Below are 144179 nucleotides of genomic sequence, written 5' to 3' on the forward strand. Positions count from 1 at the left end.
TCTTAGCCCAACATTGTCAAGTTAATTTATTTAAAGTAATGAAATCAAGTAAAAACAATTCTCCCTCTTGTGTCATACACACCCACTGTCTGCATCCAGAAGAGAGAGAATGTGGTATTGGTATTCCAGCCTGTTGTAGTCCAATTCACTTGAAGCATGCACCACATCTGACAGACCCAAGCAGATTTTGATTTTGAGCTTCAAACACATATACTTTTCAAATGCATTTCTCTGCTAATTCTCGTTATTTACATTTTTAACAATACCAGTAAATAACAGTGTTTTTAAGTACTCCAACGTACAGTATGTATACAGCAAAAGCAACTAGCATCTTGTTTTGTGCACCATTGATCTGTGTGGTACACAACAGTGATTGTTAAGGCGTTTTATTGTATTGACCTCTGCTATTATTAATTGAACAATAACTGATTGGCAAATTCCACATTTAGACACAGCTAAATTAATAGACTTCTAAAACAATTAAATACTTTTTTGGTATTGTGGTAGTTTTAAGGAGGAATCGCAAAATAAATATTTCACTCACTTTCTGTAAAAAGTTAACTGCTTTTGTATGCAGACTGGAAAAGAGAAAACAGATAGGAGATTTTGCAAAAAGAAAGTATTTTAAACACTGAAAAATTTAACTTTAATAGAGTTTTGATGTTATGCCTAACAGTATTGTTGTGAATGACAGTTTTTGACTTTTGAGGGATTTGTAGTAGATCAATTCACCATATTTATTATCTCCCTTGTCGATTATTGTTTTTTTCTTGTTCAAAGGTTCTCAGGGTATTAATTTTGTTTTGAATGCAGCAGTTCCCTATACATGTTTTGTAGTTGATGCACTTTGATGTACTTTATTTTTTTCAATAAAGCTCTTCTACAATCTGTAGTTCATATACTGCGGTATAATAATACAATTAATTTGCTTGCATTTGTATAGTGCTAAAGGGTCCTAATCTTCTTTACACAATAGAAGGCACCCACTTCACGTATCACGCAAGAGCAGCACCCACCTAGGTGACAGACAACAGCCCCACTGCTCAGCACGTTAGATTGAAAAGCAAGAACCGATTGAAATGAAAGGGTTATTGAGGGAGGCCAGCTTGTGTAATTGCAGAGTTGGACTCATCTTATAAGCCATGAGATGGGATCTCTTGTAGTTAGTAAGGAACTTGGTTTAAATTCTCTTCATATGAGTGGTGCCTCCTACAGCACAGCATATTGGGTCATTGATGTAGACATTCTGCTCTACAGAAAATGTACTGGTCCATCAACACCACTATCAGCAACTGTTAGTGTTATGTGTATAGTGTCATACTGTATGTATTAAGGTTTTCCTTTCAGGTCTCCTGCCCCAGTATAAATTGAAATATTTAATAATTTAAATATAAAAGTCAATTGGTGATATTAGTACTTTAAAGAAAGTATTGCATTATACTAATTAACGTCTCTAAGTAAATTATAGTGCAAAATTATAATTATATTATTATAATGCAAAAAAGCTGGTATATACCTAGAATGACAGGAACAAATAGATATGTATTTAAATTGACAATTTCTTTTGAGATACTACCCTTCAAAGTTCTTAATAGCAGAAAAAACTACTGTACATTTCATGGTTTCATAATTGTAGTTCTTTTTCCTTCAGAAGTGCAACCTCTTTCAGGATTGGGGTGGAGTGGTGGCTCTGTGGCTAAGGATCTATGCCTGTGGCTAGAAGGTTGCAGGTTCAAATCCTGCAGCTAGCAGGAGAATCCTACTCTGTTGGGCTCCTGAGCAAGGCCCTTAACCCCAGGGATGCTGTACAATGGCAGACCCTGTGTTCTGACACCAGGCTCTCTCCCTATCTGTGTGTCTCATGGAGAGCAAGCTGGGGTATGTGAAAAGATCATTCCTAATGCAAGAAATTGTAAAGGGTTAATAAAGTGATGTTGTTATTATTATTAAGGCATTTAGCATGTGTTCTCTTTCATGGCACAAAATATGGAAATATGGATACAAAGTTCAGATTCAGATTATCAGAAGTAAGAAAGCTTATTATTAATAGGTGATATGCTCATGCCCATGAGTACAATATTAAATTACTTTTAATCTGATTTTAGGCTGTATGTATTAAAGCAAATTATGCTGGGCTGTTTTTGCTTGTGATTCATTTTGTTGTTGTTTTTTGTGATCCCCCTCAGAAATAACAATAGCACGTGTCTGTGTTATACATCTAATGTAGTTTCTAGTTTTATGGAGATACATTTTAGTAGATGTGCAAAGAAAATGCAGCCTAAAATTAAGAGCATCATTTAGCATTCCTGGTGATGAGAGCTCTGCATCGTTTTTGCATTCGGGCCATACAAGTGCAAGTTTTGGAATCTATGACTCTTCCTGTTTCGTTAACAGACTGACCTGGGTATTAACACTCCCTTCTGCTAGAGGTTGCCTTGGAAACAAAGCTTCCTGCGTGTAATCCCAGATTATCCAGCTCTTTATCCTACATGTGACCCCTTAATTGCTTGCTAAATTAGATTTTTTTTATGAAATCACAAGAGGAGGTTAATATGTTCGTGCAGAGGTGGTCAAGCTAAAATGACAGAGCAATGAATGGGGTTCAGGTTACATGATCCCTAAAGGCGTCTCATTCAGAGGGAAGCCCCAGTCCCCCAGTGGGTGGTGGAGTTTTGCAACAATACCTCTGTCACTCACTTTCGTCGTCCTGCATTTGACACTTGCCAATGTGTAATGAAGTCTAACTGTACTGAGGCATCTTAAAAGGATTGTAAGCCATAGTATTATCTCTTATTAAGTGTGCATTTTTATTAAATACAGGTAACTTTTCTACCAAGAACACGAAGGCATGGGTTTATATTCAGAAAATACTTACAGTTCTACCACATTGCATTTTCACTTACCCTTTTACAAGGGGGAAAATATAGTTTGTCCAGTGCCAAGCAAGAATCTGATTCTGCTATACAACAAGTAGAGCTACACTGAAAAGTTAAAAGAAGTAAAACCCATAAGTCTGGCTTTCAAGCAATAAGGTTTCACTGAAGTCTTTCAGGGTGTTACAATGAGAGGCTCTGTAGGTGATGTGAGGCTATATAACTGAAGGCTGATTTTTGCTGGTATTTTGTTCTATATTCTATAAATTTCTTTAATGCGTTTAAACCTAAGACTCTAGACAGAGAATATAATCTTGATTAGAACAAATTAGAACTTTGATTTCACAAATTTTCTGACTTTATTTTAAATCTTGTCCTAGGAAATAAAACATTGTCAGTACAATTGGTATTGATTTATTTCATGTTTGTTTACTGTTAGTTTTTTTATGTATGAAGGATGATGTTATCATCCAATTTATTATGCAGACATTATTCAAGAAGCATGAAGTTTGGTTTCAGATATCTTAATACATGTACATATAGAACCTTTGGTTTGACTGTACAAGAATATTCTACCGGTTTGTATTTTCCTGCACATTAAATACAAATAACAGTTTTAATGCTTTCATGGTTACTGAAAATTTATTATACTCCAGATGGCATTTCTGTTTGAATTTATACTGTACCAATACACAATAAAAACGCAAAAGTCTAAGTTGTAGACATACATTATCTATATATTGTCATAGATAAAAATGTTATCTCTAATTTGAGCAGTTAACATAATGTAGATTTTTTGATTGTTTGACTACCAGTATAATTATTCCTTGAGATACCAAAGTTCTGAATTCATGGCATGTGGCTCATAAAAACACCAGTGGATAAGAGTTTGACTTTTGAGTTAAGTTAAAATAACCAAAATGAGATGATTAAAATCTCTGTTGTAAATTAACATTCTTGCATTGGGTAGTTAATTAATGAAAAGGGCCCAAATGACATAGACAGTCAATTTGATGCTAATTTTAGAATCTAACTTCAACTTATTCCAGCATACCTTAATTTCATGTCATAGTTTTGTATTATGTGTATTGTTTTGCGTTATTTGCTAGAAATAACTGTCCTGGGCACTATTTGTATTTTGTGAAGTACTGTGCATTTACTTTAGTTTGTTCTTTTCATTTAAAATTTATTTAACTCGGCAATAACACATAAGCCCGATATTGTTCAATTCTGAAGTCACTGTAAAAAAGGAATCCTGTTTCTGTATTCTGTCTTGCTAATAGCTGTGGCATACATTAGATCAAGCATACAAGTTTTCTATTATTTCTCAAAGGTGGGGGTTGTGACTGAGTTTGTAAAGGTAGCTAATTAAGAGTTTGTAAAGTCTTTCCGAACAAAAGCTTGTCTCCTGACTGCCAAAGCCCAAATATCTTTCTCATAATAAGTGCACACAGGATAATCTCATCTTCTTAATGATGTGAATCTGTCATTTATTAACATCATTAACTTTGGCAAAAGAGGGCGTTCTAATTGAGGTCTTAGTCTTTTGTGGCTAGTTCATTAGGAAGTTAATTCACACAGTCTGAAGGAAACCAGTTATTTTCATGACAAAAGAAAAGCAAACAGTGACTATGTATAGAAACAATAAGACCTGCAGGAAGCTAATAGATTATTCAGAATATGAATACTTGTACAAATTGCCTGGTGTAAACATTTGGTCAGTCTCTTGTAGTTAGACTTAATCAAAATTGTTCTGAAGCTCACAAGATACTACGAATAAATCTGCTGTTGTTTTTTTTAAGTCAGATATGCCCAAGCACTGTAGAATTACAGTTTTTGGTCATAATTCTTAATGTAAATATTATCAGCAGTTAAAGTTTGTACACATGTCAACTGGATTCACAAGGGTTTTGTCCAAATAGATAAAGAAAATAATGTATTTTATTGCCATACAGCTTGACGCTATGCAGAATATATCTATACTGAATGCTGCCTTGCGATGTTACCTCTGCCACTCAAACCTATTGAAAGATTCTAATTGAGACATTCTTCAGTTAAAAAGTAAATGGGGACATGCAGTAATTGACAAATATATTTGGGATAAAAATTTTAAATAAATGGTGTAATGAAATACTGTTTTTTCTTTTGCAATCATTCAAGTAGTTCACAAAGTGTATATTGCACTTGATATTTTTTATATTTCAGAATAATTGGTGATGGTCATGTTCCTGTTGTATCAGAAGAAAATGGTGTATGTTTGATTAAACTAACTGTAAGATTTTCTGGTTTTATTTATGTAATTTAATGATTTGTGGACAGCACACACAGGTTTAACAAATGTAGTAAATATTCTTACAAAAACACACTACACTGTATATTTAAATACAGCTGGTGGCAGTTGGCATTTGAAGCATACATTTACACACTATGATTGTGTACACATGAAGAATGATTTTGAATATTTTTTTCCATGTCTAATTCAATTCTGCTGCTATTTTCAGAATAGTTACTTCTCAAATCACTGTCTTGTCTCATATAAATGCATTTGTAGAAAATTAAACAAAAATCACATATTCCATCCATTCTATCAAGAACTATCTTTTTTATTTGAGAAAGTAAAAAGACAACAAACAGTGTCACCACACATCTTAATCCTGTGGAGTGGGCTCATTATAGAGTTTATTCATACACACACTCAAGGACACACAAGTAATCTACACAACAAAAGAAAGACAAATATTGGATTCTTGGAGAACAGGAGGAAGATTAAGAGGCATAAAGATTGCACACAATATCAGATTACCTGGAGTAAACATCTGCTTGTGTCCCCATTACTCTAAATGTGTGTGCAAAATAATGTTATCTATCCTTATTTGAATATAAATAATTGAATACTTTCTCTTTGTTTAATTAAAATAATGTGTGGTGTGTTTCCCAGGGCAGATACACCTACATGTAACTTATTAAGCGTGTTATTAAATTAACTAGTAATGCTGAATAAAAGATTTTCTATTATTGACATCAATAGTTGTTTATTATATTTATTCTACTTTTTTAACTTTTTCATAAGAAGTATGCTTGATTTTCAGAAGGACACTTCGTGCAATGTTTTTTTTTACGATGATGATTCCATTTTTGGACATTTGATAAGAATGAGCATGTCTTGAAACCTATAATAATTCCCATTAAAAATTCATTGGAACACTTGAGATTGGATTCATTAAGAGCTCCCAGGATATCTAAAGGGCTAGGTGCATCTGTCCGCTGCTTTTTCAAATATCCAATTCATTCTTTTGAGTCTTCCACCAGACAAAGAGGTTCCTGCTACAAATGTGGAAAGCCCTTGACCTTTTTTAAGGATACAAACTGTGATGACACCTAATCACTGATGCAGCTTTAGTAATGCTTTTAAATTTACTGGATGTACTCATCCAAATAAGAAATATAGTCACCATATAGTAAATTCAATTGCCCATAAAATGTTTTTACAAAAATGTTTATTGCAGAATAAAGTGATATGTTTTTCAATTATTAGCTGTTTATTAAAACAATTCAAATAATGTGCCAGTAAGTTAAGAATCATCTGAACAACAGTTAGTCACATACTACCTCGTTCATACGGTATAAAGAATACATACAGTAATAATGAATTCCCAAGCTCACCTTTAATGACAAGTATAATGCAAAAAATAGAATGATCAATGAACAGAAACATTTTTCACACGTGCTTGAACATCGTGAGAGTTATCCACCTCTGATTAGCCACCTCTTATGTGCAATTAGTACTCATGTGCTACCCAGGTGATTTACAAAATGTAGAAATACTTTCAGAAGTGTATTTTCCCCCACAGATGTTGGTTTATATTACACAACAGATTGCAAGAATTTGCTTAACACAACAAGATAAATATTATCCATAAACCCAACTCAAAACATGTACCAATATTGTCTACTGTTGTTCCAAGGGAAATTTCAAACACTACCTTATTGGTTGTTAAACACAGTACTCTATAGGTCTGTCAGGAGCTGAATCTCTTTGTGCGCCTAAACTGTGGGGTATTCATTTTAGGAACAGTTGTTTCCCATTATTTACAGACATGCTAGACGAAGAGTCCAAACAATATAGAATAGACTCTTTTATTTCACCCAGTGCTCAAAATGTCTTGGATTGCAGTGTCCTATTCGTGAGATACCTACATGTAAAAAAAGATACAAAATGTATGCAACAAAGGATATCTTCAACTTTTTTTTTCTTCCAGTGAAAACAGGCCTATTTAAGAGCTTTTATTTGTGCAAAACCTCTCATTAACTCCACTCATGCTGTCTTCCTCAGCTTGCCATTGCTTAAGTAGCGTGTTTTTTTTAAAGCTACCAATTAGTACCTCATCAGCTCCAATTAGAGGAGACAAAACCTGTGTAAAGATAACTCAATGAGAGGGGGCGGCACAACATAGTGTAATCACTTAAGAACCACTAAGCATTCACTGCTGCGAACTGCATCAGGCCCATTCACCTTGGTCTCCTTTCTGGACTCTTTTTAGGCCTAGTTTTGTTGTGCTGGGAAGATAGGCCTCCCAGGAGTCTCAGAAGCCTCCTATTCAGAAGCTACCTGTTTACAGCTCATAAAGCACTAGGGTCTAGACAATCCCATATTGTTCGCTCAATGCTTCCTTAAACTTAGGCCCCAACAAGGGCATGCTTTCAGTGGTTACGCAGAATAAGTTAAAGGGATGGCTTTAGCCTCATTAAGAATGTATTTGCACTGTCCTATAATTACATGGGAGGGCAACAATGTATTTTTTTTTTCACTGAAGGTTTTTGGGGCAGTTAATTTGGTGCTTGTACTAAATGCCTTAAAAGCATTAATTAGTGCGCAGTGAAACCCTAATTTCCTCCATAGCTTTCCTCGCTATTTACTCCTCCTGTTTTATCCAAGGTTGGATGAGCTACTCTAATAAAATTACCTCATTAATGTCTTTATTCCAGCACAGTAACTCATTCATTCTCTGCCATTTAGCATTAATTTGATGCTGCCAGAGGAAGGAGGGTGCATTCATGTCTCCAATTCAGATTTTTCTCTTTTTTTAATGGGTAGTTCTAAATAATGAAGAAGACAAGCGGTGAGATATAATTAGGAACAAGGAGCACTTCAGCAAATATTTGAAATCTTTTAAGGCTGGCCCCTGTATACTGTCGATTAATTACTTCCAAATGGGATTCTACTGAAAATGATTGCCAACTTTTTTTTCTTCTAGCTGGGAAAAAAGACATTTTCCCTTCTTTCTCCTTGAGCTACTTTTAATCTAATGCAAATTATGCCACCTTACTGAACTTCCAATGTTTATAAAATCATTAAAAAGATTACAAATAGTTACATTGTGAGATACTGTAAATGACTCACATGTAAATACTATAGCTGTGTTCATTGAGTCACATCTTTTAGAAACAATTTAGTTTCTTTGTTCTTATTGTGTATTTACTCTATATTCTGCAGACAGAAGTGAAATGTTAAGACAAACTAAGAAGTAAAATTCTCAAAAGATGGCGGCAGGCATATTTTCTGTTTTTTAAAGCTTAATGAAAGCTTAATATTGATTTTATAGACTTTAATCTCATACCCATAATGTTTATATGTACAATATTTTTGTGTTTGGAGAGGTGTGAATGAAATTGTGCAGCTGAATGACTGTTTCTAAAGATGCCAGTAGAGAAAACAAATGTAAATTTTGAGATAATTTAAATTTCACACAATTTCAAAAGTACTTATATAGCCAGTGTTGCTGTATATGATATTTATAGTCTGTTTTGATATTAGGGCATTTGTGGAACAAAACATACTGTGTCATTTTCTGTTTTTTTTAGTTTCAATTGAAAATCAAACATCAACTAAAAATTAACAAAATGTACTGTTTACTTTTATCAGTTGTATTTATGTGAATATAATTTTTATAAATTATTTTGTGGGCAGTTAATAGATTAATCTACTGTATATTGGATTTAGAATCTATAAACTCATAGGACTGTTGTACTGTATCTTTTTATTTAATTTTCCTAAATGTTATGTAGATTTATTCTCTACTCTTCTCTTTTAGTTCCAACATTTTAAAGCATTTATTCAAATATACAGTACATTTTTTTTGACTAAACTTGAGGAGCCAGTTTATTATAACTCATGGTTTCTAAGAGAAGAGGAATCTTTATTCTGTTAAGCTTTATGTTGTTGGCCAGCTTGCCCTTATGAAAAGTGGAGTAGAAAATTTTGCACACTATTTTTGTAGGCTTTCCAACCAGCTTTGCTTTACTTTTCCCCCCCGTATGCCACTACATATTTACTTTTGCCTGAACCACCTAGACAAAAATCCCAGTATGATGAAATTGAAAATACAGTTACTTTAGTGATTTGCTTAACATAAACTCTAAAATGCACTTACATGCATCCCTGTTCTTTACCCAGAGGGTAAATCAAATCGCATTATATAAACCATATACTATGTGCTAAAACCATAATAACATAAAATAAAAATAACAATGGTAAAGGTAACAAATTCTAAAGACGCTCTCAAGTCTTACATTGTGTCGCTATACAGCAGAGAAGTTGCACAGACTTGGGCTGAAAATACTGCGTAGCGTATGAAAACAGTCCAAGAAAACCACAACAAGTACACCCTATTAAAGCAGCATGTAATCAACACTTTTACGCAGATGTTATTAAAAACACTAAATGTTTAACAGACAGCTTTAGCAACAATTCAACAAGACAGTATTATGTGGCTGGATATATTTCTTTGAAAAATGCCAATATTTTCACATTTCAGGTAGCCATCTTCTCTCTTAGTTTACTCACAGTTTACTCAGTTTAACAATTAAAGTAAAAGGGATTTTTTCAGGTTCTTTTCTTTTTTCAGCCTTCAACATTTACTGTACAGTTTTTCAATGCAAGATTGTTAGGAACAGTGTGTGTGTGTAGACTAATTTAAGTTATCTTTGTTCGATTAAAAATTGTTATGTTTTTTAAAAATTATTTAAATGAAGTGCAGAATGCTTATAAACACTGAAACAACAGTAAATATTGAGATTCTTTGGAACTTTAACAATACCGATTTAAAGAAAAACTTGGTATCACATTTATTGTTAACTTATTTAGCAAAAACTTTTCTCTTATTTAGAATACATTTATTATTATTTTATACAACGGCACTTTTTAACCACTTTTTTGTAGGTATGAGTCCAATGTTCTATCTTTCCCTCCACATGTAATATAGATTTCACCTTTAAACATTATTTCATTAATAAATATAATGTTATTAAATCTAAAGATATAATTTGTCCTGCTAAATGATATTATCTCACAATGAAGATTTATTTTTTAATCCTTTGGCCTTGTCCTTTTTTTAATCAATTTAAAATTTAAGTTTAAAATGCTACCATCTAGTGGTTGTTTGGAGATAAAAAGCAACTGGTTTCCATTAAGGACCTTAAGACAATACAGAAATTGTGTCTTGAAGGCTATAAAACGTAAAACACAAAATATATTGAAAATAAACTTTAAACACAATAGTGCACACTTATCATATTTTGGGAAGCATGGTGTTCCCAAATCATGTACTTTGTAATAAAAACAAAGTGTTTTGTGTGTTTTAATTTCTGTGAAAGGTTTAGATATTAGAAATATTTTTTGCTGTGTGTTTAGGTTCAGTTCTAGTATTTGAATCAAATATGTCAAAATCTAATATTCATCTTACTGAAATAATAAAAGAGTTGCAAACAACAGTAGACATATTGAACTGATTTCTCTTTTAGTAGAAGACTGATCCAAGATTCTCATCTAGTTATTTCTTGAAGAAGCCATGGTAAACTAAGATTTGGTACAGTATCTATATGGTTTATGTTATGTTTAAAACTAAACTCTTCAACAACACAAGTTCATTGCATTATAATAGAGTCAAATTAGAATTAATTTACTATTTTAATAAATATTCTCTTCGTACACTGTCAGAATAATAAAAACCTTCACATCCTTCCAAGTACCTCTACAGTTAAATTTAAGTTATACCATACAACTACACAAAAGTTTGACAATGTTTAGCTTTTTTCTTCTGAAAGTCTGTGAATCATCAGTTTATAAAATTCTTTCTCATTTCGCATTCACTGTAAAGTCCCATCACGCCAACCTCTAAAATGCTCATATAAAATTTGCTGTTCATAACACTGTTCTGTTTTAACTTTTTTAAGGCCATTGTTAACACGCTATTTTCAAAACTTATTAAGATTTTAACATTTACAGACACAGTGTATTTTTTGTTTGTTATACTGTAGCAATTAGATTTACAGGAATATTGAAAAATGGTTCAACTAGGAAAGACAAACCTAAAGTCTATTTTTAAACCTTAATTTAAAAATCTGTGTACTGAGAAAAAAGACATATCTTTATGAAAAGTCATTGATATTATGCCTTGCATTTATTATCAACTTAAACCATTGTAAATCAACTCATGATTAATTAAATTAAATAACTACTGTACCAGTAAATAAATTTAAACTGTCAGACCAGCTTGCGATTTTAAATCCACTTCCTATTCTTAAAAAAAACAGGCTAAAAAAGAAAAAATATGCAGGGAAAGACAGGGTTATTCATTGTTTTGCTCTCCAAATGAAAAAGGTACACTTTGTTACGACTTGGCAGACAGTCCAGCAGTAGCAGAACGATTCCATGTGCCCTCCTGCCTCTGAACAATCATATGACTTTAACCACATCAAAAACACTGCCAAGGCTGAGAAAAGGAAAGAAGGGAAAAACAGAAAGAGTATTTAATTAGGTTGGGCAGAAGGTCAAATCCATTAAGAACCCAGTTGTCATCATCAATTGGGATCTAACCTTTACACACCCGGCCTGGGTCCATTTTAATGATTGAATCCAAGGTGGATCTCAGCTCCACTAGCCCTCAGACCTGTAAAACAACTGTTCTCTGGGATTAAAATAAAAAGGAATCGAATGGAATCTTTTCAGGATTTTTATGTAATGTATTGGGATTTTTCTTTTAAAAAAATGATACATTCATATATCAGTTCATATTTTTTTCTACATTTTAATCTGGCAACTGTCTAAACTTACATTTAGCTGCAGCATTTCACCTAACGATGATTAAGATACAGTAAGATATCAATAAAACATATTTGTACACGTTTGTAACTGTCTCTTAGGAAACTGCAGATTTTTATGCCCCCCCAAAAGAACAATCTGCAGTTGATGTAAACCTTTTCGTCCTGGATTGTGTTTCAGTAAGATTTCAAAGTCTCAACCAAAATCCTGAGTGATAGTATGCATTAAATAGCCACAGTTGTGATATTATTATAAGTGGCTTATCAATAGATACTGTATATGAGAATTATACAGAGAGGCACTTTTTTAGTCTGGGCAGATTTTTTTACGGCTAGTGTTTAACAAAAGGATCTTCTCTGTTTTAGCACTCCTCTAGTGGTAGTTTCTGTTATTAATTGTTATTTTATTTTGTACTAGCTTCTACATACAGTACTGTACAGAAGCATACACCATACATCCTCTTATGTTCGGTGTCAGAATGTTAAAGTTTACCTGGACTAATTTATCCCTTCTCCACAACTTTAAGATGTTGATTTGAAATAGACATACCATAGAAACACTGCTGGACTCTGGACCCTGAGGACCAGATTTGCAAATACATGATGAAATTAAATACATTACATCTCCTCTCCTTTAAAACAAGACTAAAAATATTTGGGTTTTTGTAGGTGGTTTTGATGAAGAGCAAAGTCAGATCATTTAAGTTGCTTCTTTTCTTCTCTTAAAGCTGACTCCAATCAGGGGCAGTGGTGTTCTAACTGGAATAGATGGCACCTCTAAAAACATGTACAGTACACCACAGCACCTCGAATCTAATTAGTCATTTCTGAACTCCAATATCCAGTCTTGCATTGTTTGTGTCATGACACAGCGAGCCAATGAAGAAAGCCATGTTTTGCTAACAGGTTGTCAAAAGCCAAAAGCCAAGGCAAAAGCTAGATTTCAGTGAAGGCTCAGAGAGAGATGATAGTTGACAGAGATAGCCAACGCAGGTTGGAGAGTGAAGGCAGGCAGAGATTGGAGAAATATAGGCCAGCTTAGCTATCAGGGCATGGTGGCTGCCGCCACACAGGGCTGTAAGACGGGAGCTTTGGTCCTGTGCCACTGATCCAGTGCTTGACTGGATATACTGGATGTTGACTGGCAGAGCGGGTTCGAGACAGCCTGAGTAATAGGCCGAGTTCAGGCTGAGTGTCCTTATGGAACCAGGCTAGTTGTGCTGCAAGCAATACCCTGGTCAGAAGGTATCTCGATGACAGAGCACTAGATCAGTGACAGATCAAGGTATAAATATCCTTGGCAAGTGGAATAAGCACATGTTAATTGGAGGCAGGCAGTTAGAACAATTGGCCCGAGCAAGTTTGCCCAGGGCATAACAGTTTCTAAAAATGCTCGATCAAGTCCAAGTCCAATACTTTAATACAATAAAAACTAGTTGCATTAAATTTGGTTCAGTAAGCATAAAAATACAAATATATGACATAAAGCCAATAACAAAGTGCACCACCCAACACATTCATAAACTATCCTAAACACATTTTAATCACTCATCTCAAAAAGTAGTTTTCATTTCTGCAACTGACTCTTGTGCCATTTGTATATTCAAGCTGTTCTTTCAATCCAAACATTGCAAACACATATTTTGTGCTATGGTCTATGGTCTAAGGTCTAAGCTGCAGTAGTACTCTTCATAGCAAAGATGTGGATGCTAGCAGAAACATGTCTGAGAAAGGGTGTGAGAATGTCGTATAAATTTATAGACACGCTATTGATGACTATGCATTGCGACTGATAACAACTTCATTTAGCAGAAAAGAAGACATTTTCTGACAATGTCTTCAGTGTTTTCATTCCTGCAGGGCCATCACATATAACCATGCTCTGGCTTTAAAGATGGTGACCATGTGACTGACATGAAGGTGATCTATTTTTTTGTGGTTTATGACATGTAATAACTCATCCTTCTTGCAGTGCCAACTCAAACTGGTACTGGGTGCACTGACATGAGAGAGCTTGCAGGATTTTGCCTGAGGTCTTAGAAAAGTAATTATTGTAACCTTCACTTCACCATGCTGTATATTCTTACTAATCTGTATTTTTCCTACTGGAAGTGTGAGAACTACCTAATGTGCACACTACCCAATGTGCACACTCAACCTGTCACACCCTCTACAGCTAGAGGGCGCTCCTACTCTGTCCTTTTCTCAGTTTCTTTGTGCTTTGCTTGTCCTTCTGGTGTGTCTCTGTCGGGGGCTATATATTTCCAGGTCACCCTTTCCTCCTCGCTCAGCATTGAGGGATCTTGAGACCTGCCTAGCACCAGGTCGTCTCCTCCGAGGCCTGAGGGCATAGGTTTCTATCCGACATCGTCTGACCTCCTGAGCCTGGACTAACCCCCATTTTGCTGCTACGCATAGGGTCTTTTTTGCTCTCCTGGCCATTCCACGGCTTGCCCTTCCGACATCTGTGACGCAACCCTGAGATGAAACTTTTTAAGGCTATCTAACTAATTGGAACATCTTTTGTCCCATTGAATGGGAAATTAAAAATCATGAGAGGCACCTGCCTTTATTCAGTACATCAAAACTATGCCTTTTCCTACTCCTGAACTATTTCGTGAAAATGCCAGTATACTGTATGTTTCTAATTGGGATTGGTATGAAATGTATTTTAATTTTTAACTAATTTCTGTGCATTAAAGCTACTGTATCTTGCATTGTGTTTTCACTTGCTCATCAGCTAAGGTGCTTTCAGGTATTGTAGTTGAAGAGGGGACTTCCTGGGCAATGATTTTCTGAAAAGCCTCTCTCTTGTACAGGATGTCTGAGACAATGGAGACACAAGCTCCTTGAAGCTCCCCTTCCTTTACAGCTCTCTTCCCTATAAAGTTATAAATTCTAGCCCTCTGAGGTCATGAAAAATAGTTGTATTTCTGTATGATTACTGTTAATATCTCCAACTCATTTGGAATCAGGTTAAGTTTGCATTTCACTGTAATGGGTCGTATTATGTGCCTTTTTAGGTAGGAGATAAATATAGATATTTATATACTGATATAAAATATAGAATGTTCTTGAAAAGGTTTGCTTTCTGTTTGCTGAGCTGTTCTGAGACTTATTGTTTTGCATTATGTTGTTTGGTAATATTTAAAAAATGCTAATGAAAGACATATCTCAGAGGAATGAATAAGGATACAGTATATTAAAACCTCTGTTATTAACTTCTTTAAGCCGCAGATGTATGAGTAAATTGAGTAAATTGTTTTTCCTAGAGAAATTAAATATTTAAATCTAAATGAGACAGTTTTATTAGTTACTGTAAAATACCTATATAATACTTTCCTTTTTATTACAATTAATGTTTTTATTAATCTCTTTATAAAGACATACACATAATGTACAGACAAATATGTATGTTTTCCTGTGCAATATATTTGATTTACAAGAAGATGGTACCAAATTTAATTGGGAAAGTGAATAAAACATAGAGAAACATTCTCATATAATTCCTTTATGTTGCATTAGCTTTTTAATGACTTCAGATTTGAAAGCATGGCTTAGAAATTATAAGGTCAATAAGCACCCTTTCTGTTGCCACAATTAAGAACTAATTCTCATTTATTAGTGTTTTTAAGGGCTGAAGCTCTTCCCCTGCTTCATTTAGCCCTAATAATAGACTAACAGGATTTCTTGATGAAGGAAGCTGAGCACAGCAAGCGTTGTCTACCATAATCACAAAGCTTAAGCCAAGAACTCCATACACATTCACAATAGAAACCCCTTAAAATCTGCAAAAATATGCTATAATTGTAGGGTAATCGGGAATAGGAACTAGGTGATACCTCCTACATTGACATTTTCTTCAAAAAACAAGTGATACGGAAAAAAATCAGTATCAATATACAAAAATAACTGTCTAATGAGTGAATGAGTGAATGAAGTGCCACAATTGACAGACACACAGCTACCCATAGTGAGATATTTTACTACAGACATTTTACAGAGAAAATATAAACTACAAGAATTACATGAACAATAGGATCAAGTGATCAACAATCAAGTCTAAAAAAATCTCTTTAAACAAATGTGCAAAAGCCTTTAAAGTTCTAGTATTTTATTTTTTAATAAATAGCCCCATGGGTGAAAAATAATTAATAGCTGTTAAAAGATTGCAGAACTATTTTTTTAATCAGTGATGACATTTACATATTGTTTTCATTCACGATCTTACTGTAATTGCTATGTTCTGCAGTGTAGCACTGGACTATTTCAGAATGGATTCTGCTACTGTATTTAAAGATGGACTGGAGTTTTGAGCTAATATGAAAGAACATGAAAATAAATTAGGAGGTGATGGAAAGATGGAAACACTTTACAAGGCAGATTCTCTGTATTAGAAGGTTTGCATTAATATTGTTTCAGAACATAGCCAGCCATACTTACATACTAATGCTTATATAGTACTCTAATCAACATTCCACTGGATTGAAGCCAATATCTCTGCTTGATGGGTGGCAGCACACAGTATTAGAGACAGCCATTGCCACACACATTTTTTGGTGTTGAACTAACATGGAACTATACTGTTTACTACACATGACACACCAACTGCACATGACAAGCTTCCTGTAATGAGTCCTCTGTTTTGTTAGATCTTTGCTAGGGAATAACTTTATTTAGTCTAATTTATTCCAAAGAATTTTTCTCAATTTTTTAAAATCTTGCTACAGTAGTTAGAAATATCTTTGCAAAAAATAATGTACGAATTTTATAGTCTCAATTCAGAAAAAACTTTTTATTATTCTACAAATGTGGAATACCTAAATTCAGATCCCATTTTGTGATCATTTGTATTCGCCAGAACATATAGTAAACAATATATTTCAGAGCTTGCAGACACAAAAGTACATTGCTAAAGAAAATATACAGCATATACAGCTATGCAAAAGTCTTAGACACAATCTATGATGCATATACTGAATGTACTGAGTATAAGCATGAACAGTTTGTTTGGAACCTCCACTAGTGCTTCTTATTATTATAAAAAGTTTGTCTGTAATTAATATAGTTTATTTTGAGTGAGCAGAAACCAATAGTCTAGTAGCAATACGTAAATTACATTGATCACACACTACTACTTTTTTTACAGATATACAGATCAATCAGGATTAAATGTTTGCTGGCAAAAAGTGACATAAATTGCAACACAGGATATCAGGATTGTGTTCCTACATAAAGAAGGAAAAATCCTAAATGAAAAGAATAAAACAAAATGTATAAGATGTTTGAAAAGCAGGATATATATATATATTATAGCTCCCCCTTTAACACAAATTTAGAATTACTGTAGCTAGTTAATAGTCTTATTTTGAAATTACACTCTCAGGAAGCAGGTGTAATGAACCTTCTCCAATGGTCTATAACAATAGTCTTCTCCAAGACCATATACTGTATATCACACTTCCCACATTCCAAGATAGAACAGAATCAGTTCAGCTTGCAATACCAGTAGGATAAAAATGGAGAGTGTTTTCCGAACACTTACAATATATTACAAATACTGCAAAAGAGCAACCAAAAGCTGCAGGTTGAAGGTTTCCCTACTTACTTGATTTATTATCCTAACAATTTACAGCTTATCTCAAATTTTCTAAGAAAAAATAAATTTTATTAATCCTTAAGGTCTGCTTTAGACATAGACATATCTGCTTGTCATCTGCTTATATTCATGGAAAAATAACCCTCACATATAGTGACAACATTTGAACAAACCTGTATAGGCTGTGTTGTGCTGTGCTGTGCGGTGGCTCTGTGGCTATGGGGCTATGGATCTGCGCCTGTGGCTGGAAGGTTGCGGGTTTGTATCCCGCGGCCGGCAGAGGAATCCTACTCCATTGGACCCCTGAGCAAGGCCCTTAACCCCAACTGCTCCAGGGGCGCCGTATGAATGGCTGACTCTGTGCTCTGACCCCAAGCTTCTCTCCCTGTCTGTGTGTCTCAGGGAGAGCAAGTTGGGGTATCTGAAAAGACAAATTCCTAATGCGAGAAATTGAATATGGCCAATAAAGTGTTTATCTTAGTGGATTACTTACTTATCTTAGTGGAAAATGTGGAAATAGGAAAACATGAAAGGGAGATTCCAGAAACTGTGTATACACCTGAGGCATTTTTATGTGGATGGGGCAGTGGTCCTATGACCTCATCTAACACATTGCTGGTGGTCCTTGTGACTCAGTTCAGTGCCACTTCCGAGACTGCAGGCCTAAGTCAACATGCTGTAGTTGAAGGTGTGATCTCCAGTCCACAGTATCTTTTGAGCAAAAATACTCTGGATTTTGTTACTACAATATTAAAGATTGCCAAGCTTTTTAATTTTTTTTTTACATGCATTCTACTTGTTTATTTGCATACAATACATTTCATACAGTATGTATTTGCTCTTTCTTACAACTCTCTCAACTCTTTCAACCTAACTGAAAGAAGGTTATGCTTTCATATTCCTTGGCACACTGATGCTGCACCCTTGATTAAGGTACTTCACTCAGATGTATCCAGTAACATTTCTCCATCTGTATAAACAGATACAAATATTGTTATGGATAAAAATAGGGAAATAATTATTAATTATTAATCAAGATGACGATGTTTGCTCATTTATGTCTTTCTATTTAGTGAATCCCACGCACAGTTAACTAACAGCAGCGCAAATTCATGTTGTTATGTCTGGTTTAAAAATATCAATGTGCTCACTGGGAAACATGCTTTTTCCTCAAACATTTAACTTATTAATAAAAAGTAATCTTAATTTACTTCAGAACTACATCTGTCAGTTGAAAAGAGGGTCAAATCCAGTCCATATAAATACTTAACTAACCAACAGTAATGGTTATTCTTTTTTTAAAATGAGGTCATAACTGATTGTTTATACAGTATGTGCATTTATTTAGTATAATGTTTGATTCCATTTTGAAGAAAGAGCATTTATGTTACGACTATTACAATAAATGGAGGAGTAATTTCAATGGCCAATTTAAGGTGCTCAGGTTTTCAGTTTCATTCTGAGCTCACAGGGTATTACAGTGAGCCTTTTCTGCCACCTTGTGTTTGTTTTGCATTACAGGGTCTTTTTTAGATACAGCTGAAGCTTTGTGGCCATCTAGTGGTGTCTCGTAATGCAAATGTTTTATAGCCAGCGTAGTAGACATGCAAAGATACTGTACATCAGCACTATTGTCATAAACAGATAGAGAAAGAGAGGAACTACAGAGTAACATATTAAGCTCTTTTGCACAGTATGATACAAAAACGACACATCACAAATACTGTATTTTTATTGTTCAATGTTTATGCAGTATAATACAACAAGAAAGAAAACAAAATATTTTAACAGTATTGCTGTAAGAACATGGAAGTGCTGAGAATCACTAAACACTGATGATACACTGTACTTGACTTCACTTCACAGATAACACATATAACAAAATAACATGATCAAGTCTGAACTGCTGTAGTCCACCTGTTATTATGAACCTGAAATCTGAAATAAGCACCATATATAATAAAGAGAAATATGACTTGAAAATGTTTTGAAGTACAGTACATCAGACAAAACATTGAAAACATGTATGCCTATATACTGGTTCCTGAGCCAGACATTGACATATCTAAGTTTTTCATTATGTTTTCAGCAGTATTTGAATATATTTTTCTAGACATTGAAAACTCTTCGTTGTAAAGCTAAAATATGCTTTCACAAAGTTTAATATTTCATTTCCATGTGGTATTTAAAAACAAGATGAATGATCCAGTACAAGCAGTCACTGCCCCTCACAATCCACTGCTGCCAGATCAAAGCAGAGGTTGCCATGGTAGCCCCTTGAAACAGCTTGCCAGGAAAATTATGTTCTACAGGAAGTGTTTTTGTTGTACAAGAAAGTGGAATCCTTTCTTCAGAACTGGTGTAGAAAATTCCAGCCATCCTATGATCATGTTGGGAGGCATTGTGCTTCATGGATGAACTATAAATTAGGGATCTGAGAGCAGTGTTTGGAAAGAAGTGGGATACAAACTAAGGCATCATGGTCAAAAGGTGTCCAGTCCTTTTTATAAATACTGTATCTCCCATTCTTTTAAATTCTCACATAAGAGTCCCCTTATCCCACTTCATCTACAGATTCTCCAGAATGTGCTGTTGCAGAATGAAGGTGGAGTTACTGCCGAGATGATTGCCCTTCCATGCCCTGGCTTTGGTTCATAAGGCACCACCATGTGCCTTTCTAATACGAAAAATGTCACAGTAACTACAATAACTACAGTATCTACAATTTTGATTCTTGATGATGCCACAATTTCTAACTAAAATCTATTATCTTTTGGATTGTGAATTAAATATTTTTATTTTACCATTCATAGTTCTTTATTTCAAATAATATTTTCCTTGCAGACATACATAGTTTTAGCATACAGACCGGAAATTATCAGGAATAACAGAAATTCATGTTCTAATACAGATACCTGTGAATTTACCAAGCATCTGCAAAAAATAAAACAGAGAATCCCACTTCAAAGGAGTTTGGAATTCTGTTAATGTATTATTAATGTTAGCAGTAGTTTTTACTAAGACCTCTTCTATGGGATGATTCTGCCATAGTCATTGGGATAATCTTGTGTCGTAGTTGAACAATTTGGGAAGGGAATGAAAGAGAGTCTCAGTTAAAGCATTTAACATTGAAAACTTTCCATTTCTCTGCAAACTCAGAATCAACATTGGCTGCTCACATATGCTAGACAGATTATGCAATTGTACCTCTGGCTATTATGGAAGTCAAATCCTCAGTTTTATGTTCCTTGTCTTGATTTATATTCCGTGGATGATAAAATTAAATTATGTTTGTTCTATTTGCAAGGCCATAGTGAACATTAAAAAGTCTGTGTTTTGTATGACTAATAAAACAGATAAAAATATTAAAATTCCATACCTAAACCATACCTTCATTTCTTTAATATAAACTGCAAAAGATACAATGTACTTGGTGTGGGCAAATGAGTACACTGTGAATTAACAGATGTGGAGTTGTCTCCAAAACCCATCACTTTTCTTCTTTGTTGCCTCACCAGGATAACAAAATATACGTTTACATCTGTATTTCAGGAAAATACACACTGCAATCTTGCAGGGAAACTACAGGTACAGCATATAGGCTTGTTTTGTAAGTAAACACTTTCTTAGGTAACTCTTTTACAGACATAAAACTAAATTTATCAGGCCTCAAAAACAAATGTAAGCAGCACTAAAACATCAAAACATTTTCAGCCAAGCCCAAAAAACATGTAGAGGTCACGGGTAGTGGATTCCACCTTCTGTCATTAATTCTTCCAAGGACCTTTATAGCTTTCTAGTTGACCTTTGCGGGCCAGTCTCCACCATTCTAATAGTGTCTCCTTCTGGTATGTTTATCGTACATTAATAATGCAGGAATATTTGGAGGCTTATTTGGAGCCCAGTACTTTTTACACTTTTTTTAAAATTATCCCTCTGAATATTCATAGTTTTTATCTGGAAAATGTCAGAAAATGGGTCAACTTTATCTAGAGGTCAACTACCTAATTTTCTGAATGTATTTTCATGGATTCAAGATCGTCTTTCTTTCAAGAAACATGTCCTCTCATCTAACATCAGTAGAACAAAGAATCAAGCCCACAATACCTCATTCATTTCTCCTTGCTGGTAAACTCACCTGATTCCTATGTGACTTTCTGTTAAATCTATAAAAAACACCTACTGTATATACAGTATACATAACTTTAAATATCCTACAGTATATTATATAGTATTTTATTATAATGGTATATTATATAGTATATCTTAGGTGTATGTTTATTGATAATCACAGTGGATTAGTGTTTTGACAAGGTCATTTTAATTTTTTTTCACCATAATTTGGTATTGTTAAAGTTACTACCTACTGTATAATAAACTATAAACAACTAGGTTCAAAATCATACAGAAGTTTCCTTTTTTCTTTGGAAACAACATATTAACATATAAAAAAACATTATGGATAAGTTACAATAACTTTGTCTTGTTACATGTATATTATCTAATATATCTTAAGTTTACTTGCATACAATAGCATTACATATGTTGAATACTTTGTCTTTAATCCTTGCAAATTGTTTGCCTTATCACACACACCTGGTTTTCCTTTCGTGCATATCAACAACTGAGACCGAAGACTCATTTCTGTGGAAGGAATTTCGCAGAAAAAGTTCTCTGTGTACAAGATTTTCTCAAAACAGCAGATAGTTTGTACCATGTGTATTCTCTCTGACAGAGAATGTTTTTTTTTCCTTTTGCCACTTTCATTTCTAAAACAATATGAGATATCTATGAATGTATGGGTTTGTGGAATGGTCAAAACTAGCCTACATCTGGCAACTTTTATAATTATCTAGTGATAAATGTGCTTAGTAGTGAACTCACTTGAATTACTATTACTATTACTTGGATGAATGTAATTGGAGTGTCTGCAAGTTTTATAAATGACAAAACAGAGGCATTTTCTTGACTCATTCTAGGAGCCCTAACAAAAATTAAAACTATGTATTGCCTTCAATCATCTAGTTGAGTTAACATCCAGTTCTCTAAATTCAGCTTTGATCCAAAACCACTCATAAATCACCATAATAATACGTCATTTAGCGGTTGAAAAGAATGACATGCTGTGGTCACAATCTGTGTAAGTGGTCTTGGAAATTGGTCAGCGTCCTCTTTTTCTTTACTCAGATGCAATGGTATTTTCTCCCATTGCTTCACAGATGATCAACTTTGATGGCAACATCTGTGACTATGAAATAAGAGAAAAAGAGCTAATGAAAACAGATGTTAGCACCACATTGTCTTACAATTTACCTGATATGTAATAAGAATTCAGTTTGACTTCACATCCATCAGTTGTGCTTCAATCTTTCTCTCTGTGAATTTTCTCAGATAATTCCCACTGGTCTTTAGCTTTGATTGAATATCATGCATCTACACTAAAACCATGAAATACAGATATAGTCATGGAGATTTCTGTGTTTATGTTTCTTTTTAAAAAAAAGTCAGATTATACTTAATGAAAGCCTATTTTTTTGCCTCACGACAAATTTACTTTAATATGAAGTGTCTTATCGAGTCATCTGTACATGCTTGCAGTGCTAACTGGAGTTACAAATGTGGACTTTATTAATTGAATTGTCTGGGGTCATATTTAAAATAATAAAATGTACACATCATATAACATACATTTGAAAATTTTGTAAAAAAACTTTTCTCTTGAAGATATAGATATTAACAAGGGCACTTATTTTACAAGTAATGCTTAAAAATTAAACACAAAACACAGTTCTTCCAAAAACAATTTAATCATGTGCCCAAAAATAGCTTCAGAAAAATAACATCTGGAATATATTTATATACATATATTACAAAAATAAAGATTTCAAGAAAGAAACCAAATTATTGTTGTAAGCTATTCTATAAAATGTAAGATTATTTTTATATTTACACCAGAATATTTTTTCCCTGCACTTCTACAGATGGATATTTAAAGTCTTTTATTTTTAATTTACTACTAGTGTAAAGCTCTAGTGGGCTTTCTTTTCCGGACATTTTTCGATGTCCCTCTTTGCCGAAAATCCTCTCCTGAACCCAGATCCACTGTTTCCTGGGTTTCTTTCCAGCTGTCAGAAGGCATTGGGAACTCTTCTCCAGAAGAATGGGTTCTGTGACCAAACACTTTGCTTTGGAGTTCTGCAATGTCATTTCTGATGTCTGCCATCATCAACAGCAAGAAATCAAAGGATCCTGGTGGGCCCTTTAATGTGAAAAAAAAACCATTGTATGCAATGTTGATTGTGGTGATTTTTTATTCCCAAGGCCAAATGTTCCAGTGTTTCAGTGCAGCATCATTTTTCCCCTGCCATTTGGAAAGTTTCTCTTCTGAACATGATATTGTTTGTAATATTTGACAGCATGAAGCAAAACTACTTAAATTAACCTGGTGTTCAACATATTTGACCCAGAACACTCACCGTGCACAATTCTCCCCTTTCACAGTGTTTACATGCAATCTTGAAATGTTTAGCATGAAAATACAAAACACTCTGGATAACTAATACAAAAAATGTGGAACGTCCGTTTTGGTCAATATCATTTCCAAGTGTGGATAATTCACATTTATCACAGCAGGTGTGCTTCAAAGGTTACTGACATTACATGCAAATCATTACACATCCACAGTAATTCTTTGCATTTCTGGACATTACAGACTATAGAAAAAATGGCTGTACTGTAATTGAAAATCATTTCCACATAAACATTCAGGGTACTGAGAAGATTCACACAAGGTATCGCATAAGCAACTCTTAAAATATACAAAAACAAAGAAACAATATATTGTATCTGTACATCAAGTAGTTGGAAACATGGCCTGTACTAATATGATTCGAACTCTGAACTATTTTCACAGTTTGTGTAAAAATCAGGAAGTGCAGGCAATTCAATATTAGTGCCATATTGTATCAATCTTTTTCTATGTCTATGTAAACATTTAATATTAGCATATTTATTTCCCATCTCACATTATGTAAAATGTCAACAGAAATGTTAAAAGAAGTGAACACAAATTAGAAAGAGGCAGTTACGTGAAGAGAGGTGAAAATGATGGGGACAAGACAGGTAACAGTTTTTTAAGAATTACTTACAGGGGGTCCTGCTGGTCCCTGAGCACCTCTCTCTCCCTATAAACAAAATCCAAAAGTATCTGACTATAGTTATTTCTAGGAAAGCATATAATAAATGATACATGATGCCAGACCTGCGACTGGTACAAAATAAAATACATTTCTGCTGTTTACATTCCTGAAATAGTCTTAAACTGCACCATATGTAAATAATAATCTAAGTATATTTAACTGTTTTGTAGGTTTGCTTTTATAAGAATGTTTCAGAATTATTCACAATAGATATTTCAGCTTTTCCATAAACCCGCTATTTCATATAAATACTGCAATTGAGGGTTCACAAATGTTTTGGTTAAGATAATTGGGCATATGTAAAAATATTTATAATAGCTTCATCATTTTTATTTCATTGACTGTAGGATAATCAACCTGCACAAGACATGTAAATAATTAAGAACAAGAAAGGTTACAGATATGTCATTAGGAACGTTTGTCTTTCCCTGGTGACACTGGATCCTGTTTTTTTTCAGATTCTGCTTTGTGAACTATTATGTAATTTTATTTCTTTAAGATGTACAGTAGATTTATTATCTTAATCTGTGGTTGTGCATCCAGAGTTTAATTTGACATTAGTTTGAATTTTAATATTTTAGGGGGTTGGTTAAATAAAATTGAATTGAATTTATTGTGAATTATGACATTATATTTTCATTAAAGACACTTCAAAATGGTTTTAAATAGCTGTCACATATCCAAAAATTGATAGAGCAGACATACGTTTCCATGCTAGTTCAGAACCAGTCAAGCCAGAAAGCTGAAACATACCTTTGCGCCATCTCTTCCAGGAGCTCCTGGTGGACCCTGAAAAAGTCCAGTAAGATCAAAAACATAAAGCAATTATATTATACCAAAACATTCAAAGTTCAGGAGGATTTATCGCAGATTTTTTTGGGGTGAGGTTCGATTACCGTAAGGTGACATCAGTTTGGCACCGTACAACTCTGGAGAGTCTTATCCAGAGACAATGCAGAAAGAAAGTTTTGATTTATATTTAATCTTAAATGAGAACAGAAGGCCTCGCACTTTAGATGCTGAAATGCATAATTTAACATGTAAGTTGAAAGTTGTTGATACAGCAACCCTCTCTTTAGAAAACTAAAGGGAAATGTCATTTTAATGGCGGTCTGAAGGGGAAAAGAAACAAAAAAAAATACAATGATAAGGAAAAATCTCTCGATTTCAAAACCACTGTCAGAAAAGAGTTTATGAGCAAGAAAAATTTTCTTACAGGAACACTATGTTTATATTCTGGATTTCATATTTTCTTTGGTGAAACCATTAATCAAATACGTATATCATCGTTTTTATTTCTCCTCAGCTTGAACTGGAGGGTCTCTTTCATGTGTCATATACATTAGATGTTTAAAGACTTGCAGCCATGCCATCTTAGCATTTAGCTCACTAAAGTTCTGGTAGAGCACAGGGCTTTGATGTTTCATTTGAAACTCTAGTTTGCTTTATTCACCTAATTTGCTGCTGAAGTGAAAAAAAAATAATTAACCCTGTCCTCTAAATAAAAACAATTGTCAGGATTTCCTGCTATCCATATTCAAGGCATATAAACACTGTGTTACGGATTATGATTCACAGAGTACTATTGCATCATTCAGCTATCATATGTTCATTTAAAGGTATTGGGCAACACATATAAGAAATTGCCTCAAGTTATTTGCTGGTATTATTTGTTGGTCCCTCTCAGTCAATAGTAACTAACTTTAATCACAGCTTTCCTTGCCATTTGATTTTCAAATTATCATATGCATTTCCTGGAAAACATATTAGTAATGCATGCAGAAATTCACTATAATTTATATTTCACAAAGGTTGTATTGGCTCCTTTGAATACTGTACATTGTTGATAGCACTTCAAAATAACAGGCTATTTAGCAAGAATTTAATGTGGAACTGAGATTGTTAGTCATTACTGAGTAATAAATATAATTTGCTAATAGAATGGCTTGCAAAATAATATTTCCATACTGACTGAGATATTCAGGTTTTACTGTTGATATTCAGTCAAAATCAGTATTCCATATTGTTACCAGTCATTTAATAATATAATAATGGATTTGGCTGCATGTACTTTATGAGTAGGGTGTACTGTGATGTTTGACAGGGGTAAAAAGCAAATTACATTGTTACATTTTCATCACATCTTAAGAGCATTCCCAGGTATGTGATTTCCAGACATACATGAATGTTTTCTTCTTCATGTTTGTTTACCTTGTTTGCATTCGTTTGTTTACCATTCCTTAACACAAAATATTGCAACTTTTCATTGCTTCTGATCTAATTAGTCTATAAAAGGGTTTACTTATTTAACCCTAGAAGGCAGCCCTCATATGTCTGGAAGAACCAAAGTGAAAAAACTCAATTTTCAGGCTTGTATCCTAGATTTAATGTAAATTAAGTGAAATTTACACAGTGTAAATAGATATCTAAGCAAGGAGGTCTAGTTGTATAAAGAGCCTTGCCAGGAACAGTGATTGGCACAATTTTCCCATTTAAATATTTGGAAGATGAGTTTTAATCATCTGATAGTTCATACTGGTGGTTGAAAAACTCTAACTGGAGGTTGTCATTGTTTTGAATAAGAAACTCTTTGATTTACACTTTTTACACAGCAAAGTGCAAACTAAGGAAGTCTGTAGCTTTTCTACATGTCTGATAGCTCCATCTATAAGAAAGCATTCATTTATAAAGGCCTCATTTATCTGGAGACCATCCAATACAGGATATTTCCCTTTTAGGACTCCTCTGGACTCTGAACAAGTAGGAAAAGACTAAAGTGTTAATAGTTGATCAAACTGCAAGGAATGCAAGAGATTGAAAAAGGCATCCTATCCTTCAAGTACACCAAGCACTGAAAATACTTCTGCAACTCAAACTCAGAGTGTGTTTTAGTCACCAACTTTTTGTTTCTGCTTTGCACTGTTGAACTTTCTGAGACACTTTTTGGCTGTAAAAGGCAGAAACAATACAGAGCGCTCTTTGCATTTTTTTTCAATTTCCATTAAAACATTTTAAGAGCACATTTATAGCATGCGTCATTGAAACAGGACTTGTCTGTTCGTTTAGGTTAGATGAAACAGCTCCACATCCTCTGCCAGAGTTCCTCTGGGGCTTTTTGGCTATTGCTCAGTGGTAAATTGAGATATAAATATTAGCCCTATCTGGGTAACGGGTGATGAATCCTTTCCACTGTTTTGTTTTCCTCAAAGCATTGAACTTGTGTTATGCTAGGAGAGCATAGCCATAAAAAGGTAATTTTACTAAGATGATTACTAACACTGAACAAAGTAGTTCACAGCCTGTATGACTGTCTGTGTTCATATAGATAATCTTACACTGTTGTGATTTGTAGCAAATTATAAACTAGAACTTTACTATTATTTTATTCACTTCAATCAATTCACTTGAACTTCATTCAATTGCCAATTATTATATCTGTTTATTACATAGAATGTTTATTACATAGAAAATGCTCTTTTGTGATTTTATTCCCTCTCTATCTCTATCTCTATGTATATGCTCTCTGTATAGTCTCTGTCACTGCGTACAGTATATAATTTTGTCAATGCCTGTGATACTGACCACAGGGCCTCGCCTTCCATGTTTGATGAGAGACAAATCAGGAGAAGGTCCAATTGGTCCCATCATCCCTCTGGGTCCAGGCAGGCCTGGAGGCCCTGGGGGTCCAGCCTGTCCAGGAGATCCCTTTGGTCCAGGAGGTCCTGCGTCAGATCACAACATTTTCATTTTTGTAATACAACTATTGTTTGTCCACGATCTTAATCACGTTGATCCCAAGTCTAGTTGTTCCTGTGTAAATGTCACTTCACATTTTTTATTCCCTAACACAACAGCATCAAAACTAAGTTTTAAAAAGAAAAAAACATTAATGCTCTTTTTTATTGCCATAGGTTCTCTTGATAAGCTTAATAGCTTTAATGTTACCTTTAACTCTTTCAATTAACTCTTTCCCTCTGTATTTATCTTTAGTAAAAGGGATCATCTGTATTAATAATACATTTGGACTAAACTAAATGGCAGGTCACACCATTCTACAAATCATCCAGTAGATGGTACCCTTAGCAGAGTTGTTCAGTTTGGAATGTACAAATGTTCCCTGTGGAAACTAAAAAATGTGAAATTCAATGTTATTGTAATGATATCAGTTATACTTTTGGGGTGATGATACTTATTTTTCCTGATTTGCAGTTTTGGTTGCATAGACTAAAAGTGATAGGATTTGAACCAGCAGTACTTGATCAGTGAACATACTGTATTGTGTCCTCCAGATGTCTTAACTTCTCTCAAGAGACTACAGGGAAAGGTGGAATTAGTGTGTGCGTTTTGGACTGTGTTGCTCAATGCAACACATTGCACAATCTCATGTGTAAGCTTGTTAGTGTATAACTTGTCTGTTGCCCTCTCTGTCCCCTTAGATCTCCCAGAACCATGATAACCCAGAGCTCCTATTTTGCAAGTCTGCACTTTGATGTATTTATCTGAACCATCGCTTGCCTGTTACTGACTGACCAGTAAAAAGCACAAAAGAAATCTGGTACTGTGTTCCTTCATCATCAACAGGATGCAACCCATGCCATGATATATTTCTATAACATACAGTAATATACTTTAGAAGATGCACCAAAAATGTTAAGAAAAAAGGTTCATATACTTTAGAAAGTTTCAAACCTGACAAAGCTTACCAGCTGGGCCTGGCTGGCCAGGGGGTCCGGGTAAGTATGAGTGTGGCAGTTTTTCACGGGTCATCTGTTTGTTAACTTCTGCACTATTGGGCAACAAGGCAATCTAGAACAGTAACAGAAAAAATGGTTTGCTTCAATGCTGCTGAAAGTCATTTACATCCAGTTTATTTTGAAGCCATCAGCTGTCTGTTGTGACAAAAAGGTCACAAATGAGAAAATGTGAAAAATGCCCCCTTCTGAGCAAAGAAATAATGTATATACCTGTAATTAGAATATAATCTTATATTTTAAGTACTCTTAAACCTCGATTGCTAATAAATGGATGGGCTTCAAAGCCTCAGATACTAGCCTAGAGGTACAGCTGTAGCACTGTGTAGTTTGAAAGTATTGAATGTTAAGTTATCTGCATTGTTTGCTTTAGCCGAGGGCTGATAAAATTGTCTCACCCCACCAACTAAGATATTTGTTGTTAAAATAGTAGCCCTCTACTAGGGCAAACACTCCCTCGCTCAGTCTGATTGCATTTGGCAATTGCATCATTTGAGCAAACATCTGGACTACTGATACATTTCCAGTCTATCATCAGCTCAACTTCCATATTCTGTTCCCCGTGGGATGAAATGCTGAGTGAGAAGTACTACCAGGAGTAGATTGCCAACATTTCCATAGTTTCCCTCCGGGGCCACACCAGTTTCTCATTTACTCATTCTTATGGCTCTCTGCTTTTTGAAAAGATAAGGGCCGTTCTTATGGAGCTCTGCTCTCCTAAGTGATACAGGCTATTTCACTTCAAAATTGTTGTCAAAGAGTGAGATAGAGGAAAAAGAGAAATTGCAACATTGTTTATCTCTTTAAATAGAGCACAAACATGAAAACATGACATTGCAGGTATTGGGTTTTCTGAATAAGTTTTAATGACTTCTTGTAGTTCTGTTTTTAACTGGTTATGAAGTTTAAATAATGTGTTTTAAGGTGTTTAACAATATAGTCTTTTGTAGGTATAATTCCCAAAAGTCTAGCACAGTCCCTGTTGCCATATATTAACATATTAGCCCCTTGGCATACAAATGTTACATTTTATATTATACATGCACAGATGTCATGTGGAGTTTGAAACTGTCAATGATAATCATACGGATTGACAGCTGACAGTATATTTAAGTAACTCCCCTCAGGAAGTGGTATCACACCTGGAACTGTACAGTTTTGGAGTTCTGCACTATGGCATTAAGGTCTCTCTGCAGTTCAATTGAATTGTGAGAGTCTAAATCAATAAAGATTAATAATCCATTGATAGCGACATAAATCATTGGTTCTGATTTAGGACCAACTAAAACAATTTACTAGTGTTAATTATTTATAAACAATCCTTCTTCAATAAACAGACAATTTTGCAGGGCAGAAAGGCTCCAGAACCACTCATGGAAAAGCAATGAAATGGAGTGTTCAGCACCCTCTCACATTCGGAAAAGACCCTAAAAAAAGATGTGTATCAAACCATAGACATCAGCATCACATTCAGAGCATCTGAGCTACACAATCCCTACAGTAAAGGTATTTACATTTTAATAAATGATGAGGGAGGTTTCCTGGGCTAGGTATGAGAATTTATGAATAGATAAGGGTACTTAAAAATACCTATCTTGTAATACCTACAGTACTGCACAGAGAATTAAAGAAAAACTAAGAAGTGTACAGTATACTGGCCTTATAGTTCCAACAGTATTTCATTAAATACTTTTTATGAAATACTATGAAGCTTCAATATAACTTTACAGTGATTTATTTTCCCACTATAAACTGGAAAAAGAAAAAAAAAACATCAGCAGATGTAAAATGATGCTTAGTCTCCAACAAAAAAAAAGATTTCCCATGTTTTTCATTAGCAACATTCTGCTGTTGCAGAGATATTCTGCATTTGCACAGGATGTTTGCTTTTTTGTGTATTGTTTTTAATTCCTTTGGTGGCAGCCTCCAATGACATTCACATCTCTTTCTAGCACAAATGAAGGTAGATGTCAAACCAAACATTCCAAGAAAACACATAGGGGTATTTTACTAAACCGCACACAGATCTTTAGCTTTTTAGATGCACCTCTGAAAATTAAAAAGGGTGATCCCTTATTCTGGTGTTGAATGTTCATGTTTATTTTCTTGACCATCAAAGTGAAAGCATTATTAGCTGTAAAGAGTGCACAAGATTCATATTACAGCTGTAGGAGGAATCAAATATCTGTTATATGGTGTAGGGAGTTTAAGGTAGCAAAAATCATTGCTCCCCAGTGTGTCACTGGTTGAATAAAGGCTGATGTACTCTAAATTACATTAACCTGGTTAACTGAGATCTCAAGAACTTTTACTTGGTTTGATTTTGGAATCAATGAAATCTAAAGCATTTTCTAAAACATTTACTAGTATACAATCCTTATTTTAATAGGTTTAATTAAATACCTTTTAAAGATGAGGCTGGATCACAAGAAAGTTGTTAAAATCTATGAAACTTTATTCCTATCATGCTGGGCATTACAATAGTGTGAACATTCATTAGAATGTCACATATTTCTGTTGTTTTTGTTGTGCATATGAAATTCAAAATGGCAAACATTCTGAAAACTGGTCAAAATGACAAATATAATATTGTCTAAGTTCATGGCTGGCTGTAATATGCTAAAAACGATTGATTTCTAATATCCAGAGGAAAGTAACAGAAAGCTACAAATAATAAAAAGCATGTGAAGTTTTAGAGTTCTGCCTAATTAAAACTTCAAGAAAAAGTTAAATCAAAGCACACCATGGACTTTGAGAAATTACATTCATATGATTCCAAAAACAGTACGCTTGCCAAGCTATTATTTGAGGCCAAAAGAGTCTCAAATTAATGCTGAATATTAACATGGTAGGAACAGTCTTACATAACTATTTTCATCATTGAATTTTATTTCTGAGCTTATGGCAGATAAATATATAATTTATTCAATGTGTCAACACCTTTGCACTTGCAAAGCTCAATACATGACAGATGTTGAGGCATTCCGATAATTGTGTAAACTGAATGTGTTCTGAAATGCTTAGATGTTGCACTGGAAAAAGCACCATACAATTGTGATGAGTAGAATGTTTTGAAAATGCACTGCTCCTGAAAAAAAAATTGTAATCTACTGTAAATACCTTTTGTTTGAGCTGTAATACCGTCATCTTTATCTGATGAAAGTCCTCACACGTAGCTGAACATGTTCCAGCTTTCATCACATTATCTGACTTTTGAAAGTGACCAGCTAGAAAAGAACAAAGAAGCCAGTTAATATCAATCTCATCTGTTTCAAAGCTATTTTAAAGCAGACAAATACATGTAATGAGGCAATACTAATTAAACTGAAATAATTCTACCTCTTTCAGAAACACCTTCTCAATTTAGGATTGCTGTTAAGACCCTATAGTCACAATGAATGATGTGTATGAATATTACAGGAGCTCTCACCCAAATACAATGCTGCAGGAGTTAGATAAAAGGGTGTTTCTTCTAAAATGTCACTCATTCCAAGATTCATATTACAGCTGTGAGAAGGATCAAATATCTGTTATATGGTGTAGGGATTTTAAGGTAGCAAAAATCTTTGCTCCCCAGTGTGCCGCTGAGCCAAATGTCCACAGCTGCTAACTTTGACCTATATATACAAAAGGCGGAATGAGAAGTCATATGACAGTTTTACTCTCATGTAGCATTGGGATTGGACAATAGCTAAGCATGTTCACATCTAATGTACCTATCAATGGCATGTAAATACAGTATTATCTAAGATCTTTATTTTAGATTGTTATTTTCTCACATTAATCTTGATTGTGACTGAAATGAGAACAAAATTCTAATCTTTATTCTAAACGTTTTGAGCTGTACTGCATGTCACAAAGTAAACAGGTTTTAAAAGCTGTTCTTTGATCAGGCTCTTTTCTAAATGGCAAACAAAAGATTAAATAAAGTTAACTGGATCACAGATCCAAACTATCAGTCTAAACGTCAGTTAGATAGTCTTCCTTTATTTTCAATACTGATTTACATATTCCAGACTCACTATCAGTACGTTTTTCTGGTATTTTGAATTAATGCAATTCTGGGCACTGTCCAGGCATTCTGATGGTATTCTCATTTCATTCTTTGTCATCATTTTTCTCCTTTACCTAAATACTGACATGTTGAAGGATGAGACACCTTGCTTTTTATCATTACCATACTATAGCATTTGCAAATTTAAGAAGCATATACTGGATTGCTGTCAGGTTGTATTTTTCTTCATTTAACAATTTAACAATTCTGCTTTCAAAGTTTTGGCCTGCATATGAAATGATAAAACATGTTATGTTGTCATTGTCATTATGTTTTCAATGATCAAACCCCAGCTCTACTGCTCCTTGGAGGTCTCCAGTCTCCACATTATCTTTCCCCAAGTGTCCATCTTCATTTATCCACATTCAGATTGCCTCTGCCAAAGTAATAATTTCAACTTGCCATCTTACAGGTGGTCTGCTTCTTGAATGCTTTTCTTGGTCCAACAATTGTTCTGTCTGCTCACTCTCACAATGCAACATGCTCTTTTGTTTGTGTTATAACACATTTGTTTCATTTCTTGTCTCTGCTTGTTTTTCCAAACATACATCTTTCTGTGCTTCTTTGGGTCATCTGTATTTTCTCTGTCATTTTTTTTATTAATAAGGAATTATTCCATATGATAATAGAGGCCACACACATGTTTTGAAGACTTTCCTTTCAAGGTAGAAAGGCAATTTCCCCTGTAGATTCATGCTTAATCTTCGGAAAGTACTCCAGCTTATCCTTTCACTTCTTTTTATTTGGTAAATACAACACCTCTTGCCCTGAGCCTGACAAATGTATCCTACTGTTTAGTATTGGTTTTGTCACGATATACTAAAGCAAAATTTATTATGGCTTTTTTTGTGGAAGTAATTTTATGAACAACATGATGGAATAGTGTACATCTCATGCAATGACGTTTATGCTAGAATGAAGGTTTTGTTGTTGAGAATAAAAGTTTTTAGGAAGCATTATATCAGTAGTAAACCTTTTAGTAAATGACTTTGAGCTTTGAGTAATTTTACTATTAACAGTACCTTCAATGAAGTGAATATTGCAGGTAGTCAACCATACCATACTTTAAGATATATTGTATATTTATCAAATGAAGAAAATCGATCAATCGATTTTCTAAACCGCTTTATCTAATACAGAGTTATGGAGGAGCCGGAGCCGAACCCAGCAAGCAACAGACACAAAGCAGGATGCACCCTGGACAGGAAGCCAGTCCATGTTTACACAGCCACAAACACGCACACTCACACCAGGGCCAATTTTCCAGAAGGCAATTAATCTAGCAGTTTGTCTCTGGACTCTGGAAGGAGCACCTGAAGGAAACCCATGCATGGAACATAGTGAGGACATACTGTACAAACTTCACATAGATAGCACCCCAGGAACTGAACCCAGGGCCCCAGTACAGCAAGGCAGCAATTCTAACCACTGCATCACTGTGCCTCCCTAAACAAAATAATTAGTCTAATTGCTTAATTGATTATTCAGGCTGTAACAAATACCAGAAAGCACTAGGCCCTCACATTGAGATGCCTCTTCTATGTTGATAAAGGGGTCCTACTACTCACTTCATTGTGACTGGAAATAAGGTGGAGGAGAAAAAGCAATCAAGAGATTGTGGAAACAATTTTCATTCCCTTTCCTTTTGTAGGGTTGTTTGTATGAAGATAAAATATATAATGCTTTGCTTTTAAAAAAGATCAAGAGCTCTTTAAGATGTTTTTTCTGCTTGCCTTTAATGTTATCAAGTATGCATTTTGTTCAGCATATATTGTCACTGATTTTGCAAGGCTTACATTAGACAACATCTGCAGTCAGCTTTTTCATGGACCACTGGATATTCAATTTAGATTTCCTTCTAAATGAAAGAAGGCAAAGCTGTGTCCAGATTTTAGATCTTGGGTGTTGCAATTGGAAGGGTTCAGCTCAAGGCATCGCTGCGGTCTGGTAAACATATTTCAGATTACAGGAGTGATTGAAGGTTTTGCTGCACACCAAAGCAGCTGTATCATAGTTACAGTAAATGACAGCAGGGCAAAGTGTGACTTGTCTGAATTAGCTGGACTCTCAGTTTTATCCTGCCACATGCAGTGATGATTATACAGTCTGCCATGTTTCTTTTGAATAAAGTAAATATTAAGAAAATTTGAAATGAGAAAAAATAAAGCCAAGAATGGAATGTTTGACAGATTTGTCAAACATTCAGAAAAGGAGAATGGTCTAAGGTTCATGGATATTATTCAAAACGGATCAAAACAACAAAATACCTGCCAGATTTTTAGCTTAATATAAAAATCATATTTTGTACCATTATACAGGAAGGCACTGGAATTTCAGAAAAGCCATAGCTTTGGATAAAAGGCAGCAGAATAAAAAAAAATGATCACAGAAGATCTACCTCTTTCCCCTTTTGTGCAGGTTTTTCCATCATCTTCCAAAAAGTAGCCTTTCTCACATTCACATCTGTAGCTCCCTGGAGTGTTGATACAGATCTGGGAGCAAACTGTTTCATTTTTGTTGGCGCATTCATCAATGTCTGCAAAGAAACACATCGGTAAAAAACAAGGAATGTTGTGATCTCATACACTGTCATCTTTTAAGAAGAGAATAAACTTCTACAAATGAAGATATGGGTTTGAAGATTATACCATCTATTGTGAAATAGAATTGAAAATTGTGAAAAACTGAAAATAAATGACACAGCAGTTGACAGTTTTACAGTACTGTACATCATGCACGGTATTCTATTTGGAAATAACTAGGTAAAGATACGACCCCTTCATGTCTAGCTGATCCCACTTTCATTATAACTTTGCTCAATATTGCTGCTTAAAGCTACCATTTTTATAATACAAAATTTGTCCTTTTGAATAGCTGTCAGTACATACATTACATAACACATAACATAATTAATTTAGCTTGTAGCTGTAGATTGTAGCTGATTTTTTAAAATTTGCATAATTAATTATAAAAGAAGATGTGAATATTAAATGACAATGGCATTGCATACAACATGTATCACCCTAACAACTTAATCTTACTTGTGAAATGCTATGCAATTTGATCCAATATATAAATGGCTTTGTTATGAAATATGTTATGAAATAACTGAAATATTAGGCTACGTATTGTTACCCTTTTCTGCATGTACTGTATGCATTACATATCCTAACACAGCATGAGACATTGGATTGTGAAATTAAAAGAAATATTACACTTAGACCTACCAAAGCAGTCCAATTAGCTCCCTAATATGAAGAAACTTAAAATAAACTAAAAAGGCAAAACAATGTAAACAATTATAAAACCATTACATAAACATTGATAATTTCAACATTCTTGGGTTTGGAAAGGTGTTTTATAAATACAGTACACATTAATAGGACATGAAACTAACACAGAAATACTATACACACATTTGTTTAAATATAGTACTGTATATTAAGAAGTAGAAAGTCAGATAAAATAGAAATAAGGTAAGAAAAACAAAACAACTAAAAATAAACATTTTTCAAGAAAGGGAGAATGCAGTTTAAAAAGAATCTTGTCTATGTAATTAGGGACTGAAGTCTTAGTTTTTTTTTGTCATTTATCCACACAGCAGACAAAATAACTGAACGATCCCTTTCCAGTCTTGAAATGAACATTTGTTATTTTGCAGTATACCGATTGAGTTGAAGGCTATATTAGATATACTGGATTAACTAATGAATTCTAGGTCCTTGCTGTTTTTGGCACACTTGTTACTGTGTTAGCTAAGGAGACCACACACCATACTTGTTTCTAGCACATCTGTACAGACGACTCACAAACAATGACTGATCCCAAAGAAAAATCTGCACTGCATCAGTTCTCACCAAGGCAATAAGGCTTCTCTCTGTTTCTGTGCCTCTCTCTGTCGTAACGGTACCCAGCGTAGCAGGTACAAAGCACTCGACCAAAATGATCGGTGCACTGCTGCTCACAGGGTGCTCCTGCACACACATCATAGTCTGGAACAATGTCAAGGACATAACAGGAATGAAAGCAAACACATTTATAAATGAATTCAATTACAAAGCAATATACAATTATGAAACAATCAAAAATAAGCAAAAAAGAATAAATATATTCATCCAGTACAATTTAACAGAATCAATTATGACTAAATTTAGCCTTATTTATAAATATTAACTGTCAGACCTGTGGCTCAGCAGAAATATGTGTGAGTATCATAGCTCTGATTTTTTTTGTAAATCTTTTCCTGTCTTGTGTTTAAATTATCCATTTGGATCTCTCTATGTTGCCTCTGGAGTCTTTTTTTTTAAATCAAGGACTATAAAAGGTGGAAAAGCTACATCAACTTTTGCTACTATAATTCCCAGGCAGAGGAATCAGATGATGATGTTGAGTAATTTCAATTTCTGCTGTAGAACAATGAAAGAAAAAAAAATCAGTTCTTAAGGTAACAGTTACTGTATATCACGCTACAAGCCATGACTCACTCATCACATGATTCAAAACTAAACTCCCTGTATGAGCACAATACACCGCTGGTAGAATTGTAAAAACAGTGTGTTTCTAGCCAGAAGAAAGTATTCCACATTTGGTTTACAGGAAAGGGAAAGCACAAAAGAAACAACACATGGTTTTTCCAAACTGCACTTTGCAAAATTGTTACATTACCTTCTGGAATGCATTGTCCCAGCACAAATTTAAAACCTTCACAGCATTTTTTCCTGCAAGGAAAAACAAATATGTGCTTTACGTGGCAGGAAATGATTGCTATTTTTGTTAGTGCTCCCCAACTAGCATACAACTCATCGAAAAGCACCCTCTATTAGAAAGCTTAGTGATTCATAAGCCTTTGATACTGACTTGCTAGACTTTCTGTACAGGAGTTTCCACAACTGTTTTTTGAATTATTATCTTACACAGTATAATATAATTCCCATGTACTGCACATCGTGCAGCCCAGACAAAAGATCATGCTAGGTTTCTGTATGTTTGTTGCCTTGCCTGTTTTATACTTTAGTATAAAAAAAATCTACTGCTGTTTTCTCTGCCCTAAGTTTCTCTGGGAAGACAATCATGGATTGTTGATCTTGTGTCCATTCCTGGCATTTTTTTACCATTACCCCATCATAACCTGCAAGATCAGATCATGGTTCTGCACAATGATGCATTTTAGTACACCATGTCTACAATTCCATAAACTATAAATGTCATTTTATAGTTGTATATGACAACCTTCACATTTTAAATGAGTGGATATTGAAAGGAAGATCCATTATTTAAACATGCTGTGATATGCAGTATTATGGTAAAATATTCTATACACTGTAAGAATGGTACAGTCATGAGCCAACTGCAAAGCATACTCTGCAAATTTACCATGATTAACTATTCTAATGGATATGGTCCACCTCTGACTACAAAATGGCCTCAGTAAACCACAAATTAAAATGTATTACTGTATACTGGTGTTGAAAACCCCCCAAACAGACAGACAAACAATTTGTGAGTATATTAAAAAGAGTGATTCAGCACTCTATTAACAACATACAGTACATATGATACTGTAATGTTGCATTTCTTAGAAAAATGTCAATTTAATCTTATCTGAAAACTGCTTCTATATGACAGCACCAAGCTTTACACATAACACACTGGAGAACTGAAGTTTCTTCCAGTAGTCTATGCTGGAAGGATTAGATTAAAGCAGTAATCAACTTTATTTAATTTAATGACAAGCTGAACTGCTGGTGACTCTACATAATAAGAAATGTACTGTACATCAGACACATTTACTGCTCTATAGAGTGCCCTCAAAACTGCATGTGGTAGTATAACAGCCATCATCATTCATTTTTTGTGATTTTCTTTCTGCTGACATATCCACAGTTTTCTTAAAATTAAGACCACAAAAATCTGTAGAAATACTGTGAGTTATTCGTGTGAATGCTTTTCCCTGTTTACTGAAAAGGAACATCCCGTAGCTTGTAATTTAATGAAAAATTATTTGGCAGGGAGAAAGGATAGAGGGGGTTGAGTGCAGTGTGGAGGATGCAGAAAGAAACCATTTTATGCAGCACTGAAGTTAGACCATCAGGACCAATGTTACAAAACATTCCAGTTCGTCACTGTGGGAGAGGGGAATGGTAGACAACACTGCAGCTGGAGGCAGAGGAATGGGGTTAACATGGTGAAGTACACTTAAAATAAAGACATTGTTTTAAACATAACCTCCTCACCTTTTTATTCAAAATTGGAATTCTTCCTGAACTATTTTCTTAATGGCAAAATCAATGTTTGTCTGGTCATTAATCTTAAAAGAACATCAGTTTACCAAGAATTTATAGGTAAATACCAGATTCAGTTTCCTACAGTATGTGCATGGTTTGACTTTTAATTACATGTTTTATTTGTTATTCTATTACATCAGCTGTAAGTTTTTTTTCTTTGAAACTGTATTCAAACATTAATTTTATTGCTTAGCCTTCGCATCCTAGCAATTTTTAATTTGAAGGAGGTTGTGGCTCTAGAAACGTGGAGGATGTGCAAACATCTTCAATTACAACTTATCTTTCCGCTTTCAATGCAATGTGTTGTGTACTTCCTGTATTTCCAAGTTGAGCAAGAATTCAAAACACTCCAGAAATGCACCCCCCACGCCTCTTATTCAACATATATTTGCAGCTATGAAACATTGTGTTAAAGCCCTTAAGAGTTTGACAAGCCTTTCATCTGTTCTACCGATCTAAGATACATTCATAAACTCCTTGGTGGCCATGCACTGACAGGGCAAGTAATGAATGGAAACCAGACTCTTCTAGCTTCCTCTCTTGAGCTCTAACAACTAACCCAATACGAAAGGGCAACCTAATAATCAGTTTGGTACATAAACCTCTACTGGATCAGAGCAGTATTATGGTCATGGTTTAAATTATGCTGTGTTTCATCCATGGGGCTTCCAGAATCTGACAAGGACCAGCATAGAGAAACATTCTCCACCATTGCTAAATTCAATGCAGATTTGCTTATTTGGAGTATTAAAAGAGAATTACTGTTTGGCTCCACTCTTGTATATCTAGGTGATCTTGAACACAACACTGGAATGCCCTATACGTGACCCCAGGTTTTATCACAGAATAACATCACTTTATATGCAAAAAATACTGATAGCAAACAGTATGCCTCCTAAAATAAACAGCAAGAAAAAGACCATGTAAAGACAAATAAACCACAGCAGGAATAATTTTACTTGTATTTAATGGAAAAATATAAACAAAAAAGTCACGTCTCTATTACTCAAATATAAAAAATGATTTATCAATTTACCAAGAAATTAGCAAGAAAACGTAAGTTAGGTATTTAAACCAGAGCTTTATCCTTATCTGTTTCTTAATAAGAATGTTTTTTAAACTTAAAATTCAGTATGTTACTATGAAATAAAAATATCGTAGTGTTTTATTAACAGAAAGGGAAATATTTTCATCCCAACTTCAGGGAAAAAAAAACTCTATTTGTAGTAACAGCCTTATTTCATTTATAGGAACTCAGCTTTTGACAGGATATCTGGACAATCCAGATTGATGACTGCAAAGTTTCTGACATTTAATATCAAATACTTGGCAAAAATTAGTGTTAATGAAATAATACAGATTTCACAATTAATCTGTGTTTTAACTAGCTTTGTATGGGAATGTCAATGATAAAAAACACAAAAACAAAGAAGAAGAAAACAACTATATATCTGGGAAGAAGTCTTTGAAGCATCACCCTTTATCTTGCTGCCAAAACCATACTCATAGGCTTGTTAATACAAATAGTTTATATTACAAATACTGCCTACCAGAGACCATGCACAAATAATAAAGATAATTTGAAAGAAATATATTAATTTAGTACATCTGCAGTAATTAAAAGTAAATGAATTAAACAGCTAGCCCTCAACATAGTACTATGAAATTGATCTGTACTAGAAACAAGGAACAAATTATCATGAGTGTGATAAAGTGGGACTCCAAGTGAAAACCAGATGTTCCGACTATACCCTTGGGAGTTGACATGAAGCTGATATTGATTAGCAGAGGTCAATGTACTCATGCAGTGAAATAATTATTTTGGTAACCAAACACATTTTCTGTGGCTGGTTACTGATTAAGTCTGAGAATGGGGGTATGAAGGTGGAAGGTGCTGTGCAGACTCTCCAGCTGAGAACAGTTCATAATGGTCTCCATCATAAGACTTAAAAAAAAGTAACTTACAAAGCGCAACAGATATGAGATATACCATCTGCACTGTTGTGACGCTTCAAAAAGAAAGAAAATAACACCAACTAAAGGACAACACGTTATTTGATCAAGTACTCAGTAAACAAAGTGTGGACCAATTGTATCACTTGGAATTGATACAATAACTGCTTTGATTACCCAAGAAGTGCTGAAGAACCCTGGTTTCATGTCTCACTCAATGAATGCCCACAGTGTGAATTAATTAACTGATTAACCTCGATGACACCAAGCTTTGAAATAGTGAAGAAGCTGGATCCCCCTATAAATTAAAACATAGAAAATATATCCTGAGGCATCAAGAGAAAGAAAGTTTATGTCTTATATTCATCTAAATTGCTGAGGACTTGTAACTATTTTCTTGACCCACTTTGAGCTTTTTATTATTTTCTGAGGATGCTCTTTAGACAGAAAAATAATATTTTTAGTCTCTGTGTTTGAAAGAATAAACTTAAAAAGTAATAAAATGAGGAACATTTATTCCAGAAAAGCATGTACAATACTGTAAAAACTAAAATGTGATTAAAAGAAATTTAGTTCACATACGAATAGGACAATAGGTAATACATTCTCAAGGATAATCACAGAAGGCATTAATGTCACTGCTTCACACCCTCTGGTTGGTAATGAAAATGTTAATGCAGCTTTTAGTGTGAAAAATAAATAAAAGGAAATGTACTGTGGCATAGACTCCATTGATATTGTTTCCATGATGTAGTATTTTGTGGACATATAGAGAAAGTATACAAAAATATAAAATACTTTAACATTCACCTCTGTTTTAGGTGTGAGCTTAAATCAAGGGCACTGCCTCAGCAGAATCCAACACTTGTAGTCAGTAATTTTCACTCCATGGGTTAATGTTTTGTTAGACTACTTTTTTATTTTACACCCAAGCAATTTGGAATGGGCACTTGTTTATTTGGGTCACAGTAACAACTTCTGTTGCTTCTTCTCCTACCGACAAGCACATCAAGTTCTTGATCTACTGATGTGTTGCACTTGCCAGGACTGTTGGTTCTAACTGCAGAAGCAGCAGTACTGCCTGGAGGCAGTACTGGAAGTTGTAGGAGCTGCTGTTGTGCTGAATGCCATGAAAGTCCTGCCCAACTCAACTTGATGCCAGCTCTGCTCTTGTGGTGCTTTTTCATTTGTCACCTTTGCTTTGTACAGTATATACTCATTGTTGTTGCCAGTGAAATAACCCAGGCTTGAACGCAAAACATTTAGACACAGAGTTCAACTTACTTTTCTGGGAGCTCCTTGATTATCAAACCTTTTATGAAAAGAATGCAAAGGAACCAAAGTTATACAGTAGCTTCAAGCTATAACAAGGTCACGGTGCCAGCTGAATACAAAGCCATGTACTAAACATCTGACATTCACAATTCCTCCTTGTTTTATATGTCATTGGTTAAATAACATGTTACATCCAAATGACACGTAAAGAAACAGTGAAAGCTAACTTGTTTGGGTGATATGATAAAGGTCCTTTAAATCATTTCATTATGGATAGGCACCATTATGTTAAAAACAAGAACTATTGTTAGCCTAATAGTTGTAGATCACAGGTACAAAGGATGATAAAAGAATAGGCTATAAAAGAAAAGCTACTTAATAAAATATTTTTTATGATAATAGGTCAGATACAAAATCCCAAAACCACAAAGCCTCAACCAAAATAAAATGCAACTTTAAAGTCTCAAGCACAATTGCAAAATTTCCCTCTTTGGAGTTCCAAACAGCTGGCTTTGTTGATCACTAGTTTCTACCTCCCACTCAGCATGTTGTCTTTTTGCAAAGTGTAAAAGAGATCTGATAATATGTGGAGGAAGTGACAGCTGTGGACCAACATCTGCAAGCAGTGTGGCAGTGGCTCCCTTGGAAGGTTTGTTTTCCTTGCCTACGTCACCAGGCCATTTCTTTGACTGAGCAAACCCGTTTTCTTTGACCGAGCAAAACCGATGCCGGTGAACCAAATTCTTATTGTCACCTGGAGACAAGGTAGCTACTGATAAATGATAATATAATTGCCCATTAACCAGGGGGCACACTAAATAATAAATCAGTTATTGATGGATTTATAGCTCTTGGCTCACTCAAGTCTAGAGGGAGTTTCATTTATGACACCGCTGTGATAATCCTTACAAGACATATGAGGTACTGAAAATCATACCTTGCATCATGGTGGAACAGAATATGGTTTAATCTAGTTCAATATATGTCAGTTACATTGTAAATAGGCAACACTATTTCTAAATAAGAATTTTCATACTCTCATGGTTTTTTTATTTTTTATTCTTTTGTAGAATTTGGCATTTCATTCATTCTTCTTTTATCTTACAATACCTTACAGCCAAGTTAGGTCTAGAATTATGTTAAATTCAAAATAAATTCTAATTCAAACACGGACACTCAAGACTAAGCCCCTGAACTAAGAAGGAGGTGTGTATTAGATATGCATCACTATACAGCACGTTTGACCTGTGATCAGAAATTACATATTTATGGTAGTTTTTCAGACTCACAGTACTGTATATTTTGTTGTCAAAGAGCAAAGCCTTAATTGATTGAATGTTTAGGATTTCATTTTACACATCAAATCAAACCTTGTTCATTAATTAAATAAAATAAAAGGTCTCTGCAGCATTTGAAAGTTTACTGTATCTTATAGAATATTTTCATTCCCTGCAGAGCATCTTACAGGAGCCAAAACCTGTTTGAGTCACAATGTGAAAGTAGACATAAACACCTCTCTTTCTCCTATAATGAAGTGGTTTGGAAATATTAGGTTCAGTATTGTGTTCATTTTCTCTGCCAGGGTGATGCTGTGAATGTTCCTGTCACCTAAGCTTTGCAGTTGTTGGAGGACATTTTCAAAGATGGCTGCTACAGTAGGTCATCATCATTCCATATAATAATACCAGGAAACACAAACCCATCATAAGTCTTTACAGTGTTATGAGAGATACTGGACCACCAATCTCACATCTCTGAAGTGGTACCCCTTCATTTACATCTCGCCATACCCTGAAAGAAGTGCCAGTCTAGCAGATCTGTACAGTACCTGACAGTGCAAGTAAGACAGTTCAGTGCAAGTCGACAGTTAAGTTTTGGCACCAGGAGCTTGTCATAGATTTCTAGTGCAACTGAATATTTTTTAACAGTGTGACACATGCCTAAACATATTCAGAGATTTTGTGGAAAAGGGATGTGCCACATGGCCTAATTATTAGTTTTATCCAAGGCCTTATCAAGCCCTTTCAAACATCAAATAAATGTATCTTTATGCAAATACATCCATTACCCTGAGAGAATCTGTCACCTTATTTATTAAAAGATCCTCACAATATGATTTTTAAGATCTCCACTCTATACATGAAAAAAGTAAAGTATTCAGCATCTGGAGTTGGCTTTAGCGTAAGTACCTGCAACTTCTAATGAATAACCTGCAAAATCCTAATTGACTCAAAGTGCTATGCAATGGGAGACTTTCTCTTTAAAGGGAGAAGGCCCTGCTCAAAACTGTGGTATGCCCTATTTAAAAAGACATTCTACAATTTGGATGATTTCACACTATATTCCACTCTAGGATCTGGTGTGTTGATCCATAGCCTCACAGTATAATTTTTTTGTCAAAGAGCAAATTCCTGGTTGATTGCATGTTTAGTGTCTCAGTTAACACATCAAATCAAACCCTAATTCAAAAACCCAATTTTTTGAGAAACAGCCTAAATTCTAATAGTAACAGACTCTTGCTAGTCCAGTCTATGCCAGAAGTTGTCACAGACCCATGCAAAAGTTGTTTTTCTTCATAAAATAGATTTTCCACATGCTCCACATTAATCCAATAATAAGAGTTTATTTGAAAGAGCAAGTAGAATTGATTGATATATCATATGATTCAAAATCCTGGGTTGGTATTATAACAATTTCCCAGTATGGTTGGGAAATTTGTAAAGTTATACAAATCACCTTTGAGAAGAATCTGTCTGAAACTCACGGAAACAGGCAATACACAAAAGAATATTGGCTTGTGAATATCAGGGAATAGCTTGGCCCATCTGCTTCATACTGTATGCACTTTGGTTGAAAACTGACTCAGACCTTGTGACTCAGACCACAGCTATAGCTGTGACATTGCAAACATAGCCATTGACATGGGCAAGCACAAGGCAATGAAACTATAAAATGTCAAATAATACTTGTCTTTGACCATGGGCAGAAATGCTGGTGTGACACCCCTGGCTCCATGTCAAGTCATCCAGACGTCTGAACTGGTGCAGGAAAGTTTACAGTCAACAATTTAGACTGGCCAAATGTATTCAGCAGTCAATTTCTCACAGTATAGGCAATGTGGGGAAATGAGTCATCTTGCATTATGGTAATGTCAAAGTGCTGTTGCTGGAGTACAGGAATCATATTCAGTCAGAATATCATGTTGATGCATGTCTGCAGATCATGTATATACTGTAAGAACAAAGTCACAATTAGAAAACAGAGGGGGACATTTGTCACATTTTGCTGCTTGATTGGTAGGAACTTATTAACCCAAGGTTATGTCCAGGATTATTTCCAACAGCAAAGCCAAGTAGTTTGTTCCAGATATCCATAACCTTCTTTGTAAAGAAATGTTTCCTTTTTACTGTCCTCATGTCCCTACTTGACAATTGGTACTGAAGTGTTTGGGTTGGTTGGTCAACCAAGAGATTCCAATCTCCTTTAGACTAAAGAGATTCAGCCCTTTTAAAGTGTTTGTGTATAACTTCAAATACAGTAGTTAAAAAAATCTTGGCAATATTGTTGATCACAAGCTAACCCTTGAGGAAAATATGGATGCCATACTGTATGCAGGTAGAGCCAAAAACAATTGTTCTTTCTCAGAATACTCCACTTCAATGTGTGTAGTACAACAATAACTTTATTTTATAGAACTTCAATTGAATCTGGTCCAACGTTCGTTGCAGTGGCCTATTTTGGTATCCTTAATGCACATGATAAAAACAGACTAGGCAGCATAATAAAGTAAGGTACTCTAGGTCCCCTTTTCAGGCCATAAAGGCCCATAAGGAATTTGGGGGAAAGGGCCACCATTTTTTCTCAACCATCCAACACTTGAAGTGGAGGTGGTGTGGTCAGCATCACGCTCCGGCCAGCCTATTACCCCCAGAAGGATTAACCCCCACTACTCATTTGGAAAGCAGGCTGAGTGGACCTGGAGGCTGTCTGGAAGGAATTAGAGCAACCTACATCACTTGCGCCTACCTGAGATTGAACCCAGGATCTTCCGGTTAGAAGCTAGACACCCTCGCCGTCTGAGCTACCACGGCTCCAGATAATAAAAGTAACCAGCAAAATTATCAGTACACAACAGCTATAGCTGTCAGACATCTACATGAAACAAATAGTGCAGAAGGTAATTAGAATCATTGACTGTCAAGACCTCCTCTTGCATAGTGAATTTGAGTTCCTTTCATCAGGGTGTTGATTTAGAATATGCAGATTAAAGTGCAAGAGAACTAAGTTATATTTTATTCCAATAGCTATTACTCTGTTTAATTTAGACAAGTTATTAAATATTTTAATTAATTTATAAACAGGTATATTTCTTCATCTTGTTTCTTATTTGTTAATGGATTCATGTTGTGATAAATGTATTGTGTTATGTCTTTTACCTGCCTGCAAAGAAACTTTCCCATCTACTGTAGGTCAATAAAGGAAGTATTGTAAGTGCCTCCTATTCTGTTCCAAATACAGTATGTACAGTACATGCATCCTCGTTGCCTATTGTTTGCACATGTCTAAACAGAATTCCTTTTGCAGGGGATTTGCCCTCTCATGAATAGTGTCAAAATAACTTATTTCCTGTTTGAATATGTTCTTAAAAGAAGAATTGGACGATCAGGCAGCATGTAGCTGCGGAGCTACATGTACAGTAGCTGTTACATGTTCAATTTTATCTTGTACAAGTACTCTTTCAATATAATATTCAATATAACAACAGATCTTTACATATGGTACACCATGTAAAGTTTCTTGTAGAAAGAAACTTCCCATACACTGTTCTCATTAGATCTGCCACCTCTTCTGATAGCACCTTGAAATGTGTATATAGCTAGACTAACTTTGAATGGTTAAAATTAACTTATTGGATGAAACAGTTGAAACATTATTTTCCTGCAAATCTTTCTTGGTACTGAGGAAGCATTGTTGTAGACTTATACTAGAATTTCACAAGAAGTGCCGTGCCCTGCAGTCTTAACTGTAAGCAAGTTAGGTAATATGCAAATATTTTTGTCAAAGCCTTTAGCATGTACCCTATGTAGCAGTTTTGTTCTTAGATTCATGATTTCTTTATTTGCCAAATACAACAAGTGCATTGGAATGCTAACTCGTTCAGCTGTACCCAGTAACATCAGAGAAAAAAAATAGGCACAAATGACAAACAGACATGGACAATAAATTTAGACAACAGACATTATAATACAGCCAAGACAGGACATAGTGCAAACAGTGCAGTACCTTAAAGTGCAGGTACCGACTTGTGCAGGTGCTAATTTGAGCTGTTTAAGATGCAGACTACTTGGGGGAAGAGACTGTTGAGTCTATTTGTCAGTGTTCTCATACTGCGATACCTCCTACCAGAACCCAGGGGTGGAAACAGATCGTGGCCAGGGTGAATTGGGTCCCGAAGTATAGCTCGAGTCCGGTTGTTGCAGCAGTCAAGATATAACCCGGCCAATGGAGGGTAGCTCGGTCCCAGTGATTTTCTTTGCGGACCTCACAACCCTCTGTATGGCTTTTCTGTCCTGTACTGTGGCTCCACCATACCACACCGTAATACCACCAGTCAGGACACTCTCAATCGTATTACGGTAAAAATTGGTGAGTGTTGTCTTGCTTATCCCACACTTCCTTAACTGTCTCAGGAAGTGAAGGCGGTGGTGGGCTTTAGTGAGGATGGCAGCAGTGTTCTCTGACTAGCCCAGCCTCTCAGAGATCTGGAGGCTGAGGAACCTGAAGGTGCTGACAGTTTCAACTGGAGCCCTGCGAATGATGATGGGTGTGTGACTTCCACTGTGCCTCCTGAAGTCCAGTATAATCTCTTTTGTTTTGCCAATGTTAAGTGTGAGATTGTTGTTCTGGCACCACTCCACTAGCTCTGCTACCTCGCTCCTGTAGGCGGTTTCATCATTGTTGCTAATAAGACCGATTACTGTGGTGTCATCAGGAAACTTGATGCGGTTGTTGTTAAATCTAGCCACACAGTCATGTGTAAGTAGAGAATACAGCCGTGGGCTCAGGCAGCAGCCCTGGGGGGCCCCTGTGTTGAGGATCAGAGGGGATGAGGTTTTGTTTCCAATCCTCTCCACTTGGGGTCTGCCTGTCAGGAAGTCCAGGACCCAGTTGCAGATGGAGTTGCTGAGGCCCAGACCCCTGAGTTTGACCACCAGCCTGCCTGGCACAATTGTGTTGAAGGCTGAGCTGAAGTCAATAAATAACATCCTGGCATAGGTGTTCCTCTTGTCCAGGTGCTCAAGAGTGGTGTGAAGGGCCAGTATTACTATTCTAATATTAATATTCTAGTATCTAGCATATATATGCTTGTATTCTTAGTATTAATAAATACAGTTTTGACAAAGTACAAAAGGGGCCATTCCAACAGCTATTACTCTGCTTAATTTAGACAAGTAATTATATATTTAATTAAGTTAAATTTGTAGTGAAAAAACAAAGTGAAATAAAAAATATATTATCACCTGAACTCCCATATACAACCCCTTAAATGATAATCCTGTTTAAAGCATGCTGTTAGTGGGAACTGGACAGTTTATAAGTTTTGATAAATCTCCTTCATCAACCACCATTTATCTAATAATTCTCCTTGCACAACACAATTTCCTTTAATTGTTTTCTTATGTTTTAAAATGGATCAGCTTTTAATTCCACCATAGAGTATACAGACCACTTTATTGCACTCTTATGCTTTGTGCATCTTGATAGCAAGATCAAGAGAACAGAACATAACACATTGCTCACATTCCTAGACTCCCAGCCAGATGTTTTCTTTTTTGTTGCAATACCCCCCACACACCTCTTATGAGGCTTAGGGGTGTAGTGGCTTACTTTTGCAGTGCAAGGCTAAATCGTGAAGCTGTAACTAGTTTTTATATTTCGGTTGCATTTGAGTTACCATTTACATTTAATAAAAATCTTCAGATTTACTGCAGTGGTTAACACTATTCTTATTCTGCGGAATGGAAGACTGATCTAAATGTTGTAATTTGTCAAAATTGGGGCAGATGAACATCAAGACTCAATCCCTCTATGATTAATTTGCAAACCTAAACATATCATAGATTATGGAAAGGGACACAGGCTAACAAACTGATTAACTGACGTAAACGACACCTAATCTATGACAATTGGTGTGTAAATAACAGACTTTTTATAAGTATTAATGTGGAATCTGAAAGTTTTTTTACTGGGCATTTTCAGTGAAACTTCTGAGCTTTAGCCAAGTAAAAACTGTCCTTCATTTTAAAAAGAATTAGGGTCATTATTGTCTGGGCCTCATTCGTATATTTTTTCTGCAGAATTCATGAAAGATGAAGCCCCTTATCATATGACAGCCTATAGAAAAAACTAAAATGAGACATAACTCTGCCGCAGACTCACTGGCTGTTCTGAATGGCATCAGAGATTTGTAAACCATGTACCCAAACCATGAATTGGCTGCTAAAAATGCCTGCAGCTAATGAGGGACATATGCATCAGAAAACCAAAATAATTACTTGAAAACTTGAAATAAACATGAAAAACACTATAATGTGTGTTAGATTTTTTTTTCATTTATTTCTCACTGAAGGAAAACAAGTCATTTTGTGACAGCTTTTCATGATAAATTAAAATATTTTCTGTGAAACACCTTTCACAAAACTGAAGTGACTTTTTTATGCAGAGGAGCACTCTATTGCCAACTTGGCCATGTCTATGATCCTGCTCTCTGCTCACTTAGGCTCCATCCTATTCAAGACACCTATCAACAAGGAACTAAGTACAAAGACAATACTTTTTTTATTACATTTGTAGTGAAAACATATCAGTAACCCACAGAAAAATCTTTTGATTTGTAAAGGACAGTGGGATGTGTATCATAAATGTAAGAACGTAAGATTTATTTTTTGTATTTTCCAATCTCTAAAAACAAGCCTTGAGCTGAATTTCCACTGCAGATTTATTTCTACATTTCATATTACATTTTAAGCAAGAAAGAGAGAAAAAGGCAGAATGATTTAGTCTTCAATGAATTTAACTAGCCCTTCAAACACCCATGAGAAATCAGTTTTGTTTTTCAAGGGCAGAAGGTGAACAGAGTCATGATTGTTTGAATGTCAGCTATACACTGGTGTAATATGAGTATTTTGTCATTTACGACTGGTAGTACAATTTCATTGTGCTTCTGGTTTTTGGAGTTTTATTCAAAACTCCAAAGCAGGAGGTGTTTGAAAAGTTACCCCAGAGATCACAATGTGATCAATACTGAGAAACACCAAAAGCCACAAAGAAAAAAAAAACACCTAAAAGACTAAAGTAGCAGTGGCAGTAGTAGTAGTAAAATATTCTAAAAGAATCTAGATTTACCTCCAGTAAATTAATTGAACAGTCATAACTCACTGCGATACACTGAAATACACCCTTTCTAGAGTGTCCCATCTTATTATATTTGAACAATTGTTTTCATTTGTGGTCCAGACAGATCAGTGTTACTTACTCCACCATTCCCAGCAATTCTAAAGGACACCAATGAAAATGTTTCAGAGGACAAAAAAAACACATCAAAGATTACAATGTGTTATGCTAATATTCAAACACTATAAAAACATAGCAAGGTATATGAAATGGCTCAACTGTAAGTTATTAAAAGAGAAGGCTGTTACATAATAGCACCACATGTGAGATGGGTATATCAAGTAACTGTTGTAATCTGAATAAGAACAATCCAATGGACACTCTATACCAAAGGTAAAGTCTGCCAGTAACTACACAGAGAAATATTTTTAAGAGGAAACATAGGGAAATAGTTTCATATTTTGTATCCAAATTGAAAACTCTGATGGGAATAGGTTAACAGGAAGACATAAATTATATACTGCTGTACCTTAGAAATCTGTTCCGATACCCTTTTGTTCTCCACTTTTTTAGTTATTTTTTGACAGCACATTGAGAGAAACATTTGCACGCTAATAATATCTTTGTCCCTGGACCAAAAGGATATGGATCAGACTCTGGTAATAACTCTTTTAAAATCATTTGGGGAAAATTGTTGCAGTCTGCTCTCCTTATTACTAGATTTAGTAATTTACTCCACTAGTGCTGTTATTTTGTTGTAGTACAATTCACGTTTCTCATTTTTTTGCAAATTGACTTAGATTACATTATTAAAGCATCACATTTTACAACAGTGAATACTCTCCTAAAATATCTTTAGGTAAATGTTTTTAGAATTTTACTTTGGATACCTAAACATACACCAGGTCTTATTTTGACTTATTCAATGGCAGATATTTGGAAAACAAAATTCTTCTCTCACCACTATATAACAAAAAATATTCTATATTTAGCTGTGCATTTTAATCTATCAATTAGATGAGTGAAATGGCTTCCTCTCGTTTGTAACCTTTCATATGTTCTTTATTAATTAATCATCGTTTTCTGAAGCTCCACACACTGTTGTGTCCTCAGCAGAACAAAATGATCCCGGGATACACACTGCTTTTAAATGTTGATGCTCTCATCAAACTAACAATGCTGTCCTGTGTTTCTACTCCCCTAAAGTGACACTGGGAATATTAATTAAAAATAAAAGTCTGGTGAGGCTTTTTGTTTTCTCAGGTCGTTTCCACAAACAAAAAATTCCAACCACCAAAATGTAGGGGCAAAGAAGTCAGTCTAGCTTAGCATGTTGCATGATGTGCAAGGTGATCCAAGTCTGTGCTGGCTTACAAGCTGTCAAAAGTAGTCTAATTGACTTTCTGACCTGCCCATGAGGGCAATATTAAACTCAATTAAACAAACCCTGCATGGCAGCTGCAAAAATTCAAATGTTCACATAAGAATTTTCCAACCTGCTATGGAGCATTACACACATATGCTCTAGGAAAACACATTAAAAAATAGTTCTGGCTGTCAGCCTTTGAGGATACAAGAATGAAAGTTAGGATCCAGTTTGGAGTATGGAGTAGTGGTTAAGGTTCTTGGATGTTTAACTAAAAAGTTGTGGGTCAAATACCTGGTAGAATGCTTTTGTTGTAGCCTTAAGCAAGGTATAATAAAAGTATAAAAGTATAAAGTAAAATTTAATGCTGTATTAAAAGGCACTGCATTGTAAATTTCTTTATCTTCATAAGTAAAGGATAAAGATTTTGACTTAATAATATTAGAAAGTGAAGTCTTTAAGCTTTCAGATTCTTCTTTGCTGTAACCCTTATAAAAAAAATCACACTTTGACATAAATATTTTCACAATAAATATACTGAAAAAATAAGATACCTGTTGCAAATAATTATTTTTCATTATAGTAATTGTAATTACTTAATTAATTATTAATTATGTAGTAATTAATAAATAATGTAGAATATAAGTGTTGAAAGAACAACTTTGAAATTTATGGTTTAAAAAAACTATAAACTATTAGTAATCAGTAATAAGTATTAAAATTCACACTGTGATAAATTGTTGCACTTCTTCCACATCTTGTAAGAATATTAATTTACAAGACTGTGTTCAAACATACGTTAAATCTGACTATCAGAAAATAAGTAAAATACATACTTTATTTTACATACATAAAATAAAAAAATTAAGGTAAAATATAATTTAAAACTAAGACAGGGTTCACTTTTTTTCTGTCTCTCCATACTCTCTCTCACCCGCTGCGATTCGGAGACACAGAATGGTTAAAAATGGGGGCAGGTCAGGTAGGCAGAGGGAAAGGGAAAGGGGGAGGCGTCTTCCCACCTCTTTGACTAGAAAGTGTCAAAGAGAAATGGCTTAAGTGACATACGGAGCCGAAAAAGTTTGGTTCAATCTTCTCCTCTTTAAAGGTTCACTCCTTGCGAAAGAATTTTCACCTCGAACGTTTTCCCACCAGCTAACACGTAGAAACAAACTGAATACAAAATGTACTTGCAAAAATAGCGATTACAAACATTTAACGCAGGAGCAGCGAGGGCACAAGCCCAAGAATCTGAATTCGATACGATATTATTAATAATATATTCCGTATTGCATTTAAATTGGAATGTTTTACAAATATAAGAGGCAATACACAACGTGTAAAAATAACCATTTTCCCTCCTTTAACTTAAAAAATTCAGTGAAGAAATCCTAAATCAAGAAACCATCACTTATAATAATTCATCCAGATACACACACTCATGCCACATCAGCTATAATAGTGGACTATTTTTATATATTCGGCTATGTAAGAGCCATGTACATAGCCTATGTATTCAGCTATGTAATTCTCTGATCGGGCTTTGAACTGCCTGGGTGCATTGCACTTCAAGACAGTCCATTGCCTATTACCAATATAAGGAAAATAATATATATATTTTTAAAACGAACGTCAAATGTTTCCAAAGTGTCCCCTTGTGATATTTTAGCTGCTTAGTTACATGACTCCATATTAATATTACTATCAACATATATTAAATCAGTACAACTTTTTTTTTACAATAACAGCAAGTGGTGTTCCTACCACAAATTCTTAGAAAAGGATAAAACGTTATAATTTTTTATTAATTACAGTATATAAGCTTTAAAATGTTAGAACAAGCACGTTAAAATCACAACCTAATGTAAGTTACCAAGCTGAAGACTTTGATGCATAAAATATTTATGCTTAATTAAAATATTTACAGTTTGAAGAAGGTGGAAGGTTGTGTTCTTTTGTCCAACTAAGGAATCTTGCTTTTATCAAATATACCTACTTTTTAATCAGTTTAATGTTTAAAATGCTGTAAAACACAGTTTAAAATTATTAAAAGTCTGAACGATATCCAATTTAAATTCTGTAATTGGCAAAAGATTGTCCCTCAGCATTAAGTGGGATTTGTAACTGGGCGTTTTCTGCCTATAGCCCAAATGCGGCACATCAGATGTTAAGCTCAGTTCAGCTAAGCCCATCTCCACCTGGTGGTATTACAAGGTAATTTCACCCTATTTAAAAAAAAAACATGTAGTACTTTGTAGTTCGTTGCGGATCGTCCACAGCGTTTTAGGCAGCATACGTCGTTGTTTTTTGAACGGCTGGATCTGTATGTTACAGTAAAGGTTTCAGGTTGGAAGTTACCAGAAATGTGAAAGCATTATGAAGAAACTTCAGGGCCACCCTCTGTCAGGTCACTGTATATACAGTATATAATTAAAATATTAGAAAAATACCTTAGATTGAACCTCTAGCTAAAAATACAAAGCATGAAAAAATATAGAGAATTTAAAATAGAACTGTTGGGAATAAAAAAAAAAGAATGGTCTTATACCATCAACAAGCAGACGTCCATTAAATTTCTGTTATGACATTTATTTAAAATGATAACTAAACATCTCTTGTGGTGATCTTAATTCTGCATGGTAGAATGTCATGCTGTGCGGTCATTTTTGGGAAACCCTTTGTTGTTTTCCTATGGCATATAAGGATAGCATTTCTTATGGATGGTGTACACACAAGGATATCAACTTCCTGACTTTTAATAAACAACATAGCATTGCATAGTTTATTCTCATTCATTATGTCAGCACTCTTCACTTAAATAAAATATACTGAGTAAAACAAATTCAAGGCAAACATTAAATTGCATGTGACTGCTTCATTAATGGTACAAAGTGAAGTATGCAGAACTGGAGAGCTGCACTAATGTCTAATGTCTAAAATGTATTCTGAAGGATTTAGATGAACCTTAAGATTTTGTTGTATGTTCATTTATTTTCCAATTTAAACCCAGAATTAAACCCTAACATTATTTATTAAGTTGAATTACTGAATGTTTCACTTCAGGGCTCTTTTGTTGAAGAGTGAGTAGAAGTATTGATATCGGTCTGCTTTGTGACTCATTACTTATGTGTCAGTGAATGAGAGACAGCCTGACACTGTGTTTTGTGCTGCAGACTTACAGTACCCACCCCAAACATTCAGTGCTGATCATTCCAATTAAGCTTTAAATTTACTTACTACTAATAAAACAACTTTAAGTGTGTGTATTTAGAAAATCTATTCTAACTTATTCCTTATGAATATAAGCATGAGTCATTCTTGCCTTTTAATACAAAGATTGCAAAACTCTTTTGGAAATCCAAATATTTTCTCTGTTACTAATTACGTACTACATGTATAACTACAGACACAGCACCAATATCACATTCTTTGATCTGAGCCTGTTTTGGAGTCACTGAATATTTCTGTACAAAAAAGGCAATCCATAATTTTTACCAGCTTTGCCGCAGCAAAAAAACAGTTTCTGTGCCAGCTAATTGCTTTTGCTGTCAAAAATCCCTATTATGTTGTTTCAATCCCCTTTTATAATTATCTTTGCTCATCAACCTTGAAAACATTAGGAATTTAGTGTTCCAGTGTGTACTGTGCAGTAAAGAGCAAAACCTAGAATTGCATTAAGAGTGAAACCAGACTGAACCCTTTTTCACCTTTGTGCTTTTACCTTTGCTTGGAGCTACAGATGGATTCATCATAACCACCTCACAAGAGTTCCTGTTCCAGAACAAAAACAATGAAATTTTAGAAATGTCTAACTCTGCAACTAATTATGTTGCAGGGCTTCTTTCATTTTTTATGCTTTAATGTGTTTGAGAATTATTCACTTGAAAATTCTTGAATGAGATAATAAATTACTTCATGTAAACATTTCTGAATAACAGCACTTGCAAGTCAGATATGGTCTCAAATACTGTAGGCTACAGTTGTGGTACTTTGCAACATTTGCTGCATAATGCCTAGCTGGTTTGATGAAACAGCAGGGGTAAGCATATAAGATAGTAGGAGATTGGCATGGTTAGTTTCTTGGTAATGTAAAGACCAAGAACCAAAAAAAATGAAACAAAACAACCCTAACTAGTGTCAAATTGATATAGAAAATTGATCATTTATTCATAGTTTGACAGAAGAATGACATAACAAATCAGTACCAACCAGTTTACATTGAAAGCAGAAGGTTGCAGTTTGCTATGCTGCTGCATGCATCTGGAGCTATTTTTAAACCAAAAAAGCAACTTCAACAACAAAAAAATTAAAAGTGCAGACTGTACCCTTTTGCTACAACAAAAAAATTAAAAGTGCAGACTGTACCCTTTTGCTACTTGTAAGTGTGTAAATGCTACCTGTCTGAAAGAATCACATCCTGACTTATTGGTTTAACTTTGTGCTATTTGCTTGCTCCACTTATCAGTTTCTGCAGAATCAACACTCAGGGGACAAAGAGCTGGCAATAAGCCATAAGCAGACAGCACTGAATTAGACAGGTGCAGGTTTACAGTCACAATGACAAAGAAAACCTGTTCAGTCTGGTGAATATACTATGAAATGAAGTGGCCATTTTTTCCAATGTGGCTTGTCTGAAAACTGCATTATAAGGTTGTTGAATAATTTCTCATTAACGTTTAGGGTTTTCTTGACATACCATAGGTCTCATAAACTGCTAAATGACGACATTTGAAAAGTATTAAACTCTTCCAATTAAGCTGATTTAGGTCAATGCTTCAGAGCAAACCAATTGATTGCAAATCAATTGTTCAGGCATACTTTCCTGTATTGTCATAATATACAGATGCAGCCATTCAAAATGCGCGGGCGATACCGCATTATTTTGCGGTACGCTGTACGCAGTCTACCGCAAGCTACCGGTAAATACCGCGAGTTACCGTAAATTCTCCTATAATACGACAAGCAAAATAATAGTATCCGGAATTTCCGCAAGGTGGAGCTAATAAAGCTCAACCTCTCATGTTTGAGCTGTGGCCATCAAAGTCTTTAACGAAGATATTACTAATAGTATTAATAATGAATGACCTTGGACAAGCTGTAAGTGTAAACTCAAAGTATTGCCCTGGTCAACATTCTTTTTTTCATTGACCGTCTTTGTAAAAGTAACACCACAGCATTTCGCAATCACGCATTTGTTTCCAATCATGCAAAGTACAGTGATTCACCATGCCTTTCACATGCTCATAAAAGAGATTGATTTAGGAACATAAACATATTACCGTATGCAAACTGTACTGTATACAGTATGTATATGTATATTTAATGTCTTAACTGTGCCCGTTTAAGTATTGAATATTCATATCTAATTTTACCACTGAAGGGAAATCTTAGTAGCTGAGCATAAAAAGAATAGGAGCATACTGCAACGCGTGTGAAGGCCATAAACGATATTAATTTTGGAACATAAACATACAGTATATGGCTGGTCTCGGTACTTTAAAGAAAACATACACGAAACATGGTTTCATTATGACCAGAATCGGTCTTGAGATATTTTTAACTTGATTTACAGTATTTGAGAGGTATGTCTTAACACCGATACTACAGTGCTTAAGTACTGCTCACGTATATGTTTCTAGGTTTATATTATGCATTTCATACGGTCAAATTACTTTTGAGCAACTAATAAGAAGCGCGAAACGGTATGCGTTTTACTTTCGTTTTGTGCTGGGACCCGTGGATTGATTAGAGATATCAAGTACATACAAGTCATTTTTTAAATGTTGTAGTTCGTCTTGAAAAAATGTTACGAGTACATCATCTATCAACAATTACACAGGTTCTGTTTCCATATTGCGGATTTTGGTTACGTAATATTATTTTCTAGATTTCACGTTGTGAATATATGATTTGGGCAAACAGAGCCGCAAAGAAGTACATTATGGGTTGTTGTTTTTTTTTTTGCAGTTTTATCTAGAACAAGCGATGCTTAAACCTTTGTCTGATTCTTGTGAAACTATCCACACGACAGTTACAGTACCTAGGAGTTGACTTCAGTGATGTCACTGATGGGATGTTTCTAAAAATCCATCCTCTGTAAAACGTCTTCTCTAGTTGTCCTGCATATGTATTCGCTAATGAAGCTGTGTGTTCTGAGCCTGGATCTCTACATTTCTGTATGAACCAGCTTAGAGGGCTAAAGACAGCTTGTGTTTAAATTGAGTGTAAGGCAATTTATGCTTCTAAAGTCATGGTCAGCATTTATTATTGTACTGTGCTGTAAACTTGTTCTGTGCCAAGTCACATTATTTTATAGCGTTTTTATAGCGTTATCAAATCCGGTGGCGCTGTGTTAGTTTCCTGACTCCCATGTCACATGGTCTGTGATTGAAACCTGTAATACCGGTTTAATTCGTCACAGCCAGCACTCCGGTTGTAAAGTAGAAGCAGGCGAGATTTCCAGCGAAAAACACCTCCCCCTTCTTCAGGTGTGAGGGTCTTCTGCTCAGAATGAAACGCTAAAATGTAATGAAGGCTCTGAATGGGTTCAATTATGATTTGGGCTTGATTAAGGTCGCTGCCTTTCATCTAAAACCCTACTTGAATCCTTCTAAACTAAAAATCAGTGTTAGTGAGTTCTAAATAAAGAGGTATCCAGGTAACAGCGAAACGGGCGGACAGTCTGGGGAGATCGCCCGTTTTCCATGTAAATAGTTCCCTGGTTCCGCACCCCTTGGTGTTTCTCTCGCTCTCTCTCGGGTCACCTGATCATTAGCTCGAAAGATTTGAGTGCTTTGTGTATATTCTAATGGTAGTGGGGGCAGGGTGTGTGGGAACAGGTTTGGTTGAAATTGCATTGGAGATCTATGTTCTTCACACCTGAAACATTTTCTCTGAAAGCATTTTCTTCGCAGTTTAACCGATCTTGTTACAGCATGTTACAGTTTACTATTATTAACCATATTAATTTTAAGTGCTTAATGTAAAATCTTGTAAAAATATATTTTCATTGTTCAAATATACATTAAGTCTGACTATCATATAATAAGTTAAATACAAAACTAAAGAAAAAATAGGGTTAAATATAATTCAAAATATTTTGCTAACAATGTTAACTGTTTATGAATAATAAAATGTATTAACTAAGGAGTAGGATGGCACAGTTGTTAGTATGTTTTTTGTTTTGTTTCTTTTTCATAAATACAACAGTAGTACCTGATGTCTCAGTGGCTTTCAAAATTAAATTATGCATGCAAACCTGTGAACTAGAAAGATAACTAAGATATCCATCCATTATATTCCATAATATCCATGAAAGATATGGCGCTAAAATATGTGTGACGCAGTGGTGGCCTGACACGGTGAGGTGCCCTGGCAGCTGTATGATGCAGTGGTGGCCTGGCACGGTGAGGTGCGCTTGCAGCTATGTGACGCAGTGGTGGCCTGGCACGGTGAGGTGCGCTGGCAGCTGTGTGATGCAGTGGTGGTCGGGTATGTAGAGGTGCACTGGCAGCTGTGTGTTGTGACGCAGTGGTGGCCTGGCACGGTGAGGTGCGCTGGCAGCTGTGTGATGCAGTGGTGGCCTGGCACGGTGAGGTGCGCTGGCAGGTGGGTGATGCAGTGGTGGCCTGGCACGGTGAGGTGCGCTGCCAGCGCACCTCACCGTACCAGGCCACCACTGCGTCACACCACACAGCTGCCAGCGCACTTCACCGTGCCAGGCCACCACTGCGTCACACCACACAGCTGCCAGCGCACTTCACCGTGCCAGGCCACCACTGCGTCACACCACACAGCTGCCAGCGCACTTCACCGTGCCAGGCCACCACTGCGTCACACCACACAGCTGCCAGCGCACCTCACCGTGCCAGGCCACCACTGCGTCACACCACACAGCTGCCAGCGCACCTCACCGTACCAGGCCACCACTGCGTCACACCACACAGCTGCCAGCGCACCTCACCGTGCCAGGCCACCACTGCGTCACACCACACAGCTGCCAGCGCACCTCACCGTACCAGGCCACCACTGCGTCACACCACACAGCTGCCAGCGCACTTCACCGTGCCAGGCCACCACTGCGTCACACCACACAGCTGCCAGCGCACCTCACCGTACCAGGCCACCACTGCGTCACACCACACAGCTGCCAGCGCACTTCACCGTGCCAGGCCACCACTGCGTCACACCACACAGCTGCCAGCGCACTTCACCGTGCCAGGCCACCACTGCGTCACACCACACAGCTGCCAGCGCACCTCACGGTGCCAGGCCACCACTGCATCACCCACCTGCCAGCACACCTCACCGTGCCCGGCCACCACTGCATCACACAGCTGCCAGCGCACTTCACCGTGCCAGGCCACAACTGCGCCACACCACACAGCTGTCAGCGCACCTCACCATGCCAGGCCACCACTGCATCACACAGCTGCCAGCGCACCTCACCGTGCCAGGCCACCACTGCGTCACAACACACAGCTGCCAGTGCACCTCTACATACCCGACCACCACTGCATCACACAGCTGCCAGCGCACCTCACCGTGCCAGGCCACCACTGCATCACATAGCTGCAAGTGCACCTCACCGTGCCAGGCCACCACTGCATCATACAGCTGCCAGGGCACCTCACCGTGTCAGGCCACCACTGCGTAACACCACATAGCTGCCAGCGCACCTCACCATGCCAGGCCATCACTGAGTCAGAGATTAAATAAAACCTCACTCGCACCAAACAAATTTATATTTCTAAATATCACAACATGATCGAATTTAAGTCATTTTAATAACAATGAATAGTCACCTAGGCGTTACAATATAAACATTTATATTGATTTAAATAACGTTTTGATTTAAATCGCAAATGCGGGTTTAAATATATGTGTTTTTTGATTCACAATCAGACAAATGCAACATAAATTGATATCTTTGTCTTCTAAGTATCTTAATAAACTTTCAGCATAGCTTTCTCCCCGTTTAGATTTATTTTGGGATCAAACGTGGAAAGATTAGATTGTAATCGTTTTTATTTTTTAAATACATTTTAGAAAAGTGTAATCTATACTAAAAAGCTGTACACCACCTGCTATAAAGATACATATTGTAATACTTTCGGGTTCGGATAGGACAGACACAAGAACTCAGACTTGCGGAGTTAAAGCAAGTTAAAGCCTTGATTTTATATATCACCTTTAAAAGTGGCATCTCAAAGCAAAGTAAATACCCAACACTGATTGTACCCATCTGTCATGCTAATAAAGCAGCTTGAATTGAATTGAGAGGGGGGGGGTATATTTGCTTTGTGTATAAAGTACATTGTGAATGTTTTCACAGCCTTCACTTTGTCGTTTTTATGCCATTTTTTGACCACGCACAAATATTCCTATGTCCGTATCTTCGCAAGGGAATCAGTGCGAATTTTAATACTAATTAAATGACCGCGGGCACTTTCCACCCCCTCTACATTCTCAGAGTAGAACAGACTAACCTTCTAATGAAAGACGGTCCACCCCCCACGGACAGGAAAAGTGCCCACAGGCACTTAAACTTAATATGGTCAGTAACAGTAAACAGTAACATGGTCAGAAGGAGCATGTACAAACGTTTCCGAAATAACCACATGTAAGACTCTGATGCTTAAAATGTTTAGGGAGAAAGTGGAATACTGGTGTGTATTTTTTCTTTAAACTACCAATACCAGCCATATACAGTCTGTAACGTAGGGATTTCTATATGTCTTTATTTAGTGGTTACATTAGTGACAAAGGCTAAACTTTTAGCTTCAGTAACGTGTACATATCTCCCCTTTTTATAAAACGACATGGTTAAAAACTGTTCCAGAGCCACTGTTGTTTCATCAGTGAAAAGTACATCATGAAATGCCTCTCCCTGTTCAATCCACTGGAAAAAAGAAAAGGAGCATAAAGCTTCTGATGGTCATAAACGATATTCATTTAGGAGCAGCATCAGAGGTATGTTTTTAACTGCACTGCATTGGAGAGAATACCATAGTGTGTTTTTTTTTTTTACTCCCTGTCAAAAAGCAGCACGATACACAATGCAACGTAAATTGCTATCTTTGTCTTCTGTGTAATAATGTTCACCTCTCTGTCCAGCAAATTTACAATAGTAATAATAATGAACTTTATTGTATATGGCGCCTTTAAAGGTGGCTCCTCAAAGCGCTTTACAGGTTAAAAACAATACTGTTAGGCTGGGAAAACGATTTTTTTTTAAGAAATACAAAATGAGATATAATGATATGTTCCGGCTTAGACATTAACGAAGAGCATAACGCGTGTACTGTATACACTCCAAGTACAACCCCCCTCTCTGCAGGAGTGCTGGCTGTGACGAATTGAACCGGTTTCACGGGTATTTTCAAAGTAGGAGGCGAGATTTCCAGCGAAAGACACCCCCCCCCCCCTCAAAAACCCAGTAAGTACAGTACTGTAGTTTATAATACATGACTGAATTAACTTTTATTACTATATATTTCTGATCTTCACACCAATTATAGTTTCCACTGTAAAAATGCAACATGACATACCATAGGTGCTGCAGCATCACTGTGATCCACACTGAGCTAAGTGAATTCTTTTCAACAATTCAATAAATAAGGTTATTAAAAAATAAGACACAAAACAAAAAAAAATACTTTGATCTCAGAGTTGATGTGATTGCAGGGAGGTTTTGATTTAAAGTATCTGGTAATAAATCTCTTACTTTTCTACTCTGGTGTCATACCACACTATGATAGCATGCATTTTGTAAAAAGTTTTAAGATTAATCTTACTATGAAAGGAAGCAAAATAACCAACAGAAAAGATCAACCTTTCATCTGAAAACAGTACATACACATACATACAATACATAGTCTACAAATAACTGCGAACATCCCCCTAGGTAGGATTTTTTTTCTTTTCCTTTTATGACAACAAACCTATATTATTTTTATTTGCAAGACTTTTTGACACTTTGAAATTAAAATTTAATTTTATACATTACTAAAACTGATTATACAATTTTGTACGCTGCTGGACAGGTACAAATGTGCAAGTGAATAAAATGTATTCAAAAGTATTGTGGTTTCTTAAAATTCAGCAAAATAACTAAAATACATACAATTTACCAACACAAAAAAGAACAAAAAGAAAAAAAAATCCTACCTAGGGGGATGCCACATAGGTTTTCTTTTAGTCCAGCACAGACACATATTGCCTTCTTTCACATTTTTGTAACCTTTAAATTGCTTTCATTGGTTTGAAAGTACAGATTAACTTTAAATAAAAGAAAAAAAACTAAACAACGAAAAGCTATAGAACATGAAAACAAATCATGTGCTCTACAAATGAGAAATGTATTCAAAATCTGGAATAATAAATAAGGAAATAAAGACTTAATGATCTCAGTATCACATGTCTCTTCCTCTGCTGTTACAGGAAATTACAAGAAGTAAAATTCTCTGAAAGATGCGAGACAGGCTTACGCACTCCTACTTTCACTCTTCAGATCTTTAAACAAAACCATATAACGCTGACCTGAAGCCAAATAAAGATTCATTGAAAATAATAGAGTACTACTGTTCTCCGAAATGTAATTCTGAGATAAAAGCTTTCCAAAACATAGGAAGAAATGGTGTCGGTTCTGTACTGGAACTTAATGTGACAATGCCAGTCAGAGAAAATCTTGACTCAGACATACCGCTGATGTCTCCCAAAGACTGCAAACTAAAGGTGGCCATCCCGATCGACGTGCTGTATGGTACTGTATTGTAGCTCATTTGACATTTTGTTAGCTATGTCTGTTTAAAATTTCATCCACCACTGATGTGCAACATCCACCTGCATGATGCACAGCAGTCATCATTCAGCAGCAGCCCCAAACTGCTTTAGCAAGTGGATCTTTAGGTGGGACAGATTGCGCTAGATAAGAGTACAAATTAGTTAGGATACCGGGTTAATATCCCTGCACCGACAAACAATGCTATGGGGTCAAAAATAATCAAGCCAGGACTAATGTCTAATCAGATACACCCCCTTAGTACATAATTTCCCATTGGAATGGAAATTACCTACCAGAGGGAAGAAATGTGCCAACTGGTCCACCGACACCATGAAAAAGCAGCAACCTGACTTTCCTCAGAAATCTCTGTTCTACTGTAAGTATTGACCTGGCCTACCCTTGTGTAGGTTTTGAGATCCCAATGAGATCAGGACAGCATCTATTCTCCATCTTGCCTTGCCCTTGTTTCTGCTGATGAATCTGAAATAGTCTTCTGTATTGAACATGTCTATTATGCTTAGAATTTTATAGACATACTGTATCAATTTTTTTCAGGGAATTCATAAGTTTGGCATCCAAGACATTGGTTATATTTATGTTATATTTACCATTACCACAGTAAAAGAACAGTGATGGATGAAGTGAATCATCAATCAGATATATCCTGTATATAAAAATTTTACACAGCTCAGGAAAATATGCCTCTGATTTGAGAGTAGTGTCATTCACTATTGAACAGATTTTTTATTACCTTTGGTGTTGCAGACAGTAGGTTTGATTTAATGTATAAAACACTGCCATTCTGGCAGAGGAACTCTCCTAAACCAAAAAGGCCATGAGAACAAATTCAACCCCATTTTCTGCACACTGCCAAAGTGTAACGTATAAATGCCAAGTTGTGTGAATTTGAGAGCTGTGAGCAATTTTTATTTCAGTCCTGCAAAATATCTCAAATGATTCTTGTTGAAATATAGTCTGTTATCGTACTTCACCTTGAAAGTCACACTCTCTCTGAAAAGGAAAAAAAAAATATTTTTGTCATGAATTCCCCCAAACTGAGCAGATTATATACTGTATGTGTAGCATGTTCATTGCGGGCAGATCCCCATGGACAAATGTAACCTTGGAAGAGAGAGTTGTGCAATTTGTCTTTACTCATGCCAGTAGGAAATCAGTAAGAAAGTCTAATTTGAGAAGACAACATCATGAGGAAAAGGCTTAGACTGACTTTCAATTAAGTTAAAGGTAAATACCAAGTTAAACAAGTGATGTGAACAAGTAAACAGTTGTCTTAATACTACCCTCTTTTTAGTCCTTCCAACAGTTTTTTTAATACCCCAAGAATAGTGTAAACAAGATTTGTATCTGAAATGTGCATTTATTTCACTCTAAGTACAATATAAAGAAATGGAAAAGTGAACTTTGAGGAAATTACCCCTTTATGAAGTTGCCTATTGAGAGATGTAAGTGTAAGAAAATGATTAACCTTGATGAAACACATTTCCATGATCACTTACAAAGATGATCATTTACAATGCAATTTGGTTCCAAGTAAAATGTGTTTTTTTGGTCTCTCAAACAGGGGCCATTTTAAAACAGAAAATTATGCACAAGTAAAAAGTGAAAAGCATTATTTTTATTTTTCATTTTCAGCATTTCCTAACATATTCAGGCTCACCCTGTGAGTTTTTACTTTGTTATATAATTTTTATAATTTTGTTAATCCAGAAATAACTTGGATTTTGTAACTCAAGCAAAATGAAAGTTTTGCACTTCAAGAATCATCACAACCCAGGATGACTTTCAAACCTATTAAATCTAACCCAAATGTCAAAATGACACTGTATGTATATACATACTTTATATCCAAATAAATAACATACAACTTTCAGAATAAGATTCCTTTTCATACACAAATATACAGAAACCCAGAAATAGCCCGTGAAAACCAATAAAATACATCAAGTCTTAAAAATAACCTTTCCCACCTTTGAGAGAAAAGGAAATATGGATGAAGGTAATGCTTCAGTAAAATCTCCTGGGCTTGCATTTTATCACATACTGCAATAGCCCTTACATAAAAGGACCGTGAAAACATTACACAATTGACTGACACATATATTAAAATGCAAAAACATGCCTACAAGATTAAAGGGATTGTGTGTAAATGCCAAAAAATACTATAAGTGTAGCAGTGTTTTAGATATTTTATTAAGCATACTGTAGATATCCAGCTGTTTGCAATACAAAAATATTGGTATGACTGTTTTTAATGGTGCTGTGTAATATTTCTGTTGGCTTGTTTTGGTCCTGATGGACTGATAAATTACCAATTTATCTTTCCTATAGGGGAGTACAAATAAACCTTGTCATATTCAAAAAACAAAACATCGTCTTCCACACACAAGTCAATGGTAGAATCCCATAATATATTAACAACTGAAATAAAGACTCTGGCCTATATGGAATGCAGCAATCTGATGTCAATAAGTCATCATCACTGTTTAGCAAAACAACAGTGAACTAAAACAATGATGTTGATGCACAATGAAGTTTTACAGTTCCAGGCCTTTTGGGTTACTACTGGCTCTACAGCATTATCTAATGCCTGAAATGTAAGAACCCACTCACAAATAATATTACCAACACCCTGCCCTTGAAATATGATAATTACACATATTAACTAAATACAGGTTAATTGCAATTGTTTCTCAGATTTGAATTGTAAAATCTGAAGAGGATCATTGAGGCTACCAAAAAGTTTTAAGTGCTGTTTTAATGCAGTCACTTAAAAACCAGCTCCCACATATCTTTACAGGCATGTTCTGTGCAAAATATTAGACATGGGTATTTTACAGTAGGATTTTAACAACCAATGTTCTATGCTTTTTGAAAAACACAATGATGACTGCTTTTTTATGACTTAACCACTGGAATGTGGAACTTCTTAACCACTGGAACTTCTCAAGTCAATCTTTATGGTGATTTTATGAAGGCCCAATTCAACCTTTTTAGAAAAACAAAGCGGAACTCCTTGATCGATTCGTTTCCTTTTTGGAAATGATGCATTCACCCAATGCTTGACTGGACAGTTAACTCTGTTTATAATATATCACTGTATCACTGTTCTCTGTCTTCAGATTTTGGTGCTTTCTGCAGTTTCCTATTATGAAAAAATTGAAAAAGAGCAGGAATTACACCAATATATTTTATGCCTCTGAAAGTAAATGTTTTTTTTTCATTATTAGCAGAAGACCAGCTGGAAACACTACAAGATAATACTTGAGGACTTGAGGACTGAACACACATACCAAAACAAATGAAAGCTACTAGCTCAACAGGTTTGTTAAAAATTGGGAAGGATGTAAAAAGACTATCAAAGGACCACAATGATTTATTGACTTACAATTTGAAAACCGGGCTGCATGTTAGATTGATGAACTACAGTATGGTCATTAATGGGTGACATAGGTAGTACTTTGCCTCACAGTTCCGAGGTCTAGGGTTGAATCCCAGTATTGCAAGTAGAGTTTATAGAAAGATTAGATTTGGTTAACTATTCTCAGATTCTTTCTGGAGGGATTACTGTATATTTACATACTTGATGGGCACTCTCTATCTCTTCTGCTGTGTAGTGACCACTGCTCCATGTCAACCAGCTGGGTGTTAAACTTCAGTAGTGGATTAAACCGGTCACTTCCTACAGTACATGCAAATCTCTTTGGGATCCTTCAGGTTGAAAACTGCAAAGCACACGCCTTTAATTCTTAGTAATTACCATCAAAAATATCCACATTGTTTAATCAAACCAGCAAAGGACACATTTAAAAGCTGAGGAAAAGTGCTACGTACAGTATGGATCCCTCTGAACACATCAGAGCAATTTCACCACAGAATAAATATATATATATGAGATATTAATATAAAGAAATAAAATAACTGAATAGTATGTCTCTGATTAAGTAAGGTTGTATAGGTAATTCATTTCTGCTATCATATCCCACCAGAATGCCAAAGTAAATATTGTTACATTGCAGTGTGCACTTACATTGACATGGATATCATCATCCATTAAAAAAATAATATCTTTGATTATACAGGATTTTATTTTTTTTTATGAATGGATTAATCTTTTAAGTGGCATGTTTAGATGTAAAAACTAAAACCCTTACCATCATACAGTTAGCCATTTAGTATAAGTAATTTCTAAAATATATTTATAATACCAGCAGAAGAAGTTAATCATGACTACTGTATATGCTCTGGAATTCAAATATTTGCGAGGATAACTGTTGTACCTTTCTAAAGCACCCTGCCAAACTGATTATAAACACTTGAAGGAAGCAGGTATACAAAACACATTAAGGGTCCAACTAAAAATAATTACAGGCTTTTTTAAAGAGCTGTTTTTTCTGCTATTTCAACAGTGTTGTTTTTGCACTTCATCCAGAGGTCTCCTTTGTCCTACTGAAACCTGACTAAGATGGCAAAATGGGAAGGAATTAAACTGTGAAATCTAACTCCTTTTTCGATTAATGTCATTGTGAGAACACAGCTTTCCTTAGGTATGGTATTACCAGTAAAAGCTATGAAATTACAAACTTTAGAATTAGAAGTCTGTAGGTCAGGGGTACATTACTAACAAGTTGGTTTGAAAGGTCTGTTCATTTGGGGCCATTAAATGTAATTCTGCAGACTAGATTCTGTGCTCCTAACATAATATATATGATTTTAAAGCATTTTCTGGATAGTTTATTACGATGTTTCTTAATATAATTTAACTAAAAGGTTTTCTCTCAATCGAATGGCACTAAGGGACACATAGAAGTATAGACGTTTAACTTTGATTCAGTCCACAAGGCATCATAAACAGGGCATGACATGTGGCATAATAACAACCTCATAACCCTGCATGCATGTTTAGGAGATTTTGGCACAGTCTTTGAGAAGTATTTCAAACAGAGATTCATTTAAGCTAAGGAAAATCTGAAAAAAATAAACAAATTTGAAGAACTGTGCAATGTGATGTTGAGACTAAATCTACCAAGTATGTTAAGATTACTATTGAATGTAAATTTGTAATTATTAAAGAACACTTCTGACAATACTTTATCAAAGTATCACTGTATGATAATTGCAGTTCTGTTGCCGCTGATGGAATTCAATAAGGTTACAGGCTGTCTGGCTTCAGTGCCACCCAGCACCACTCACCAGACAGAGGTGAAATCAAAGTAGAATGCAATACCCTCAATGCAGATGTAACAAAATAAGTAATATCCCACATTCAACTACTCATCAAATTAGCTCACAATAGAGGAGTAGTGGTTCATGGGCAAGAGCAAGTGCAATAAGTGGTTATATGCAAAAATCATGGGTATTATCTGATTAAGGGGACCTAGGGTGATTGTGGGGAAGCATACTTACAGGTTCTGGAATCTACTGTATGTGGAATCCAGTATTGTGGTGTTGATGTGTGTGATGTGTGTGATGTGTCACCTACTGTGACTCAGTACCAAGGAACATTTTCTCCCTCTAAATACCACCTTCTCCTCCACAGCAACCTGAGCATTTGATAGACATCAGTCACTGTAATCTGATATCAAATGCAAGAAGTGTAATTTTGCCCTTGCTGGGCTTTGATCACAGGCATTCTGGATGCAGAGTCACACAACACTGGTCTTGTGATTAATGAAGCCCACTGTGCTTGAGGTGTAGGTCCCCTGCTGTGTGAGAATTCAGAATCATCTAGGTAAAAAGAGGGTGACTCCCATTTCCAAGGCAGTTACACAATGTGTCAAAGTGACTGATCATTGCAAGGAAAACCAAAATTAGCAGTAATCCCTGAGTAAGACAACAATCCTGTCCATCTTAATCAAACTGAAAAGCAGGAAAAGTGTGTGGAAAGAGGATGATTTGAATCCAAAGTACAGTGAGAGTATACTGGCTTGCAGTAACTTTAGATATGAATTCTGACCAGGAAAATTCAACCACAAGTCAATGAGTTAGGGCATCATAACTATGCCATGCTGTAATGCCTTATAAAAATGAAATCTACTGAGCATGTACAGCAGCATGATTGGAAATCTTATATATAGTAAATGGTGTACATGATATATTTGTACTGTACTGTACATAAATACAGTATATATTTGCCTGTACTGTTAAAATCTATAGACATCCTTCGTTGTTAAAATGTTAGCATGCCATTGCCTTATACTGTATCTGTATAAGAACTTGTTTCAAAGAAGCTAATTCCATATCAATAATATATCAGTTTATAATCAACAATATATTGATTCAGAAAACTGATAGTCTACAGCGTTACAATTCTGACTTGTGACATTGACTGGAACCTTATATCTTTTACATGTTTAGTAGTTTTGGTTTTTCAGGGAACTCTGTGATCAGTGGGTTTCTGCAGAAGAGAGCAAACAAAATTATATTTGGTCATCTTTGCCAATTTTATGTCTTGAGCTACAGTACACAAACCCTATTCTCATTTTGTCTGAAAAAAACTGAAACATGGCCAAGGGTTGTAATCTGTGTCCAATCCTGACAAGAAAAATTCCACATTTTCGCATACTGAATGAATGAATGTCTGAATTTATTTCAGCAACTTGGATGGATGTAACATGACGTTGTCTTTTGGATGAATTTTTAATAGTGTATTACATCCAGCTGATAGAACAGCATTTCAAAACTCTTTCCCCTTAATCCTTATATAAACAGATCTAACACTTGTTTCTATGATATGAAATGTGCTGGGTGTGCTGTCAATAATAAACAATAGCACTAAAGTACTGAAACAAAGGGCGTAATGTTTAGCAATGTACACATTTAATTATTTCAAAAACTTGGCAACACTTTTTAACTATACCCTACAGTATGTCCCAAAGAGGGTACAATTGGTAGTAAAAATTCAAACTATGCAGTCTTGCAGCAATGTAGCATTGCCTTCAATGATTATGAAACTTAGGAATCACATTGTTGCTCAAAGTATGTCACTGAAGAATGCTGGTGTACACATACCAAGATAATCTGGATAAAGTTGTGTTCCATTAGGGAACTGTACTGGTGAAGCAAAAAAAAAATCTGAGGACCAGTACATTAATAAACTACTGGTGTTCACTTAAAGATTACATTAATAAAGGGACAATAAATATGTTAACTAAATATTTCCAGTATTATAAATTAAATTTTGACAAACTTACTCTTAGAATGATTCATAAATGATGAATCTATGTGGAAACCTTGACATTTAGTTTTGGCAGAGAGCTTTCTGAATTAAGTGCAAAATTGAGCTTTTATTTATTCAAGAGACAATGGTACGTGGAAAGCTTCCAAAACTAAAAATATGCTTTAACAAAAAAGCATAGAAAAAGAAAAGAAAATACTATATTGTCAGAAAGCATCGTAGAACACAATAATTTTTAGCATTAAAGGTCCAAGACAGACATCAGACATTGTTGCAAATCTAACAGTGCTGTGCAGAAAACCAGGCTTCATAAGAATTAGACATTTTGAGATGTGATGGGGTTTGAAAAGTTTCCTTTCTATGTAGTAACACATATCAGGTCATATGGCTTAGCTGTTCTTCTACAAGGTGCTGGGTTATATTCATGTCTGAGAAGGTAGAATGGATTGCATCTTGTGTAGAGATGTTCTGTCTCAAGGGACCATGAGTTATGACTGGATTAATACTATTGCTAGATTCACATTTAAGCCTTTTTTTTACAGGTTCTTGCTTAATAGGAATGATGAGGTAAAGAGAAGGCTAAGACATTAATGACAGTAGTGTCTGAATGCATGATACTCACTGGTGGGCAGTTCTGATTTCATCTGCTTTTATGGTAGCAAATCTATAAGCAGTGTGTAAAACTATAACTTGAAAGTCATTCGCTTAAAGAGCCAAAATAGTGGGTTACATTTCCGGAATCTTACATGATAAATTAAACACTGCTATTTTTTTTCAGGTTAATAAATAATGCAAAATTACCTTTTCAAATATTTACGACACCAATTCAATACCTTTGCAAGAAGACCTTGCAAACAGAAGGGTGAAATCTGCCCTTTGCATTAAAATATTCAATACATTGTACATTTTTGTTCTCTTAGTTGACTTCAGCCTAAAAATACCTTTGAATTTCTTTGACTAATGTAAATTGCTTTACTAACAGTATTGCAAAGAAAGCTTTAAATATAAGACAAACATTCTAACTTGGGATAATTTTTGTAGTGAGTTGTTGAACTCCATGAGATCTTAGTTTGCAATGTAGTTATTTCAGGAAATAAGTTTATATACAAATATAAATATAGCAAATATACAAACCATAGATTTTGACCAAAACCTTGGAATATACATGCCAGACAAGCGGACTGACAAATGATTAAGCAAATTCTAGTCTGAACATTAATTGATATCATAGCTGCCTTTGGTATCCATTAAAATATTACTGACCTTTTTGGTTTTTTGTCGTTGTGAGTATGTAAGCAATGATGTTAACAAGGTCTATTGGTTAATTTAAACTGCTTATTGACTGAATTTGGAATTGAAATTGAAACTAAATATGTTACCACCTGTTTCTGCTAGAATGGAACACAGATTGCCACACCGCGCTGTGCATTTAAAAAAATAAACTTTAGCTTTGAAAAAAACTTTTTTTCAAACAGAATTCTTATTTTTCAGCTTTGCTCATGTTCACAGTATTATTGTACAATTTTATTAATCCAATTTTTCATCCAAACATAGCACCTATAAACCCAAAACATACTGTACATATACAGCACAAGTATTAGAAATATGCAATTCTGGTAAATCCTCCATTGCTAGCTAGATCTTCTGGCTCATATTCATAGAAAGCTTCTTGTTTCTGTCAATGTCACTATATATAGATATAAATTAAACACATTTTAAATTAAAAAATTGATGGTACCATATTTTATATATTATATTGTATAGTGTCCATATACATGTACAGTATTTGACAAGATATTAAAATGTTTCAATAATCTTTGTACTGTAAGAGTTTTTATAGGTAAAAAACATACTTTGTTGGATGACCTACTAGTTGACAAGCATAAACGTTTATGAAGTATAATCTTTCTTTCTTAGGTTCTATTTTGGACTTCAGTCATGTTTTTAACAAGTCTGAACAGACTATAAGCTAGATCCAGTCATTTGTGTCATATGAGATTGAATACAACTAGTGTCTGCCAAGAGCACAAATTTGACCTAAGAACGTAAGAAACGAAAACCTTTAGTTTCTCTGGATGTTACTCAACAGAGCACATTCAGTAAATAAAGAGAGCAGGATTCCATAGTAAAATATTTCACCTCAAGTATGCTTTCCTCTTCCTAATTGCTATCCGGGATACAACAGATTGCTCAACAGCAGTGATTCCAAACTAACAACATTGTTCCCTGCGGTTCAATGACCATCACCCCAAGGTACTATTTTGCTGATTTTATGGATCTTAAAATGTGAGTTTTATGTTATACACTTGAGAGTATGGCATACTTATTTTTATGACCTATTTCACCTTTTAAAAAAGTGAGCCCAGCTCTCACTCCGTGTATTGTATCTCTGTTGTCCTGTTTTCTTTTAAGAGATGAATTCTCATAACTGGAAGTAAGCCCGCTTAATAAAATGGTTGAGGTTTTTAATATGTAACAGAGAGAATAAAGTCCATATATGATTGTAATTCTCTTAAAAAGCCTTATTATCATTTGCCTAATTATTATTTCATGAAGCTCATTGTGAGTTCCCAACAGAACAAAACAGGCAAGAGGAGGGTGAGGACCTTTGCTTCCTGCTTCAGTGAAAACAATGTCACCCCTAGATAATGTTATGTACTTAGTTTTAGGCTTGATTGTAAGTTTCTTGTTCATTATAAATCATTGTTTATAATCAGTTGCAGTGTACACATAGATTATGTTGCCTTATTACCCAGAACTTGATTGGGAGCAAGATCCTCTGAATCATTTCCTGTATTGTTGATTTCCTAGAAAAAAACAACAGCTGTGGGCTTTTCTTAAACAGAAAGAAATGTGTACTGTATGTGTGGGTATATTATAGTACGTGGACATAGAATTCTGTTTCAAAGTCTACTGCTAACATTTAGAAAAAGACTTTACTATGAATTGCACAATCTGTAATGAGAACTGTTTGTTACAGGGAAAGACCACCATGAAGAGTCAAACAATAAAGAAACATTTGTTTATTGCATTTATTAATTATCTGTGTAAATTGCTCCACTGAAGAATATTTTCTCTTACTCTTAGCATGCCCAAGAGTTCCCTAGACACAGTTTATGGAGCCAGTCATGTCATTCTGTTCTTGTTCCGACCAAAAATTAATGACATTTAAAACGTTAAAGCACATTTAACAGGACTCTTTTTGGACTGCTGAGTAATTCCATTTAATAAGCATACCCAGGTTCACACAATGAAATTGAATACTGAGGTGGAAACACACTTACCCACTCTTAAGCTTGTTCAGTGTCTAGAAAGCAGCACCAGTATCTTTTGAAATCATACAAAGCAGGGGATGAAGTAGTTATGATAACAACTATTAGACTATGATAGATGCTGGCATGTCCATTTACACTGTTGCAGAATATCACGTTGCTCTGGAGCATGACAATCAAACATAAACACCAAGATTACCAGCATTACTGGAGACGTGCCATACAGCTGTATTCAACTTCAAAATGCTTTGTGGAAACAGAGGTTGACATTCTGCCTGTCCCACTGTGTAATGATACACAATGATGGAAATCAATGTTGGTTATTATATTAAATACATATTTACTATCTTTGGAGGCTACTTGTGACAGTTTTTTCATATATGCAATCTTTATCTATTGACTTTCTATTTCTGATAATATGAAAAATTAGAAATGTCTGATATTGCAGATATCTATTTAATGAACAATAACCTTCACAATCTTGCTCATTCAGTCTCCTGGTCTGCAGGAGTCATTATGAAACATATGAAGCAGCCGCTGGGTGATTTTGCTCTCTACCCACGAGAAAAAAAGGAATTATGTGCTTTAGTACTGAATTTCTCTTGCTTCCATAGTTCTGACTCTATTATCCATCTTAGTTAAGCCTAGACTTGACCAAATGGTCTCCTGGTCTCATGACTCCCCTGCACTCTCAGTGCCCTAAAAAGTTCATTCACTTACTTTGGTTGAGCTTGTTTATTTGCTTTACAAATTAGTGTCCGTTAAAAATTAAAGGCTTATCATTCCACTGCAACATGACACTTTTTTTTTAATTGGCAGTCTGCAAAGCTCAATATAGCCATACTTCAATGTGTGTCTGTTGTGTGAATTAATCTTTTAGGGGTGCAAGTCAGACACAGAATTTTAGGATTCTCTCATAGTCCCCACAAACGTAGAAAATGTAAACATATACAGTTACAAAAGTAAGACACCCTACTTCTAACACCTAGAGTTGTTGTAGTAGAATTTCAGTGAGTCCTTGAATCTGTATACCATTACATGCTACATGATTTCAATGTGTGGACTGTACTGTAAGTAGATAACAGATGGAAGACCTGCATTACTTTATTTGCTTTTTTAGTCCATAATGAAGATGGCAAAACAGCATTAGCATTCCTGAAAAGGTATTTTTTTCAGAATCATACAGAATTATTTTTGTATTAAAGCAGCAAGACACTTGTTTGGAAACTATAGAGAAAATGGATTAAACCACATTCCATTGTATTATTTTCAGAGCCAACATTATGTTGTGATAAATGCCTTGTAAGGGTCTTGCTTACTATTATTAAGGAATTCAAATGTAACATTCCAACAAATCAGAAGAATTGTGATCTGACATTAAGTCAGCTTAATGTAAAATCTCCCTCTGCCAAATCCGCCACTTATCTCCATTTCATAAGGTCAGCAATACGGAGAACAACTACTTAAGTTTTAGTAAACTGAATAAAAAAATAGTTCCAAAAATGACATCATTTCATTTGCTTCAAGTGAAAACAGAATGAAATCCTCATATTAAACAATATGGGGCTAGAAGCTCATACTTGGGGCACAATTTTGAAATCCAATAAATCTTTCGAGCAGTCGGTCAAAGAGTTGAAACTGTAAGTATGTTGCAGTGTGTGAGAGAGCAACCACACACATACTATATCACTTGGATAGCATTGCCACAGGTTCAGGAAAGGAGATCTCGTTGTCTCTTCTCTGTTCTCTGTCCCAATTTCTTTGTTGTATTGTACACATGATAAACTGTAAATACGATACTTGGTTTTCAAGGATGATTGTCATCTCTTCTGCAAAGTACAAACTGCAGATTTCAGGAATCCAATTTTCCTTTCTTTTCTATGCATTTCTGTATACTTTGGTCTTACAGGTTGGTGGAAATGGTGATGTAGAGTAAGAATTAAATTGTGCTGTATATTTAAAGGTCTGTGCTTCACCTTGCATCACAAAAATGTGTGGCATTGTCATTGCACTGCTTATATTTTGATCTTGAAATGTTTCTGTGTTTGGTTTGCTGTTTGGTTCTGTAATAGGATTAAGGCTCTAGTGGGTTAATCCCTAACCTTTAACAAATAACAAATTTAGCATCAGCAAAAGCCAAGGAAGGAACACTGGGCTTACTTTACTAATCATTTCTATGACTGAAAGCCAATGGAAGTTCACAGTGGAACACTAGGTCAATTGCTTTTGCATGCATGCTCTTTTTTGCAGTGAGGGACTGATTTATGGGGACAAAGAACTGGAATTTCTGTTTTCTCTGCAACTGAATCTTAATTTTTGGTGAACACTGGAACTGAATGTAATTCAAACCACCATACCTACAGTATATATTTGCAAATAGGTTTTGTTTGTATGAGTAAATAATTACATTTAAAATAACCCCTGCAAACCCATTTCTTCATCTGCAAAATCTATAAAAATGTAGTGATCTATAGACAATGATTACTAATACTGTATACTGTACAGTACAACACTACAGTACATGTATAGAAAAAAACCTAATAATCCAAGATGCATGCCTTTCCTTGAAAAAAGTTTAAAAATAGTTTTATAAACCAGTACAAAGCTGAATGGCTTCCATGAAGCAACTTCAGATTAAGTCTTAAAGAAACAACTATTGTATAAACAGAAGAATTCAGACAAACAATTTTGAATCACGTTAAGTAGTCTTTAGGTCTTGATCCTTCTATGTTCTTTTTCTCTGCTATTACACAGACACACAATACTCTAAAACATTAGAGTACACAGAATATACTCCTCCTAACCACAGACATTAAAGATGCAGAACTAAACAGCCATCGGAACTTGTTTTGACTTGTTAAAAGGGAAGAAGACCAAAGGAGATACTTTTAAAAAATCTGGATCTTATCCCGTCATTCTTCAGACACAAAAAAAAGAATTAAAATGCACTTCTTAAAATCAAGTAATGCAGTACACCTGGATGGCATTACCTACTGCAGGATAGTAGTGAACCTCTAGAATGAGCAAACTATTAATGAAGAGCCTGCATTTCTCCTACTTCTTTAATCCATGATGAACACATGGAAGCGACTGCAGCCATCTGAGTTATTTGTGCTAAGAGGTCTAAAACTACACAGAAACCAATCTTAGAAATGGTCCTTGTTTGATCATTAGGTGCATAATAAACAATTTATAATTCACCTTGTTCCATAGAAATATGCAGAAGAACAGGTTGCAAGGAAGACTTCTGTCCACTTCAGTAGTACACTACAATGACCATTCAAACCCTGATCATACTGTAACATGTGGAATTACTGTATAGTGGAATGGCGGTCACTCAGCTTTAAAATTGTATGAGAAAATGATCTGACGGTTTATGAAAATAACTCATTTTAAATGACCAAACATGGGTAGAAAAGTATTTAAAATAACTAGTTGAACAGGGTTTATTGTACATGATCTATATTCATTGCTATATTGTTGTGTCATAATATTAGACTTGGACTGAGCTTCTATCAATACAGTTCAGTCAATTTGGTTACTAGAACATTTTCTGATCTTACAAGTTTCTGCTTTTGCAGTTGCCATATGTGGTACTGTAAAAAAAAACAGATCTGCATATAAATAATAAGAAAGACTAAGCAATCTGCATAGTAATGAAATGATACCTCTGCAAAATAACATGTTTATAGTTGCGCAATAGTAGAAACCAATGAAGCTCTCTTGGGGCAACTAGTGCGGAACCAGCAGACCATTTAATTGTACAGTAGGTTCATACTCCAGCTCACCAACATTATTATTATGAGTGTTACATCCATATGTTATAAAAACAACATTTCTAAACTTTGCTTTCATTCATTTCATGCTAAAAGACATCTTTACATAGAAAATGTTTCTTGTGTGTTTTCAAATCGGGTTAGTAATTTTCTACTTCATTTCTACATGGATAAATTAACTTTAAGTGAATGTCAACAGTAAATGAACCAGAGGCTCAGAGTCTCTTTGTGTACAGATTCTCTAAGCTACTGTAACATGAGCATTTTCAATGTGCAATTGTTGGCTGACGAGCATTCTTAAATGTAATTTACTCAGACTTTAAAGTTATATCATGCTTTTCACTGCTTTCAAAATCGCAGCATGAATCAGAGTACAATTAGGAGTTTGCATAAACTACAGATTAGGTTGTACCGAATGCATCTCCTGCGTTTGCACATGTAGTTTACAGGGGGTGAGCCTTTATTTATTCCTATAATTAAAACACGTGCTCTTCAGTCTAGCAGCAAAGATGTAACAGATATCTGCGTAGGCCACACACACGAAATAATCATGTCAGAGGTGACGTCAAATAGTTCCAGTGACATCCCACAGTGATAAAACTCTTCTGCAATCACCTACCACTTCTGTATTCATTCGTGTTGCACCCGTTTGCGGTTTGGTAGATAAAAGGAACAGAATATTTGAAGTACATTTATAGGTACATTTTCGTTTCACTTGCCAAGCCACATACAGTAATTAATCCCAAAAAAACTTCCGTGCTTTATACAGTATTACTCGTGTTAAACACCAAAACGCTGTGGAACCTACAGTATGGATGTCATACTGGAAATGTAATACATGGGCTACTTCTGTAACTAAAGAAACGCACTGATATACAGTAATTTGTGCAATACTTGGAACAGCGCTTGAAAGATTAAGATTTTTCTTACTCAGCAATATTAAGTTTTTTTTTACTATTTTTTAATTTATTATTGCGAAATTTTTATTTCTAGGAAAAGCAGTCACCTTGGCAAAATTTATATTCAGAATACGTGTCAAATTAAAATGCGTAAATCTAGAATTATGAAAAAAATCTAAACTGTATTCTGTATTTTTAGTCTCAGATCACAATCAACTAGAGTGAAAGTAAAAAACTGAAATGCAAGAAATATGTCAAGACAGACTTCTTATCTAAATTTTAAAAACGTATCAAAAACATACCTATAGCATGTGGTGAGTTCTCCCGTAGGCTTTAAGCAAGGGTACTTGGTTGTTGCAATTTTATTTTCAGAACAGACCTCTCTGTATAGAAAACGAAGATAATTTAGTAAACAACTGTAAAGAACGCGACAGTCAACAGGTACATACTGTAGAACGGTTATTTAAAGTACGGGCTGAAGTGGATTGAGTTGATTCAGAATTTATATTTTTTACACATCATATACAATTTTCTTAAATGAAATAAGACCTTTTAAACGTAAAGACACCTAAAACGTTAACACCGCTACTATTAAAAAACAATTATACAACATATCAATCATTACAGAAAATAAATAATAGTTTATTCATATTAAAGCATATTGGCTTTACCTTTCAGTATCATCAAGTTCTTCCCTGTACGTCCAGGACAACCCCTGACACAACAACATACCTATCAAAACAACCCTTATATTAATCCCCTGATTCTTGTAACTCATTTCCTCAGGTGAAGTTGAACAGAAGTAACCCAAGCCGCGCAACAGCTGTAAAGCGTGTCTGCTGATGTTACTTTAAATAAGAGAGCAGAAGGCTTGGAAATGAGTGATTGGCTCCGAGATGCAGCTGTTTCGTCTCGGCTGGCTCTCCCTCTCTCTCTCTCCCTCCCTGTCTCTCTCTCCCTGTGTGGGTGTTAATTTGATTTTCAGGTCTAAACCTTTTTTTTTCTCTTCAGAACACGCCACTGTATCACTTTTGAATCTTTTAAATCATTGCTTAACAGTTGTCTAATAGTGACACAAAATTATAATTAGGTAATATAGTTGTAATTATGGGATTACTTCACCGGAGTTTATAACATAAAATCAGAATGTTCCCCCCGATATCGTTGAGGTAGGGGTGTGTAGTTTTCGTCTCATGTTGACATAATGTGGAGTTATTTTCTTTCTATGCTACAGAAGGCGTTTAAAATGTACTTCAGTTTCCCCTACTGTGCGTGTACAGTATTAATCTTTACATGACTAGACATGCTTTAAATTGGCTTCACACGAGCAAAATTGGCTACAGTGATGGATATATATATGTGACTCTCCTGGACTGACTCTAAAAAGACCATTGCAAATTCACAAAGTACTGTAGCTACAATGAGCATGAACAAGCAAATATTATCAGCCTTTTGCTATTACTACATTTCGACTGTATTTCTGAAGCATTCACATTAAATATTTCTTGAATGAGATGTCTAGGTTAGTAAAAAAGAGATTTGATTATGAATACTTTTTAGTAAAGGCGATTAATCTGATAAATGAGTACGTTTTTTTAATTATAGAGAATATTTTTTTTTCATTGGATTGTTACTCAGGTCCTAGTTCAACAGGGTAGTTGTACTACATGTAGTTTGGTCGTACTGTAATACTTCAGCAGTATACATCTGTGTGTCATATTGTAAACTTTGAAGCACAGTATATAAATAGTTTGAACTGTCTGGATAGTGTATGTAGACCTTGTGTATGAAAAGTACTGGTTGGCACAGTGGCATGACATCTCCTCCAGGCTCCTGAGTTTCATTGCAACTTTGGGTATCTTTCTGTGGGGAGGTTTCACATTTTTCTTGTATTTGTGTGGGCTTTTGAATAGTGTGGTTTTCTTCCAACACCCAAAGATATGCAGTTTAGGTTTGGTTGGCAGTTTTACATCAGCCAATAGAGTTTATTCTGTGGTCGAATTACCCAATCAAATATGCATGGCATAATATGCAACACATGACCAGGAGATAGCATAGGACACAAGAAGTGTACTCTTAAGGAGAGTTTGTAAAGCAGCAGATATTGCTGTTTCACATAAAAGACCCTAGGAATTCAAGTAATGCATGAATTTGGATAGAAAAATGACTAAGAGATAAGACAGAGTACAGATAAGATGGCTGTGATCAAATTGGGGGTAATGTAACAACAATGGAGGACCACAAGAATCTATATTATAAAAATGGCCTATATTCTGTCATAGTCTGTAAACTAGTCAGGTAATACCAAAATAGAAGGACCACCATGCACTGCAGAATAATATAAAAAAAGAAATTTAGGACTGGACAGAAAAAAGCAGATTATTATCACTGATTGTTTGAAAAGGCTAGATCAATATGGTCAGCCACTCTAATAGGCACAGTACTCTGGCAAAGTGAATCAGATAGCAATCAGAAGCCACATACTGTACAGAACTGTATACCATTTCAGTTTCAGTTGTGAACACGTTTTATTTTTCCCCAGTCCATAAAAGGAAAATTAAAATCTTCCACCAGAACCACTTATTTCTTTACATGTTCCATATTTAAATGTTTAAGATTGTGTAATAAATTATTTTTGAATGTGGTGGTCTGCAGCACACTTATAATGTATTTTGGCTGCATTAAATAAATATATCCACTTAAGAAATATTCTTCATTCATCAATTCTAATTTTAATGTTTTTGATTGAAGATCCTTCCTCCACAATTATTGTTGCCCATTTTCACACAAATAGAAACTAATTAAAAAGGTATTTCAAACTGAAATGTAAGACCAGGAGGTGCTATTGTACATAAAGAATTGTGCTGTACGATTTTGAAACAAGCTATGTTTTCGAAGGGGATACCCTAACTTCCCTTAGGAACGGTGTCAATGATGTATTTGCAAACAAATGAGTTAGGGGGCCTCTCTTCTGTAAACTTTCATATGTTTTAATTTTTTACATTTTGATATGCAAATGCAATTTCTATCTGAATGATTTTATTGTGTTATTACCCATCCCTGAAATTTCTCCTCAAAATACGATTATGTAGATATGTATCCACAGGAAAGACAAGACTGTATTACTTTCAGGTCATCCACAAAAACATGCTGAAACAATGACAATACATGCTAATAAATACCAAAACCACACTTTTTTGCAACAGATTTTTTAACAGAAATCACAACTTTTTTAGATTTTTTTATTGTTTTGGAATTTAGTAAAAAAACCCTTTAAAATAGCAAATGCATTGTCTTCAATGTATTGTTAAAAAGTGGCCAAATGTAGTACATTTTCTGAAACAATGTAATGATGTTAAAAAATCTTACCTCAAAGAAAACTGTGTTGCCCATTTGCTGTTAAAAACTGTCCAGCTTCAATGATGCAGTGAGATTAAACATACTTGTAGGCTTGAAAAATAGACTGGGTGTCTTTTTAATAACTTAAACAATTTTGGTGCTTAAGATTTATATCAGTGAGTTCAGCCTGATTTAAAAAATGATCTGTATACTGTATAATCACAAAAAGTAATTTGATGATGAAGAATTAATTTACATTTAATGATACCTATTATTTAAGTAGCATTACACTGCAATTGTGTTTTTCTTTTGTTTTTAAAACACTGTAATGCTTGCCAAAATGTTTGTATTGATATAAAACAGAGTGACAGCACTTGTTTTTTTTTAAATGGTAGATGATTTACATTTCATTTTTCTTGCTCATTTCTAATGGAATGGACTGTAAGTAATTAGAAATGGATGATTGTGAAAATTTCCTACTCAGACAATGACTTCAATATCAGATTATTTTGTTCTCCAGCCAGACATATACTGTTTAAATTCTTGAAATAATGTGGGTTTCCTGCACCATAATTCAATTGTTAAAAAATAAAAAACTAAAATTCAGGAAGTTATATGAAATTTGATGAGAAACGTGATGTATAATAGAATTGTATCACTGAGGGGTTCTACTTTACCTTGTAATTTTAGAATTGAAAGCTGAATTGGCCTAAAGGTTATATTGACCTCCACAATTCTCCAGCTACTAATAATTAGAAACTGAAAGAATAATTTTCAATTACACAGCTAAACCAAATATCACATTCTAACATTAAAATCATATTATGTTTTTTTTTAATTGTGAGGAATTTCTGAAATTCAGTTCCACCACAGATGTTACTTACATAGTCAGCAAAAGACTTTGTCAGCTTTCAGATGGTCAACCAAGGTCAGATTTTGGCCAACAAATACTGAGAAACTCCTTGGGCCCATGAAATTGGAAAATGAATTGAAGAAATATCTACAGACCCCCTAATGTTTTGATCTGAAAACATTTCCAAATTCCCATGTCTTAAGCAAATGAGCCAGTGCGTTCTTATTCTGTCATCACAACTCGACCATGTAGCATTTGAGGTTTACTGTACATATACAGTATGCTTAAGCTTATTTATATTTTAAAATTCTTATATTGCATCCATCATTCCAAATTTGCCATCATTAATCTGTCATCAAGAGATAAAAGAAGCTCAACTAAGATTTTCTTCAAAACTCAGAACACTCAATGCCAGACTAAAGACTGACACTGATTAATACACATTCAGCCATGACAACCCTGCTCCAGATCACATTTAAAACTCTTACAGCACTGGGGAATCTGCCTGGGTTGCATCATAAATGAAGGATTACAATGAAAATGAGGTGCTTGATGCAGTCCAGAATGACTCCCTATTGTAGGAGTATGAGCCTGTGACTTCTCTCCTCCTATGGCATTGACCTTTTCCAAGATCATTCTATTCAGAACAAGTAAAGGTACAGTATACAAACAAGGTAAAAAGAAAAATAAAAAAACACCAAATGCCCTGTATTTGATATTTCTTTTCATGAAAATGTGTTTTCCTTTCTTTTTTATCATGGGAGGCAAATGCAAAATAAGTTATTGTGCACCCAAAAACTTTGTAGACCTGTGGCATAACATTTGACTTTTGTCTGTGTAACAGGATTTCTATTGCAAATTCATATTTGTGTTTCAGGGAAAAAACGTTATCCAGACTGATAACTCAAACATAAATGAGCCTTTTTATGAAAGAAAAATATGAAAAAGTTATTTTCCTTTTTCATTCTTTACCTTTTTCCAGTTATTTTTATTTGAATTCTTTTTGGGAAAAAAATGGGCTGCTTATCTTGACAATACCAAACATAAGTTGCTGACAAATGTTACTCGACCATTCCTCTTTGACATTTAATAAGTCATCTATTTTGGTAAAGCTTTTAGGAAAAGCACTAAATATTTCATAACATTGTAGTTATTATGATTCCAAACATAAAATATAACAAAATGAATTTAAATGAACTTTTAAGTAATCTTTTACTCTCAGTGACCATTGTACTCATGGAACAATATTTGGTTGGCACCTAAAAGTAGAAATGATTGCCAAAAAGTGCTGAACTTATCCCAGAAGTAATTTGTTATCCCAGCATCAACATTTTTGGAACAAAAAACAGGTATCTTAGAATTTTATCTGCATTCGACCCGAAATGTTATTGGAGATTGTGCAATAGGGACTAATTAAAAAAAAAAACTGGCATAAAAAGTTGTTTCTTTCTTTGCTATGAAACACAGTATTCCTAGTAATATTGTCCATCCAGATCTTGGATCTTTCAAATGTGCTGTTTTTTTCCACTCCAAGGATTTAGATTGCTATAAATTAAATTCTCAAGTATAAACAAGATTTACAGCTTACAAAAAAATATCCATGAAATGCAGTCCAAGTTTGTTAGTGTTTCAATTCTAAATAAAGAATTAAGACTTTTATTGGCTGTTGGATTGCAGATATTTTTTTTCCTTTTGTGTTTTCTGTATGATACTGTCAAAGTCTCAGCTAGATTTCTAATTATATCCTCCTGGTATCCAGATCAAAATTATTACATAGGATTTTGAGCCCCAACTCCTCATGGCTTTCAAGAGGAATATTTTAGCACTCCTTGGTGAATCCTGTTTGTTTCCCTAAAAAAAAAGCTTTTTACCGTGGGATTCTTGAAGGAGTCCTGCATGACTCCATAATAATTTCAGGTGCCATATGTTTGAAATTGTATTTTTGTAGGAATTTTGAAGGATATACAGTATGTGTGATAGAGGGTTATACAGTATGCAGCTACAGCAGCTGTTCTTTGCAATCTATCCTTCTACAGTAAGTTTTCAAACTGTGATCATGAACTATAAAGGTTTAAAAATGTTCATGATGCACAGTTCATTTTAGTCTAAGGCACTTAAAAGTCCCTAGTAAATGGTTTACTTGTTTCAAATAAAAACAATAATTTTACGAATGTTCTTTATTACTTTGTTTACTATGTAAAATAATGCTATATAAGAAACGTTGAGTTTTTGAATTAATAGAATGATATGATGTTTGGAGTACAGTATATTTGTTGCTTCTGAGTTAAACAATGGAATATGAAAAAATAGTGGTTATATTCAGATAGAAACTTAAGACAGTGGATAAGCATCTGATTGAACAAAACCAAGGAGGTTAAGGCTTTTATCCAAACTTTATAACATTGAATTTACTTTAGATAATTTATTTCCCTCACAGCCATTAGTAAATACAATTTCTGAAAACAATACTTCATATACTATCTTTTTGTTTTGTTCATAGGTATCTTTAACTAATGGATATTCTTAACTGTGGCTAACCCAATCTGAGTTGTTTGAATGCCAAAATTAATAATGTCTGTCAGAAGAAAAAAAAACTTAGCTCTTCCAAAATGGATCTTTCAAGCTCTTTTTTGAAGATATTGTTACAACATACTGTATAACGAACGTCTGATCAGTGCAAAAAGTACAAAAACGTACATCTCTATGTTATATTCTTTACCTGAAAGCACAAAAACAGTTAAATAGATATAATTCCGGAAAGTAATTTAAAATTGTGGAAACAAGTAGCTAGGGTACAATCTAGAGTATGTTTCTTTTTTTCATTCTGAGTTTATGCCGGGACCTGTTTATGTAAACTGGATTATGATTGAGTAATAAAGCATAGAAAGATGCAGCATAAAATGTTATTGACAGGTTTAACAGCCACAAAGAAAACCATTATTAAGTTCTGGATTTAACCCACTATAGCTACTGTTCTGGCTGATTATGTTGAGAGATATACTTCATTTTGAGCAGGAAACAGCTAGATTAAATGGCACAGGCTGAGAAACATTAGAAGCATGAATTCTGCTTTCCGGTTTCCTGGTCAGGTGCCTATTAGACTGAATTATGCATTTACAACATTACTAATATTAATGCGTTCCTCTCCTATATTTTTGTATGATCTCCTTTGCACATAATTTTATATCAGTGTTTTACATTGTTTTTTGGAGAAAACAAATGTTTTACAGTATGAAACATAAATTTAAATTCCTGTAATTGTCATAGTGTAATTGTTTTAAAATGCATTGTAAATTTAATTCTACTTAAATCAAGCTATTCATTACATCATTACTTTACAATATCCCAGAAGCTTCCTGCACCCAAAAAAGGAGTGAATAATGTGCCTTTATTATCTTTTCTACTTAGATCTACATTAGTTAAAGCTTATAACCTGCAGCAATACTAATGGCTTGCACACAAAGAGCTTTTGTTACACAATATGTGTATTTAGCTGCATAGAATTCAATTTGTTGAAGAATAAACTCTTACTTTGATGACTGGGAATTTTGTGTATGGGCTTGTTTAGAGCTCTGGAATACATGTACTGCCAAGCTGACATGCAGAACACACCCCTGAGCTGATCAACTAATTTGGGATTTTTAAAGCTTGACATACTTCTCACTGCTCTGTCAAAACATCTTTTTAAAAATGAGATATCAAGGCTCCATTCTGTCAGTATCGATACATGTTAGTGAATCCTATGTGTACAAAGAAAGAAAAATGTACTGTAGAAAAGCTGCAGTAGAAAATGGATTTCTTTCATTCATATTGGAAGTATAGTGATGTTGTACTATTGTACATATTTTGTACTGTTCTATTCAGAAATACTCTGTAGCCTGTAAGTCTTCACAAAATGCTTGGGTGGCTAATTATTACAATGCCATGCATGGTTAATTCTGAAATACTGATGTAACTGAACAATCTAGTGGAGCTGTTCAAAATCTTAAATCATATTAAATGATCAACAAATTTGCCTAACCCTAAAACACACCCTAAAAATTATAATTGATACATCTGAAGATTATTCTTTAATTTCTCAAGCAAGTAAAAGGCCTATAAGGACATTCTTCAAATCAATTTTTGTTAGTGTATTTGCACTGTATTGTTTTTTTTTTGTTTAAATATCCTTTACTACCCTTTCCTTTTAATGAAGGATATTCAAACTTCAAATGCTTGACAACAAAGTATTGTAGTATTGCGATAGATAAATGATGGTCTGAAAGCAATAACTACTGTGTGCATCAAGTATTAAACACATGATATACAGTGACAAAGATAACTTAAGTAGGAATGGACTTTCAAACACTTTGCTCATTAACAGTTTAATAATGCTTTCCTTATATTATTACAAAATGAATTGTAAACAAATGCTTTAAGATAAAGTTATGGACCACTTGCATCACATATTTGTAAATGACAACAACTGTATACAACAAAAACCAATTTCCAGGAACATAAATCAATAAATTCACGTAATAATATTAAATGGGGTTTTTCTCTTGCACTCAGCTCATCTGTACCACCATGTTAAATACCCAATAAATTCTAAATGGGAATAGTTACTGAATATGTTTATATTAACATTGACAGTACTACAGTATGCATTAAAACCTGTGGAGAAAAACATACAAAATTAGTTCACGAAAGACAGACAATCACTTTACATTCTTACGGTTATTATTACTAATTTATTTGCACCTCAGATAACCTTATCCAGGGTAACTTATAATGATTAAAAAGAGTAAAGTAGAAGATTGCAGACATCCTAGCAACCTAGTTAAGAAAACAGTTGTGAATGCTTTCTACGATTTCAGTTTCAGCTTCTAGCCTCCAAGTCATTCTTTCACAATATACAAGAGGGAAACTGAAATTCCACATTTGAACAAATTCTAACTTGTGACACATTTTCCAAAATTCATTTCTAAAGTGCATTTAATGGTGTATAGCAGGGCTACTCCACCAGTAACCCCTCCATTCCACTTCATTGCAGGACTTACAGCTAGCTCCTTAGTTCTTTATGTTAAATTTGTTTATTGGGCAGTTCTTTAATCGATTATTAGAAGGATCAATATAACAATCAAGGAGCTGATGATCTCTCTTGAAAAGATATAATAGATACAATCAGGTCTGAACTGAAAAGATTGAAAGGTTTTTTCTAACCCTTTTTTCACTTGTATGTACTTTAGTTCTGTGTATTTTTAAAATGACTTTTTCCAGGTTCTCAATAGAATTTTACTTTTCCATATATTTTTTGTAGCCATTGAAGCATTACATCACTTTGACCATACATTTCATACATTGATTTAATTTTTGGGATGAATTTGTTCCCCACCTCAAGAAAAATATTTTTGAAGTGGCATCAATCATTCCCTAATGATTGCTCATCTATTCTTTAACATTCAATTTTTCTAAAGTTCTCATTACCTCATTGTAGGCTCTTTTGAAATTGTAAACCATTGCTTTGGATTAACAGTTCCTAATGGTTCTTCTGCTCTTCTTTGGAAATTTGAAGTGAATCGATAAATACACAAATTTGATAAAGAAAGCAGTGAAATGTCATTTCTCCCATTTAGTTTATTTGTATTCAGGTTTCAGATTAATGTGGATTTAGATGAGGTCTTGCATCTTACCCCTTGAAAGATGCATGCTACAGTATATCCCTTCTTTTGAAAAATGGAGCATTTTAATTGGTAATGAATCAAAAATTATTCTTGTCCTGTAGCATACTGCTAAAGCAATCACAAAGCCTTTTGATTTTTCCTGTATACTCTGAGTTCTATTTTTATATGTTGTTTGTCTTTCATGCCACTATAGAATATTCTATACTGTACTGTAGCTACTAATACAATGTTCATCCTCACCACTATGTCAACCACAAGCTATCAACTCCAGTGTGATCATAGTTTCATTAGAATGCAGAAGACTCATGTTTAGGTCAAAATAGAGAAGTTATTTGAAATATTATTTATTCTTTGAGTTTTCCTTTTGGCTCTTTTCTCATTCATATGCATCTACAGTATATGTCAGCTGTGACTGTTTGCTTGCTCTTTACTGCCATCTCATGGATGGTCATGAGCTCAGGCTTTTGTAACAATTTAGGTTAAGAACTGTTGAGAAAACAGATAGGAAAGTTTAACATACTGTACAGTAGTTTTTCCACTCGCTAACAAATTGAATTGCATGAGTTCATGGAATTACCCACTACTGAATAATTAATACGAATGGAATCACCAATCAGAAATTATTTGTTTCACTTGGCCAATGTAATCTTATTAATTTATTGCAGTTTATTAATACAGCTTTATGGAGAAAGACCATACTGTATATTGCATCTTTTAGCTCCACTGCAAATGCATTTTAATTTTTATCTATTTTTTAACTTCTTTTCCCTTCTTTCTAAATCACCCTGTTATCTATCCTTAAAGACACTTATCTCAAAAAACATTAAAAAGTCTGACCCAATTATCCTTTTCATTAAACTAATTTATACAATGCTGGCAGTGTTTACACAAAGACTTGACATGAATTCATGCTCAAAATCTGTCTTAAAACATCACAATCTGCACTAAGATTTGGAAGTTGTTCTTTCTGGAGACAAAATGAGGAGCATCAGATTATGTTACCAGATGACGACAAAAGGTATGTTTTGCTAAAAATGCTCCGAACAGTCCTATCTCCCATCGTACAGTATATGCAGAAGCAATGCCCCATATCAGAAATCACTGTACATAAATATACAGTATACCTGGAAAAATGTATTTGCTCCTTTCAAATATAAATATTTTTAAATAATATTTATCCCTCAGATTATCTCTTACTTTCTTATAATTCAGTTATCTCATTATGGACATTGATGTAGATCTTCTATTTTTATTAAATATATATTATGATATGTCTGTTTTGAGAAAAAACACATTAAAAGATAAATGTTTGTATATTAATAGTGTATAATTATAATAACAACATAATACACATTTGATTTTTATATAACTCACTTTTTTAGCCTACTAATTTCAAGAGACAAAAGTATTGTAACATAAATGTATTCACATTAAATATATTTCAGAGTATAAACATCTGTGTTTCATTGCATATCTCTTTGAGGTAATAAATGCTCAAAATCATCAGCCCATTGAACTCATCAAACCCTATGTGTAATCTTGCAAGATGCTTTACCAAATCTTTGCTTCAGTCATGCTGAGCTCTTGTGTTGTTCTGATTACAAACCTCTCTACAATATGTCAAACACATGCTCGGTAGGATATGAAACTAGAGACTGATTTGGCCAGTCAGGAATCTTCCACTATTTTTCCTGATGAACCTCTTGATTGCATGGGATGTACCATATGTTTCTGGTCACTGGGCATTCTGTATGACAACAAACTGCCCAGTCATTATGGGAATATTTTTTTCTACTGTACATAAGCAGGATGTCTCTGTAGACTTTAGATTTAATTCTTCTGCTGCCATCATTAGTTATATCTTCAATAAGGATGAGGGAGCCAGTGCATAGACATTAGCTGTTGTATTGTTACAAAGGTCTAAAAAGGTACAGTATAAAACAACAAGAAGTGTGTTTATTACTAAAATGAAATCTGATCACAGCATTCAATCACCTGTACACGATCTGAATTGTAGAATCACAGTGTCAGACTTTCATAACCCTATGCTGGATGGCTTACCACCTACGCCTGGACTGTTTCCCCACTGACACAGAAAAGATTGCATTCATGGTTTCCTACCTTACCGGCCGACCTCTGGACTAGGTTTTTAAAGTGCATTTAATGCAAACTTGGCTCGATTTCAGACCGCTCTGCAATCCTTGTTCACTCAGATGCATTCACAGCACTTAGTCATCTCTCGTCTCACGTCCCTCATCCAAGGTCCATGTCCCCTCCAAGACAATGTTTCTGAATTCTGCACCCTGGCCTCCCAGATCGCCTGGAATGAGGAAGCCCTTATCCACCACTACCGTCAGGACTTATCAGAAGAGCTGTAGGACCATCTAGTCCTCTTGCCCCTTAACTTTCCAACCCTGGATACTTTTATTTCACGCATCACTGAAATTGATATTCGGCTGCAGGAACACAAGGACGAACGCATGACCTTTCCGCAACCTCCTCCCAGACTGACCATAGAGGAAAGGGACTGCCGTCGCAGCAAGGGATGCTGTTTTTACTGCGGAGCTTCTGACCATCTCTGACCTTCCTGCCCCATCCGCACCTCTTACAGTGCATTGCCGTCAATTAACCTCAGTGCTGTTCCTGCTCCTACTTCCACATCTGGGCTTTGTCTCCCTGCTACTCTTTCCTGGAGCCAGGGTCAAAAGTCTCTTTGGGCCTTTGTCAACTCAGGTGCCTAGGAAAACTTTATTGATTTCGGACTTGCCTCCTCCGTAACTATTCCTCTACTCCAGGTCTCCCCTCCCATCTGAATCCTCTCTCTTGATAGTTCTCCCCCTCTCCCTTTGCATTGGAGTCACACACCAGGAAGTGATTCAGTTCTACCTTCACCACTCCATGTCACTTCTCCTCATCCTCGGTTACCCTTGGTTACAGCTACACAATCCCCAGATCTCCTGGTCTCATTACGAACTCACAGCCTGGGGATCTCAATGCCTTACCCAGTGCTGTCAAGTTCCCAAGAAACTTTCAGTCACCCTTGTCACCCTGGAGGAATCCTCTTCTATACCTCCCCCATATTCCGATCTTTACACGACTTTAAATAAACAAAAGGCATTTTCTCTCCCCCTCCATCGTCCTTATGATTGTGCCATTGATTTGATTCTGGGCACCTTACCTCCAAGGGGGTGTATTTTTTCCCTCTCTTTGCAAGAATCCAAAGCACTAGAAACCTACATTCAAAACTTACTTAAATCAGATTTCATTTGCCCTTCCTCCTCCCCTGCCTGCGTCAGTTTTTTTTTTCGTTGAGAAGAAGGACGGATCCCTGAGGCCGTGCATTGATTATCACGGTCTCAATGAAATTATTGTCAAGATACCCCCTACCTCTCATTCCTGCAGCCCTGGAATCCCTTTGTGCAGCTACTATATTTTCTAAACTAGATCTCTGCAGCGCATACAATCTGATTTGCATTCGCGAGGGCAATGAATGGAAGACAGCTTTCATTACACCTCACGGGCATTATGAATATCAAGTCATGTCAAGTTTTCCATAGTTTTATGAAAGAGGTTTTCCGGGATATTATTAATAAATTTGTCTTGGTCTATTTGGACGACATTTACATTTTTTCTAACAATCCCCAAGAACACATCACTCACATCTGGGAGGTCCTTAATCGTCTAATAAAGAACCAACTCTATGCCAAACTCGAAAAATGCTTATTTCATGTGTCCAAAATTCAGTTCCTGGGGTATATCATTTCTCCTCTTGGAGTAGAGATGGATTCGTCCAAGACTGCCGCTATAAGGGATTGGCCCACCCCCAGGAAGTTTTTTGGGATTTGCTCATTTTTACTGTTTCTCTATCAGAAACTTCAGCACCGTTGCTGCCCCAATCACCATCCTTACCCACAAAGGTCCCAGTCAGGGTAAATGGAACCCAGAGGCAGACTGCGCCTTCCAACGTCTGAAACATTTATTCACTACTGCCCCCTCCTCCGACATCCAGACCTGTCTCTGCCTTTCGTCTTAGAAGTCGAAGCCTCTGCCTATGGAGTTGGCGCTGTTCTTTCACAACGCCAGGGCGACAAGGGGACTCTCCATCTGTGCTCCTTCTCTTCAAGGAGACTATCTCCAGCGGAAATAAATTATGACGTTGGAGATAGAGTGCTACTGGCCATCAAGCTGGCCCTTGAGGAGTGGAGACATTGGCTGGAGGGAGCCCATAATCTATTTACCATCCTCACAGACCATAAAAACCCGGCCTATATCCAGTCGGCATGATGTCTTAACCCCTGTCAGGCCAGGTGGTCTCTTTTCTTTGCTCATTTCAGGTTTTTCATCACTTACACCCCGGGATCAAAGAACATCAAGGATATTTGCTTCTAAGCCCTGTGATATCGAACACCTTATCAGGCCTCCTCTAAAGAATCAGCCTGTTCCTCTCCAGTGCCCCTCTGATAAGCTGTTTGTCCCTGATAATGTCCGCTTCGATGTCCTTCAATGGCGGCATGACTCCCGCTTTTCCGGGCATCCTGGCAACGCATGCACTCTGGATCTAGTTTCCCGGGACTTCTGGTGGCCCTCTATCAAGGCAGACATCTCTGAATACGTGAAGGCTTGTTCCACTTGTGCCAGGATCAAGTTACCCCGCCAGTGAAAGGCAGGCCTTCTTCAGCCCCTTCCCATACCCGAGTGACCCTGGTCTCATGTCTCAGTGGATTTCCTCACGGACCTTCCCAGGAGTCAGGGCAACACAATTATCATGGTGGTCATAAACAGATTCTTCAAATCTGTTCATTTTGTCCCTCTCCCTGCCTTACCATCTGCCCGGGAGATGGCTGACCTTTTCATCCGGCATGTCTTCAGACTCCATGGCATTCCAAAGGACATTGTCTCAGATAGAGGTCCGCAGTTCATATCACGCTTTTGGAGAGCTTTCTGCAGGGCTCTGGGAACCTCCATCTCACTTATGTCGGGTTACCATCCAGAAACCAATGGCCAGACCGAGAGGGTTAACCAGAATCTCTTGAGCTACTTGCGGGCATATGTGTCGGCCTCTCAGGACAACTGGGCTTCATTGCTCCCTTGGGCTGAGTATGGCCACAGCTGCCTATATTCCTCAGCCATAGGCATGTCCCCTTTCTGGTGTTCTCTAGGGTATCACCCTTCTCTCATTCCCAGTACCACTCCAGAGACTATAATCCCCTCGGTCCAGCAATACATTTCTTCCCTCTGGAAACTCTGGAAGAAAGCCCGACTTACCCTCCAAAAAACCTCTAATAGATACAAATCCACCACTGACCATCATAGAAGACCTTTTCCCAGGCTCAGGAGAGGACAACTGGTCTGGCTTTGTACTTGAAATATCTCTCTGCGACAATCCTCCCCCAAGCTTGTTCCCCTCTTCATCGGTCCCTTCCGGGTTGTTTCCCAAATTACCCCGGTCACCTACCACCTTTCTCTTAACCCCACCCTCCGTATTCACCCTGCCTTCCATGTTTCTCTCCTCAAACCCTACCACAGATCCCCACTCTCCAGACCTCAACCCAGTCCTCCCCCACCTCGCTCAATCAGAGTATTACCTACCTTCATTGTTAATAAATTACTGGACACTCGCCTTTTTAGGGGTTCTCGACAATATCTGGTTGACTGGGAGGGCTATGGACCAGAAGGGAGATCCTGGGTTCCCGAAGCTCATATCCTTGATAAGAGTCTCATTAGGGATTTCCATTGCTCCCTCTCTCCTCATCTACAGTATCTATGGCGTCAGGAGCCTCCCGTGTAGGGGGGGGTACTGTCACAAGTCGCATTAAGCATGCAGGCATCACCACATACCCACACACACACCACACCGCACAAACTCATGCACTAATTGATACCATGTTCCTTGCTATTTAAACCCTCTCTCCTCAATCTGTCCTCGCTCACCATTGAGATATTTTCTCAGCTAGAGCTACAGTACTCAACCCTTCGATCCCAACTGATGCTTATACGCAACTGAAGTTACACCTGATCTTCCTTTGGAGCAATGAATTTATACTTCATATTTTTTATATTTATATTTTTACAAAAGGAGACCTGTATGCCAACATAACTTGGTGTGAAACAAAGCATTAGATATGGAACAATAGTGCAAAATGAAAAAAAAGTATATTTGAAGTTGATTATAATAGGAGTTTTCTACTTTTTGATTTTCATTGCATTTTATATTGCAATATTTTAAACACAGCTGACAATGTAGTATTATCCTCCCATTTTCTGTACACGCTCAGTATTAAAATTTAAACAAGGACAAATGTGGCTTTTTCTTACATCCTTTTGGTTAGCCTTGTCATTTCCTTTTCATTTTTACACAGTTTCATTTCACTTCCTGTTATTGGGAAATGCTTGTATGATTCACAGCCTTGAGTATAATTCAGTTAAAAATCACTCTTATTTGTACCGTCGAAACAAACTCAATAGTTCAGACAAGCCCTGTATAAAATAAATGCAATTGCAGTGTTTGTGGCTTTAATCGTCCCGGCCAAACAGTAGCAGCTGGCTGTATTAATGAGGTGTCCAACCTACAGTACATGAGTAAGATGCACCAAGGGACTGGTGTAATAATGGTGGAGCACTGGTCACAGGGAAGGAAACTGACACATTTATAGCAACATTTATGTGGTAACAAGTGATTGGCAAGAAGGAAAAAAAAAGAAATTGGTTTATGTTCCTCTTGAACTTTTTAACTACATTAAACAAGAAGAAAGAATGAGGTTCAATGTAAAAAACGGAACACATGCTCTTCCATACTGTATGTTCATAAGGTGCAAAATATAACACTAAACGATTCACCAGAGTAATTTAAGACTCCAAAATTATTTTCATGTTACACAAATTCAAATCCTAACATCAATGCTGCAGTGTACTTTTTGATTCTCATTGCATTTTATATTGCGATATTTTAAACACAGCTGATAATGTAGTATTATCCTCCCATTTTCTGTACATTAAAATTAAGTATTAAAATTTAAACAAGGACAAATGCGGCTTTTTCATACATCCTGTTGGTTAGCCATGTCATTTCCTTTTTCGTTTTTACACAATTTCATTTCACTTCCTGTCATTGGGAAATGCTTGTATGATTCACAGCCTTAAGTATAATTCAGTATAAGACTCCAAAATAAATATCATCACTAACAGTATAGTTGCCTTTAATTTTATTTTTAGGATAGGATTTGTGAGTTTTCTGTGATTGTATTAATATATTTATGTACTGTATAGTGGTTTTTACTGTTTACAATATAACTCTCAAATAATATTCCAGTTAATCTAACTATTATATTATATTTGTGATGGTTATCAAATGTGAGCTTCTGACGTTCAATTTCAGCTTTGCGAATTTGTCTGAATATTTATCTAGAATGAATGCAGAGATCTTTGTCTATTGTCACGATGACACTGATGTCGCGATATTTACACATGATGTGTACATATATAATTTTTTGAGCATTTACAGTAAATAACTGCAGGTTTTTTTTATTACCAGAGGTGTAATGCAAGCCTTGACATAAAGAAAAGGCTTTGTTTTCCTCAGTCTGTGCGGCTATTCATCTTAATAATTCATCATGAGCAGACATCCCCTCTTCTGCGTCACCAAGGTCAGGAAGGAAAAAAAAACACTGTCTGGGGAGTAGAATTTCGAAAGAGAGGCTCACACTCATCATTGCGACTCACTGACTGCAGCAGAAGCCACAAACACTGCAGGGAACATGCTCTCTGTATGGGTCTTCCAGGCATTTGGAATCTTTCTGGTCATCTTATCTGATACTGGGGTCACATCAGGTAAATCACCATATACAAAGAAGGGGGTTTTGTATTAGAAAGCTATCTTTTAAAGTTGATTTTGAGATGACCTTGACAGCAGCTGGAGAAGGGATGAACTGATGCCTAAGCCTTTTAAAGAACCTCTGTGTACATCATCACTGATTATTGTGATACAATATGTTTTATTTTTACTAGACAGCTGGAAAATGGGTGTTGCTCATTTGTTATACAGCCCTTGCCTGTATGAACAGGTAATTTGTTAACAGGCCATTAATTGCTACACAGCTTTTATAATCATGACTTGCAGGCATTATTACTGTGGGAAGCTACTGCAAATAAATAGTTCATGAAGTTTCTGTGTCTTAAGAAACTGGCCACAAAAGTGCCATTACTCACCAGGATGAGTAATGTTGTAAGGAATCATTGTGAAGTTCATTTTCCATCAGTGTTTAATTTTTTAAATCAGGAAATGATAATTCAATTGCTGGGAGCCCAAAATAATGTTCTCTTGCAGAAGCAAATTAACATGTTCTATGTATTTAACAGGCAAAAAAGAAACATAAGAAAGATTGTTTTATTAACTTATTTTTTTGTAGAAAAGTAACTTGCTTTCTTCACGTGTGTAGCTGCTTACTGAATATGGTATTTCTTGTCACTTATCTTTCAGATTACACAGTTGAGAAGGAATCAACAAAGAAGAATGTTTCTGAAGATGTCCCCGTAGTCAGCAACCTAGTTGTTGAAGGTACAGATGTATTTGCATACACATCATTCTAGTGTATTGGACAGTTTAATTCTAATGTGCTTTCGAGGAAGTTAATGTTCTAGTTAGTAATGTAAAGGGTTTCCTCTTTTCAATGTATTTGAGAGACTTCAATTAAATGTGAACAAAGTACAGTGTGTGCTCTCACTTACATGACTGGTGTATTGTGGTGTTTGAGAGTGGGCATAAAAATAGATTTTTTTTTTAACTTGGAAGGCTTGTTTCCCTCCTAGGAACAAAGATTAAATAAATGTTCTAAAACCACAACTAACTCACATATATGCATTTATTTTATTATACATAGAATAATTCTCTAAAGCAGTCAAGAAATGTTATCAATGCTTTTATGCTGTCGCCAGTGTGAAAAGTTTGAAAGGAGGTGAAGGCCCAGTTTCTGCCATTCATGAATTCTAGCTTGTACATTTCCTCTACATTCATCATGTCGCCTGCCTTCCATACATCACAACCACTTTAACAAGATGCAATCCTGATGACCAGATATTTATTTTTTTTTAGGATACACTAATGCCTGGTTGAAAAGAGAAGTAGATATTACACAATTCACCAGGCTGGAGCTTTCATGTGATTTACGTGGCCTTCCTCATGTCAGAAATACAATTATTGGATATTGGAGAAAAGATGGCAAAGAGATTCCTTCTACTCGGGTTAATATAACTTGGAAAAATAAGCAACATTACCTTCAAAATACGTAAGTATATTATCATTTTATAAGGGTATTTCAACTGGTAGACAATTTGTTATGGTTACACTAGTTTAGGAAAGTAAATTGCCCTTTTTCCCCTTAGTCAGAAAAGAAAGGAATAGGAAGAAGTTTAATTAACTGATAAGTCTAGAAATTAAGAAGTCATCCTCCACCATTGCCCATTTTAAATAGCTGAAGACAATTGAAGAAATTTCCAATTGAGGCAATAGAAATCTATGATCCTTACTATTCAGGAAAAATGAAGACATTTACAATGATTAAAGATACATGGTCCAATAACTAGTTAAAGGTGCCAGTGTTTGGCTTATATGATCATATTCAGAAAGCCTTTAACAGATATTTGAGGTACAGCCAAAGGTTTACCTAGATGAGAGGCAGATAATCTTGGTACTGTATAAGAAATAATAATTATGATGATTTTAGGGTTTTACTGTATGTTGGGAATCTTTCTTATTCTTCACCAGAGCTGGTTACTTTATTTTGAGAGGCAATAATATCAGTATGAGCCCATGGGTCACTTTTATTTTAAATCAAATAAAAATAGGTAATTCTGGTGCATAGAAAAATATTTTTGAGAAATGTGAAAACTCTATGGATAGTGACAGTGGAACTATCCATAGGGTCGCCATGAGTTGATACCGACTCGATGGCACTCAACCACCACCACCATATGTGTTATAGGAGTATTTAAGCTTTCTGGATGTCTGACCTTGGTTTAAAAAAGTCAATCAGACAGAAATGCATGAACATGAGTGCTGTATCGTCAGTGTGTCAGGCACCAAAGGTTTCTTATACATTAATAAACAAGGGACTGAAATCTGTTAATTTTAAATGTATTCATTAAATGCTTAATGGGAAGAACTGCAAGTTAGTTATTTTTTCATAAGCATACCAAAACAGGGTAAAATGCTGCGTGTTGACCTGCAAATGGGAATTGTGTAAATTCATGTTGTATCTTTGCCATGTTGTTCTCTAAGAGACTTGTTCTTTATAATAAGCCAATTTTTAATGCAAAAAGCCTGCCTTACTTAAACCAATGGATCCTGTTTCTTGCACCTGTGGTATGTTATAGGAAGGCCTACACACATTAAAACCCTCTCTTCTCTCTGGGGAAATGTGGAATCGGAGCTGAAGCAGGACCACCCCTTAGTGTAATAAACCTTCCCACCCATTGCATGGGTCTGTAATCTACTTGCCTTTCCATTTCCTGCCGCCATAACCTTACATGTTGTCTTAGCTTGAACTCTTGAATGGGCACTAAGCCTAATCAGCCACTTACGTCTTGACTGTAAAACTAACCCAGCTACTAACTCTCACCCCCAAAACTAAGCCTTTAATGCATTACGCTCAATGCATTAACCTTGTCACAACTTTACTAATGGGAGAATAGATAACCACTAATCTTTCCTGTACTAATTTATAGAGGAACTTGGATCCAAATTCTCTTGTCATACAGTATGTCTCGGGGAGTTTGTCAAAGCTGCTGTCTAGTGACTTAAAGACTTTGTATACATTTTGAAACCAGGCAAACATCGTGCTGGTAAGAATTTGCAATTTTTAAACAACATTTTGTTTAAAAACGGAAAATGTTACATTCAGTTAATAGTGGGAGCAAGCAATGAATTGTACTGCAGTATATGGTATATTGTCTTGCATTTATATAAATGAGGTGATACTTATAATTAAGAATTGTAAAGCTCTGCCTGGATCTCTCTGTGCCTCCATATAGAGCAGCCAGGCAAGAAGGACATTGATTAGAGATGTCAGCAGAAGGCCAAAGGCAACTTTGAAAGAACTGTGCAAGTTCAGTGGCTAAAGTGGTAGAATATCTATGGGTCAACAATATCTACAGTAAGTCAAGGAACAAGTTATAGGTTTATTCTATGCTGAAAAGAGAAGAAGGAAAACATAACGTTTCGGCTGTGGAGCCTTCTTCAGGCGTCACACCTGAAGAAGGCTCCACAGCCGAAATGTTGTGTTTTCTTTCTTCTCTTTTCAGCATGGAATAAACCTATTACTTGTTCCTTTGCAGCCTATGCATGCTGACGCAGCTACCCACCTGAACTTGTACATAAGTGTGTGTGAGAGAGATTCAGAAAATATAACATTATATTTTAATACCTGTATATTTTAAGTGTACATTATTACTTAAATAAATTAAGAACAATACCACTGATAATAACCACCTTCAAAAATTTAAGTTATTATTTTGTGGTGAGTGGATATAAAACATACAGTATGAGAACAATCAGGAATATTAAACTTGTAAGCTTTCCTGAACAGAAACCATACTTCTAAGTTTTCCATACTGTACAAAGTCAAATTGGAAACAATATTCAGTTTAATCCATGCCAGTTTTTATGATGAATCATTAAAATATCCAAAGATAATTTGTATTCTATACACAGTAACTTGGATCCATTAGATCCTATGTTTAAAACATTTAAGCACTTAAATCTCCATTATTTCCTTGGTGTTCTGTATGTACTGTAAGTTTAATTTCCCAAAACAAATACGTTTGTCTTCTCTGCAGCCTTTTGCATTATGAATTTCTTTTGATTTCGTAAGATCTGTAAGGTTCTCACCCTTCCTGTTTCATGTATGACACAGAGAGAGAAAAACCTTTTTTGGCAGATGTTTAGCTACCTTGTATAGACTTAGTTTGTGTTGTTATGGAGACTAATAACTAACATTCACTACAGATCTACAGGAGTCAAATTACCTGGGTCTTCAGGGACTGGTTGGATTAACTGCCCCATTGCACAAACTGTATACTGTGAAAGCTATACTTCAGGACCATACATATTGTACATGGACTCCTTTGCATGGCCCCTCTTCCCATTTAAAATTGTTTCTGTATTATTGAAAACAGAACTTTTATTCTTGCAGTTCCCATGAGCATATACTGTAATTATATCCTTCTTGATATGGATATACTGTATACAGTGCAGTATATTACATTAAGCATAGATTGTGCACAAAATACTGTGTATGTTAAAGCTATCATATCCTATATTGCAGGTTCCACATTACCAACAATAGTCATCTGGGTAATTATTCCTGTGTATTTGACCTTAAACCTCCAGCCATAGCCACGTTTGTCATTAAAGGTCAGTACTATAGATCATGTAAAAATGTATGTTCGTGATCATTTGTGCAATAAATGGAAGATATTTGTGTTTCATTTATGTGTGTAATAAATTAATATTGTTAAAAGACAAAGGATATTTTGTCTTAAGGATATAAAAATAAAGAATTATTATATTATATACAAATAATAAAAACACTAAACATTCTTGCATAATCAGCAAGTACTATATGTTTAAAGCATAGATTACTTATTAATCAACATAAGTTTGGTGGTATAGGCTCCAACAATGTTACAGCCACAAAAAATAATAACATTTAAATTATATTATACTGCAGTGTGTAGGTTAGGTTGCCACAGTTTTGCATTATGCCTTTAGTCTTGTTATCATTGTTGGCTTTGTGTAACAACTAAAATAAATTCAATAAATAATTTGTTGATGGTATAATTTTTTAACATTTTATAATCTCATAAACAGTGTGCAGTAATCCAGCAATATGTTTGCAAAATAAATACTACCTAATATTGACAAAGCATTACAGTAAGGCTCAGAAATATGCATGTAGACAAAAACACTTAAAAATGAACATCGTAGTTCAACATATTTATTTCAGTTTTCACTACCTCTCATCACAAATAGATTTCAACAATGGCATTGAGAAATGGGTTCATATAGAGGTAAAGTCTCTATTCTCCTATGCATTCTTGATTTGCGAAATTTGGAATTTGGGTTGTGTAACTGCCTCACTCTCAGTTTCCTTATTTTATATGTATTTCATGTTTTGTCTGTTTTCAAGTGCCTGACACTGAAGGAAAAGATAAGCCAATTGTTAGCTATGTACGAGATTCAGTGGTGATGTACTGCAAAAGTAAACATGTCCCAGACAACTGGATTTGGTACAAAATTCATGGCAATAAACAGGTAAGGTTTTCACGAATGTCACATACAATATGATTTTATTTAACATGCTAGTTTCAGGATAATGGTATTGGAGTTTTAAAGGTGGGATGGTAAGTTATTTCAGTTATGACTTCTGTTCTGTGGTATCTCTCAGTCTGTGCTTGCCTTGAAAAACCATTGCATTCTCATGGGGGCTCATGGATTTGCAGGACTTGCCACTGCTGACCAGGTCCCCTTCTGGTGATCTGTCCTAATAAGCAATTTTCAGTTATTTAATTGCTCTGTGTCCCAATTTAATGCTGAAGCAATGCATTGGTGGACCTGTGTCTTTGTTCATTCCCGACTCCATTTTTCTGCCTAGTTGTAGTAATGCCTCCACTCTCTCCATCATTCTCCAGTGTGGGTGACTGAAGTTTCAGTGGCTTTTTGCGGGCAGTCATCCCGCCCTGGAATGTCAGACTTCTGCTGTCTTCTGTTGAAGACAACACCGTGAGAGATGAGGGTCCCCAATTCTGGTTGACGGGCTGAGTGTCCAGGCTTCTGAACTCAAGGGCCTATTGCTTGTTGCTCATTCTGCTGGCCTCCTCCTCTCCGTCAATCATCCCTCTCACTTCAGGTGCAGCCTCCATCTTCCACCCCCCCACTGTTACAAGTACAGCTGGCACCAATTGACCCTCATTATTCAATCTCCTTGTCCCTCAGTATTTAAACCCTACGTTCACTCCTAGTCCTCGCTCAGTATTAGGAATCTATCCGCCACCTGAGCTTGCAACGTGCTCGAACCTCTGGCTACCGACAAATAGACCTTTTTAGCTTTGGACCTTTTGACTACTCTTTCGTTTCACCCCTTTTTGGAATTGTTTGACTCATCGTCTTCTCCTACCGGACTCTGACCTCTTGCCTTGGACCTCTTGACAACCCTTTCGTCTTGCCCCTTTTTGGAATTGTTTGCCTTGCGGCCTTCTCCAACTGGACTCCGACCCCTCGCCTGGAACTACCAACCACTCTGCTGCCTCGCTCCTCTCAGACTTGTAGGCATCTGACTCTCTCAGCAACCTGCACAGGGTTCATAACTACTCGTTCGTAATACCCACGGCTCTCTCCATGCAGTCACCTTCCCTCAGACTAGCAGCCCCATTCCTGTCCTATGAACGATCCTGTACACTGGCCTTTTCTTTGACTCCACTCATCCCTACCACCTTCCTGGCTTCACTTCAGGGCAACCTTTCACCATTTCTTCAGGGCTCTTTCCTTTTTCTCACCCTCGATCCCCAATCTTCAGGTGTCTTCACCACACTCTGGTCACTGGTCACTCTGGTCATTTTAAATGATCTATGTCTTAAGCCTTCATTGACTTTACTGTTTATGGATGTGGCTCACAATGCACAGTAGCCTTGGGGGTGCAGTTCTTCCTTGAATGGATGCAGTCCTTGTGGTGCTCCAATTACTACATGATCAAGTTGTGTGCCAATTTGCCCCTCTTACTTCCAAACCATCTCATCATCTAATTAACCTTACCATCTCTAAAACACCTGAACTGCCATGAGGAAGACCCTCTGTCATTTGAGCTTACCAAAGAACATTATGATCTGAACAGTCCTTGCATCTTTTGGTTCTTATGAAGTTAATCCAGAATAAACCCTGCTCCTGACTTCCAACCTTGACTGTCCGTTACCAGAACTTGCCTTGACCCTGTTCTGCCTGAAACTTCCCTGTGGCTTATTTCCCTGCCTGGATTCAGCTCTGCCTCCTGGCTTTTTAATACTTTTTCTCTCTGCCAATTTTTCCCTCTTTCCTTGGCAGTATCCGACAGTTTCCATAAATCACTGTCAGCCTGAACAAACCGTGTCATAACAGGTTTGTACAAAGAATGCATTTTGGGGATGGACAGTTTGCTGGTGCTCATAGATTTTTCTGAGGCCCCACTGAACTGATGCAATTTCAGCCTTAATGAAGTCAAGGCAAATCACTGTTCAATCCCAATTTGTTGTATTTTACATGATGTATCCTGTGCACACTCACCCCTCAATGTGTAACAGTGTGTTCTTTGGTTTTCATTGAAGTTTAAGCAATGCTCCATTGAATTCAATTTGATTCAAAATACTTTCATTCCTAAGAGGGAAATTTAAGACAAATGTTAACATTTAGCTCACAAACAATGAACCGGTCTTGCTGTATTTATGTTTTTATTCTTATTTCAGATCATTATCAATGAAACAATAGATCCTCAACGGTTCAAACTTGAACTATATAATGACACACATGGGTCAAAATCTACCATTACAATACAAGAATTGACAGAGAAGGATGCTGGAATCTTCCGATGCAGTGCAGTGTACGAAATTGGGTCAAGTGAGGGCGACATTCATCTAAGAGTCTTAAGCTACATGGAGCCCCTCAAGCCTTTCTTGGCCCTTGCCGCAGAGGTCATTATTGTTGTGTCTATAATTCTCATCTGTGAGCACAGAGGCAAGAAGAAGAAAACTCTCACAGGTGAGAAAATTCATAGACAAAAGAAAAGTCCCACAGACAACTGTTTACATATTCATTCGCAAATACTTGATGATGAAGACATAATTATTATTCCTGTATAAAACAAAGTTTCTCAATTTCACTGGTAACTGTCCAATTATATGCATAATATTTTAAAAAGTTTGATTGTTAAGGACATTAGTAGATTTTTGTGCACTGAGGTATAACTTGCTTCCCCACAAGTTAAATTAAGTTAAATCAGGTTAAATTAATTCCATGACCTTGAATCCACATTTAGTGTCAAAAGCAAATGGTATGTAGAAAATAATTGCCTGAAGCTTGCATAGAATACAACACTGTGGTATAACTATGGTTTAAGTCTTAATCACTGGAATTCCTACAGTAGATGCATACAGCTTTGAATTGAAATGTTTAAAATGTCATTGCAACTATCAAGTAACATAAGAAGGGAATACTTTTATTTTCTAAACAACTTTATTTATGGTTGTTATTAAATATTTATTTTTATTTTTTAGACAATATACTCTGTTTATTTTCAGACAACCATTTCAAAATACCAAAACCACTACACGTAATGTAACTGACATTATTTATTTTTTAGATAAAGAAGCAGATATTGAACTAACTGAAAAACTGTAAGTATTTTTCATTAAACTGCCTCGTCTTTATGCCTAGTGGATGGCCACATAGTAATGCATGTATGGTGCAAATGATAGTAATTGAAACAAAAAGATAGAAAACTACCTACTTCATCCTAAAAATAATAAAATAAATGCTTTTATGTTCTAACAGAAAAAAGGAAGAAACCAATGGTGTGTCTGATGGTACAACTACAAGACACAGAAAATCTTAATTTCCTTAATTGAAAGGTAAGTAATTTTGCATTTCTTATAATACCTTGATATCTTTGTTAATTGTAAGTTAGTACTGTATATAAAAGCAGATAAAAGAGAATCTTTTCTTAGATACTGTAAATGAGAAAACAATGATTGTATTTTGTACACAATGTTTAAAAGATTTAAAAATCATTTGCTTTAGAATGTTCTTGACAAAGTTGTTCTAAATGTTCTTCAGTTGTTCTGAAAGAAATTATAAATAGTCCAATGTCTTTTAAACTTGACCATGTTTTGTTACTTCTGACCTGTAAAATATTTTTGTGCATCTTTTCACTAAAGAGGAAATTCACCACACCTTTTGATTTCATATATTTATATGCAATAAACAAAACCAAAAAAGTGAACCTGAGTGATGCATAAATGGTCTTCCAGTCAATTTGTTTTTATAATTTAATACACAGACTTTCAACTATTTTCAAAATATGTCTTAAGGTGTGTTTGCAGTCCCACAAAATTGATCATTAATTTTAACTGTAAATTTAAATGCCATAAATTAATGATATGCCAGTGATACTCTGCCTATACTAGTCATGGTGGGTAGCTGCATCAGCATGCGTAGGCTGCAAAGGAGCAAGTAATAGGTTTATTCCATGCTGAAAAAAAGAAGAAAGAAAACACCCGAAGAAGGCTCCACAACCGAAACGTTGTGTTTTCTTTCTTCTTTTTTCAGCATGGAATAAAACTATTACTTGTTCCTATACTAGTCATGTTGGGCTGTTATCCTAAAATTTGTCATTGTAACAATAAGGTAGATCTTTTAATTTTTATGACCTAATGGAGCCATTGTTAAAAGCTAAAATGTTAATTATAGTAATCTAATATAATTTATTATTAGGTCCTGCAGAGATACACTGGATAAATATCACATTTCATGTGGATACCTTTGGGTGAAGATAAACAGCAAGAGCACATAAAAATCTCAAACTTTCTAACAGGACAAACCTAAATATGGCTGTGAGAATGGATGGTTTGTATTGGTTGGTGTAGAATTTAATACTGATTTAAAAGCCAATAATGTAAAATCATAAAATGTGTACATATGTGAACACATATTGGTAATATACTGATTTGTGTGTGAATAACTGTGCTCTGATGGAAATTTGTTTAGTTAAAAAACAATCTTTTTGTGAATCTTAGTAAAGGAACCTCTTACAGTAAACATGTGCAAATCCTACTAACTCACATTTATTTTTTTGCAGTGGATAATGTAGTTGAACTTTATCTTAATTTCCATTATTGGTAGTTTAAAGATAATGGAACTGTCTTAACAATTTGTAGAAATTTGTGCCATGAATGCTTAGCAGATACGAGTTATTTTGTTGAAAGGCAGGTGTTTGTCATTATACTATATGGTAAATAGAAATTAACATCTACCTCTCTTCTCTTAAGAATTTATTATTGTATGTAATCAGCTGATCTTATGACTTTTCTTTCTTTGTTTTATATTGTTATTATACGTGCATCTGTTTCCCTCATGTCTCAGCTTCTTTCGAGGATCTATATTTTAGCTTATCTGCAAAACCCCCAAAATGTTGTAGCTTTCTACTGTAAATCAGTTTGCTATAATGCAAAATATGTTCTGGAGAGCCATTGCTTAAAACTTTCATAATAGAAGAGCAGCCATTAAATGGTTAGTTTCAATTTTACTATTAACCCAAAATAAATGGAATTGGCTATACCAAACAGTTTCCAGTAGCCTCATCCACGTAGCTAGACTGTTATTCCCTCAGTCAGTATCTGACTCATAAGCAGTATCTATCCCATCTGTATCTGAAATTTCTCATCCACTGTGACTCCCAGTCCTAGGGTTAGACTGAAAGCTATTGAAATGTTCCTACACCAGAAGAAGAATCAATTATAAATAGTACTTTTTGGACAGAACTAGAAATTTCAGAATGGAGTGGGAAATTAGATTAAATTACGGACAACATTCCCATATCTATACTGTATATTCCTGCATAATACATCATATTAGGTTATTGCAACATCAAAAGCATAATGTACAATACATTATGTTTAAATTTGTTCTATAAATGTATATTGCACCACTAAGGGAATTTGACTCCAACAACTACTTGAAGGACAATGTATCTTCTTGAACAACCTAACACCTTGGCATCTGTACAGTCTTTGAAGAACACACCTTTTCTGTTACTGTCTGAACATTAGACATAGATTTATATTTATATATCCAACAACATTTATTTATGGAAAATGTATTTCCATTTTTATTCCAATTTTTGCCAAATACTTACAAGTAAATACTTTTTCTTCACATCAGCAACTATATATTGTTTACGTAACAAATCCGTAAAGGTAACATTGTCTGCATACACATTTTAGAAATATATATTATACTGTATATGCATGAGATACTACATAAGCCCATTGCTGCCACCAAGGGAAAAAATAATTGCCCTCTTATCTCGTAATTACGAGAAAAGTATCTTGTAATTACGATATAACGAATTATCTCGTAATTACGAGATAGCAATGATTACTTCAGTGTATGTACATTGTGCACTGAATGCATCTAGAAGCTACCGTGAGCTTGGCTGACATTTTCAGTTTAATGATCGTGTCAATGTCCAGCGCTGCAGAATTTGTACAGATTTACTTTCGACTGGGGTTTAGTCATAATGAAAATTTTAGCAAATTTGAACATAATCATTATAAGCATGAGGACCAGTTTTGTGGGATTTAGAGATCAAAGCAATGATGGCTCTGTTAAGTAAAGTTATATAGTACTGTATGTGCTATTAGTTCCACTGCTTAAAACTGTAACTAGGTATAATACTATATGACAATTGTGTTATTGTGTGATCACATAAGAAACTCAAGAATTACAAAGTTATCTCGTAATTACGAGAAAATTATCTTGTAATTACGAGATACCTTTGTCAGAATTACGAGATAAGGGTGAGGATTTTTTTTTCCTTGGTGGCAGCAATGCACTTCCGTAAGATACTGCTATGCATTGCAGCTTTGGTTAGGCACACTTTATCAGGGAATTCCTACCGTGCCTATTAGTATAGTGGAAAAAACGGTAGTATTTTAACACAACATGCTTTTAGGAAGTTATAGAATTAGCTGAACTTTGAAAGCAATGATATCATTGTCATAAGAACATGTAAATATAAGAAAGATTACAAATGAGTAGAGGTGATTTGGCCATCTACTGTAGTTCATTTGGTTGCTAGCCACAAGGTGATCTGAGGGTTTACCATTTCTTGAAAGAAACCAAGGTATCAGCTTCAACAACATGACTTGATAGACACCTGATCCTGACCTTCCGTGAAGAAAAGTGCCTCATGTTCAAATCTACATGCCTCCTTTAAAATGTGGTTTATCTTTCACTACTACTTCTTAGTAAATTTTAATAGTGATCTCTAACTGTGAAACTGCAAATTTCATGTTTAACACACTTTAAAAATGTGTAGCATCATCTACAGTCTTTAGTAAAATTAGTTGTTTATTCACAGTTGCATTACAAAGTTTGACAAAGTAATTGTAATACATACTGTATAAAGACATAAACAATGCAAAAATATCAATATATTTTATGTTTCATAAGAAAAGCTTTGTCTTTGTTTTCTATTAAAAAATCATGATATTTTTGCCTTTTGAATTGCTTTTAGGAAAATGTTTTTATTTTGCTTAGATTGCTCTTCACAGTTGTAAATGTAATGTTGTAAATGTCTTGTAAATCATAGCCTTTACTATTTAAAGGCTTATTTTGGAAGTTAAAGGTAATGTTAAACATTTACTGTACACTGCTGCCAAGCTTCTCTTAGGCTCATTTTAACAGTAATCTGTGTGCATTATTTTAGTTTTTGGATTGACTGTATTTTCCATTATGTAAGCAAATTCCTAGTGATCCATTTACATTCCTTTTCATTGTTTTTCTTTCAATGGTAATTTGTCAATGTTAAGAATAAAGTTTTTAATTTTCAGTGCAAAAGAAACCACAACTTTTAAGTATATCTTAAAAGTTGTCCAGGATTATCTGGCTACTCTCCATTGTCATGATGCGTGTTTATCATTTGTTATAAGGCAGGGTGCTTCTTAAATTCCACGCCGACGGGAGTTTACTTATTCATAGCATAAAGGATTCCATGCAACTGTAAACATTCTAGTTCGATGTGTTCCCACAATTTAAATCCAGTGTCTAAATACGTTTCTATACAATATTATGTTTTATTTAATATTTTTAGAGTAATACAAGGAATCATTTAATGAGTGCTGGAATGTAATAAGGCAATGCACAAATCAGCAAAAATGACCTGAAGCAAAAATTCAGTCAATTATAAATGTAACAATACAACTTCTGTAACATGTTTTTCATCACATTTCCTAATTAAAGACAGAAACTTAAGCAAACAAAATGGTTTGTTCAGTCACAGTGCCTAGGAACCTAGAGGCATATTTCATTTCACCCAGAAAGAACATACTGCTTTTGCTTTGTTCTTTACCTTGTGGCCTTTTTACTGTATAGTAAAGATAGTTTTGGCATTCCCATGTGACCACCTTGTTCAAATTGTTTTCAGACAAAGCTCTTGAAAATAAGTATGATACATTTCCACAGTTGACTTGCCAAAATCAAAACCATTTATATGACTCATGCCTTATTCATCTATAGAATGTTACATGAACCATTACACTGGTCATGATTTTTGATTACAAAGAAAAAAGAGTACGAAGGTGAAAAAAGGTACGCATATGGTGGTATGTCAGTTCCTCTCACAGCTCCGGAGTCCTGCCTTTAATATTAGCCTTAGGTGTCTGTGTGGAATTTAAATGTTCTCCTCACGTTTGCATGATTTTTTTCTGAGTGCTCTGGTTTCCTGCCACCTTTCAAAGTAGTGCTAGCTGGTTTTGGTTATTCCTACAAAGTGTCCTCACAATTTTACAAATGGACACCCAAGACTCTTCAAATTTCCTTTGTTGTTGAAATTAGAACAAAATGGGTATGAGATGCAGAGTGGGAAACAGAAATAGAAATAAACGGGAAGTAGACGTTCATCCCCCTTAAGTCACACACACACAAACACTTAATGGAATTTCTAACAAAGGCCTGAGTAATGACAGCAAATTCTTTTCCACCTCTGCTACTCTTATTCATAATCCTCTATGATATTACTTCTTGAAAATATATAAATACCATAGTAAGCCCCACTCTCTTCATAGTTTGGTATTCTTCCACCCAATGTCCACCTTTTCACCTTCTCTTTGGTTAACGTCTCATGTGATAAGGGTCCTAACGTCCTCGTCCTCGTCCTCATGGCCTGGTGATTAACCCTCAGCCGAATGGACTAAGCCAGTCTTCTTATACATACATCTTCAATAAATATTCCTAAATTATTATTGTTATTCCTTGCGAAAGGGGGAGGTGGGTGAAGGTCCTTTCTCTTACTGTTTCATGTTCAACATTGCAAGACATCAGTTCCACTGAAACAAGAATGGATCGGTGTCTGGTGTCTTTGAATAAAAACAAAATCAGAAAACAGCTAATGCTGGAACTAGTGTAAAAAACAGGGAAGATCGTGATGCATCTAGATTTTTAATGAAAGATAAAAAAAATATTTGTGTTTTGTATGTAATGAGAATTCTGAAAAGCCAGTTTGCCTGATGCACCAGAAACGTTACCTTGTATTATCACATCAATATAAAATGAAGTCATTCAACAGTACACAAGGAACAGAATGAAAAATACCTACCTTTAAATTGTATCCAGAAAACACCTATCCTCTACTCAGTTCACTGGAACATTTTTTAAATCAGGCTGAGCTCTGGCCAAATGAGATGTTGTACAGTATCTCTTTACCTTTATGGACTTTACCTTTTGGGGATCACCTTTTTTAAGTGATCCCCAGTTGATTTATTTTATTGGAAAAGTGACCATCAATTATAAAATTACTGTGAAGACAACCACTCTATGCAGCAGGTCTCTGAAATGAGAATGGCAAAACATATGCCGTTCTAAAAGTATACAACAGATTGAAGTCCGTTGGCTGCAGAGATGTGCAATAATATATCAATCACTGAAAAAACTGAAAGTATTAAAAATAAGATAGAACAATAAGTACAGTAAGTATAGTTTAACCTTTCCTTTCATCTGAAAGGAAATACAATTACACTGTAGGGGGTACAACCCTTTTAGTTATAATCAAATAGCTGCAATGAAATGTACAGCAATTAAACCTGCTGAGATTGGAATGGAGCACAAGGTTACTTGCCAAAGCCAGGTGAAAAAACCTTGATATCTGCATGAGAGATCTATAATAATCTTTAAAAAAATGGAGTTGGTGGACAAACCACTTATACTACAGAGCTTTCTTACCACAGTTCTCTTTTGTCTAAAGTTGCCATTCACACCAAGAACTTATTGCTGCAATTGTAGCCATTGTATCACAAAGATTACAAATACATGTATGTTTTAGCCGTATACATTTGCATGTCCTTCTGCCCTTTTCAAAATCACTCCATCACATATGTCCAGCAATTGTATTTCTTTTGCCTTCCCTACCCCATCCATAAGCCCATATTTGTGATCTCTGTCTCCTCCACAAATTTGAAAAAAAGCCAAATAACCAAAACATTTAGATTTGTTTCTTCTTCCTTTTTACTTTTCAGCATCAATTTAAGGTCAACTTTTCTTTTTTTCAATTCAGATACTTTGTAACACAAAAAGGCATTTTTTATTATGAAGGACACTGACCACAGCATTGTCATTAAGATGTGCATTTAAACCTTGGCAGCCTTCACTGACTGATAATAAGACTGCATTTCTTTTGATCATCATAACTGTACAGTATTGACTTAAAAAACAAGTATAACAAAATAACGCAATATCATTTTAAATGAACAAAAGGTTAGTGGAAAAGGAAAGATTTACTAACAGCATCATTTGCCAGAGCCTTGTGAGAAGCAGTTGATATACATTACAAATACATTACAGATATTTGAATAAATCTGAAAGTCCAGATTCGGTATATATTTAACAAAATGTGTAATAAAAAGCCTGCTTGTAGATGTGACAGGAAAAGGACATTGGATCTTTTCTTGGGTATACTGACTCACTGTGACTTACATTAATGCACTGTTGCATGCTGAGAAAATGTCTCATTCTATGTCTGGTCTCCCTCTGTCAACCTTAAGTCAGTGATTAAAAATAAGAAACACTTATGAGAAGTTGTTGCATTCTTTAATACACTAATTTTTGCAAGGGATCCAGAAAACAGATTTGAACAAAGAATACCAAGCAGTAATTACTGCCCAATGTGACACACAAGCAGATAAAAAAAATGATGAAGCACCAATTTACACAGCATTTGCAGATCATACATGTACTGTCAAAATCCCACTTTGACCTGAACAAGAGATAAAATACATACAGTAGTAATGATCATGTGCAGACACAACAAATCTGGATTTAAAAAAAAAATGTTAAATTTTTGGAAAGTTTGATTTCAATCAAATTAAATCATAGTTTATATTAAGTAGCATTTTTATTAGTTACTCTGGGTACAGTACTGTAATTGAAATTGAAATTGAAATTCAATGAACGGCACGACATTAAAAGATCTCTTTTTGAAAAAAAATATTTCTAATAAATGTTGAAAATGTATTTATTTGTATGACATTTATGTTTTTCATAGTATACATTTTGAGATGCCAGTTTTACTAAAGGACTGAAGAATACCAGATCTACTTGAAAAGTACAATCAGTGTTCTCTCATCAGCTCAAAATAATTTAAATGCTGACTTCACTTAGAATATAGTACAGTTAACCATCTAATTTTGATTAAAATGGCATGTCACATTTGTTTCGAAAGCATAGCCTGGAATTTTTGTGCCCATAATTTTTACTTGTGATTCAAAGTGTACACATCTGAGTACCAGAGGCCTTTTCCTTCCACAGTATACATGAAACCAAAGTAGGATAAAATAAATGCACCCTTCTAATCTTTGTTTTTTACATAGCAATAAAAACATTATATTTTGATGTAATGTGTAATTTCCTTCTACATATGTTTTTAAACACTGTTTTTAAGAAACAGTCTGTAGCAAAGGATGCAATTTTAAGCTTGGCCACATGATGTCACTTTCTGAACACAGTGGAATTGCAACACCTTTTGTAACTACAAAATGGATGATACAGGTTAAAAATAAATTTGTGCGTCATTATATATCCAGCAAAGTACACATACTGTGTACATTTAATCTATTTTGTTGTTTCAGCAGTAGGAGAAAGAATGCATAACATTATGGAAAGAAACTCAATTAATCTTTCAGTGCATGAACTTGAAACATATAGTGGCCTCTTTGAAACAAAGAGGCTGAAACTAATTTTTATGATGACAGCAGCACTTTACACCAAAATAAATAAACACAAGCAAAATATAGTGTATAAGTAAAATGCATTGACCTTGTTTGGTTGATGTATCCCACAGATACGCCCCTCAGCTACACACCCCTCACCCAAAACACGCACACAGTCACATTCACACAACCTTAGCAGGAGGAGAGCCATTCATTTTATCTGACAGTCCTGCAAGGGCTGAGGGAATTCATTTGTATTCTACCGGCACCCTCCTACCTGCCTTACCCAATGAAATCAATTCCTTACCCAGTGCTTTTTATGTATTTCTCCAGTTAAGAAAAAAAATACAATGTGCCTGTCTCTGAGGACTCGTGCAGAATGACCTTAATCACCACCTATGGATGTCCAATTAGCAGAATCCCATCTGTGTCAGATGATTACTATGGCATTTTCCTCATTACCATTCTGTTTGAATTAAGAGCATGCTGCAGAGGAAAGCTAGAGTGTTCATCTATTTTTCAGAGTCCTGTGTTTGATACACAGGTCGTAGCTTAGCCTAGCCTAGACACAAGTCTCACACAGATAAAGCAGTAATGCCACCAATACTCTCAATCACAGAGAGGATCATAACAATTCTGCAATATCTGGCAGATTCTCTTACATGCTAGATATTCTGATGTAAGATGACAACAATAAATCATCCTCGATTTTCTTTCATCTCCCTCCTCTAGTAATAATTACATAATCACATGTAGTAATTATATTTCAAAGGAAAAGCACAACCATTATGCATAGAACAAAATTAAACTGAAATCTGGCATATCGCAACACAGATAAAAGTATATAGGAAATATATTTAGATGTCCACTTTGCTGTTCAGTTTTTCTTTAGACTTTATTCTGTTTGAAGTTTACATGAAAGGGGATGAAACAAAAAAGCCTTTCATGAGAGTGTTTAGAGGTAAAAGAGAGACAACCAAATACCACAGATTTTCATTCCTGAATTTTAGGAAGTCATACAAGTCATGCAAGTTAAATCAATAGTCTTTCTGAGTTTCATTTCAGATACCTAAAAATCAGAAATAAAATAATAATACCAATGTCTGTTTTTATCAACTGTTGCAGTATATGTATATAAGACTTGGATCATACCAATAGCTCGGCTGTTTGTAATATAACATCTTAAAGCATTTCAAAGACCCCAGTGTGTCTCAGCATGTTAACATAAACTGGAATACAGTCTTTTATACGCTAAAAACATAAAAGGCAAGTGTATGTGTATGTCCCAGCACTGCAAGGTTTGTCAAAGAACACCCATTGTTTATGCCAACACACATCATAATTTGCCAAAATCAGCAAGTATTCATAAACACATACAGTGCAGTAGTGTGTTTTCTTTATACTGCTTCTGTTTGTTTCATGTTCATTTGTACCTGATGAAACACTCAGTATTGATCAATACTATATTCCATACATTTTCTAAACACTTCTTCCAATTCAGGGCTGCAAGGGAGCTGGAGCCTATCCCCCAGTCCATCACAGGACAGACACACAGATCCAAACACAGATGTACACAAACTCACACCTTGGGCCAATCTTCCCAGAAGCCAATTAACCTACCAGTATGTTTCTGAATTGTGGGAGGAATCCTGAGCATGTGGAGGAAACCTATGGAGACAACATAGAACCACAATGCAGATAGCACCCCAGGTCCACGACAGAACCCAGGGCCTGTCATGTCCATGCTTGCAGAGCATGTAGAGTAGGATAGTTCTACAGTACCTGCCAGCCACGTCTCCCCCACTTGTCAGTCAGGCTGGTTGCTGTGGAAAAGCAATCAGACAGGAACTTGCTTCACCTGTGAGTAATCAACTCCTCCATTAACTCCTGGTGAAGCAAACTATTTAAAGTCTGACCAACCAGTGCTCTGGGCACTATAAATGTTTACACAGGGCCTCTCAAGTCCTTACTTCTGTACTCCTAGTTCCCTATCTTATGCTCTGTTTGGATTCTTGACCCTGTTGTGTTTTGACCTTGCCTTGAACTGTGATTTACTCATGTTATGAACATTTCTGCTTTGTCCCATCCTCAGTTTGTATATTTCCCTTTGTGCTTTCACTTAGTATCATATTCCACGCATTAATAAAAAAAACAGTTGGCGGTAAAGCCTTTAGTTACAGGGCCCCTAGCTTATGGAACAGTCTCCCACCCCATGTTCGGGATGCCGAGTCAATCTCAGTATTCAAATCCAGACTGAAAACCTATTACTTCAGCCTGGCCTGCTCACACCTTACATCATAGCCTGCTGCAACCATGGTTGATGGTGCTGCTGTACATGCCATTGTGTGTCTCTGTGTTGGCCCACCAGGTAGATACATCTGCTCTGACCAAACTATCCTATTCTTCTCCCCACATGTCCAGATGGCGCCCAGGCTGGGCACCATCTGAGTTGGATGCTGTATCACTGCCATGGATCCAAGAGGGACATCGTGGATATAGCTATCTTTTAGGAGAAGTTTGCTGGTCTACAGAGATCTGCATGGGGTACTGACATACAGAAGACATGATGCATGAATTAATACCCTTATTCATCTATTCCTTTTTTTATTTGTATAATGTTAGCATGCCCAAATGGGTTGGGCAGCCAGTTGACCTTGGACACCTACTGTAGAGATTTTCTTTCTCCTTACTAAGGAGTTTTTGGTTCTTCTCCTCCATTGTCTTCTGGTCATTTCTGTTCTGTATTCACAACATGTATGGTCACTTGCTTTTTTAAGCGCCTTGGGGCAACCTTGCTGTGAAAGGCGCTATATACAAATAAATTGAATTAAATTTAATTTAATTAAGTATCACCTGGCTTTGGAACCTGCCTGCTATGAACACGGATCTGGAATGTTTGTTTGTTTTCATGTACACCTCGGTGCCTGCTGTATTCCTGTTTTGCATGTCTGGTCCCACTCCTGGGGTCATTTACGATCCTTAGAACACTGTTTTTCGTCACCTTAAACAACTACTGTATACCTTACAGGACCTCAGCTCTGCTAGGCTAGGTGTTGAAAAATACTTGAAAAAACACACTTGAAACACTCTTTCTCATTTAATTGTGCTTTGGTTCCTTCCTTTAAAAAAAATATATATATTTAGACAGTTTTAAATCAGTGTCAGCTAAACATTAAATTATGATACAATTATAAGTAGTTAAACATCAGCAACCATGATGATTTGGGTGGTTGGTATTTATTTTTGTTTTCAAGACATACTATTGGCTATTTTGCAGTTTTTTTATTATTTCATTTATTTCAAAAGCTAAACATAGCTTATGATTAAGAAGAAGGCCATTAGTTGGCATAACTTATAGAAAGTGACTCTCCAATAAATCGATTACAGACTGGATTCACTCAGTGACCTTAGCCTGTTAAAGGATGGAGAGGCATCAGTAAAAGCAATGAAAATGGACATTTGCCAAGATGCTACCATTTAAAAAAAGACGACAGAATGATTTGGCATAGTATTCTGCATTGCGCTTTGCTTTTTGTACCTCTATAATGCAGGCATTGACTCTGAATTACTATATAATAGACTGTTCTTCTCTCTAATGGCTCTGACTTATTAAAAGCATACCAAGGTCTAGAGGAACTTTATCAATGAATGCTTTAAATCATCTTTTCAAGCACAGAAATGTGTATTTCCAGAGCACACATATTGCACAAGATATTGCACAAGTGAAGCAATATCAAAACTAAAATAAAGGGACATCACTAACAATAACATTGAAAGCATAATTTTGATGAGATCATGGTTGCAAAGTAAAATTCTTTCAATCCAAATCAGTCATTCAGAGTACTTGATTTTTTTTTAACTCGCTCTGTTGAAGTGTGAAAGGTATTTACATGGAATAAATGACAATAGGACAGCTTGGTATCATGATGGTAAATCCTCTTACATGACAAATCGAAAGCCAAACCAAAATAAATTGAATTTAAGTTACTCAGTGTATACACAATGGCTTTTTCAATGTCTTGTGCCATGGTCCAAGATTTTGTGTGCGCTGCAAAATAATTGTTTTCTTACTGTAATGTGCTTGGCTCCAGCTATGTATTTGTGAAAATACCAGCCTATGGTTCAGGCTTCACTGATCCTTAACACCACAGTAAAATAAATTACGAAAAATCCATGTAATATGTGAATAATTCAAAACAGCTTTTGGTCTATTTGTGGCACAATAATGCATTAGATGTTGTTATTTTCTTGGATGCTTCTAAGAATTCTTCACCTATTACAGTACATATACCCCAAATTAGACTTAGCTGAGTCAGTAAGCAACAAGTAGCTTGAACCTGTAACAGCTGGTACTGATAAATTAGCATTAATCTACTGTATTAAGAATTTGGTTTGCAACATGGAGACTTTTGTCACTAACTCATAAATAATAATAGCACTGAACTAGACCTGCAAGTTAGAGAATTCTGGTAGTAGGAGAGTAATGAACTGTCTTGTTTATTGACGTTGCTGCAAGATCAAAGAAATGTTGTACTGTATATGATGTCTTCTGGAAGATAATTAAGAGTAAATGTCAACTGCCAAATAGTGAGCAGGAAGATCTAATGCCCAAAAAGGAATGCAAAACCTCAGTCTTAACTACTTAATGCTGTAAATTTACTGTGCATAAGATGTCCAGTCTTCTGTATCATTAAAACAACCTGACTATTAAGAAGGATAATTAGTAATAATTCTTACAAAATCTGTCTTCTCTACATGGGGAGTCCATTTGATGCTGTCTGAAATCCAGGCCAAACCGAAACATACTGTACATATCTGAGGTGTCAAACTTATTTTTCTATAACCAAGCATTTGTTTACTTAATTGGTCTAGTTATTTGAGTAAATGTAAAATGTTAACACTTCTCTTCAGCCCTGAAAACATTCAATAACTCTTTATCAAAATCTTTAGAGGGTTCTTAAAGAAATAAATATTTAATGTCTAAATGAGCCAATAATTAGATCTGTTAATTAACAGTGTAAGCTGAAACAAAAAAATTCCCAGTCAATGAATAGGAATTGAGCTTTACAGTTTTAGTAGAATTTACTAAAATTCGTTTTCCTAAATTCCTTTTTTTGATGAAAGTTCCAGATGCCACTTAGACTGAAGGTACTGTTTTCAGTCTACTGTAGGTACTGTATCGTAACTCAAAATGCTGCTACAGTATTATTGGTCATTTACGAATTCGCAATTTTAAGACATTGGATGGATATTTTACAAGGTTAAATTAAAAAAGAAACAAAGTAAATATGTGAATTAATCACCAAATACATGTCATGGGTGGGGAGCACTATTTTATTTTTCAGCACTGTCATCAAAATTGGTCAGATCCCATTCTAATGCTTGTTTCAGTGGCAAAATGGTCTTGAAAAATACATACTTCGGCACTCCCAAATTCACCTTAAAGGCTGTGTATATATTTGTTCAGCAGAAACAGTGCCTTTATAAATGCTGACGACTCCTAGTTATGAAATAAAAAATAAAGACTGACATGCAATTTTATAGGTTAGAAATATTTAAATGACAACTTTGTGTTATGAATGTTATCTCACTGTGTATTTTATAGATTGTATATATTACATGTATTTTGCAATCATATTAAGTGTTACAGTTCTCATCTCAGATCAGCAATCATTAAATAAAGGCCTCGAACAGCTCATTCAGATTTGTTTTATTGTTTGCAGGCCAAAATAGAAATTTTCACTAATGATGTTGAAATCCGGAATCATTCTGTTCTTGCAGTAATCAGAAACATCTGTTAGCCACCATCTGCTTCTGTGTTCTATGCTTTTGCCTTGAAGATCAGAATTTATCAGTATATTCATCAGCTGAGTGGCCAAAGTTGTTCAGGAAATTAATCTTGTCTTTATCTCCAATGATTACGGACACAAGAATTGTCAATATTGAATTGACAATATGATGTGAAATAAAACAGCAAATGATACAGATAAAGGAACAGTGAATGAACTAATGTGGCCAATCTAACCATAAAGATATTTGCATTTTTAAATACACATGAATGGCTGGATTGTAGAAACTGTATATATTCCATGAAACATGGTATAAGGAACCTATGAGACATTCTTATTTATCCTATGTGATGTTATATGTTGTTAGGCTCCTACTGATTCTGATGTTTGTTTTTAATGTGACTGTGAAATAAAGAATAAAATGGCATGAAATGCAGGTTCTATATTCAACATTTCATAAGTTATTGTTTGTAATGTAAAAATTACTTTTGCAGTATATAAATTCAATGGTATTGTATCATCAATAGCAAGTAGTATTAAAATGTAGAAGTTGATATACTGCACATCCAATATGAAGAAAAACAGGAATATTGCTCATTTGAGCCTTGGATCCAGGACAAGTTATGTACCAACAATATGTTGTGATGAATGTTTGCTCAATAAAAATAGCACACAAGAGTCTCTTTTTTGAAAAAAGCAATGTATAAAAAGATAGTTATTGCAATTAATGAGTTACCAATTGGTCATTATACACTTAATGTCTGTAGTCCTTATACACACACATACAGTAGCCCTAGGCACTGTGTTTCTAGGATAGGCTCTGGATTACTGCAAACCTTACTAGGAATAACCAGTTTCTTATAATGCTTATATATTGGAAATCTCAAGGTCTTTCAATTTTTTATCCTTTTATCCAAGGACAAAAAAATATGGAATCTCACTAATTTGAGTTGCTTATACTTGCTTAGACCACCCTTCCTCAGATCTCATGTAGCCAATAGTCCAAATAGTTAACTTCTAGTCTGGTTCTGGAGCACCTGGTCAAAATATTACATACAGCACATTGTATATGAGGTGAACATGAGGAGAACATGGGAAGTACAGTACTGTATATGCACATTGCATGTTAGAGGAGCTCCACTCCAGTTCTCAGGATCCACAAGCAGTGAGGTAACAGTGCTAGCCACCATGCCACTATGTTACCTGCCAAACAAGCAATACAGCTACTGTAAATGGCTTACTGTCAAAATTCTTAGCAAAAGAATGCATTCTTAGCAAAAACAGAAAGTTGTGATCTTTCAACAATCAGTTTTAAGTAAAGAAACAATTTTATATATAAAAAAAACATTTCCACCTCTCAGTTACCATCCGATTAGCTAGTCGATATTATTCAAGTAGCAATGGTATGCAGTCCCGACATGTGAGACTTTGGCAGCTTATATATTTTTACGTGTTGGGGCAGGGATATGATGCATAGGATATTATTACATTCGACATATTTAGACAAATGAAAAGTGGATTTAAGGAAAACTTAGTTGCATTGTGGAAATAACAGGATGATATGAAATGATTTGCAAGCTACCCAAACGACAACAATTAAAATTAACACTGACACACTAATTGCTGAAATTTAAGAATTTTCCTTACCACTGAAAAGTGACTCATAATTTCTACAATAAAACAAAATTTGTGTTTGAGGGAATGGACCATGTCTTCTGGATTTCATGTCTAAAGGAAATTGCACATTCTCAAATACAAATGTAGGATTAAAGTTCAACTAAGGTGAGACATTTTGACATTCAAATAAAAATTGGACAGGATTATGTTGTTGATGGATAAATCTTATCTACTGAGTTTGATGCCATTCCAAGTCATGTGCAGGATTATTTGACAAGGAATAAATCTGAGAGATTACTTCAAATGCTAGTTCGTGTCATTAATAGGGATTATTTTTTAAAGAAATCCTTATTTTCTAAAAATAAAGTCAAATAATGGGAAACAAACTAAATCGTTGCCGCTTAAGATAGAATTAAGACCTTAAAATGCATCCCAGCTTCTAATATTTAAACATTTTACAGTATACAGCCATAGCAGAATTATTGGTTATTAGTAGGAGTAGTAATTGGTGAAGTCTTATGTGTAGATGAGGTCTTGGATTTTTTGGGGAGAGTAGCCTGTTCCTGGATGAAGGAATCCTACTGTATATGGAGAAGGATTGTGCAATGGTGACACACATTCAATGGGATTGCTTTCCACTTTCATTTTTCAATCGATACAGATATAACTTTTTTCCTGTGAATCATGTAAAGTCACTACTGCACTCTGTATCTTAAAATTATTTAATTCTCTAAAATATCTTACCAATCATTTGTTGTAATGTATGCATGCTCAAAAAATGTATAAAAAGATAGTCATTGCAATTATTAAGTTACTAAATAGTCATTATACACTTAATGTGTGTAACACTAATACACATCCCAGTGGGCCTTGTGTTTCTTCGCTTAGCAGCAATAACTAGTTTCTGATAATGGTTATGTAGTGGAAAACTCATGGTTGTTCAATGTTTCATCCAAAAAAGAATAATATTACCATTTGCAAAATACTATATAGCGTTTCAAAATAATTTTTGTGTCTGAACTAAACTGATGTTTATGATTTTATGACAGAAAAATAATTGTCGTCAGTGAATCGGAAATGGATGGTGTGTCAGACACCAAGACTGTATATTAGTAGAAATACCCAGAGTGGTTATTTTGATTGAAATTACTATAAGATTGTTTTTGTGATACTTTTGTGCACTTGATAGATACAGAGCACTATTCAGAAGAATTAGCATCAGTGAAGGAGCTTCATGCGTTAGGAAACATGATTGAAAAGAGCTTCAACATGTTTACTGTGAATGTAGTCAGACTAATGATAAGATGATCTATCTTTTCAATTTCTTCCCCTAACTGTCAATAGTAAGACAATGAAAGGTCAAAACTTTAAATCCTTTTCCTAGGCATCTTCATCAAGTGTCACGGGAGCCGGTCCTGACTCCTGTAAAGTGCATTGTTTAGGACCCCACGTGGACGGTATAATCTGGAGAAGGACAATAGTGAAAACACAACGGGAACAGGACAGGATTACAGACAGGGCTGCGGTGACAGCAGTGATCCGGTGCTCTGGGGGCGTGGCGAAGGCGAACAAGTCCAAGGGGAGTAAAAACAGGGAGCAGTCCAAAATCCAATACTGGGAGATCCAAAGACAAACACAAGGAACAGGAAACCAGTAACACAGAAGATGAAATCATAACAGAGTCAGGCGCTCCGAGCCCCCAGACTCAATTGGTCAGGACGCCATTCTGAAGCCTATGTCGTCAGGTCTTTCCTGGAACTGCAGGTAGGCGGGCTTCCGGGCGTTCCAATTCTGAGCGCAGAGTTTGGGAGGCACGAGGTTTAAATAATACAGGGAAAAACCAGGGACAGGTGAACATACAGTAATAAAACTAAAATACATAAGAGTCGGAGCGCCCTCTAAAGGAGGGATGATGATCATTACATCAAGTCTGCTTCATATAAAAGGAGTTCATTACACACATTCTCAATACCTGCATGAATTACTTTGCACTTGTTTGCATTTAAAGAGATTTCCTAGATGCCTGCTTCTTTATTTCCAGTATTTCTTCTTCTGTTTTCACATTGTTTGGACCCCAATGTTTTGTATCTTATTTCAACTGCTATGTAATGTGGATCAGTTTGGGGAGTATGTTTAATTAATTAAGGTGAACAAATGGTCTAATAAAGGTCCTCACATTGCTCCAGTTATGTCTATAACTCAATTTATGAGAACTCTGTTTTCTGCACATTAAGCAGTTTCCAACACTCATATACTGTATACATTACTCTTCATTTCTTAATATTTTAGCCTGGAATTAACATTTTTATTGAACTTCAAAAAAAGCCTCTAGATACCTAAACATGCCATTAAATCAGCTATTATCAAAGCCAGAATGCCACATCTATCTAAATTTCAAGGTTTAGATGAATATCTAAAACTACGCAATATTGTTGATATTGAGGCCAATACTGTATCTGTACTGTATATCAGTACACATCCTCCCAACCCGCCCCAAAATATGGTGATTTTTTTCATTTTAAACATTTAATCATCTTGATAAATATATTCAAACAAATATCTTGAATAGCTTTTTGCTGTTAATTTGGACTTTTTGGACATTTCCAAAAGAAATGACCCCACAAAATATTCATATGTTCCTTTATTTAGTGGATTGTTAAATTTAACAATTTATTTCAAAATAAACAATCATAAATTCTAAAGAATTTTAAGCCTTCATTTATATATGCTTTCACTTTGAATTCAGCAGTAGATACAGTATTAACATAATCCGTACATAATCTAATAGAGTAAGGCTATAAAGTAGTTGAGTGATAAACTACTGATTAAAATTATTTTTTTGGGGGAAAAAAATGATTGGGCTCAATTAAAAACTTCTGACAAATGCATACAATGGAATTTATTCTGAAAACCACCAGGGGGAAAATTCCTATGGATCTTTTCAACCCCTATAGTACAATGTTCATTGTAAAGGCAGAAAACGTTCAGAAGGTCAGAGACTGAATCATATACAGTATAATTTTAAAAAATCTTAAAATGTTAAAATATAAAAAAATAATAGTTACAATACTACACTTCCTTCTGCAGAACATATTTTGGGATGTTTAAAATACATACTGTACCATTTAAGTATATTGTGTATAAGAGTAATAGAATGATATCTGTGAATATACTGTAGTTACAGTATGCATCTTAAGGGTAAATATTGCTCACAAGAGTCTCTGTATTTAAAAATAAACTGTTATCAATTCTATATCCATAAATGTTTTCATATTCTCCTAAACTTAATAATAGATGTTACAGTTTCAATACTGCTGGAGGTGAAAATTATTTATAATATATATTTATTGGCTAAGGTGTTTTTTTGGTAGTTTTACCTCGTTAGTTCCAGACAGCATAAATATCTAGTATTAAGATTTAAGATTTTTAAGATTACTCTTTGACCAAACATTTCAAGAATGTAATTTTTAATTTTTTTGAAGGTGTCTTTAATTAAAGTAGTGATGTGTAATTTTCCATCCAATAAAAACACCATCTGTAACACTTCATAGAAATGATCAAAGGTGTCTTATGAAGGCAAATTCAATCGATAAGGAACACTTTGCATTTTAAAAGTACAGATACTGTATGTATAAATCACTTTAGAGCCATGTTAGAAGTATGACAGTTATACAGATAATTAAATCATTAGACCAGCTATGTAACTGAGAATGTTGTAACAAAATCCAGAAGATACTAGCCTCTCCAGTAATTCAGTTTAACATCCTGTTTTTACACCTTATTGATACAACAGAAATACTGCAAACATTAATCAGAATTATTAAAATAAGCTGTTGAACATTGAACATGATATTCTCCATCATCACTATTTTAATATGTATCTTCTTGTTTCTTAATCATATTTAACCTTGGTAATGTCACATAATGGTCACACCACAATTTGTATGCAGAAATCCTTCAGGATATCCTAAACCTTTGGGGCAACGTTCTGTAGGATATTCCACAGGATCCCTGCATATCATTTGTTAATGATATTTTTGTACAGGAATCAGAACCAAAGTATTTTTTTTTCTTTAGATACATACAATAGACAATTACCTTTTAAAAGAATCCTACAGTGATGCTCCAGTAAGTAGACTTTCATAGTAGAAGGGCAAGGTCAATTACTGTGTTTTAGCAGGTTATTAATTGTATAAATATGAGCTTTTTTGTTTTGAGAAAAAAACTTTATTGGGAGAAAATTTCAACATCACATTGTATATTACAGAAAAGTAAAACAAAATTAAACAAAATACACTCCACTCCTCCACTGTACATTTAAATAATCTCTACTAGCAACCTGTTCCTGAGCGTTCACACTGCAGGAGTACCACAACCACATCACATCCCAATCTGCAACCACAGAAGTACTCCCCTACTCCTTCAAAAAATCCTTTTGGACTGGTATTCCCAAACTAGAAAAAAAGTTCTTATTAAATCATCCCTTCCAAAATTATTAAATGGTTACAGAAGGATCACTAACATTTGATGATATAAACTTCAAAACACATGCCATGATTTCAAACATCCAGAACAGTATGGTAAAGGCATTTATTATTATACAGTACTTGTGTTTAGATACTTAAATGCAAACTGTAATGGTTGAAATGCAGAATACGTGTTACATATGTGTTTCAACAGTGCATGAACAGTGAAATTGATGTGACCCCTTTATGTACTGTACAGTATGTATAGCTATTATTCATCCTTGCAGAAACATTTTATTTTCAATTACTCCTTTACTTTGTTCTCATTATTCATGTTTTTCTCAGTGAAGCTCTGTAGACAATCTTTTTTGCCCTTGAGGCAAATAAATACAAACATCTGTTGTCACCATTTCTCCCTGTTTCATTACCCTGAAATTACTCTGAATCATGAAACCTAATTGATTCTTTTGCAGTTGTGGCAGTTTTGTTTACAAGTATCACTATTTCATAACATTAATATTGCAGTCCTTCTTTGTTTGTTTTTTACAGTCCCTCCCTGAGGTCACCTTTCTCCTTCATTAGTTGAAAGTATCTGGCTTGGAGCATTTGTTACAAATTCTGCCCTTTCCAGTTATTCACTTATTGCTAACTAGACTGAAGTTATTCGTTAGTAACTGTCTGGAGATAAAAGCACTAAAATCCCAACTATTTCCAGTAGTAGTGTCTGTAACACAGGGAGCTGTGATTTATAGACAGCTACAAATGATTAATTTGAATTCACTTTTAAAATACTGTTTTATGTTTCATTCACCTTACCTTGACTTTGCTTTTCAGTTATTACAATAACACACAAGAACGTTTGCAAATGAGAACAGGTTGTTTAGCCCATCCAGATATTTTATTTTTTAGTACAGTAGGTGATTGAGTTGAGGATCTCATCTGGCAATTTCTTGAAAGAACCAATGGTAACATGTTCCAGACTTCTACAACCCTCAGGGAATCATCACACCCATAAGTATATGATATACTGTAATATATACAGCATACACATACTGTATATTATTATATTGATAAGAGAATGCATTGCTGCATGGAGTATAATATTTTTGTGAAGGGTTAGACTTCCCCTCACGTTGCAATCAGAGAGGATTTTTATGTTTGTGTTCCTGTGTTGCCCAGTCATAGAGGAGTTTTAAGGCCATGGAAATTGAGGCAGAAGTTATGTTGCCCTTTGTCAAAATGAGAAATTCAAGTCTGGAATAAATGTGGTTGAAAGAATCCAACCTAGTTCACACAGGATATGTTAAATGCAGTCATGACTTTTGCTCTTTTCTGAGATATTAGTATTCTTGCCATGACAGAATAAAAGAAGCAGTATTTCATTCTTTACAAAAATGTGGAAAGAAAACAGATCCAAGACATAAAGAGAAACATTTTGAAAGTCTGCAAGATGAACATGTATTCAAGAACAGAATTTTACATCCATTGTATTTTGTATACATTGTATATTGTAATATATTTTAAAGCCATCCAGGTATTGAGAAATATGGGAGTTTAGAGACTACCATGACAATAAAAACATAGTTGAAGGTATAGTTGGAGACAAAAGGATAAAGAAGAAAGAAGCAGATGTTAAAACAACTTTAACTTTTAGTAAATACAGCAAAAAGCAGAAAATATCCTTTAACAGCATGTATAACATCCTACTGAAGAGATAAAGTCATTTATTACCAGTGACCTATATTAAATGAAACAGAACGGTCTTACCCAGTATAGTCACCATACTCTACTGTGCTATATTTTAGATGGGTTATGATAAATTTGCTGATAGCATTGTAACTATGCTATTAATCATCTTGCTTAGGTACATTGCCTGTAGGTTTAAATCTGCAACTTCAACAAAAAATATCTTGCTTTTTTTCTTTGATGACCTATTTTTAAATGCTTTTTTGTGTGATCTATTTAAAATACAATTCAAGCACTATTTACATTCACATTATCAATATCTGTCAAAAGAATGTCTAGCAGTTGCAGTATATATCATGTTCATTGTTCTCATCCTATGGAAAAAATATATCAACATGCAATTGATATCAACTGTTTATTCTTTTCATTAAGCCCTTTCTGGTGATGATCATAATAAAATCACTTTAAACATTTAGAATTCTTTAGTTTTTAATGCAGGTTTCATATTGTTAATTGATGCTGAAACATTGCAGGTTATCACAGGACTTCCTTAAAAATCATTGCATAGAACTACTAAAGAGAAATGTCTCATTGTAAAAAGCAAACTATTCTAAAAGTAATTCCTATCAGGATGATGTCAGAAAAAATATTATATTATTACTTATAATAACTGAAGGCATAAAGAAGATAAAGAAGAAAGAAGCAGAAATACAGTATAGGCTTGAATATACACATACTGTACAAATTGTATGTGTACTGTATGTGTTGTTTTCCAACGTATTTTTCTTTATTTTTAGTATGATAAACAGTTTTGTTATTTAAAAGGCAAAATGGCTAACATGTTAACTCAACTAAGTAAATCTGGTTTTCCAAGCTCTGTGTTCAAAGAGGGTGGTTAAGAATTCTTAGAGATATACAGCAGACTTCAAATACTGATTTTAATCTTCCCTCTTCAAAGGATTTTACCAATTATTTGAACATTCCATTGTGTCTGCAGCATAATTTCTCATGCTTAAGAAAAGGAGTACAATAACTACAACATTGCAATATTGTCAGTAGAGGCTAACCCTTCTTCTTGTTTTCATGTCTCACAAACAGTTACAGTATTATTAATTCACATTTAAAATTTATTTTATCAACATTTCTTTTTATTATCATCTCTACTATGACACCTTTAAAGCTCAAGCAAAATATAATTTATACCAATTATTGATAGAGGTGTTCCTGTAAAAAAATGTTGTTTGACTGGTTTTGGCATCATGCCTTTGTCTATCTGTCAAACTACAGGTATCTGCATACTTTTACTCTAGAATAGAATTGATGCAAGATATTTTGAATGTAGAAAAATAAAAATGGAATGAAACAAAAGAAAACCTAATAAGTTCACAGTTAAAAAAATACAACATGAGCCAAATGGAATGGTCAATATGGATTTGGAATTAAGTTTGTCTAAAGTTTTAATCAACCATCTGTTTTTCACTTCATCTTCATGCTGTTAACCAAGAACCAAGTATGTACTGTAGTAGTAGGGAAATTATGAAATTACCAATCTGACTTATTTCTGGATATTTATTTTTTTAAATTAATACATATAAAGAAATAAGAAAGGGGGATGATATTTCTATACTCCTTGCTGCTTTTTTCTTTTTCTCTTTTTCATTTTTCTTTCACAACAAAATACCATGCTATAAAATGTTACTAGCAATCATTGCACCTTCACTAGATCCAGATTTAGGAAAAATGTATTCCTGTTGCTCTGAGCATAGAGTTTCTTATCATTCTTAAAAATAATTATTTAAAATCGTATAGCTGTGATTAATGCACAATATGTTCTGTAAACAGACTCTAGGATCAGCAACATCTATAAACTGTATGAGGTGAAATGATCATGTGTTTAGTGATTTAAGAGATTAGAATCTCCGTTCCTTTGTAACAGGGAATGTTATTAGGTAAAGTTAAGTTCAAAGGGATGTTACATGACAAAATAACTGGGAAATGCAGAACCACAATTCATTAGCTATCTATTATTCATACAACCATTTTATCTGTATGTGTGAACTTCCGCTGTTTGTGGATGTTAATTTATGGTGTAGTGGATTTAGTCACAAAATCAAGAGCTGACCAGATTACATGCTTTAGATTCATGCAATCTCTTGTGAATAATGTTTTCTTATATTACAACCAAAATCTACTTACAGTTTCAAACTCACTTTAAGCAACACTGTTTGTTCTGGCTATACCTCATCTCTCATCACCACTTCTTATGTGAAATAGTTGTTTCTTATAGTCTCATTGAAATTTATCAAGCCTCGAGCAGTTACTGAAACTGACTTCTTTATCAAAACATGAAAATTACCTTTTGTTTTAATCCACCCATTTTCTAATGGCTTTATCCAATACAGGGTCACAGGGGAGCTGGAGCTTATCCGGGCAAGCAGCAGGCACAAGGCAGGATGCATCCTGGACTGGACACCAGTCCACTGCAGCACATACAAATGAAGCACGTGGAAGCAAACACACACACACGCTCACACCAGGATCAAATTTTCCAGAAACCAATTAGCCTACCATTTTGTAGTTGGACTATGAGATGAAACTAAGTCCAGAAACCCATGCAAACATGGGGAGAACAAACAAACTCCACATAGATAGCACTTCAGTCTAGGAATTAACCCAGGGTCAAAGTGTCGTGAGGCTGCAATACTAGCCACTGGTCCACCACACCACTGTGCTGCCCCTGCTTTTGTTTACTTTTGATCAAATCACTTTACATATTTGAATATCTAAAATGCATATTGTATTACATACTGTATGGTAATAGAATAAAATAAATTTCTAGAAGTGGCTTTTATAATGTGTCCTGGAATAGTCCGATTGCAGAATCATTGTACAGTAATTTAAATTATTAATTGCTTATTTGTAAAGTGGAATTAATTCCATGAATTTTTTTTAGATATTGTTTGAATCCTTAAATGCAATCGGTTTTAAAATTATTCTGAACTTCTGTGGTGAGGTGATTATTATGCATATTCAACTGTTTTTCAGGTGCTTTATAAATTTAGCAACAAATGATTCAGATTTTGTTTTCTCCATTTTGAGTTTTTTTTTGCAGATGCTTTTATAAGGGCAATATACTTGAATTTCTAAATGCATTATCAAATTACTAGCCAGATGGTATCAGTTCTCTGAAACACTGTACTCAATTTAATCAGATTTTATCCCCTTTCCCAATCCTGAATACAGCTGATTAGTTCATGTGAGCAAAAGATTATCACAACTTTACCCTTCAAAGTTTAATAACTAAAATGGAATAAAGCGATTATGCAATTTAGTTGTTCTTTATTCTTCATTTACATGATTTGCTTCTTTCTGTCTGTTTATACTGAAAATAAATCTGAAACTACAGGATTGTTTGGATTTGATTGATTTATGAAGCAATACCAACGGATGAGATACAGTTTACTTAACCAGTCTGTGGCAGATGTGCTGTACAAAAGGCACATGTGTCTGCACCATGCAGAAGGTATGTTAATCGAACTACCAAGGGGACAGAACTGGCAGTCGTTTTGTCATTTCAAAGGTTTTTAGTTGTGGAACAACTTCATAAAAAACACATCTAGTGTAGATGCCCAAGCAGTATATATAATAATTGGTCCTCCATGAAACTAAAGAAAAACAAGCCATGAGAAATCATGATAGAGGAAATTCATTTTGTTTTTGTAAAGGGAAAGTGCTTTAATAATTATGGAGAAAATACAAGGGAAGGGCAACACATCCCTGACATGGTTTTCTCACTAAATGTTGGGGTATATTATGCTGCACAGCCACTTTACTTCAGACCCATGTGAGATATTTCAAAGGCACATAATTACTCTAAAATAAAAGCAGTTACAGCTAAAGTTATCCCACAGTATATTCTTCTCTGGCTGTATTTGCATTGTTAATGCACTTAAGAGATATTTAATCAAAACCAGTACCTATTACCTGTTTATAAAGTACTGGGGTATCAAATTCATCATTGATTGCTTCCTGTATGTACAGCAGTGTTCATAAATGGCACTTCATACTTGTTTAAAATATTGATTTTCTTTACATTGTTATATTATTTATTTCAAGACGTATTGTGAGTTGAAAATATTTCTTATGCAATTCAGTGCGAACAAGAAAATGCAAGAGATACTTCTGTTGATTAGATAATTATTATTCTTCAGTCTGAAAACATAGGGAAAAACAGATGTAGATATGAGGAAGAGAAAGAAAAGGATACCTTACTTTTATGGAATATGAGCATATTTCCTGAACTGATATTTTTGTTTCATTTTTAGCAAAACGCAGGGCATGGTTTCAGACTGACCTTCAGAGAACAGCTCATTGGTCAGCAGAAATGTAATGCTGTCTTCGTTCTCTAGTTTGAGACAGCCACCTACTGTAGGTAGAATTACAGAGACGTGTCAGGTACTCAAATACACCTGTAAATGCATCCCTGCAGTGTGACAATGAGACCCTGTACAAGGAAACCTAATAATATCTAACAGCAATGATAGCCATTATAGAAGCAAATGTGTCCAAGATTGTGTTGCAGAATGGGAAGTGACATCATGAGGTGGTTACACAGGTTCTGTGCAGCATGTACAGTACCATACCAAGAATCGGTTCGCAAAATCAGGAAAAGACAGTGATACAGGTACTATACTGTATCCTTCAGATGTATATAGAGTTTCATGGGTGGTTTAAATGTGTATAAACTAGAAAAATGCTCCTGAAAGTATTATTCTGGGAACATTATTATTATTTTTGTTATAGTAATTTTAAACTATAAGCAACCTACTATTTCTACATTATAGACTATTCGTACTAACACAAATATATGTGCCCCTTTTGTGACAGTATGCGTTAAAAACAGTAAATGATAAAAATGTATGCGGAATGAAAAATGAAGCACATTCTCTGAAATATTTGTACTGTACCTCAACAAGGCCATTTGTTTCTTGCAATACCAATTAAGTATATCCTTGGCCTTAATCTTCTCTCTCTTATTTAGGTGGGAAAATACACTTGTGCAAATATTGGAACTTTCTAATGAACAAAATTGTAAATATAAATAAGGTATTGAACGTGCCTATGGATCCTTTTAAAGAATAAAATTACACACTAACATGTGAACTTTGTAAATTGTACTGAAACAATTATTTCATTATAACATTTTGTCCAATACCTTGAAATTCTGCCCTCAAATTTTTTTATTTTTTTCAAATAACTATTTTTACCACCTCTTTCTAGCACAGTAAGAAAAATAAATTTGAAGTATTAATTTCAGTGCACAACACATGTTGAGATTTAAGAATTTTTCGTTATATAGTGTTTGCAATGGGGAATCCTTTCAAATTATGTGACATCAATGTTGTCCTAACCTTAGGAGAAAAACAAAAAAAACAGACAGTAAGCCTCAGACTTCTATTAGCACCAGCTGTTCACAGAGTGATCTCTGAGTTATTAGTATAATGATTAAGCTACATGACTTTTCAGGACAGGGTTTTGTTATATAAGAGATTTGCCACTCTGTATAAATAATAATCTGTAAATTGTAGCTGACATGCCATGTTTTTCCCTTCTACTCAATTAAGGCAATGCAAATGCATATCAGTCATGATACAGCTCATTCATAATATAACCTGTATTTACCTAGCAACTGTATTTGTGTCCTATCATAACATTCATATGAATTATTTCATTTCTCCCTATTAAGGACATGGTTGATGACATCTCATCTACCTGATATCCTTGGTATACTGACACCCTGTATTCTTCCTAATCAATAGGATTATTAAAAAAATAATAAGTGGTCCATCAATGTGATTCCCATTCATTCTTATATTATGGAAGATACAGCAGAGTTTGTAATGGTACAATATTTTCCCACGCCCCCTCTGAAACAGCTCCTGCAGATACAAAAGGTACTCAGTTTTTCTAAAAGGTTCTACAATACAAGTCCTTGCCACTGTTCCTTTGACTGTTGTAGAATTGAAAAGTGTGCTCTGCTTCACTTGGAGATGAGAATTTTACTTTGAATCGATGCACAGATCACAGAGGTTTATTAATGTGTTGATTGCTGAAATGATAATGATCGCAAAGATAATAAGACAGATATCTCCTTAAAATAGTTTTCTTACTGAAACATGAATTGAGTTTAAAACTTTTATTTTTATTGCCAGCTTGCAGTCTTTTCTGGCAAGTGGAGCAGTCCAGGCAAGAAGATTAAGTACCCCTTTACTGTAAGTTCTAAGATATATAATACAATATCTTAGACCTAAATGAAACACATTTTTATTTTCAGTAAGAACAGCATGTGGCAAAATTATGTGTGATTAATTCTAAGCACTAAAACAAACATACTGTGTATATAATAGAGTACTGTGTCAAAATAAACATATAATACAGTACAGTATATAATAAAAAAGCAAGGTGAGAAAGTAGACACTTAGTCTGTGATTGCCCTACTTGCCAGTCCCATTGAACAATTGTGGGATCAGCTGGGACAATATGTGGTATTTAGGAGTCTCTAATCTTGTCAAGGCTTTATGAGAGGAATGAAACAGAATCTAACAAGACAGTATTTTCAGCTTGTATAACTTCCAATGGTGGCCACACACATACTACTAGCAGTGATGTTTACAGTAGACCCCCAGTCGATCAATTCTGTTCATGACAAATGTTAATCAACAGAATGGATTTACCAGTGTCATATCTGTTCCATAAAATGTCAATTTTCATGACAATAAATTTTTAAATTTGTTGCATTTAAGTGTAATATATTTCTTATGTACTCAATATACTATTATTTTTTAAACCAAGCACATCATTTTCTTTATCATTAATGCTAAGTGTTGGATTATTTATTTGAATTGTTTTCTATTTCTGAAATGTTTCTATTTATGAAATGCACAACCATAGTGCATAGTGCATATTGGTCCCAGCTGCAGTAGCTTTTTTAAGTCAAATCTATATTTAAATACCCATTGGTGTCATTGTTCCTTGTAAAATACCATTGTTAACTTGTTTGCAGGGTACATGAATTGCAGTGCTACAAATGCAACTGCTGAATGTTCTTTCAACAAATATAATAAACGCTCCTAAGTAAAAAGCCAACACCATTCCAAAGCAGACAGCTTAAAATAAAAATGCATACATTATTTCAGCTGATATTGTTTTAGTGACAATGGAAACATGACCTACATCAGGGCATGTTGATGTGAAATTAATGAATTAAATGATAATTATTGAATGTCAAATGAGAATTCAATATTATTTTGGGTTATACATTTCTTAATTATTTTAATGTTTTTTATATCTCTTCAGTTGATATAAAATTAATGTCATAAACATGTCTGCACAGTTCTTAATTAAGCCTTTGCATTCATTTTTTATGTGTTCACTGGAGATGGTTAATAGTTCCAAAGCAGTAAAGTGATTATTAAAGACTCATGTTAAACGTCATCACAATTATTTACATGATGAGCTTTAACTAAAATGAAATAAAATGAAACTCGGATACCTGTACTGTGTACATGTCTTGTAAATGTAAATAATTTATTTTCTCATCTGCTCCTAGGGACATATTCATTAAACATTTACAAGAATAATACATTGAAACCTTTTTTTCCACCAAGAAGAAAACAACAACAGTTATAAAGTTACACTTAAATCTTTCATAGTATTAATATAACAATCCCCATGGACAGCATACATATTTTTGTCAGCCTGTGATATTAGAAGTTTTTCTTTTTCAAAAATATTAAGGATATGCCTACATATCCATATATACAGGTACATAACACATCTTTTTTGTATGTTTATCTAAGTTTATCTGTTTTCTCTTTTTCTTAATAAAACTGTTCTTGTATGGCAAGTACAGCTCTTCTGCATCCCAGCAGAGCTCTGCTGGAATGCAGATCAACCAAGACTCCTCGGGATCATCTTGATGTATGTGCGGGCTCATGTTGCAAACACATAACACTTAATGCCAAAAATGTAAAAAAAAAAGATAATGTACACACTACTAATGTAAACAACCATCCTTTCTTCTAGTTCTTATAAAATGTTCCAAAAGGATAGGCTATTTGTAAACCAGATGTATACCTCAAATACATTACTCGACAGAAGGAAGCTTTTGGCAGAGCCTTATTCAAATAGGTTGATCTATAATTAAATATGTATAACTTCTAGAACAGACACTGAAACAAAAAAAATTGATTTTCTAATGTGCATATTTCCAGTGTACATATTACGCCAAATTTTGTATCTATTCCAATTAGGCTCCATCAAAATCCTGCTGAAATTACTGTTCCTGGACCGAATTCTGTATTCTGCTGTCTTGGCCCTTTGTACTTACTGTACCATTGTATTGTCATCAAACATGTCTTTATTGTTAATTCACTTTTTCCTGGGTTAATATATAACAGAACTTCTGATATTTTGCTCTCCCCTTTATTGGTTAAAGAAGAAGTGCTGTGTGCCCTAATCCACAGATAGAAGATATAATGGAGGGAGAGTAAGGATTGACAGCCATACTGTTTTCTAATTTCCATTCCAAGTCACACACAACATCTAAATCACATCTCCTTATTTTGCTTACAATATTGCAACCAATGTAGTTATTGACAAATATCTATCTACTGTACATGAGGAGCTTTCATATTGACAGAATATATATATATTGAACAACTGCAAGTACAAAATAGAGCAAACAGTAACATTTGTCTTTAGCTTAGTGCCTCATGCACACAAAAGGCTGTTAGTGATACCACAGGAACTGAAAACTTTTGGGAGTAGCAGGCAACCCCTTAATGTTTGTGTGTGCCCATTTTTTAAATAGAATACAGCAGCTCTTTATCCAGGAAAAAGACCTAGCAGTACCTCGTAAAATAAGCCAAGCCTGCTGTTGTTTTCGCCAAAGGACTCCATAACTCCTGTATGCTCTGCCTGTACAGCTCCGTAATTTAGTTTGTAAAACCACAATGGCATTATCAGACTTTCCAATGCAAAAACTGAGTGGGAGTCCCCTTTTACTGAAGTCATTATCATGCAGACCATGCCTGGTGACTGATCATTCCATTATTTCAGTCTAGTCTTCTCTTTCCATAATTTATGTTATAGAACTACATGACAGTGCTGAAAAGCAAATGCATCATATTACCTCTGAACTCTTATTTACACAACAAGCATAGAGTAGGATGTGTTTTAAAGGACACCTGATCTGGAAATGCCTATGTAATTAAAGGTAATTTGGGCTTGCGAGAAAGAATAAGGAGTGCTCAGATGCAAATCCATTGAATGATAGATGCTTTAGCTGCCTTGGCACAAGCAGGTATTGATTTTCTGGAAACTTGAAAACGAAAAAAAAAACATATTGTACAAGATGCCAGATGTCTGGCATTAGACTGTTAGTACACGAACAAAGATTGACTATACTGTATGCCAGAATGCAGACTCATATACAGACACAGGCACATATTGGCACTCTGCAAGTGAAAGATAGATATTTGCCAATTTTTCTTATGTGAAGTTGATGTATGCAAGGGAGACTCTAACAACTAGGTGTTAATTAATCTATTTTACATTGGTTTAATACTCAACACATTTTTGGTGATGCTAATTTTCCTCATTTGGAAGGGAATATCGATATCTGTGGTGAAGGTTTTGAAGGCAGACGTGAATTAAATTTTCTGTACCATTGCCAGTTGCCAGCAAAAGAAGTAAACATTCAATGAAAAACATTTCTTTCTATGTTGTATTTTTCACCTGAAGGAAAAATAAATTTGGGAAAACACCCTCTCCCTTTAGAATATGAAAACCTACCCCTTAACGCTGAGGACATTAACACCACTGTTGTTTTTGTAAAGAAAATGTGTGCAATTAATTGGAATGATGCTACTCTCCTGGTGGTAAGGGTAAGTGAGGTGATGTGCTCTTTATACTACACTGTACTGCGTGCTGAAGCAAAAAATGCCTCAAATAACACACCATCTATCATTTGTCATGCCACCTCTTCTGAGTTTATTGCACATTCGCCCATCCAAGTAAAACATTTTGTACAGCCTTCCTCAGGGTCTGTCCTATCTGTGCTCTCAGGTATACCAGATCCTCCCAACAACCTGGAGATTTTCAATCCTCTTGTTAGCTTTAGGCAGTCATGTCCAGTAGGGGGCTGATTTAGCAACTTTACCCAGGTTCTCTGTGTATAGTGTGCACAGAAAGACTGCTGAGACTTGTTGGACACCTGCAGCATTGAAGAAGTAGTCTCTGAGAACTGTGTTTATGCTACAGGCAAAGCATGATGCTTACTGTCTTTTACATTTTCAACAGCAGTAAGTTCGACAGCACTGTAAAAGAAAGTCAAGAACCTTGCAGGAGCAGAAATCTTGCAGGACATGTGTGTCATACTGAGACTTAAGTAAAACCTTTGGTTAATACATTTTAAAACTACCTTTAACTGCCTAACGTAGGCATTACCATCTGTAAAACTTTTAATAAGGTTATTTCAGACTGACATGTCTCTATTTTTTCCTTAAAAAGCTGAAACAGAGTTGTAGAGTGTAATCAAGACTAAAATAAAAGCTTTTGATCTATATTGGCACTGTAAATAAGTACAGGTTTTGATAGATGACATGGTTTAAGATTTTTTGCTTTTGTTATTATTTCAATTGCTTAGTTCATTCACCTATTGCAAATTTATACATTGCTCTGGGTGATTCATAGAAAGCTGTTCTACAAGAACACAAAGCCATACTCAGAATTTACCACTAATCATTTGGTGGGATCTTTGTCTGTAATTTGTGTTCTCAAAATGTGTGGTTGGGCAGTAGTAAAAAGTGACAGTGAAGTCGAAAAGTTCATTGAAAAAGCAAGAAACAAAAGAAACTGACAGAATTTACCAGAAGTCTGCAGAAAAGTTGCGAAGAAAATAAATTTAGAGCCTAACTCTTCACTGTAGGACAACCTAATTTACTATTAAGTAACATTTTTCTTATATTTTGCTGACAGTAGAAAATAAATTTCTCTCCCTGCATTTTTTATTTTTATGCAATTACACATTATACAGCTAAGTTAATTTCATCACAAGAAATATTGCTGCAAGTTACTGAAGCAACAAAATTTCCAAAAAATAATGCAGTTAAAAGTACATAGAAAATTAAGGATCCAAGTGACGGTGTTGATAGAATTATTATAGTTTTATTGTGATATTTCAAATCTAATCAATTAGTTAAATTTGGAAACAAAAGTTCTGGTAATGGCAAAGATATTGTTGGCTTTTGCAGTAATTTTGTTAGAGAAATACATACTTTTGGAAGCCATTTGGATATTTTTCTATAAATAAAATATATTTTTCTTATTACTTAAAAAAAAATCCCTGTAATCATTAAATAACCATCTGGGACTTTATTTATATTTGTGTAACACACAACTCAAGGAATCTAGGAGTTTTGGCATAATGTTAACTTCCTTCTAAGCATTATATTCACATTTCCCCCCCTGGTGTTGGTGGAAAGCTCCAACATATGTAGGTAATGGACAAAATTGTAAATACACAGATTAATAGCCATTATTTATTTGGTAGCATGACTCTATCATTTTACAAAACATTGTCAGACACCTGTTACATCCATAGAGATATACAGTGCATACAGTGCATCTGTACCTAAACCTAAGAAAACAGACACTTGAAGCTATCTTATAATGCCATAAGAGAATAGTCATCAGTTAGCAATTGCTTTATGGCCAGACGTATTTGTGGTCAGATTTTAAAATGCTTATGCCACAGTGTTCAGCTTAATTGTTCAGTATAAGACACAAAACTTGCCAATTGTTTTATTTATCTATTGATTCATAGTAATTACTCCTGTACTGCATAAGGAGGCAAAGACAGATGCCCTGGCCCAATAAGTTATTCATTTTTATAGACCCACCATAATTTTCTGAGGCTCATAGATTATCACAAATGTAGATAGTAACATTTTTTTTATTCTCTTTACTGCAGAGGTGCTTCTTTGTACTTTGTGGTTGTAGTACTGTATATTAATTTTAGAATATGTATCTGACTAACATTATGCAAATAATACAGATGTGTTAAATTGCTTTCTTTAAAAAAATAATTGAATATAGTTCCAGTTACATCCTGAAGAACTATTGATACATCATACTGGTTTTCCGTACATCCAATTTCCAATCATTTCTTACAGTTTAGGGCTATGGAGGAGCGGGGCACAAGGCAGTGTACACCCTGAACTGGACACCAGTCCATTACAAGGCAGACACATAGACATGCAAACTCACACCTAGGATCAATTTTCTCAGAATCCAATTAACCTGTTAGTATGTTTTTGAGTGTGGGAGCAAACCAGGGCACCTGGAGAAAACTCAAGGCAACATGGGGAGAACATGCAAACTCCACGCAGCTAATAACCCAGGTCTGGGACTGGGCCCAGAGCCCAGGCACTGCAAGGCAGGAATGCCAATCACTGTGCCAAGCACCAGACTGGATTTATCTCCGCTATTTATATTAATTTACCTTAGTTTGGTCAAATTCTAATAATGACGAAACAAGCTGACTAATATAAAGAAATAGTGTACTTAATGCTTTGCATTAACTTCCCATGCTGATGAGGAAATAACAGTCTCTAATCAGAGATAACACTGATCAGAAGTGGTGCATTTGTACATATTCTTACCGCATGCTATTTAGTTCCATAGTCTATCATAATAAGGGGCACATTGTCATGAGGCCCATTTTGTTCTCAGTATTTAGAATGAGAACTGTGTGATAGCTAAAGTTGCTGATCTGACAGAGATTTGGTGAAGGACGTGTAACGGTGTATCATTGCACATTCTGCTGTCATCATCTGATTGTGTCTATAGACTTACACCGGTACAGTTTCCTTTGTTCTATGTTTTGTTGAGAAGACATCTCCTGGAATCCGTGAGATTCTGCAGACCCTCTAAGATGATAAAGTATACTGTATGTGGTTACACCATAGGGATGTCTCAGGTCTTCCATCCATACCCCAAAGTGAAAAAGAATACTCCTGGCATTCATTCAGACACACATTCTATCAATGAAGTGGTGCTCTGAAGAGTGTAATGTAGTTCATAGGTTTCAGACTCAGTCCTGATTTTTTACAATTCTCCATTGATTTCTGTAAATCCAGACCCTTGCCAATCGACATTTGCTGTCATTACTTTTCCATGTGGGCTAAGGTTAATTGAATACAATTACAGCCACAGATGGTGAATAAATATACTGTATGTACTGTAGCTTCACTACTCATGAATAATGTAGTGTATGTCATGATGAAAGCTGAGACAATTTTTTTTTAATGTTCTCCTTCAACCTCCATAAGAAGCAGCATGTTACAGAAGATAATTGCTGTTGGTTATTGAATTAAACTGGGATGACTCCATCCCTGTACCTCCTTTCTCTGTGTTTTTGGAATTTGACAAGAATGGCACTCTTTGATTTCTAGTTTCTTTATTTAAGTCTGCAAGTAGCACAATACAAACCTCTTTTGATCTTAATCTTATTGCAGACAGAAACAAAAATAGCCTTAAATGACCCCAAAAATCTCTCATTTTACATATTCTGTGTCATGTCACTACTGCGTTGACCTTAAATTAAATCCTGGAATCCACTGTTCAGGTTTACTGTATTTTATTGCATTCAATGACTTATTCCAAAACAAGTCTTGCCTCAAGAGAGTCATTTTTGATAGCTCCATAAGAAAAGACAAGTGAGGTCATTCTAATGATGAAGTCAGTGATTCCTCTTTGAGAGGATAAAAATAACCTTCTTTCAATCTGCACCAAATCAACTTTCAACCAAATGGAAATATATACATGTATCTTAATGTTATCATTATTCTTTAGAGTATAATAAAAATGGCTCTGAACTTGATGTACTGTATATTAATCAAAACATTTTTTTCCTTATCACCATTATTTTTCATGGGGACCAAATCACTTTTTGCTGAAGCTACAGTACTGAGACTACACCAGACAGTGGTCTATGGAATAACATCTACTGTATATTGCATTCTGCTTCTGTTGAACCTAATGAAGACTCAAGTATATCTTTCTACAAAGAAAAGAACAACAATCTCCTGTTGCAAAAAATATGAAATGCTTCAGTAGTTGGATCTTGCTCAGTTAAGTCCTTGTCAGACTCATTTCTTGATCCTGTCTGACACACTGGTTTTGCTGCAATGATGAAAAAATTGACAAATTAACTTTACTACACAAAGGCAAGAGACATCAAACAGTTAGACCAGGTATAGATAGTTCAGCAGGAGCTCAGTCCTCCAGGAGTCTACAGCTCAGAAACATTCTCTAATTAGATGCATGACATTCAATTCTATTTTTAATAAATATCAATGTAAATGTAGTTATTGTTCAGAAATGTAAATTCTAAATACTGCTGTGTATGAAAGCTTTGAATATGTAGCAGCTGTATAGAGTTATGAAGGTTAGCAGCAGTGATGAGGATAAACAGATGTACAGTAGTTTCAGAAATTACTGTTGTCACGTAAAGTCGTTTGTAAAGCATGGGTATGTTTAATTTCTATAACGCACATATTCTGGCTGTTGATATTCTTTTTGCTTGTATCCAATGACTGAATAATCACAATCCTTAATAAAGCTGTGTATTAGGATACAGATGCATTAAATACTGTAGGTATTCTTATAAGTTTAGTGATAACTTTTAGTGAATGGATAATTAGTTACAGTATTTGAAAAGACATCCACAAAATCCTCTGTACTTTGTTAATATTAAGTTGGGCTTGAAGTTATTTTTTATAAATTGTGTTGAAGGTGACAGGAGCAGTGAACTAGCAATGTTGTTGACTTCTTTTAAGAAAAGTCTGGGTGAAATCTTTAGATCAGTTAGCTACTATCAACCAAACTATATACCCAGAGCACCATTTATAAAATTTCTTTTGATTTTTATGACATGGCAATTTTGAAAACTATTGAAATAAGACTTCCAAAGAATATGCATTTATCACTTTAAAATGACCACTGAATAATTGATAACAGATAATAACAGATTTATTATCAACTTAATACACTTGCAATCATTACCCTTGAAGCCTGATAGGAAGATACAGTATCAGAAAAATATTAGTACTATTTTTCTGTGCTACTAACCTTACAAAAACTGCTTGCTGCTTGAGGAATGAGCTCCTTAAAAATGATGTTAAGTTCTGAAGCTTAAGTCTTTTTTGTGTCTAAAAGAATCAAAAGGACAAAAGGTGATATCTGCCATGTGATTCATTAATCTTAAATTCTAGCCACTAACCCTTAGGAAAGCCAGGCAATCGCTAAATAACACAAGTGCTCCTGCCATTTCTTAATTTGACAAGACATAAAAAAAGAAAAAAGCTGTCAAATTTTAATCATATCTGAAATGTGAGGAAAATGTCAGTGAACAATATACAGTACTTACTATTTTATCTAATCTATTGGTTACTGTATTAGCTCCAGGACCTAACATTCAATAAAATAAATAATATCAAAGCCAGGTGTAGCTCAAAAGCACTATGTTAATGTATTGTAACACACAATGTATTGTAACAAGCAATTGTGTCAAACCTTATGGGTGATTCTAAAACCCTTTTGAGCTATGAATGCATTTTCAATTCAAAGCTTCAAAACTTTAGTAGTAATGTTAATGATCTGTATCTTTTCCTACCCTCAAAGGAGCATGCTAGTGCAAGTGATTTCATAAAAAGAATGCCACTTCTTAAATAATTTCATTGAACTCATGCACAACTTTTTTCTATTCCTTTAAAATAAGTTAAGAGTTAAGAATTTTGCATGGCTTATATCATTAGCTAACACTGTATATTCTCAGTGTCTAATTGACACAAATGTGGCTGACTACTGTGTGATGGTACTTTCAATTTGATGAAAGCAATAGCCAAATGGAATTGCTGATTCCCTGTGATC

General features: G+C 35.1%; 2 protein-coding genes across 2 annotated transcripts; one reads left to right on the top strand and one right to left on the bottom strand.

The window, feature by feature from the left end:
- Positions 1–23362: 23362 nt before the first annotated feature.
- ccbe1 (collagen and calcium binding EGF domains 1) lies at positions 23363–80658 on the bottom strand. Its single transcript, XM_088910547.1, has 11 exons — positions 80446–80658; positions 80077–80157; positions 38241–38293; positions 37433–37567; positions 35974–36111; positions 32642–32748; positions 29474–29576; positions 28353–28492; positions 25524–25559; positions 24720–24755; positions 23363–23830 (listed from the first exon to the last, which is right to left on the bottom strand). Exons 1-11 carry the CDS (start codon positions 80550–80552, stop codon positions 23588–23590), a joined length of 1179 nt encoding a protein of 392 aa, XP_088766673.1. The 5' UTR covers positions 80553–80658; the 3' UTR covers positions 23363–23587.
- A 16675-nt stretch (positions 80659–97333) lies between these two features.
- emb (embigin) lies at positions 97334–110268 on the top strand. The gene is made up of 9 exons (XM_088910733.1): positions 97334–97456; positions 98106–98183; positions 98718–98910; positions 101947–102035; positions 102811–102935; positions 105116–105407; positions 106009–106042; positions 106200–106276; positions 107139–110268. The coding sequence occupies exons 1-8, from the start codon at positions 97384–97386 to the stop codon at positions 106258–106260; spliced, it is 945 nt and encodes a 314-aa protein (XP_088766859.1). The 5' UTR covers positions 97334–97383; the 3' UTR covers positions 106261–106276; positions 107139–110268.
- Positions 110269–144179: the final 33911 nt, after the last annotated feature.

Source organism: Atractosteus spatula, chromosome 3 (genome assembly GCF_055471065.1).
Source record: "Atractosteus spatula isolate fAtrSpa1 chromosome 3, fAtrSpa1.hap1, whole genome shotgun sequence".
NCBI lineage: Eukaryota > Metazoa > Chordata > Actinopteri > Semionotiformes > Lepisosteidae > Atractosteus > Atractosteus spatula.

What these genes read in the sequence shown, in the direction of transcription:
- ccbe1 (XM_088910547.1), bottom strand. Translation starts at nt 80,552, where the DNA reads ATGAGTTACAAGAATCAGGGGATTAATATAAGGGTTGTTTTGATAGGT. An exon ending in GAACTTGATGATACTGAAAG is followed by an intron (nt 80,158 to 80,445) that starts GTAAAGCCAATA and finishes TTTTCTATACAG; the next exon opens with AGAGGTCTGTTCTGAAAATA. An exon ending in AGAGAAGCCTTATTGCCTTG is followed by an intron (nt 36,112 to 37,432) that starts GTGAGAACTGAT and finishes GTTTCTTTGCAG; the next exon opens with ACATTGATGAATGCGCCAAC.
- emb (XM_088910733.1), top strand. Translation starts at nt 97,384, where the DNA reads ATGCTCTCTGTATGGGTCTTCCAGGCATTTGGAATCTTTCTGGTCATC. An exon ending in CAACATTACCTTCAAAATAC is followed by an intron (nt 98,911 to 101,946) that starts GTAAGTATATTA and finishes CCTATATTGCAG; the next exon opens with GTTCCACATTACCAACAATA. An exon ending in ATTGAACTAACTGAAAAACT is followed by an intron (nt 106,043 to 106,199) that starts GTAAGTATTTTT and finishes ATGTTCTAACAG; the next exon opens with AAAAAAGGAAGAAACCAATG.